Consider the following 114556-nt stretch of genomic DNA (forward strand, 5'->3'; position numbering starts at 1 on the left):
AGACAATAAAGTTGATGGGAACTCGAGCCCCCTAGACCTATGCTAAATCTGTCGGTGCTCGTACCCTTCCATTATTATTAGACATTATACACACACATGTTAGACATTTATATGTATTATTGCACGAGCATATAAACAATAAATATTTAACGTGTTTAAGCAAGCTTAATTTCAAATTCCCCTTTTCACACAATATTTAACCATATAGTTTACTTACACCAAAAATTGCTCTTGATCGGAGGAATTAAAAGAACCGGCGGGTGATCTAAGTGAGTGTTTGAAAATGAACCGGTGGAACCTGCAGTTTGCATGCATGTACCTAAGTAAGTTGGTTTATGGAAAGACATATATGAAATAACTCTTCGAAATGAAAAGACATGTATGAAATACCCCTTCGAAATGGAAAGACATATATGAAATTCCTCGGGCAATGGAAAATAACTGCCCAAGATTCAATATTATATAACTAAACAATTTTTTTTTCACTTCCATGTAAATGTGTACTCATGAAACTCTCTTAATTCCCCCTGGTTGCTAATTTGATGGAGAAGGACCATGACAAAAGCTCCCCGTCCGGTTCCAGCAATGGAGGGGATGGTGGCGATCATACTCCTTCTAAGGCCATCACCGTTACTCATGAGGACGACGTGGCAGTTTCTTCGTCTTCGGCTCCTGTAAGGACTATTGATATTACGTTGACTTTATCTCCACAGGAGTCTTATGGGAGGAAGAGAGGCCGAGCGGAAGATCATGGAGGAGGGTCGAGTAGTGGGAGCGGGCAGAAAGGGAAGAAGAAGGGGGAATTGATCGACCCACCCTCTACCGCTCCCAAATGTGCCACGTGTGGCAAGACTTTTGGGTCGTGGAAGGCGGTGTTTGGGCACTTGCGATCACACCCGGAGCGGGAATATCGTGGGGCATTCCCGCCGCCAAAAATTTGGGAGGAGATGCTACAACAAGAGACGTTGCGGCGGCAACATGGTCAAGGCGAAGGTAGTAGCGGTGGTAATGTCGAAGGCAGAGCGAGGTTGTCGTCTCTACCGTCGGGTAGGGGTATTGAAATTGATCTGAATGACCCAGAAGAGCAAGAGGCTAACAAGGATGAGTTTCCTTTTGATCTCAATGAGCCTGCACCCGAGAATGAGGAGGAAGATGACAAATAATTGATTATGGCTTTGGAACAATATTTATACATATCATGAGGGTTTGTATGAATTTTTTTTCAATAATTTCCCTCTCTAATTTCTTCATTCTCATTTTTAATGACCTAAATAATAAATGGTTTTTGTTATTTGTTATTCAAGATTTTGTAGGGTTTCTTTTTATTATTATTACTACTTATATATATATATATATATATATATATATATATATATATACGAAAATGCATTGATGAAATCTTTACACAGTTTGAATAAGGAAACTAAAATTGTATGGTTTGATTTTGTACACTATAAACGAATAATTCCCCAAATTATCCACATAAACCCATCTTCTCTCTCCTTCATCCAACCTATAAACTTCAAAATCAATCACTCGTATACTCCGATCCACCAATCGATTCACCACATAAATCTCCCCGCCGCACTCCACCAGATGTTTCCGATCCCCATTCCCACACGGGGGAACAGGTAATTTTACCAGTTGCATCCTCGAATCAATGATCCTGAAAATCTCTCCCAATCGATTAATTGCATAAATCTTCTTCTTGTGCACGATTAAATCCTCGTAATTGTTATCACTAGCCTCCATGCATCTTTGCCTTCCTGTTTTGTAAACCCTAATTTTCCGCCTGCGAAAACCGCTGTAATAATACTGGAAAAATTAGGGTACACTATGATCTTACGGTCGTTTGGAAGGAATTTAAGCGTATAAGATTCAGCTACTTTATTGATTCGAAAATCGAGCAAGTTTAGTTTCGGTTTTTTTCCCACGGGCTTCGTTGCATACATTAACCTACTTGAAAACAGTTTCGACCAACTACTACGGGAATGATATGATCTTAAGGAGGGAGTGAAAAAAGAGTAACAAAAGTGGATAGAAGTAAGAGAAATCTCTTGTCGCCATGAACTACAGACACTTTGAAATCGAATGATGTCAATCTCAGTTTCAAGTCGATTTCCGCTGAGCTCCCAAAGTTCAATAGGTAGATCGGACAAGGGTACCGAAGATTTCTCGGTTGGAGTATTTGAAACGGTTCCTTCACATTGATGAAGACGATGATAACAGAAACTCCAAAAGGTTGTATAACGAGAGCAAGGTATGAAAACATACCCTCAAAATTCTTTTTTTTTTTGAAAGATACGGAAAATGAATTCAGATTTCATTAATATATAGAAAATAAAATAAAGGAATCCTATTCTGAAAATATTAAATAATAATATATAATAAAATTATCTGATTTGACTTCCCATTTGAGTTTTTATTTTCTTAAATTTAGTTTTGTTTGGCTATACTATTATTATTTTTATTTATAGCTTTTTATCATGAACTATTTGCAACTAAGTGTGTAATGTATAAATTGAAATAAGAGATTTACATAAAAAAAAAAAAATTGTCTTAAATTGGACAATCATTCTTTTCCTTTATATATTCTAAAAAATATCACATTATAAAAAAAATCGAATTAATATATAATAAATAGAAATTTTTCCCATGGAATATTTTCTCTCTTGATTTAAATAATTAATAACAACAGAATAAGAGAGGAGAGGAATGAAATAAAAGTGGTTTAAGAGAAGAATCATTTTTTTTACCCTTCTACCCTTGCCAAATTTTAAATCTATAAAATTTTCATGATCTTAAATTGTTTTCATCAGAATATTTATGTTTTTTTAATTATATTAAGTTATTAGGGTGATGTTTAGAAAACAAAACACACTTCATTCTTTTTTCTTTTTTTTTTCTTTTTTTTAAACAACCCACAAATTTAAAGAAAAATCTTATTACAATTAATATTAATTATTATTTACTATTATTTAATTAATAAAAAAATTTCTAAATTAAACTTAGAACAATAGTTTTTAAATTATATTTCGTCTGAATATTTATTCTTAATTCCAAATGTATCTCTCCTTTAATCTTTACTGTGTTAGTAATTTAAAAAAATTTAACTTGTTGTTTATATTATTTTGATATATATTCGTTGTTCTCTTCAAATCCCATAAAAAAAATTATTGAAATATACAACTTAATCTCCCCTAATGCATTGGTAATAAATTTATATATAAAAAAAAGTTAGAGAAAAAATGACTTTTTTTTCTTTTGTGTCAAGATGATTGATTCAAGATAAAACTCAAACTCTTCATTTTAACTTTTACCTTTATTTTTCCTTTACATTTTATTTCGAGAAACAATATTTTAAATTTTGTTAGACTACAAGTTAAGATTTATAATTATTTGTTTAAGTTTCAATTTAAACTATTTGGCAATACATTGATACAAAATCTAAAACATATTGTAAATATGTTTAATACATATTTTGGAACTTTCTTAAAATAATTAGAGTTTCCTAAATATAAGTACTCTTTGAAGTACAAAATATGCATCCAAGTCTTCAATTATCCAATCTTTTAAACAACAATAACTATAATTTATTAATTGTTTTATTTTTTACCTCTCGATAATGATTTTTTTTAGCATGCACATAAATCAATGATACCAAGTATATATGTATGATGATCTTGAAATAAGAGATTCAATCCCCAATTGTCAAAAAAAAAATCAATTTTCTTGAATGAATGAAAATTTTGTAGTTAAACTTCAAGATAAAATTATATTTGATAATTTACAACATTTATCTTTTTACAAAATTTTTAACAATTTTATTTTAAAATGAAAGGTTTCATTCTTATATTTGAAATTGTTATACTAAAAAGTTTATAATAATATTATTGCATGTAGACGTATGTCAATATTTTAGGGGCCGTTTGGGGGAAGGGTTGGGTTATGGGGGTTAGGGTTATGATAAACCTAGTATTAAGATAAACCTAGGATTATAATAAGATGTGTTTGGGGGAAGGGTTATGGAGGAAGTGTTATGATAAGATGTGTTTGGGGGAAGGGTTATGAAGGAAGTGTTATGATAATGTTGTGAAGAAGGATTGAGAAAAAGTTGAAGAAGGGTTAAGGAGTTAAAACTAGGGTTACATAACCCTTCCCCCAAACAGGGGTTGGATTACATAACCTTAACCCCCATAATCCAACCCTTCCCCCAAACGCTCCCTTATAGTTTCTATACAAAGATTATATTTTACAAAGCATTTGAGATTTAACAAATTTGTTTGTGTTCAAGCAATTTTAGAAAACAATCGGTAGAAAAAAATATAGTTACGTGTAAATTTTCTTTTCAAACTTTTGTAAATATACACCCATTTATATGTGTATAACTTTAAAATAATTTGTAAAATCAAAATAATGTTCAAAATTAATTAAATTATTGCAAATCTAAAATCAAAAAGTAAAAAGATAATATTATTGTTACTTCTCAACAAACTTTATGGATATATAGATACATGGAGTAATATTATTTTGGAAAACTTATATAAATCTAACAAAGTTGTAATATTTACGGCAGTGTAACAAAGTTAGATTAGCCATTTTTTAAATATTACAGATTTGTCTTTCCATTTTTTTTTCTTCCTCGTCATTCGTCTTTCTGTTATTTCGTCTTTCTCCGTGCGATTTCGTCTTTCTTCCTTTCTTTTTTTTTTTTTTATTTTTTGCAATTTCTATCCATCATGTTTCTTAATTTTTAATTATTTAATTATCTCGTTTAATCTCTTCATCGTTTTTCTTCTTTTCCTCTTCGTTTTTTTCGCTTCGATTTATTTCCATTGTCCAATGCATACAACAAAATAGCAAAATCTAAAAGAAATAAAAGATTGTGTATAAAGAATCCTGAAAAAAAAATCATTTAGATTGGAGTAGCCGAAATGTAAACGATCGAGTATAAAAAATCTTGAGAAAAATCTTGAAAAAAAATTATTTGGATAGGTGTAGTCAAATGTAAAGGATCGTCTAAATAAATATAAACGATAGAAATCTAAACGATGGTGTACCAAAAAATTTTAAAAATTGTGTACCAAATTAAAAAAAAAAATCATTTAGATTTGGGTCCCCAAATCTAAACAATTGTATAACAAAATTAAACGATGAATTGAAAAGATAAATTGTAGTGATATCTAAACGACCGTGTCTATATCTAAACGATAGCGTATAAATTATAGTCATATCTAAACGATCTCGTATAAATTATAACCATTTGTAAACGATTGCATATATATTGAACCATATCTAAACTAGCGCGTTATTGAGCGTCTAGTTGACGGAACATTTTTGATATTTTATACGGTGGGACTCTAGACTTTTTTTCATTTTTAAAATTGTTCTATACACTTTAAATATTTTACCACTTTTTTTATATTTTTTAAAAGATCCCTATTTTTTTATTATAAAAAATAAATCATATTTACCACCTTAATTTATCATTGATTTTAATATTGGTTATTATTGTTTTTAAATTAATATTGAGGTTTATTTTTTAAGTTTCACACTTACACCTTTTAATTTTTTTTAGTACAGAAATTAAATAATTTGTAATCTGTATTCATATTTAATTTTAAAATTTTTTATTTACATGATTCTTTATAATTAAATTTAGATTTATTTTTAAAAAACAATAAAATATTTGACGAAATATTAACTAAGTGTAATGAATTTTGTCATTTTCTTACGATTTTTTTTTTAAATATCTTTATTTTTCGATATCCAATACTATTGTCTTTTATGTCGGCTTCTATATATATTTTTTCAAACTCTCATATTCATAAATGAAATTGTATTATTAACATTTTATAATTAAGTTCTCTTAAGCTTCACATGACGCTAAGGGATGATAGTATCAAAAGAAAATAGTTATCTCATAATAATATTGGAGTAAGTTCGAAGACAACGATGGATGAGAATGATATGAAAGATTGTCTTACGGTAGAGAGTAAAAAGAGAGGAACAAACGTCGTTGATAGGAATAAGAGAAACTTGTTAACATGCTCCCTCTAATTTGATAGGAAATATCAAATTTGTTTCTCTTTTGTTTTTGTAAATAAGTTTTCTCTATTCATTTCTTGTTTAACATTTCTTTTACTTTTGGTGATGATAGGCCAGACCAACCTGACCTAGAGGCTTTTGCTTTTGAGGTTTAAGAAATTTGTCTGTGATCAAGAGGAAAATGATTTCAAACTTAATTACTCTCAATTTTTTTTTGAAAATATCAAAAATGATTTCAAATTTAATTAATATTAAAAAATAAAATAAATTATTCCTATTCAAAAAAGATTACATAATAATATATCAATAAAATTATTTGATAAACTTTCTATGGAATTCTTATTTTCTTAAACATAGTTCTAAATGTTTAATATACTATTATTTTTTTTAATTATTTATAGCTTTTTATTATAAACTATTTGCAACTAAGTGTGTAATGTATAAATTAAAATAAGACATCTAAAAAAATTTTGTATTAAATTTGATAATCGTTCTTTATTTATATATAAAAATTTAAAATATCGTATTATACAAAGAAAAATCAAATTAATATATAGTTAATAAAAAAATTTCAAATCGTGTATTTTCTATATTGATTTAAATATTCAATAGCAATAGAATAAGAAAAATAAAAGAGAACAAAGGAAAATTTTTATAAAAAGATTATATTTTGCCGCATTAAAACTACTTATCTTTGTCGTTGTATGAAAATTTAGCAATACAGATTCGTTTAAACTAGCACGCGGCCCTATCATTAATATTAAATTTATATGTTTAGGTTAGTTAGTGTATTTTTCTCTTTACACATAATAGTATTTATCTTTTATTAGTCAATCGAAATTATTATCTTTTATTAATCAATCAAAATTGAGAATTTAATATGATTTCTCTAACTTATTTTATTAGACTAGTTCAAAACACAAACTCAACCAATTTTTAAAGATTTACCAATTTGAAAAAACTAAATTCAAACTATATATATAAAAGAAAAAGAATCTAAATTTCAAATTATCCTAACGAGCATATAATTTGATGAGAATATTTTGATGAAGCATATGGTAAAATGTTGAAATATAAATTTTTTCTATATAACTAAATTAAACACGTTTCCTTTCATTTTCTTAATTTAATTTTATTAACATGCTCTCTCTAATTGTTGATATTAAATTTGTTTCCCTTTTGTTCTTGTATCTATATTTGTTGTTTAACCTTTTTTTTTGTGATGATATGCCCGGCCGGCTTCTTCTTACTTGAAGACCTTGCTTTCGATATTTAAGAAATTTGTAGAGTAATTTTATCAAATTATAAAAATTAAATCATATTAACCACCTTAATTTGTCATTGATTTTAATCTTGGTTATTATTGTTTTTTAAATAATATTGAGGTTTATTTTTTAATTTTCATGTCACCTTTTAAATTTTTTCACATTAGCCAATTCAAAAGACTTGCCCATTAATTTAATTTTAGTAGAGGAGTTAAATCATTTGCAACTGTATTCATGTTTAATTTTAAAAATTTTGATTTTTATGATTCTTTATAATTAAATTTATATTTATATTTGAAAATTTGTAAATAGCAACAAAATATTGACATAACATAGAAAAATCGAAGGGAGATAAATTTTATCGTTGAAATATATATATTTTGTTAACTTTTCTATTTTTTAAAAAACACATTTGTTTTTAATATCCAATATTGTGTTTTATTTCTATATATTTGTTTATTATTCATAAATGAAATTGTATTATTAATTAAGTTCTTTCACATGACACGAAACATGCTTATCAAACCATAAAGGGCATGTTTGGCCCAATGGTTGGAGCGGGCTACGTTCGATCTTAAAAACCAAGAATTAGGGTTATTATAATCTTCTCCTATTCATCACTCCATCGTTTTCCTTTTCATTACTCCCCATTTCCCACTATTCACCACTCCAATTTCTTCTTTTTTAGCTGTCCGTTTGTTCTTCTCCAACTTTCTTTTTTTCGTTTCTCTTCTTCTCAAACTTTCTCCTCTATTTTTTATTTCTCTTCTTCTACTGCTTTGTCCTCTTTCAACTTTCTTCTTTTTTTTCTTCTTTGTCTTCTCTGTGGATGTGAATGGAATCTGTATTGACGACTGATTGGTTTTCTTTCTCATGTTTGCTATATTATTTTTCTATTTTGTATTTTAACTTTTCTTTTTACTTTTCTGATGATAGTGCATTGGTTGGTGTGGTTTTCAATTTCTTGATAATTATTTTTTTCTTTCTTTTTTTGGATGTGGATTGTAAAATGTTTCCACTTGGTTGATGGGTTACTTTGCTTTCTATTTTGTTTCCATGAATTGGAAATTAGAGATGGATTGAAGAAACTGTTTTGGATGCAATGTTAAAGGCATTGACATCTGGGTTTTTCAATTTATTGCCTTCAATTGTCATTGTTCGTTGACCCATTTGCTCAATGGTTGTACCTATGGCCCACACATGCCACAATCATCACGCTCATTCTTTTGTATCTAAAAATAAACTGAGACAATTTAAAAAACATGAGATCTTCAAGTTGATATGATATTGAAGCAGAAAGGAGGAGTTGTCTTACACATTACTCAAGAGATTTGTAAGTCTCTAATAACTTCTATTTATTGTAGAAAATTTCAAAATATAGGTATAAAAATAGAAATAGGAAGCAAGAGAATAAAAAAAATGGTATAACGGTTGCAAAATTTCATATTCATTATATTTTGTAAATATTTATTTTCATTTTGATATATTTGAAAATGACCCTATGAAAAAGAGAGAAGAATAAGAATATAATATAAATAAAGTTAGATGGACGGAAACAATAATTGTAATAATGTCCTAGAAAAGAAAAAAACATTGTATACTATTACAAGAATCTTGGTTTGTATTGATTTAAGTTTTAATTAATCTCTTTTAAAATTTGTCAGACTATGTATCTGTAACATAATTTCAAACACAATTCCCTATAGAATTTATATTGGAGATTATAGTTAAATTTATTAAATGAACTACATAATTAACGAGATTGAATAAAATAATTATAGAAAAAAAATGTGTATTGCAAGAATAATGAAAAAAAAAACTTTGATATTCTCCCGATTATAATAATCTGCATCCCAAACACAAATTATAATAACCCAAACTATAATGATATGCACCTCAAAGACATATTATAAAACACAGACTATAATAACCACCCACATACTATAATAACCACAGTTTATAATAACTCATCCTACGCCACAAAATAACAATCATTAGATTATGATTGTTAATTATAAGCAGAAATCATCATGGATTAGCCTCAATAGTAAAAAAAAAAAAAGTCTAAAAGATGATGATATAAAAAAAACAGTCATTGCATAGTAATTCTTTGTCTTCAAATCAATTCAATCATCAAATGTTTTTAAGCAGATGGATCAAATCATTTTTTCGGTTCATTAAGAGATGATGGAACATGCCAAACCTCTAGCTATTTTGATTAGATCATATTCTTAAATCTATTTGAATTATATTCAATTTAACGGTGAAAACATCAAATTTCTAATTGATTAAAAAATATCTATCGATTAAATGCATGTACTATTGATTTGAATTTGTGTAATAATAAATACATAAGAATTGATTATTGTGACACAAAGTATAATAACACAATAAAGTAAAGTAGTTGTGTAATATGTGTCAATCAGCATCTTTCTCCACCTAATATTAATGAGCTAATAATGTTTACCATGTCAATTAAAGAAAAGAATATGAATCTAAAACAATAATGGTAGTTTGTATTGATGAACAACAAATATTAAAAGTAAAAGTAAAATATATAAAATAGAGAGAAAAAAGAAAAAGGATTGATGAAAGGCAAAAGGAAGGAGAACCACCCGCCACCAGCTGCCGCAGGAAGAGGGAAGGTCTGAAAATCACACAGAGTAAAAAGTGGGGAGAGAGTTGTGGGGAAGAGAAGAGCAATCCCAAACCCCACCATTCAATCATCCATCAAAAATTAGAACTTTCTTACAGTGTTTTTGGTATATATAATATAACTTGTTTGTAATTATCTTTGATTAACCTTGCAAACTTGTGATTGTTTTACAAGGAAACTTCCCCTTTTCTCTCTTTTCCTTCTATCTTCTTCTTTCTTTCGTCTTTCCAATCCAAACCCATTAAAGGAATCCACCTAGAAGAGAGATTCTTACCTTACCCAGATCGACCCTTTTCAAACCCTGTTCGGATCGGATCGGATCGTTTTCGATCTGAGCAATTTCGGATTGTAATATGTCGTGTTCATCTTCATCTGGGTCTGAGGATGATGAGGGAATCGATTCTTACAGGAAAGGAGGGTACCATGCTGTGAGGATCGGCGATCATTTCGCCGGTGGCCGTTATGTTGCTCAGAGGAAGCTCGGCTGGGGTCAATTCTCCACCGTCTGGCTCGCTTATGATACTCGTACCTCCGTACGGTTTTTCCAATCCCATCACATATTTCATCGTTTTGCTTTGATCTTACTTATTCTCGTGAATCTTGATTTTATCCTGTTATTAAGAGTTTTGCTCGAATCTTTGTTTTTTGCTGGATTTTGTGATCATTTGTGAACTTGTGTGGTTTCGTTGGATCCGGACTGGGATGGCCATTTCTGTCATGCGTTTCTTTGCTTAGTTTGTTAGATCTTTATGATATAACTCGCATTTATTTCTGTTTCTTTCCTGTTTATCATTAATTGGATGTTTTTGTTTTCTCCTCTTACGCTCAGCCCACATGAAACGTTTAGTGGGTTTTGATGTGGGGTTCTCTTTGGACTCTTTCTATTATGATAAATATCCCCATTTTCCATTTATGGATGTCCGTTTTTTTTAATCTTAGTTATTGATCTCACTAAGTTTTCAAATTTATGAAATGCTATTGAAAATGTCGATTGATTATTTCAAGTTGTATAATGTAGATCAGGAAATAGCTTAGTGGTGAGGGATAGCAGGGTTTCTGTTTGGTTTTAATGTTTGAAGAGCTAGGCTAGTATTTGTTAGCAAAGGACATGGTTATACTGGGACTTGACTACCCATTTTTTTCTATCAACTTGCAAGAGGACCTACTTGTAAAAGTGCTTCAGGATGACCTCAACCATCTGTTTTTTCAGAATATCCTTCTTTTTGTGGAAGAGAAATGTTGTATAAAAAGAAGGTGGGAGAGGCAAACTTGCTAAATTAGCCAAAAGGTTTACATAGAACTTTCCAATAGACTTGAATATCAAATGAAGTGAAATAGTTATTTAGATCAGGAAAAGATACTTTTGTTCGGTTCGATATATATTGTTGTGAGTTTTAACCTTTGGTGGATTATAATTTATAATATTGTTTCTAGTTTATATGTCTAAATTGTGGTGGTGGCAGTATATTTTCTGGTTTTCTAATTTCTTTTCCTTCCTTTTCTTAGAAATATGTATCACTTAAAATCCAGAAAAGTGCTCCCCAATTTGCTGAAGCTGCACTTCATGAAATTGAAGTTCTTTCGGCAATTTCAGATAGTGATCCATCAAGCTCCAAGTGCATTGTGCAACTGATCGATCATTTTAAGCATGCAGGGCCAAACGGGCAACATCTGTGTATGGTTCTTGAATTCCTTGGTGATAGTTTACTTCGATTGATCAAGTATAACCGTTATAGAGTTCTTGAGTTGAATAAAGTCAGGGAGATCTGCAAATGTATTTTGGTTGCTCTGGACTATTTGCATAGAGAACTTAGTATTATCCACACTGATCTGAAACCTGAAAATATTCTTCTATTATCCACCATTGATCCTACCAAAGATCCTGTGAGGTCTGGACAGGCTCCTATTCTTGAAAGGCCTGAGGGGAATCCAAATGGTGGAGCAACCATGAATATTATTGAGAAGAAGTTAAAGAGAAGAGCAAGGAGAGCAGTCTCTAGGATCTCTGAAAGGAGAGTTTCTATGGGGGGAGCAACCCCAAAGCCTGAAGATAGAAAACTAGATGGTATTGATCTAAGGTGCAAGATTGTAGATTTTGGTAATGCATGTTGGGCAGATAGGCAGTTTATGGAAGAAATCCAAACAAGACAGTACAGAGCTCCTGAAGTCATACTGCAATCTGGTTATTCCTACTCAGTTGACATGTGGTCATTTGGTTGCATTGCTTTTGAACTCGCCACGGGTGACATGATGTTTACCCCAAAAGGAGGACAAGACTATAGCGAGGATGAGGTAAGGATGATTGCTAATACTGTTTCCTTAGCAATATGATATTCTTGGAATCCTATCATCATTAGCTGATTGCAAATACTTGGTTGTCTTTCCTGCCAATTAAGGAAGTGAGGAGAGAGAACACAGAACAGAATGCCATTCTATTTTTATTGTACCATGTTATGTTTCATTCTTATTTTAAAAAAAAGTTTAGTGAGAAGATTTGGTCAATGTATATGTCACAAGCATGTCCTCTAATTTTGACTTTTCTGAACCAATCAGTAGTTAGTAGAGTTGAATCAATTAACCAACCACCTGCAACCAAAATGTTTATTAGGATTGAAACAAATTCCATAACTTGTGTAAAATATTCATGTTTCTGTGTTAATATGCACATATGGCGATGCCTGTTTAAGTGTCAATAGTACTACGGCCGATGAGGAAGTGAGGGTTGGAAGGTTAAGGGAGCAGTTCTTTTGTTTGATAAGCTTTATCTTTACCAGCATTTTGAGCTTCGTTTAGTTGATAACTTTATGCAAGTAGCGAAAATGTGAAAGGTACAAGTTTGATATTTCATTCCATTATCAAGTTTATGTTTTGGTCATGTGTTTGAATTCTTCAATGGACTGGTTTCAGGATCATCTTGCATTGATGATGGAACTCCTTGGGAAGATGCCTAGAAAAGTAAGTACAGCACATCAAACTTCTCCTCATAGTTTCTTCGTACCTATCAATTTCCATTTCTCTTATGTTTGGCTTGGCACTCAGATTGCAATAGGAGGAGCTCGATCAAAAGACTACTTTGACAGGCATGGGGACCTGAAAAGGATTCGAAGGCTGAAATTCTGGTCTCTCGATCGACTGCTGGTCGAGAAATATAAATTTTCAGAAGCTGATGCTCAATCTTTTGCTGAGTTTCTCAGTCTCGTTCTCGATTTCGCACCGGAGAAGCGACCAACTGCTCAGCAATGCCTTCAGCATCCTTGGCTCAATCCTAGGAACTTGCCTCAAACCGAAATGAAGAATAAAACAGAGGTTGAAAAGGTGAATGTTGGTATGAGCAAACTCCAGATTAGAGTGGGAAAGTGAAGAAGAATGGATAGGCGGCGGCGGCTGCGCTCATTTGACTGCGGACCAACACTATTTTCAGGTTCTTTCCTTTGTCTGACTGTCAGACCGTAATTTTCATCCCGATTACAGGTCCATTTTTTTGTTGTTTTTTAAATGAATTGATTTTTTATTAACTAATATAGCATGTAAAAATTAGTATTGTTTTCCCAAGACATTGACATAAGAGAGTGAAATATTGACTACTACGGATAATAGGAACTGTTGGTGGGATCAGGGATGTGCTCTAAAGTAGCACCCAAAAAAATCACTGATATATATTATATATATATATTCTACATGCTATCAATATGATTGCCTTCACTCCACAAACATACATACTCGTTCAAAAAAATATTCTTTCTTAGTTTCATTCTAATTGTGTTAGTGTTATTCGAATACCAAATCTTCGTTTCAGCATGAGGTTCGTCCTAGGCGATGTTCGTATCATTACAAACATCGTTGTAATGCAGTTGATATACTTTATACGTCTGATGGTTGGCGGATTTTTTGAAAAATATTTTTCAATCATGCCTAATTTAGTCTCCTTACCATTTCTTTTTGTGCGATTTTTACAACAGCAGATAATTGTTGTTATTTTTTAAAAAAATAAAATATGAGAAATTGCTAAGAGTATTATAAATTTTGTAAAGCTTCAGAAACAAAAGAAAGTTTTTTTTTCCTTCCTTTAACAAACTGATGAGTGATCGAAATTAAATTATATGGTTTCTATTTTCTTCTTTTATTGGAGATCAATATCTAATTCCTGAAGTGTCTGAATTGACTGGAGAGAAAAAAAAAAAGAATTAAATGGATGATAAATAAATTGTGGTAATAAATAATGAAAAATGAAGGTCACATTGGTTGTAAGTGTTGACTTGGTATTTGTGACCAATAATATTTAGATTCTTATTGATGTCAAAGGATTTGGAATTGACAAAGTTATTGAAGTATGAGAATGCCATTGAAAACTACGGGAAAGAAAATTAGTTTCACTAAGTTGGGTTCCCTTCAAAGGAGATTAGCTTAATAGTAATTAGTACGATTAATATATCTACTTTCTCACGTTGAAAGTTCAAATATTCGTCCCTTAAAAGCATGTTTTTACTAATTTCACATGATGAATATTTAATTTCGAAAACAATTTAAGAAACCTATCTTTCACATGTCAAAAACCACTGAAGTTCACTACTACCTTATTATTTTCACTTCATCTTTTTTAAAATAGAACCATAAAGTTCAGTTATAAACTATCGTAGAAGTAGACCAATTGCATTTTAAAAATACTTCTTAAAGTTTAGCATAAACAACGACCATTGAACAACATAATTTTAAAGCAAGTAAATTGAAATACGAGAGATTATTTACCTTTCATGTCAACCTTTGAATTTTAATAAAACTAACTTAATTTTGATCTTACCAATTTAATCATTACAATATTATCTTGATTTCTTTGTAGTTTTACCCATAATTTTGAAATAAAATTACAAAGCAATATATTAGTTCCAAAATATTGCAATTAGAGAAAAAAAAAAACAAAATTAGGTAGCATGCGTTCCTCAAATGTATAATTCTCAACGATCATATATGTTATGTATATATATTAAAAAATTAAAATGATATATTTGAAATTTCCACATTGGTAGCAAATTACTAACGTTGATTTTAGTTTATTACTAATGTGATTGAATTAAAGTACTATTTTGGTCCCGCTAAGTTCGATTATAATTTTAGTTCATATGCTCTTAATAAATGGATCTTTTCAAAAATAGAAAAATTGATAAAACAAAACCACTAAAATAGAAAATTCATTACATTTGATTTTTTTACCGTAAATATTTATATGAAAGGTTCAACTTTTCAACATTTTCTTTTAATTAAATCTTAAATTTAATTTCAAACCAGGATTAAAATTTGATTAAAAGAAATTTTAAGATTAAATTTAAGAATTACTAAAAATTTTAAAAATTGGATATATGGAAGATAATTTTTTGGAGCTGTAAACTCCAAATTGGGGTAATAAAAATAAAATAATGAGAAAAAGAAAAATAAAAGAATTGTTGGGAATACCATTTATGGTGAATAGGGGTATTTGAGTAATTTGAGAATAGGGCAATCAAAGTTATGAAAAGTTTTAACCCTAGTTTGTGTTTTTGTGTTGAATTTGGGCGGTGGAATCGGAAGCCAAAATCGAAGTTCAGAATCAATCCTTCGTAATCTTGGTTAGGGTTTTCCTTTTCCCGCTTTCTTCTCTTCTCTTTCTCTTTGAATCCACTTCCTTAATCCTTCGCAATCCATCCAATTTACTCCTTTTCCGTCGTTTATCAGAGTGTAGCTTTTGGAGATTCAACACAATCATGTACGGACCCAGAGGGTAAGTCCAGAATTTCTGACCTTTCTCTCTTCGCTCTTGTCTTGTTTCTTTGGAATTTTCATGGGTTGTTATTGAAATTGTGTGTTGGGATTGAGAGCAGCTGGATTGAGGGGATGAGTTCCTCTGTTTTTTGTCTTGGTGTTTCTTCTTCTTCTTATTATTCTTATTATTGCTATCAAATGGGGTTTTTTAGTAGAAAATATTCTTGAAGAACGACGTATGATTTTGTTAATGTAATTTAAATTGAGGTCCTTTTATAGTTTAATAAATAAAATGAAGGCGCGATTTATGAAACCATCCATGTGTTGCATTTTATTTACTTGATTCTCTTCTTTAGATTTTAACTTTAAAATAAACTCAATTCAGTCGGTGGTTTTTCTTCGATCGGGTAGATTTTTAGAAATCTCGAATCCTGTGGTAGGATGCGATATATCTGAGTCGTGTTAGGATTTCATTTTCCTTTTTTAAGTTTTAACCAGAAAGCAAGAATTTGAATATTGTATCGGTGTCTTATGACCTGTCTCGTTTTTTTTAATACCACTCTCAAATTTAGAAGAAGCTTTTGCAGCATTATTTAAGCTATGGAGGCCAGTGATTTAATTGGTTACTTAATGTTCTCGTGAATAGTCTTTACTTTAACATGAAGGGCTTCAATTTATACAAACATGGGGAAATCATTTTTTACTGCTTGATGGGTTGATGTTCACTGAGTCACAAAATGATTTTTCTGCTGGTACTTTTAGAAAGTCGTACTTATTCCATATCTAGTTAAATTGTTTTGTTTATAGGAGTGGTAATGGCATGTAACTTCATTGACCATAAACCGTGTACACCAATAGGTTTTAGAGGTGTAGGTTGGGCTTGGTTTTATTAACTTGCTTGAGTGGGGATTTTTCTTTTCTTTTTTCTGGGTTGGTAATTGAAGGGCAATGTTGGGAAGCGGGGGGGTTTCGGATGGGTACGAAGTCGGCTCAAAAAGACAAAGAATGATGGAACCGAATCCCTACTTCGCAGTTAGCAGCAGCACTGCTGGATTTCAACCTTACGGCTATGGGAGTTTTCCACCTACTCATGCCTTCCCTGTGGTTCGCCTTAGAGGACTTCCCTTCAACTGCACTGACATTGATATTTTCAAGTTCTTTGCTGGACTGGACATTGTGGATGTGCTGCTTGTCAACAAGAATGGACGGTTCATGGGAGAGGCCTTTGTTGTCTTTGCTGGCTCTGTGCAGGTTGAGTTTGCATTGCAACGTGATCGACAGAATATGGGACGTAGGTATGTAGAAGTCTTCAGGTGCAAAAGGCAAGATTATTACAACGCTATTGCTGCAGAAGTAAATTACGAGGGCATTTATGATAATGATTACCACGGAAGCCCTCCTCCTCGACAAAAGAGGTTCAGTGACAAGGACCAGATGGAATACACCGAGATACTGAAACTTCGTGGTCTCCCCTTCTCTGTGACAAAATCCAACATCATTGAATTTTTTGGAGAGTTTGACCTTGCAGAAGATAGGATACATATTGCAAGTCGTCCAGATGGGAAGGCTACTGGGGAGGCTTACGTGGAGTTTGCTTCAGCAGAGGAGGCAAAGAGAGCAATGAGCAAGGACAAGATGACAATTGGATCAAGATACGTGGAGTTGTTTCCTTCAACCCCAAATGAAGCAAGAAGAGCTGAGTCAAGGTCAAGACAGTAAAGTAGGTAAACTTGGTTATGGAGTCTAAAAGGTTCTCTGTTGCTATATTTTTGTGCCGAGGATTTGCCGTTCTTGTACTCTTTCCAGTTTGTAGGATGACTATCGTTGTGGTATATTCTCTCTGCAGTTTTGGCTGAATCTGTGGAGTAAATCGATACTGCATTTTGAGATTGAAGTGTTAGTCCTATGAGTCCATAACTTGGTTAAAAGACTGACCTTCTTTTCCTTCTTTTTCCCATTTCACCGCATTTCTTTTTCCATTGAGGTACTCTATATGACATGAGATTAGGAATTTAGGCTACAGTTGTTGAAATTCAATTACGCAAAGTTCTGCAAAAGGGCCATACATTAATGGTGTGACAGTGGTTGACATTAATGAACAATAGCCAAAATTAAAAGCCGTCGTGAATTGTGTACTGTTGTTTATCATTTGCCATTTCTCGTACATTCAACAAGGGGACTTCGAATTCATTTGAAAATTAAATGCACTTTAGATCCTATCATTTAGTTTTAGTTTACTTTATCCTTTTTTTATCTCATGGAAGGCATTTTCTTTCTTTTCAAAATTTTAAGAGATGTTCCTTGATAATAGTAATAAAAAAAAATACCGAACAAATAAACCAACTCTTAATTACGTATTTATCGTGAATATGATGTGATTTTTCATGGGATCCTTGAAGTTGGTAGATGAAAATTAGCCATTCAGAAAATGTCGGCTGACAACTTTTTAGTGATTTGGACATCTCAGCAGAGGAAGTAAATTAAAGTATAAAGGTATTTGTTTATTTTGAAACAATTATTCAGAATATACGTGTATAGATATTGGGTTCAATGAGTGTAAAATTGGAATCAAGTACATATGATGTTATATGTGTTTATATATAGTTTTCGTAAGTTATCATAAGATGTTCTGTTGACCCTAAAGCTATATGAGAAACTTTTGACATCGAATATACCAAATCCCGTTTGTGATCACACTAACATGTCACTGCCAATTCATCTAAAACTTATTATTATTATTTAAGAATATAACATCACATACATAAGAAAGTTTAATTTCTGAGTTTTACCTATGCCAATAACTAAAACCGAAATAAGCATGTCGTTATGATATTTAATATCAAGTAGTAACCAAGTTAAAAGAGTGAACAGTGAATCTTGAAATGTAAAATCTATGGCAACCCTAAAAATCATTATGAATTTTAGGTATGTAAAAGATGACCAACAGAAAATGGCAATTTGTGTGTGATTGTGAAGCTAAATGACAAAAAACTTGAACCTCCCCTCTCATGGTCCACACCCTCCATCACTGTTCCCGCTGTCCAAAACAGACCACTTTTTTGGTTCATTCTTTATTCTCTAATTGGAGTTTTCTCCTCTTTAGAATTGCCTTCCTAGTGCAACAAAAAAAGATCAAAGAAAAGACTTGGTTTCTGTAAAGAGCAGCTTCTATGTAAATTGGAGGATGATATAAGAGATAGGCCCAGTAAAGGGCTTACAAGTTCTCACTGGTAATATTTCTAAGTTGGGGTTTTTCTCTTTTCATGATGGTTTCTGGCACATGCATGGTTTGAATCTGTTGTATGATCTCTCTTTATCTGGCTTCTCTGCTGTCACTTTGTCCCGTTGTTACTGCAAACATCATTTGTTAGATGATTATAAGAGTTTTTGACTCAGCACAGACATTCAAAAAGTTCCACATGAAATGAAGAATCCCCATCTATCTTGTTTTCCCAATGGAGAGTTATGTCAACTAAAAAATGGCAAATCTCATCAACCAAGAAACTTGCCTCTACTTGATCAGGATCTTAACTTCCTTCCTTGTTCAGTTTCTGTATCCAAAGGATCTGGGAATCAAATGGAGGAGTCCTGTGATGAATCAGGTTTGGCTACAACTTTCTCTTTATATAGGGAATGTTATGAACTCTTTTTCGGACAACTAGAAATAGTAGTTCGTGTCCATATTATGAAAGTTGACTAAACAGGTGGGGAATTGATAGGTATTGCAGAAAAGAAAAGGAGGGCAACAAGTGAGCACATTGCTGGAATTACTTTATCCGATCTGGCTAAAAATTTTGGTGTTCCGATCACAGAAGCTTCAAGAAATCTAAATGTTGGATTAACAGTACTGAAAAGAAAATGCAGAGAATTTGGCATTCATCGCTGGCCGCACAGGAAGATAAAGTCTATTGATGGTCTAATTCGAGATCTTCAGGTTATCCCTTTCTTCCTATTTTGCATCTAGAACTTCATTGCAACTTAGAAAGGCACGGTTTGTTTATAGAAAAGGGTGTTTGTAGGAAGAAGCAAAGCATAGGGAGGAAGATCACAAAGCTCTGATGGCAGTGACCAAGAGGCAAATGATGTTGCAGAATGAAAGAGAGAGGATAGAGAGGACACCATTTAGAGAGCTGGAGAGTGAGACCAAGAGATTTAGGCAAGATGTTTTCAGGAGAAAGCATAAAGCTAGGGCTCTAGAAAGTCAGAGTCCTTCAGTTTAGTTTGCAGGCATTAGTAATTATATGCATAATATTGAACAAAATAACTGGAAAAGTAGGATGCTACTTTATAATCTCATCATGACATACCCGACAAGAAGGTCTTGTAAGACCTGTACCAGCAATTTTCATATGGAACTTTCTGTTTTTTTTCAATGAATATTGTGTTTAAATAATTGCTACAATAGTATCTCTCTAAAATGTATATTGTTCTGAGTCAGATAGGATATAACACGACAATGAATAACATAAACATCTGATATTCTAAAAAACAGGAGTGATCAGAAAAGGGAACTGTAATAACATTCTGTGATAGCGGTCCTAATGAGAAACTGGGCACTTCAGATGGAACAAAGAAAGAAACTCTATAAACGACTGAAAATCTTCGAAAGAAAAATTGAATTTCAATGAATAGTTAGCTGAATATGCCAATCTCTGGAACCAAAATCATGATCGAGGTTTGTGTAGACGAGGCCGATTGCAGAAAATCCGACCGTTGGCCCTTACAAAACCTGCAATAGCTATACTCAGGCCTGCCCACAGGATAGAAAAGAACAAGTGTCGAAGATCATAGCGAGCTGCAAAAGAGAAAGAAAAGAGTAAATAAACAAAATTGAATATGCTGTTGGCGGTAAATAAATGAAATTGAATTTGCTGTTGGCTCTCCCTGTTCTTCAAACTACTTGACAAGCTAAAAATGAGAGAGAGAGAGAGATAGACAGACTCACCTTGTCTCAATGACAAGGCTGCAAAAAAGAATCCTGTCATCACCAGTGATAAAGCCAGTGGGAAGGACTGTACCAGAAATGTAAATAAGGTTAGTCTATAACAGACGATTGAAGTTCATTTGAACATTTTATAAACTAAAAATAGATCGACTGCTTGATAAGCAATTTGATTGAGCTGTCCTTTTCCTGCAGAAGTTAAGTGCTATTTCAAATTTTACTCACCGCCACAGCTTCTAAGCCTCCCTTTTGAGTTGTGGGCGTCATATCCCGACTAACTGAAACGATATAGTGTCCTTGCAAGAGATCAATAGCATCCTTCACCAAAGTCAAAGTGCATTTGAAGTCCAATCGAAAAGGTTGTACATTTAATGATCTCTTTTTTTAAAAAAAAAAATGAAAATGGATATGGATCTACCTGTTTTGTTCCATCAACAAAGTTATTCAAATAATAGCGTTGGAGAGCATTCCAACCATCCTTCATGATCCCTTGAATCGTCCGTTGGCCATACCTTCAACCAAATCACACAGAATGATATAAAATATATATATATATAACAAAACATAAAATAAAACCACATGCTCAACATTAACAATGTAACATCAAATATCCTCTCTCCCCATACCAAACAGCAAGAAGAAGAGAATGCAGTTTAATATAAAAAATGAGATGGTGAATTATCAGTCCCAAGTAGCTTATCTAACATGAAATTGATTAATGTTGTAAAAAGATGAGCCCACTAAAATTTGCTACTAATTGAATGGCTTGACCACCTCACAAGAAATCTTATCTTTAAATTTCTACATAAAACACTCGTTTAACATTGTATTTAATGGAAACTACTTCATTGGAAAATTTTGATTCATAAAGGATAGATTCAAAACTTAAAGATAAAGAATGAATCTGAAAAGTTATAATATTTAGCCATTTAAAAACACAATACAGTTGGATAGAAGCTATCGGAAGTAACCTTTAATCCACATGAAATTATACGCAAAAGACTAGATGCAAGTGCATTAGCTAAAAAAGATTGAAAGAAACTGAGGTAGGACTGAGGAGTACCTAACAAAATCTCCTTTCAAAGCAGGAGTGCCAGAATATTGGGTACTTATATCATCTCCATGATTAGCCCAAACTGAATAGGGGAAAAAAACAGCAAGGTATAAATTTATTACATCGAAGGATAAGCCTAAAACTTTCAAGAAAAAATGCAATCAACATGAACATGCAGTCAACTTCAATAATGTCTTAAGACGTTAGTGAGCAAATTAATCAAATTGCCATACAATTGACTCACTGATTTTAAAACTTTCATCTAGGTTCGGATGTGAGCTAATAGTTTCGTCAGCACCAAAAATTCCAAGCCTCCTCAGTTGGGATTCCAACATCTTTCGGGCTATCATACTCTGCAACCATATTAAAATATAAAAATACTAACAAAACAATTGCAAAATGACAATCTGTTAAAAAAAAATTATATCCATTATTGATTTAACGTATACACAACAGCAATGAGACTTCTTTATAAATGGTTCATCCATAACCTTGATAATTTCCCTGCCCGCTAAAGCTTAAAAAAGGGGAATCCTAGAAAACCGAGGCTGCTATTATTGACAAAGATAATTAATAGGCTGCTATTATGGACAAATTTTAAGAGCACTAAGTTTGTAGCTTATTTCATCATTCACCAACTCTAAATTTGGTCAGCTAAGCTACCTGGGTAACATTTGTGCGGTCCAAGCAATCAATGCAATTCGTCCTCACAACTCCGAGTTGTTCCTTCATTTTCTCACCCTTGTCATTCAATAACATGTATCTATATATTGCAAATAGTAAATAAACATGTGAGGTCAGAAGGAAGGTAATCTTTAGCAGCACAATAAAGTTTCCAAATGAAAGTAACATGAAGCCTAACTATAAAAATGAAACAGAAAGGTCATTTCATAATTCACAAAATGGAAGAGCGAGAGGTGGAGAAACTTGCCCATTTTGATCAAGGAAGTCTGAGATTTGTTCAAAAAGGATCGAGAGGCGCTCAAAATGAACATGCCCGCAGATGTGATGGAAGTCAAAATGCAGGTATCTAAAATATTTTTAAAATTTCAGTTTGGGCAAATGATAGGCTCCAAAGCAAAAATAAATAGAAGAAGGTAGAAAACTGTACCTTACATCATCACCAGTAATTTGTTGCATTGCATTTGCGAACTTTTCACTTAAGCGCCCCTCAGCTCCATGCTGATAAGAGAACAAGGTGATATAAAAATATTGACCATACCAATTACAATGCTAGACACATGCATACATGATACAAACACAAAAATAGATAATTAGTGACTCACCCCGTTGACAAGATCAACAGCCAACACAGCCCCATACTTTTTCCTTAAATCGAGAAAATGCCGATCAGCTACTCGAGGCTGGAAGCAATACAATAGCCAATCAATCAATACTATAGTAGTCCACATATGATGAAAAATACCAAGCAACAGAAGATACTCACAGATTCTTCTAGTTTCACTAATTCAAATTTGGGCTTGTATGTCAAATCAACAATTTGTTCCCATAGTAATGGAATTGATCCCCGAACCTACAAAGTTCAATGTCAAAAGTGAGATATAAAGTCATGGATGCTATACAGATCTAGAAGATTTTGCAAATAAAATATTTAGATTCAGGCTGCATCCTAGGATGGCCTTGATTGGGATCAACTTTTTTTATCACTGTTAACATTTGATACAGATTGACATCACAGAGAAGAATGGTCCGATCAACCCTACGGTAGTATGATGATTTAACCTAAATATTCAGCTAAGCTATTTTTAGCGGAAACACAAAAATAAAATAGTAAACTTACTAAACAAAAGTCTGAATAAAAAGTCTAGGAAGAGCTGTCTCAACATCTTGGCTAGAATTAAAGTTACTTTTGCTCTCCCCTTTTATAATTTTATCAATGGGAGACACTGATAGGCTGCCTATCAATGTTTATCATGGATAGAATCTGAAATTTTGTTATATTTTGGTTTATGCTATATTTGAAAATGCTCCATATAAATATGTAGTAATTATTCATAAATCATAAGCTAGTCGAGTAAAAATATATTAGGGAATTGTGGTGTGACTTAGATTTCCAACCAATGGCAAGAAGGATATGCACATGAAAAATACACATTGATGGTTTACATGGTGTGTTACCTGGACAAATGATGCTGTGAAGCCATGCAATTGAATAATTTGCTCACTTTCCACAAAGTTAGCAACATATCCATCAGAATCGGCCCCTCTTCTCCACAATCGAGTTCCTTTCAGGTCAATAATTATGTGATAAATTTCTTCTTTTTTTTTTTTTTTTAATGAAAACAACCACTTTCATTGAGAAAGAATGAAAGATATGATAAAATTCTTTTGAACTGCCAACTATTGGTGAATCAACATTTTGCAAGATTTTCATTGAATAAAAAATGAATACAAAATACTCTAACGTATGAGAAGTTGTAATTATGAGAGTAATAACTTCTCAGAAGTTAAAGTTTCAAAGTATGAGAGTAATAACACCTCATAATGTTTTTCTTTTTCTTTCTTTCTTTACAACTTAGTAAGAAGTCATACTTGAATCACTTTCTTCCTTTACCAATGAAAACCATGGTCAGGAGACTCTTTAAGATCTTACAACTTCAAGTTATATTATATGTTCTACAATCCAAAAATCTAGAAGGTGTTGAAAAATAAATATTAAAAGAATTACAAAATATGTCAATAATTCGAGAAAGTTGGAACCTCCACTCTCCTAAGTGTACACATCCAACTCACTAAATCAATGCCTACCTTCACCCTTTGCCGCTCATTCTGTTTATATTAAGTCTCTTCCCACAAATTCTTAGCTAGTACTACTAGCATACCCTCAATGCCTGAATAATACTCCTAACTCTATCCCAATATCATCACCAAATTCCCTGTTTCAATTCTTCCGATCAACATCATTAAATAATATCTCTGGTTCTTTCAAATCAATCATTTTAGTTTTGACCCAGTTTGCTTGCTCGTACTTATCTCATTCAGACAAAAAGAGTAGCTGGTATAACAAACATCCTGTTCCATCAATCTTTGAGAGCCCCAACTAATCCTACCCTCATCTAGCGGCAAGTTTATGAGTCCAGTCTGTTTTATCTGACAGATCCCAACGTAGAAAAAAGATGTTAAAAATGTTTAAGGATAGCATTTTGCTCTTTGATCCTTGTGGTCTCAACTTATTTTTTTGAGGGGATAATAGAAAAACTAAACTTTCCGTTGATGATATGGGAAATACGAAAGGAAACCAAAGTAGATTTACAAAAAGGCTAAATTGGTGTTAAAAGCAAAATAATTATATTACAAAAGAGAATAAAAGGGCACACCAACCTCCAAAGCTTGCTTTTTATATTATTTTTTCTTACTTTTGGTGCAAAATATTTTTAAATATTATTAGGGCATCTGGCAACTTTGAGTCAAACATGGATAGTAACCCTGGAATATTAAGTAAGATATTCCATTCATCACTTTTAAAGGAAGAGACAACCAACACTCAACACAACACTTCAAAGATACCGGATTGAAGACTGAGAACTCATTCACCTTATTCAATTCTATGTTAATTTTGGTCCTTTCGGAGAACTAAAAAAGTTGACAGACCAGAAGAAAAGGATAAACCAGGTTAGCAACAAATGTTAAAACTCTGGTTTTAATCATATTTTTAAATTATTATTAAAAAAGCATAGATTACTCTAGATAAATTTGGAGTTCCGAGATACAATTAGTGATTTTAGAAAAAATACGAAGACCACAGTTTCAATAAAATAAAAAGGGAATACCTGTTCTCCTTGTGCATCTCCGAGCAATCAGAGTTACATCAACAATATCTTTCCCAATGGCAGCCTGGAAATTCTGAAAGCCTGACAACCTATTAAGGAAAGACTGCCCAGAGGAATAACTGATACTTCAAACATGTTCAAGCAAAACTTTGACTAAATAAAATAAACTGCACTTCTTTGACATGCACGCATAGCTAAAAGGACTGAGTTGAGAATTATATAAGGATACTCCCTTGGATAACAGGAAGTAAATATGGATCAAGCTGCAAATATGAGAAGATAGTAATTAGCAGAGAGAACTTCATGGTGCAAGGTGTTACGACCCCAAGGGGTTACAAGCAAAGTACAGATGACAACTAAATTTTTATTTTTCCCAACCTTACTATCAATGAGCACTTCCAACAAGTAATTGTTCCAAAGAAATCTTGGTTCTGCCTGCAGGCAAAAAAAATTGTTTGTCGAACTCCTAATTCTTTGAAATTTAGGGTCACTATAAAACCAACATAATTTTTTTACTGAATATATAAACTAGAGGTGGAAAAAAAACAAATCAAAATGAGGGCTAACCTGTCTCCATAAGGGTAGTAACTTCGATTCATCACCTAAAGCGTGCAATCTTTGTGCACTGCAACAAAAAGAAAGAAAAAGAGAGATAAAGAGCGACAGAGAGAGATCAAAGCCCATATCCCTTGAGTAGGGTAGAGTAATGACTTGAGCAAAAGATAAAGATGTAAAAAGCTTAAGCTAATTGAAGTTTGTGCATGTGTGTACATCAAAATACACGCACAAAAGGACAAATCTGGCAATTGTTAACCATTAATGCAATTGCTACAAATTAATGCACAAGATATGATTGATGAGGAAATGAGGAAATCACTTCACCTCAGTGTTAAATTGGTATCATAGGAAAAATAAAGACCAGAAGTCTTCTCTGCTACATTCAAGAGTCCAGAGAACTCTGCCTCCATCTTTTTCTGCTAGACATTGTCTAATTAGTTTAAATGGAGTGATATTGTCAGTTCGATACTATGTGTTACAGAAGAAAACAAGCTATAGAGACTTACCTGCTCCAAAGGAGAACTGTTTACTGAATGATCGCATGGAAAAACTTTCAAGGATGTAATTCTAAAGATGGGGTGCCCCAAATAAGACCCCACACACTCACGGTCGGTAATGACAATTAAATAGGATCCTGAAAGATGGCAGGCATAGTTAGACATCTAATCATGCGGGCAGCTTAGTGTAGAAAAAATAAAATATAGCTGATCCATACACTGCTTATCAAAATATGACACGGATGCAGCAAAAAAGACCAGATAGCTGACTAAAGTGACAAGTCTGAATATGAAATGTTGAGCTATGATATAAATTGTTTTTGTACAAATTTGCTTCGAGGATTTCAGGTTTGGTGGACTAGCCTTCTTCTCTCTATTGGAGTAATAGTGGGTTGGACTTACATTTTTCTTTCCTTACAAAATAAGATTGAACTGCATACACTATAACTCATGATGCCTAATGAAAATTAAGGCCCCGACTAAAAAAATGGGGCCATTTTGGACACCATACAGTTTATAGCATATTCATCAATTAGGAAAAAAAATAAGAATTAATCCTCCTGATACCCATATTTATTTTAAGAATCATGTTCTCTTTAAGAGTAGTAAAATAAGGGAGCATTTGAATTTTGCCTTTGGTTGTATCAAATTTACAAAGTTTATGCATACAATTTACAAAATTTCAATGCAAGTCGTATTCCATGATCAGAATGTGGCCTCCATGCATTCAAACAAAAAATTATGCTGTACTCACTTGCAAAAGATAAAACATTAATATATGAGCGCAGTTTGCAACTTTTGTTACTCACTACACTTGAGGAAGTCCTAAAAATCAATCTCATCCTCAAGAAAGCTAAAATGCAATTGGTAATTTATGAGTGCATTTTGTATGCCCTGTATTTCTTTCATTTTTCTTAATAAAGATTCCGTTAAAAAAAGGTTCAAGCTCTACCTCAATCACACTAGATTCTTTGTGGAATACTAGATCTCATTCCAAATATCAGTATGACACTGTAGCTAGAAATTTTCTTCATTCTGATTTTGGTTCCAAGATTATTTTAATTAAAGCCCTCAAATCTTGTCAAAGCGAGATTAGCTCTATGGCAATTGGCATGATCTTTCATTTTAACGGTGAGAGGTACGAATCACAGCACCAATTATTGTACTAAAAAAACCTCCAATCTTATGTTTACTTTCATTTTGGTCCTCTTTCAAACTTTACATGCAAATGTACGTTCTCTACAGTTTTGTTCTCCATGAAAAATTTTAATCCTCGTAATGTGGTAGTCTTATATCTTCTTGCGTCAAGAATTCTTAGCCAACAGGGTGAAACTTTATCACAAAAGATATGGAAAAACAGTGACAAGATACATTATTGCTTAAATAAAACTTTGATCATTCATCAATGAACTGAAAAAATTGCAATCAAATTTCAACGTTAAGAAGAAGTGAATAATAGAACTTCTCGAGAATTTGTCACCTGCAAGTAGTTTCAGCAAGCCAATTACTCCAAAAATTGTCCTTATCTTTGGAACCCTGATAGAGCTGCATTGAGGAAGTTCATCTAGAGCAGCAAAAAGGAGAATTGTCGATTTGGTATAACATTCAGAATCAGCAAAATCATAAAATACCAAAATCAACAAAAAACAAAAACTGAACAAGCATATGAATCCAGCCAAAACAGGGTAAAACTCCCATCACCAACCTATAAGTTTCATGGATCCATCGACACGACTGACTGACAGAGACGAACCACAAGAGCCATCTGTCGGCTCTATAACATACTGATCCGGAAATTCCCATAATCGCATGCGGGTATACAACTTTTGTGCAGAATCAGCCCTCTCCATCATTATTTGGATCCAACCCAACTAACTACTAACAAAAGATCAGAAACCCAGTTACCAAAAATCCATCCAGAACAAAAAAACACAAATAGAATCAACCAAACCATACCGATTAAAAGATGCTCTGAAAACCCTTTTGAGCTGGTACCAGGTAGAAAATGATAAAACGGTATAAAGAGAAGAAAAAAGAAAGATCCTCTCGCGGAGAGAGGTCCGATCCAGAGAGTAGAAAAAGGTGGAGGCAATGAATGTGAGGAATTGAGCAGCTGAAGTTAGTTGAATTCTCTTATTTCCAAAATGGGTATAGGAAAATTTTTGGAATTTTTGAGCGGAAAGGTCTCGATTGTTTAACTGAATTTAAGCTTCAGGTGAGGGATGGAGTAACGACCTTTCCCGAAGTATCGGACAAATGTTAAAAGGAAAGCCACATTGTTCTTCACGGTCGTGCGACCCACCACCATCGACGGATCCCCCACTCTCTTCTCTTCACGTTCCGATGTGATTCAATCTTAACGCTCTATAATTAACTTTACAAAAATTCCTCCTTTTCTTTATTCATTTTTTCCTACAATCTTAACAAACATAAGTTTGATAAGGTTTCGTTTTGTTCTTCACTAATCACCCTATTATCTATTTTTTATAATCTCCCTTTCTTAGTTAACAACATAAAAAACATTTCTAATCGCAACTTCACATTATTGAGCTAAATAAGTTTGGTCAAACGATAATCGATATGTTTACTATTTTTCCAAATTTAGAGTTGAATCATCCATTCTTGTCAATAATGTATATGATTTTAACTTATTAATACATATACATTATGTACATATTTTTAAATATTAAGAATTCGCATCTCACACTTGGTTGATTAAAACATTATATTATTGATCAAAATAATAGAAGTTTGAATTGATATTTTACATTTAGCAAGTTTTTAAAATTTAGCATCAATCTCTAGTCTCACATATGGCACATGTGCCCTAATCCTCCTCGATCAAAGCTCTAATATTTGAATTTACAATTTTCTAATGTTTTATTTTTGGTTTAGGTGATTGTATTACTTAACCAATAGGTTACGTGAGAAGTACGGTCATTCAAAACATTGAAAATATGTCTTATAAGTAGAATTATCCATAAATTGGATAGGACCTTCTTGTGCTTATCATCGTAACTCCATTTCATTCCACATTTATTTTTGTGGATATTGGAATGGGGTTCCATTCAAGGAAATTCTCAATTTTGCTTGTGAAAGAATAATTAACTTTAAACACTACTAATATAAAATTAATCAAATTTGAAGAAATACTTATCTACAAGATTATATACATATACATTGAAATATAATATTTATATAATACCAATAACGATATAATAATAATTGTTGTAATAATTCAAAAAGAATTAAATAAGGTGTGGATGAGAGTAGATAATACATTAGGTTTATTTTCTTCGTCTTTTAGTTTATTTATTTTTATGTCTTTTCGAAGGTGAGTTAAGACATTCGCACTTTTAATTTTTTAAACTCAAACTTAAGTATATCTAATTTTGATTTTAATTTAGATTTTCAATTTTTTTTTTTGAAAGGCGTAGCAAATTGAATTCAAAATTAAATATATATGTCAATTTTTACTTCACTTTAAAAATCTATTATTTAAAAAAAAAAAACTTACTTTTACATATACAAGTTAGTGTATTTAATAACCCAATATAAGAAATTTTTTTACTTTAACCCCTTTAATTTAGTAATTTTTTAACCATATTTTCTATATATATAAAACTTATATTTGAACCATATATTTTATTTTAAACTTGGCAATATTATAATAATTAGAATAAATAAATATATATATATATATATTTTTAAATAACGTGTTTTTTTTTAAGTAACATAAAAAAAATATGATAGATTCAAATAATGTGTTTTTTTAAGTAAGGTAAAAAATAAGGTGAGAAAAAACATATTGAAAAAAATAGAGTAATCTGACCTCGTATACGACTTTGCTGGAAAATCGTGGACCCACTTCATGGCACATAAATCTCACATATTTTTTCTTTTTTCATTATTTAATATATATGTATTAAATTTTATATATTCAAATCTTCAAATTCTAATTTATAAAAATATTATTTTTTATTAAATATATTTTCAAATTCCAATCTCCAATTTAATATATATGTTATTAAAAATGATTTGTTACATACCACTTTTCATTTTGTTTTTTTTTAAAAGTAGACATTCTTGCTATATAATAAAATTATCATTTTGTTTTTTTTTAAAAGTAGACATTCTTGCTATATAATAAAATTATCATTTTGTTTTTTTTTAAAAGTAGACATTCTTGCTATATAATAAAATTAGATATTTTGATTCTAAAAAAAATTAAATATTCTAATTCTCATACAATATAATTATTCTTACCATAACTCTTTTTATTTTGATCATAAAAAATTAGACATTTTGTTAATAACTGTGAATTGCAAATATTTGTTTAATAGATTTTTTAGTAAATTATTTTGTTAATTATATATATTTTTTTTAATGAATTGGAGATTAGAATTTGGAATTTAAAAATATATTTTAAAATTTAAAAAGATATTTTTGAAAATTGAAAATCGTAATTTAAAAAGATATTTAATAATGAAAGATATTTATATATATAATTAAAAAAAAAGTGTGAAGTTCACTACCAACACATCGAATAAACACTGAGTAGACGACTTCGCTCGAACTACCTTATTAATATTTTGCGCTCATACCCTATTTTTTATATTTATTTTAAAAAACACGTTATTTAAAAAAAATCAAACAATTAAAACATACAAATTTAAACCATTTAAATTTCCACTATATTCTATAAAAATTTCCACTCCACTAACTGAAATTAATCCACCGTTAATGATTCCAAATCTACTCGTCTAATACGTACTATGCCATGCCTATGATTATTTGCACAAATCCCATGATTATTCTCAAGGAACGAATGACGAACCAATATAATCTCTACCTCCAAATTTCTTGACTTTTGTTTTGATATGCAAAAGGTGAGATGAACGACAATCCAAAGAAGAAAAATAAGCAAAACCCAGTTGATAATTTGCCCCAAAATGATACTCCAACACCACTAAAAGACTCCACTACCATGAATTTTGACACGAGGGTTTTAAAGTTCCTAGTGTTATTGATCCTAATGGAGGGTGCGGTTGCGAATGTGCGCACTCTCCACAGAGAAGGAGCAATATTTGTTTATGGCTGAAAAGGGTAGCGTGCGCCTTGTGAAAGCTACTTTTTTGGGCCCCAAAATCAGTGATGATTGGCTTTCCAGCAGGACTACTGAGCCGAGGACTTCAACTCTCTTTCAAACATTTTGGAGCCTCAGAGCTTAAGGTAAGTTTAATTGGCGCTGGATCTTTTGAATAATCGAATGCTTTTGGGTTGTCCTCTAATGGCTCAGTACTAGTTTTGGAGGTTATCTGTATCCACATGAGAAGAATCTCAACAAGTCCAAGTGGATGGAGGTGGCCCATCCTTTTGCTCACAAGCTGAAATTTTCCTGGTTTGTTCTATTGGAAGAGGGTTCTGTTTAGAAATATCTTCACTGGGACGAGGTTATTGAATCTTCAAGATTATGCAGCTCAGTATTGGGTTCTGTGAATTTGGTTCTAATTGGCTTGCAACTTATCTGAAGTGTGTGAGACTTGAGTATCTAATCTGAGAAAGCCCTTTGAATATTTAGGGGTTTTGTTCTTTTAAGTTTTATCCTTCTTCCTTTTCCTCTAATTGGAGGATTGTTTGTAGCTGATGTTGTTTTTTATTTGATATTAATTTTTTATTCTTTGACAGGTTCTTTGTTTTGATTGGAATAACATCCATAAGTGTCTTTTCCCTTTTTGACTTCTAAAAAGTTTCAATAACCGCCTTTTGATCTTTTTCATCTGTAGTTAATTCTTAAATCTTGCTTTAAATCATATTTTCCCGACGTACTTTGGTGCGTATTCGTTGCAGTTTTATGCTTATGCGTATCTTATTTTCCAGTCTTAGGTCAATTTGTGGAAATTTATAGAGTAGAGAAGACTATGATTTATAGTTACTATTTCATGTTTAATGTATTTGAATTATTTACTCGTGCAATTCTATTCTTGCTTTCATATTTTCAGCTGTTTTTTGTTTCTTCTCAAATTTGAAGTATTAGATCCTTGACTGTGCAGCTTTTATTAGTCATTATTTTTTCTTTTTCTCATATTTTGACAGATTGGATTCAATTTGAGGAATAGTGATTATGCAGTTCACTATGAGGATTGTTTGCATTCTAGTATTGATACTTCTCTTCAGTGGGAGTTCCTCATTTGGAGACAGCGCAAATGTATCTCCGAGACCTGAAGTTGTCAACATTGGGGCTTTATTCTCTTTCCGTTCTATGATAGGCAAAGTTGGAAAAATTGCCGTAGAAGCTGCCATCGAGGATGTAAATTCTGATCCATCCATTCTGGGGGTGACGAAACTGAACCTCAGTTTACATGATACCAATTACAGTGGATTTTTGGGCATCATTGAATGTATGTCCTTTGTCACACGTCAAACATATTGTGCTCCTCATAACTGATATGTGCTCTTGATTGTTTTATCTTGAATGGAGATGGTTTATGATTCTTCTTCTTACAGCCTTGCGATTCATGGAGACCAAGACTATGGCCATAATTGGCCCCCAAAATTCTGTAACTGCTCATGTCATATCTCATATTGCAAATGAGGTCCAAGTCCCTCTATTGTCATTTTCAGCCACAGATCCCACACTGTCATCACTTCAGTTTCCTTTCTTTATCAGAACTTCACAGAATGATCTGTATCAGATGGCTGCAGTAGCTGAAATAGTTGACTACTTCCAATGGAAAGAGGTGATTGCCATCTTTGTTGATGACGATCATGGTAGAAATGGTATTGCTGCATTGGGGGATCAACTTAATGAGAGACGATGCAAGATCTCATTAAAAGTACCATTGAAGCCTGATGCTAGTCGAGATGAGGTCACTGATGCGCTTGTTAAGGTGGCTTTAACTCAGTCTCGAATACTTGTTATTCACACTTATGAGACCACAGGTATGGTTGTGCTCAATGTGGCTCAATATCTTGGATTGACAGGGCCTGGGTACGTTTGGATAGCCACTAACTGGCTTTCTTTGCTACTCGACACAAATTCTCCTCTTCCTTCTGCTTCTATGGAAAATATTCAAGGACTTGTTGCTTTACGTCTTTATACACCAGATTCTGCACTCAAAAGGAATTTTGTTTCAAGGTGGACCAATTTGACTGCTGGAAAGTCATCAAGTGGTTCGTTCGGATTGAGTACTTACGGATTATATGCTTATGATACTGTTTGGATGCTTGCTCATGCAATAAATGCATTTCTTAATGAAGGTGGTAATCTTTCATTTTCAAAACTTTCGAAGTTAACTGGGACTGATGTTAGATATTTGAATCTCAACTCTATGAGCATCTTCAATGGTGGGAAGACACTACTTGACAAAATTTTAGAAGTCAATTTTACTGGAATAACAGGTTCAGTTGGGTTCACTCCAGAGAGGGACTTAATTCATCCTGCATTTGAAGTGATCAATATAATCGGCACAGGGGAAAGAAAAATTGGTTATTGGTCTAACTATTCTGGCCTGTCAATTGTGCCTCCAGAAACCCTTTACTCGAAACCACCTAACCGAACCAGTTCAAATCAAAAGCTATATGATGTGGTATGGCCTGGACAAGCAACACAGAAGCCTCGTGGTTGGGCATTTCCAAACAGTGGAAGACACTTAAGAATTGGAGTTCCGAGACGAGTCAGTTATCAAGAATTTGTCTCACAAGTAGAAGGAACTGACATGTTCACTGGCTACTGCATCGATGTCTTCACTGCAGCAATCAATTTGTTGCCTTATGCAGTCCCCTATAAGTTAATTCCTTTTGGGGATGGCCTTACTAATCCTAGTGAAACTGAACTTATTCGACTAATCACAACTGGGGTGAGCATTATACTGAAAGGTTACTTAAGATAGATCTTTTAATACAATGCTTCCTTTAACTTCAGATGTATTCTTGTAGGTCTATGACGGAGCGATTGGGGACATTGCAATCATCACAAACCGAACCAGGATGGCTGATTTTACACAACCATACGTAGAGTCTGGCCTAGTAGTTGTAGCCCCAGTGAAGAAGTTGAATTCTAGTGCTTGGGCCTTTTTACGACCGTTCACTCCGAAGATGTGGTGTGTTACTGCTGCTTCTTTTCTTGTAATAGGAGCAGTTGTTTGGATTTTAGAGCATAGGATAAATGATGATTTTCGTGGCCCTCCAAAGAAACAAGTTATTACCATTTTATGGTACGTTTAGTTAGATAATCATATGACAAAACTGTGATGCCTTTATTTTTTGTTTTAAAGCCCTCTTCATCAAAACTTTCAAACGTATCATATTGATGATGAACTTCCATATTTTTTTTCTTTTATTCCATTGCAGGTTCAGCTTTTCAACTCTATTCTTCTCTCACCGTAAGTGAATGAACGCAAACTAACTTGATTTCTTAAACTTGATGAAAATGAATTTGATGGAAGCTCATGTCTTTTGTGCAGGGGAAAATACAGTCAGTGCCCTTGGTCGCCTCGTGCTGATCATATGGTTATTTGTTGTTCTAATTATCAATTCAAGCTATACTGCAAGTTTGACTTCTATCCTTACAGTTCAACAACTTTCTTCTCCTGTGAAAGGGATTGAAACTTTGATTTCAAACAATGACCCAATTGGCTACCAGCAGGGTTCATTTGCTCGAAACTACTTGATTGAGGAACTTGGCATTCATGAGTCGAGACTAGTTCCACTCATCTCAGCAGAACACTATGTTAAAGCCTTGAATGATGGGCCAACAAATAATGGTGTTGCTGCTATTGTCGATGAGCGAGCATATGTAGAGCTCTTCCTTTCAACCCGTTGTGAGTACAGTATTGTTGGCCAAGAGTTCACCAAAAATGGGTGGGGATTTGTAAGTACTTCAATCATCAACAGCGTTGTCTGCTTTTTTTCTTGCTTGTCTTCCTAGTTGTCATCTGATGATTGCCCACTGTACCAACAGGCTTTCCCTCGCGACTCTCCATTAGCAGTTGACATGTCCACAGCTATTTTAAGACTGTCTGAAAATGGAGATCTTCAAAGGATCCATGACAAATGGTTAATGAAAAGTGCCTGCACATCACAAGCTTCAAAAATTGAGGTGGATCGACTTCAGCTCAATAGCTTTTGGGGACTTTTTCTAATATGTGGATGTGCCTGTTTGCTCGCTCTATCAATATACCTCTATCAAATGGTGCGCCAATATAGTGAACATTACGCTGAAGAACTTGGGTCTTCTGAGCAAACCTCTAGATCTGCAAGCCTACAAAGATTCCTTTCTTTTGCAGATGAAAAAGAAGAAGTCTTCAAAAGTCAATCCAAGCGAAGACGAATGCAAGAGGATTCAATTAGAAGCGTGAATGAAGAAAATTCAACAGGCAGTGTAAGAAAAGTTGGCCATGGTTATGCCGATGGCAATATGCATGATTCCTAGAGACTAACATATACTAATGGTACGATTCAGAATAACATATAATATTAGTGCTCATTTGATTTTTTTTAACAACAATATCATCCAGTTGCTTGTAAAATTCGATAAGTTGGTTAGCTATTATAAGAAAAATGAAGTTTCACAAACATTTGAACTCTTGTTCTTTGTCAAGTACTGAATTTTCGTAATCTGTGTACAAATTATAGTTATTTGTAAACTGTACAGAAGATCTATTACAGCTATATTTACAGTTGGTACTTGATAATTTAATCTACATGGCTTTTAAAGTACTTCTGGAAGCATTCTTCCTGCCTACAAAAACAACTTATAACTTTGTAAACTTCAATCAAGAGTTTTGGAAACCTTCTAGTAAAGTAGTCATCAAATCCCACCGGAATCGATCCAACAAGCTCCTGCAATAGTGAACAAACACGTATCAAAATAATAGAGTAAATCTCAGAACGCAAAGGTTCAATAATACTTGCAATTGACATGGATACCAATCTTCAAAGAGAACACAGTGTAATAGTACTTGTCATCTGACAAGTGACTGATAAACGTCTTCAGAGTTAAAATTAACCTTTTCCAGTCTAAATATGAATTTATATATGTGATATAAATCATAAAATCAAAATGGTGTCTTGATACTAATTTTTGCTAATTGAAAGAAACGATATAAAGAAGAAGAGCACGTAGAGAAAAGGAAACCTGAATTTCTTTTGGCAGTTCTCTATAATGATTCAATTTATTGCGCATAACACGCAATAAATCTCGAACACTATCATACTTGTAACGCCTATACCGACCAATGTTAGCGATGAAAATTGGTTCCAGCTTTTCATTCCATTTCAAGCCTAAAGCTATTTGTGCAGTACTCTCTAATGCTTTCAAGAGATCAGTCTCCCGGTCTTCCAATTCTATTCTGTCACTAGTATCACGAAGAAAAGAAAGTCGCATCTCTGGACTCCAAAATAAAGGATGTTGTAACACTTCTGATGCTTTCGGTCTGGTATAATCAATGAAAAATTATCGAGAGAAATGAGTACAAATATGTTTTACACTACAAAAGTAGCACAAATTGATACAAATGAACTCAAATACACAATATTATTCAACTTCAGTAAATGAAAATGAAAATTAATAATTAACGTTTTTTTTAGTTTGTGAACAATAACTTCTTACCTCAAACCAGGGTTAGGATTTAACAATTGAGAAATAAGATCTACAACTTCGGGGATGTTATCCACCAATAACAAGTTCATCTTGTTGTTCACAATATTGACATCACGCTCAAGACTATCACCAAATGGATGTCTACCACCCGTGACGCAGAAAAAGAGAACACAGCCTAAACTAAACAAATCAATTGCACGAGTTTGTCGTCCATGAAGAAGTTGTTCAGGGGCTTGCCAACCAGAACTCCCACAACCTACAATAGGATTTTACCCATTTCTAGAGAGTTAAAAACTTTATCATCAACCGGGAAAGCATGTAGTACATACTAATAGGAGTATTGAAGTTGGGAGATAATAGCTATTGAAGGATACTTGCCAGTGGCACGATGTCCCAATGATGATACATTAGCTGGAAGACGCTTGCTGATTCCCATATCTGAGAGCTTTGAGCATATTGATTGTTGCTTAACTATCAACACATTTTGTGGCTTCAAGTCTCGATGAATTATCCCCAACTCATGCAAATGCTCAAGCCCAGCTACTATATCCCTGTACACGATTCATAATAATGTAAATCATACATTACTTCACTTATTCATGTTCCAATAACCAGTATACAAGTTAGTGAGAAACAATATAACAACAAAATGAGAACTAAGAGGTTTGATCCACATAATCAAAGATCTTTATTGGATAGGATAAAAAGTTGTTACTTTGGAAGAGTATAGAAAACCTCATGAGTTTTAGAAGAACTGAAGATGGACGACCATTTTCATTCCACAATTTCAAATTTGGCATAGCAACTTTGATCGACTCCAAATGTATATTATACTCATCCATGCGTCCAGTATCTTGATCCAAGCCAAGCATAGAGTTCATGGGGAGATCAGAGTAAATTTTAATCAAATCATAAAGGCTACAAGTACATCGTTCCAATGAAAGATATACAAAATCTTGATCACTGTCCATCCCATACCATCGAACAATGTTTGGGTGACGATCAGAAACAATCAAATTTTGAACTTCCTTAGAGCCAATATCATGGTGAGTCTTCACAAGGCGTTTCACAGCAACTGGTCTCCCTTCATAGATTCCCTCAAGAATAATTGTGCCATTACTACCTGTGGCTATCTCTTTGTTGGTTACCCATAATTTACCAACCCGACGTCCACTACCGGCAATATTGGTAAGATTATTATCATGAAACCCGTTATTAAGATTGTCCTCGCGTTGCAGAAGCATATCTTCAATTTCTGATGAAATGGATACCTCTCTTTTCCCAGAACTTCCACTTTTTTTCGACTTTCGAGGTTTGTTTTTCTTTGAAGAGATAACTCTTGAATTAGAAGTACCCAAGGACGATTGCTCTTTTAAGAAAGATTGTTTTACCTTTACAGCCAATGTCCGGCCATACTTCATCAATCCCACTAGCATGGTCAATAAAAATACAAAAAACAATCCAAAGGCTCCAGGTAGAGTCCCCATTTTTTGTTCCTGAATAATATTTGATTCATTGATTTTCATTGAAGGCAATGGAACTACCCTATAAGAGGTATTGTTAACGGGCCCAGTAAGCATGAACTTCTCCGACCCAGTGTTTATATGTTTACCAACCGTTAATTGGGAAGGAAGGAATGAACCTGAAGCAGACACTAAAGATATGTTATTGCTATTATGAGCCTCTGATGGTAGTCTTTTATATCCAGATGGTCCTGACAAAAAATGGCTTCGATCACGAAAGACAAGTGCTTTTGATTGGCAAGACAATGGCATAGCAAAATCAATTCCAAAACTATTATTATTTTGAAGAGTCCAAGGTATGCCTTCTATTGGATTCTCGACATCTGGACAGAGTAAGGTAGCTCCAATTTCAGCAACATTCAAACTCCAAGAGGCTTCTTCAGAGTTCGAAAAAGATGATTTCAGAGAATAATCCGTTCTTGTGATGTACAGACGTGGCTCAACAGGGTTCATCATACTAGATTGCATCAAATCCTTAATGTCCATATTCTGTTTAGATTTATAACTACCAGGCTCTTCATTGCTTAGTTCAGATGATAAAAACTTAGACATGTGATTACGAATAAGCTCTCCAGTCACAAGATCAACCTCAAAAACTGTAGTTTTCCTAGAACCAGTCATCACTGCACCATCCTCAAATATGTAAGGTGTATTTCTGACAACCTCGTCAATCGTGCTAGGTAGTTTCTGAAATGTCAAGAGAAAATATATTCATATCAAAGTTGAAGCTATTTTTCATACTTCAAATATATGCGATTAAGGAAACAGGAAGAATACAAAATTTTCTCAACTAATTGACAGAGCCAATTACAACCAACTTCGAAAGAGAATATTAAAAACATGACCGGCGTTATTAATTCACTAAATTTTACCATTTTACCGTGCTCAGTGTGTATGTAAAGCTCCCAGTCATCCCCACAATCAAAAAAGAAGGAACTGCCCACACCTGAAGCATTTTCTTGATTGTGTTCATGATTGATATTAGCTTGATATGACGAATAGATTGGTGGTCCAGAACTAAATGACCAAATTATCTTCATAGAATTACTATCCACCAAATGAATTGTTCCATCCAAAGCAGCAATAAGAGCAGTACTACTTTTACCTTTCCTACAATAGTACCACTCAATTACATCAGTTTACAAGTTCACTAAAATTAGCCCAAAATTTGAACCCTAACTGGATGATAGACATGAGTCTTCAATCCCCAAGTCCAAGTCATAATTCAGTCCTAATTAATAAGGAAACTAGAGAAACCACAATCAAAGACTCACAGTGGGAGAGACAAGAGAGATCTGCCGCCAATTCGAGTCACTCCTTCAGAATTAACCCCATACGGATTCAAAACAGAGAATTCTGAATTCTCAAAACTCTTTGATGAGACAAGAAAACTCCAAAATCTTAAAATTAGCAATAAAAGTAGGCAAAAGAAACGGCACTTCATTGAAGAGGCAGTATAAATAAAATATGGGTGGACCAAAATGAGAGATTTGGAAATCGATACAAATGGGATGAGATTTGAAGTGGAATCTTTGAATAGAAAAGAAAATTTACAAGAAGATTAAAGAAAAGATGGGGGCAATTGAGAGATTCCAAGCTTCTCCCATTGAATGTAAGCTTGGTATTACCAAAACCTTGGGATTTGTCTATGCAGGTGCAATCCAAGATTCTAAGGCAATTTTTTTTCAATCCAATTCTTTAATACCTTATTTAGATGTTCATGTCTTTATTTTTCTCCTTAAATTAAGATATATTTCATAAACCCGATTAAAAATAAACAAAATTTACTTTTAAAATAAATAGTCAAGATTTTTTATCATTTTATTATCGTTACTTTAAATAAAAAGTTTGGATACTCTGTTACCTAATGAATAGGATACGAGAATCAAAATACAGTCAATGATCGGTTTAATTAGGAGGTTTCGAAAAATTGACTAAAACCGACGGTCTTATTATCCAAAATTGAACAAACATAACATCCAAACCGAACCGACCAAGAAAGACCGAACCAAACCGAAAAAACTAAATCAACCGAAATTGACTCAGTGAACATCGGTTGTCGGTTTCCCTTGGTATAAACCGATTAGGTTGGTTTTCGACTAAGATTTTTGTATAAAACCGCCTCCATCCGACCGATGATTGGTCCTATTTGAAATGTAGCAACATTATAATTAGGTATGAATGTTTGCATTTTCTCTCAAAGAAGAAGTTTAGCTCCAATCGTTTATAAAACCTTTGAAACTTGACTGAAATGATAAAACCAAAATTGAAACTTAAGATCTCCTTATTCACTTGTAAACCTCTTAAAACCAAAATTGATTTTAGAAAACAACAAAACAGAATTGAAACTTAAAAGTTCCTTCAAAAGGAGTTTTGGACGGAATGTGAAAAGAAAAAAAAAATAGTTTATTTGGGGGGACAAAATGCCCATTCACCAGAAACATTGAATTTCTTACGAGTCAAAATGCTTGGCCCTAACCAAAACATTGGGCTGGCTTACTAAGGGATCCACATCATATAAATATTCACTGCTTTTTAGTTTTTAGCACGAGACATAAATCATTGCATTTTCTTTTCTTTCTCTCTCTCCCCTGTGTATATATTGCGTAACTCTTTACACATTGCCTTCCAAATTCTGACGACAAAGACAACGTCAGCTCTCTTTTTCTTTTCCATTTCTCTTTCCTTCCCATCATCATCATTATTATTACTATTTGCAATTTTATTATTCTTCATTTTGCTATCATTATTCATTTTTTTTTATTATTATTATTCATTTTATTTATTTCTCGATCATCAAACTACTGTAGATGGAAAAGTGTTATTTTTGTTGCAAAAATGAGACACAATCGAAATACAAATATCGAAAAAATATAATAATATATAAATTAATTTAATAAAAAATTAAGAAAATAAAGAATAAATTAAACATCAAATTTCTCCCATTTATTAAGATTTCTCTCGAATCTTAGTGTGTCTTACAACTCCACGTAAACCAGTTAATTTGACAAGCATGAGGTAGATTACATAGTCATTAAAATTGAGTATTTGATAGACACTTGATATGAATGTTGGATGTCTAATGAGTTGACATGTGACTATGACAGATAATGAGTATATTAATATTTATAATAATTTTAGAATTTTTGTTCGATACTCATACTTTGGATATTATTTTTATTTTATCATCAACTTTCAAAATATTATAATCAAACTAAATTTCAAGTATAATTTTCATTTGTCCTTGGTATAATTTTCATTTGTCCTTAGATTTAAATGATCTAATATTTTACAATTTTACTTCATGAATTTTCTTTTAGGTTCACTCCGGGTTATACGCGTTAATTTTTATATTAATCAATTAAAAACAGAATGTATAATTAAATTATATTTTGTTCACATTTTAAAATCATTTGTTTTTGTTTCTTTATCCCAAAACTATTTTAAAGTTATTTGTTGAAAATCAATATTTTTTATTTTTTATTATATTTCACAAAATGAAAAAACCAAATCTCCTATTTCAAAATACTTAATATTACACGTTTTTATGCCATGTTTGTGTATTGTACTCATTTTGATTACATTGACAAATCTAAGCATTAATTAACAAAAATGGGTGTTAAATGAAACCTCAAAATAAAAGTGTTAAACTTTAAAATCTACAACTTTAAACTTATAAATTAAACTCTAAGTTGGAGAGTAAATATCGTAAAATTTGAAACCTCGACACAAATGTCTCATCGATCAAAATAAAAAAGGACTTTCTCAAACACTAATTCCATTTCATTTTTTATACTAATTAAAAAAAACTATATATATAACTTTATAATCAATTTCATAACAATAATGTCATTGTAATTATTGTAAAGGAACTATAACTCAAATGATAATATTAAGATTATTACGATTTGAACTTTTAAAATCATCCTATTAAACAAAAATCTATGTGGCTGTTTCTGAATAAAAATGAAAAAGATCTACGTGACATTGCTCAATTTTATAACAATAATGTTCGTTGTAAATATGTCACATGTATGTCAACTAATTTTTATACATCAGTAGTTGTGGCAATTTCCATATTATTTTAGCACAAAATTATTTAGTTATATTTGGCATAAATCTCGAATCTCGAAGTTCGCAAAGAAATGGATAAAAGTGAAAGTTTTCAATATATGATTATAAATAAAAGAAGAAATGGATTATTTGTGGACTATTTCATAGAATCTTCATAACATCTAATTTACAAACCACATGATTTAAACTCATGGGCTGCTTGACTTGTTTATGGGTTACACCACATTTCATTTTGTTTTGTTGTCTAACAAATTAGGCAATAATGGTTAATAATTCATCTTTAAATTAAACTGAGAAACCAAGGTTTTTTTTCCTCTTCTAAATTAAAACTTAGATTTAATTGTTTACTAGTTATTCATATTTTTATGATCAATTATTGAAATTTGAAAATATAAAAATTATTTGAAAAAAAAGACCAAATCAATAGTAAGAGGATAAATTGTTATTCTAAGATTAAAATTTATACCCTATAATCCATACTTAATCTAAATACACAAAATTAAATGATTGTTCATTATTTTATTATAGTTTAATTTTCTTCTTTTCTTCTTTTCTTTTTTTTTTTTTTTATAAAAAATGATTTTATTATTGAAATAAAGAATATTGATATAAACTATAAAGGGAATAAATGTGTTAGGTATTGGTGAAATGTGAGGATAATGATATGCCTTTTCCTTTATGATACTCTATATAAGACAAGAATCAAGTTTTTTCCCTCCAAAAAAGCAGCCTTTATTTTTATTTTTAAGTATTATTCTTTCTTTCTTTCTTTCTTTCTTTTTTTAAAAAGACCAAGTTGGTTTTCTTTTAACTAAAACATGGAAAAGAATTACATGCCTTTCCATGATTGGTTGTGCCACTCCTATCCATATCCATATGTTTTCAGTAATATTATTTAGTTTATTTTTCTTGCTCTCTTTCTAGGAAAATCCATTTCTTTTACCATTAACTTCTCATCTGATTTTAAAAAATAAAGTAAAAAAAGCCAGCGCACAATTTTATTTACTCATAAATTTTTTCTACGTTGGGATAATTTTAATCAAAACCCATGTAGTTCTGTTTACATTCTTTTTCTTAAATTATTATTTAGTATGAATTAATTTTCTTCCAGTTTATTTAAATTATAAAATGTTGTAAAAAATTGTATATATTAATAGACTAATTTAAATTTTACACATCATTGCTACGTTATTTTTATTTATTTGCTTCAAATTTGTGTTAATAAAAACGTCATGGGCGCTTTGCCCAACTTTGGAATTTAATATTCTCTCTGTTCCCAATTTCGTCTTCTTCGAAATATCACAAATAATTAATTTATATTTTTTTTATTCTTTTCTATAACATTAAATTCTTCACGTGTGTAAAATAGCAATATAATGCCATAAAAAAAATGTTACCTATGCATCATTCTCCACTGTACCCTAAATCCTTTAGTTAATTTTTAGTTTATTTCTTTTGTTTATTATTATTCCATACTCATAACTGTTGAATTAAAAATAATGAAAAACAAAATGTACTTATTTTAATTTTCAAATAAAATTTTGGTTTATGATTTTTTTCTTAGCTTTTTCTTTTATATTATAAAGTTTTTTTTTTTTAAATTTATTATGTTTATTCGTTAATTATTTTTAGTATACCATGGATGAAAATATCCATTTATAAATTTTAATAGGAAGAAAAATACTTTAGAAAATTTTAAAAGATTAGAAATACAAATTTTATATTTAATGATTTAAAAATTCATGAATCACTTGTCATATTTAGAAAAAAGAAAGAAAAAAAAGTATAAAATAATTTGTTAGTCACTACCTATGTAAATATTGATTGTGATATGTATGTATAAATAATGATTATAACATTTTTTTTGTAATACTAACAAATTAGAGTTACATTGAATACATAAGAATTAAAAACTATAACTTATTATTTATTTATTTTTTAATAGTATGTTACCTATAACATCATGTGGTTGAACGTGTAGACTTATGGAGTGGTTATATATTAATATATTACTATGCTTTTTTACTGCAAGTTGTAATCGTAAAATTCATTTTCGATCCAAATTTCTTTGACTTTGAAGGTCTTCGTTTTCAAAACTTGTTGGAAATTTCAACGCCATATAGGTTATGCCATTTGACATATTAAACTATGGGTTAATTCGAATTATTTGTAGTAAGATTTTGTTTAATGAATATTAATTCAATTCGAAATAAAGTCAATGTAATAAAAAAACGAAAATGTCTAATCATGATTCTTGTTTTCTATGCCAAGAGCAGGGCAAGTAGGCAAGTAGGCAAGTGTGCAAGTTGTGGGTATTAGGTTAACAAAAGACTTTGGAATAACAAAGTCAACTTGAAGGATTTTAACATTCTTTTTTTCATTTTAAAATACAAAATAATAATAGAAGTGAAGAGTCTGAAATATCAACCTAAAGTGAAAAAAAAAAAAAAACTAATTTACTAAAACGTAATCAAAATAATAGAACGATATATTGTTGATAGGATAGGTAGCCCTAATTTGATATATATCATAGTTTTGTATATTTGGAAATATTGTCATAAAAAGTCAATATATCGAGAATATGAGAAATGATATATACATACATACATATATATATATAGTTGAATGGTTTCTTCAAGATAGATAAATTTAGTCAACTATATGATTTCTTGGTGGGAGATGTTTCTATATATATATTATTGGAATGTATTGAGAAAACAAATCAATTAACATGAATAAAATTGATTATAAAGTTTTATATATAGTTTTTTTAATTAGTATAAAAAATAAAATGGAAATAGGGTTTGAGAAAAACGTTTTTATTTTGATCAATGAGACATTGGTGTTGAGGTTTCAAAATTTACGATATTCGAACTTAAAGTTTAATTTCTAAATTTAAAGTTGTAGATTTTAAAGGTTTAACACTTTTATTTTGAGCTTTTACTTAATACCTACTTATGTTAATTAATGTTTAAATTTGTCAATACGATCAAAATGAGTATAACACACAAACAGACACAAAAACGTATAACATATAATAAAAACGTAAAGTATTTTGGAACGAGAGATTTGGTTTTTCGATTATGTAAAATATAATAAAAAATAAATAATATTGATTATAAACTAATCGCTTTAAAATAGTTTTGGGATAAAAGAAACAAAAACAAATGATTTTAAAATGTTAACAAAAATAATTTAATTTATACATTCTGTTTTTAATTGATTAATATAAAAATTAACACGTATAACCAAGAGTGAGCCTAAAAAAAATTCCAGGAAGTAAAAGTGTGCAATATTTAAATCTAAGACTAAAGGAAAATTACACTTGAAATTTAGTTTGATTATAATATTTTGAAAGTTGATGATAAAATAAAAACTATATCCAAAGTATGAGTACTAAACAAAAATTTTAAAATTATTATAAATATTAATATAATATATATATATATACTTATTATCGTGCTTAATGACTATAATTACACGTCAACTCATTAGACATCCAACATTTATGTCAAGTGTCTATCAAATATTCAATTTTAGTGATCATGTAATCCACCTCATACTTGTCAAATTGCCTATAAATAATGGTTTTTGTAAAGTTGAAAAGGAAGAAATTTGAGATTTTTAATTTCTTAATTTTTCTATTTTCTTATTTCTTTATATATATATATATAATATTATATTATTTTTCTTTTGATATTTTGTATTCCGACTGTGTTTCATTTTTGTAATAAAAATAATATTTTTCAATGAGAAGTAGTTTGATGATGGAGAAATAAATAAAATGAATAGTAATAATAATAAAATCAGTAATGATAGTAAAATGGATTAATGACAGTAAAATGAAAATAATAATAATAATAATAATAATAATAATAATAATGGGAAGGAAAGGGAAATGAAAAGGAAAAAGAGAGTTGAGGTTGTCTTTGTCGTTAGAATTTGGAAGGCAATGTGTAAAGAGTTACGCAATATATATACAGGGGAGAGAGAAAAGAAAATGCAATGAAAAAGACTAATTTTGCATTTAATACAATGAATTCTTAGAAATATGATCGATATGCCTGCTTCCCAATAATACATGTTTTTCTTTTTCCACTCTTTTTTTTTTCTTCCCTTTTTTAAATATTAGATACATAAAAATATATGATCAAATATCACATAGTTTTGAAGATTCTTATTTTTAAAAAAATTATCCAGAATAAAAACTTTCTCTCTAATCTTTCAGACAATAGTTGTCATTCTATTTGTCCATTTTAGATTAAAAAGATTGTAATAAAAAAGAAGTTAACATTTAATTGACTTAAGTAAAAATATTTTTCTTGTATGGAACATAATTTATCGTTATACGAAAAAAATTGAAACTTTTTTAATATTTATATTAGATTTAATAAAAATTGAGTCAAGTTATTAAGTCTACTAAAAATTGAGAAAAAACATATATATTGTGGTCACAATCATAATTTATATTTGGTCGTTAGCTAAGTTTTAATTACACAAATATACCCACGAAAGTGATCAATCATTGTTGGTAATAAATTTGGTGTCGTATCTAAACCCTTTTAACATCATCACATGTCGTGATAGACGACGATGAAAGTACAACAAGTCAAAAATAAAAATATCTCTCACCCTATAAAATTGGGTTAAATTGAAGTTTTGTTTTTTACTTCACCAATCGTCACCTCTAATCTAGGCGTTGTTCTTATTTGACAGCTGAAACGTGTGGACTGTCTCACAGTGTAATCGATCAAACGTACATTCATCCAAATTTGAAATTTTTTTTGCATTTGTTTCAAACGGATTCAATCTCTAAAAAGTAAAAAGTTGCAAAAAGTGTAGTGGTTTCTAATCGACCATTTTTTTATCATAAGAGGTCAAAGTTGGCTGATTCGTCAGATATAATTTAACCATATGAAGCCGCCCAATCTTCAATTACCTTCCTCCATTGACCGAATTCTTCACTAAATTTCTCAAATCCCCACAAGAAATTTAATACAGCTTACTGTTTAAAAACCCCCCAGGTTTTGCAGTTATGCAAAATCGAAGGAAATTGACTCTGTGGACTCATCTTCTTCTTATTCTTCTTCTACTTGTCGCCTTACCTTAATGACCGCGTCTCGCTTCACACGAACAAGGGTTTTGTCGGGTCTCTGTTAATTTAGTCAATTTTTGATTAGTTTAATCCCAAAATCGATTGTGCCCCCACTAAGCTGTCTACGACTACTACCCCACCTAAAGGGTCGACTTCTTCTTGCCTTCTTGCTTTGCTTTAACCTCTTTTTCTATTCTTATATATATTTGGCTCTATTCCTTGAGATGCTACTTCATTTTATTGCAGTTTGAGGCTGACCCATTTGACCCATCTTCTTGATTTCTTCATTCATCCGTGTTTGTTTGGGTTTGTGTTTTGAAGCTGAGAAATGTTTCTGGTTGTTTATTATTTGTGTTTGAGTTTGTTGTGGGGGAAATCGTGGGGAGCTCCGGCCAGCGATGGCACCACGAGGGAGCTCGATCAGACTCCGACGTGGGCTGTTGCTGGTGTTTGTGCTATTATCATCCTTATTTCTATCGCCTTGGAGAAACTCCTTCATAAAGCTGGAACGGTGGGTTTATGTTCCTTTATGCTCTTGATTGTGAAATTTAGAGCTTTTTAGTTAGTTGGAATTGTGTTACGGTTCATCGTGTTGTTGTTATTCTCGTTTCGTCTCATTAGACATTACCTGGTTGAGTTTCTGTCCTGTATTCGCTAGTTTTAGACTTCTTTTATATGTTGAATTCTGAGTACCATGGGGTTTTCTCTTGATTTTTACGTCTCATTTGCCTTTAATGGGGATGGTTGAAATTTAAAATGCTCATCGATTTAATTTGGATTATGGATTTTTGATATCTTTGCGTTCCTGTGTTTTGGTCATTTAGTGGCTCACGGAAAAGCACAAGAGAGCTCTCTTTGAAGCTCTGGAGAAAGTTAAAGCTGGTGGGTTCTACGATTACTCTAAAAGTCAATTCAACTTCTGTTCTTCTGTCTTTCCATTTTTGCATATAGCACTTTGGTAGATCAGTCTCGAATAAGTAAATTTACGACGATTACGTTTTTGGTTGCAGAGCTGATGATTCTGGGTTTCATTTCTCTACTCCTCACCTTTGGACAGAACTACATCATTAAAATCTGCATTCCCACGAAGGTTGCAAATACTATGTTGCCATGTGCTGCCAAAGAGGACAAATTGGAGAAGGCAGATGAGGGCGAACATCATCGACGACTACTAATGTATGAACGGAGGTTCCTGGCTGCTGCTGGTGGCGCTGTTAGTTGCAAAGAAGTAAGAACCTTTATTTAGATACAAAATTCTTTGGCTATCTTAACTTGGTCGTCTAAACTCGCTAGCATATTTTGGAAAAATTCTCAAACCAATTGATTATCGTTTTGTTAACAGGGTCATGTGCCGCTTATATCTATCTCGGGATTGCATCAGTTGCACTTGTTTATCTTCTTCTTAGCCGTATTTCATGTGGTATATAGTGCCATCACAATGATGCTTGGGAGGCTAAAGGTATGGGAATCATTTGTATGCTCAATGTTAAGCTGTAAAGAGTGTTTTCCATGGTTGCAAAAGTTCTAGGATTAAATATTAATTGTAAGTTACCTCTAATATAGTTTCTCACTAATCCAAGTTTTCGCTGTTAACTATAATGGCTAATTAAGGAGAAAATTGATAATCTTTGTCACTATAAGTTTAATTTGATAAGAAATTGGTACTCAATCTTTCCGTTTTAGAAAATTTTTGAAAATGGGATTAATTGTGTATAAAAAATTTAAAATATCAACTACCATAAGATGAGAATAGAAAGTTTTGATAATATTGCCCCTGTTAGTTGTTAAATCTACTTGTGTCTATGTTTATACATTACTTTCATTTCTGTGCTCAGATTCGAGGTTGGAAGGCATGGGAGGAGGAGACCTCAACTCACAATTACGAGTTCTCAAATGGTATGCCACTATCCTTTCCTTTGAAAAAACCTTTTCTTTTAATAGCCTAACTTTTGCATGTCCTGCCCCAATACTTAAGTTTAATGACATGGACGGATCAGCCTTTCCTCTTTGCAACTTAACTAGATGAACTTGTTTTGCAGATAATGCACGATTCAGGCTTACTCACGAAACATCATTTGTGAAAGCCCACACGAGTTTTTGGACAAAACTTCCTGTCTTCTTTTATATTGTAAGTAAAGTTTCTCCCAAGCTAGGCAACTCTTATTTCTTTTGTTGTGGTTTTTTCTCTATGTGGTACCTCTTGGACGTAATCTGGAAACAATAGTACTGTAAAATCACATTAAAACACTATTGTTCAATAAGGTGATGCTCGATTATTATGCATGTATTTAGATGGAGTGTCGAAGTTTAGAGAATCAAAATCTTTTTATTTAGGACATTGCAAAGGAATATGGGCAATGTACAACCGCACGTCCCTCCTCTATCACAAGGACAAAATGAGATTCTTTGGCCTTGATTAGAGATATGGATATCGTGGTTCAAACTTATAATACTTACAATTGATTTCCTATAGAGATTTGAAACACCTAAACTATGTTATTTCGTTTCAGGGATGCTTCTTCCGACAATTTTTCAAGTCCGTTGGTAAGGCTGACTACCTGGCATTACGAAATGGATTCATCGCTGTGAGTTTCCAATTCCCAACTACCTGCTGATCATAAACCACTTATTTGTTCCTTTAATGACAGTGCTCTTTATCTTTAGGTTCACCTTGCTCCAGGAAGTAAATTTGACTTTCAAAAATATATCAAAAGGTCTCTAGAAGATGACTTCAAAATAATTGTGGGAGTGAGGTAAAAAATAGATTTACTATACACTCCTCTTCCCAAATAGTACCATGTTTTCATGGGTGGATCATTTCTTCCAATTGATCGAACCTGTAGTTGTCTTGATTTATTTACTTAATGTTGTTGCAGTCCCGTGCTTTGGACATCGTTTGTGGTCTTCTTGCTCATAAATGTTTACGGTGAGCTAGTTGATTTGTATTACGCTCTTTTAAAGCCCATAGTTCTGAAAGTTAATCAAGTGTGGTTTACTAATTAATGTATGCACCATCTTCATTACAGGATGGCAAGCATTGTTTTGGACATCCTTAGTCCCTGTGATCGTAAGGAATCTATTCTTATTGGAGAATCAATCTAGGCTTGACTGATTATTATGAGTGTTTAACAACTTCTATTAATGACAGATAATCCTGGCTGTTGGAACAAAGCTTCAAGGAATTATGACAAAGATGGCTCTTGAAATTACAGAAAGACATGCTGTTGTCCAAGGAATTCCTCTCGTTCAGGCATCAGATAAATATTTTTGGTTTGGCAAGCCTCAGCTGGTTCTTTACCTCATCCACTTCGCTTTATTTTCGGTAATAATGAGCAAGATTCTTAGCATCTTTTATAATTTTCTGTGATTTATGATGATAAATCTCTTTGTTTTGTTGGGCTTAGCTCATTCCTAGGATTTAACTAATGTTCTTTCTCTCTTTTTTTCTTCAAATCCTTGTTTTTGTATGTGGTACTGATGATCAAAGTGATGTGTTTAGTCTAATTTCATCAAGCATGTTAAGATTACAGTAACATAAAGTTCGGAAGTAATTTGATCTATTCTCAAAGTTATTTATTTATTATTTTTTTTTAATATAGTAAAGCTTGATTCTAATTATGCCTAAATTCTTGGAACTAACTGATCAATTACTGTCTTTTTGCAGAATGCATTCCAAATAACATACTTCTTCTGGATTTGGGTAATTTCTTCTTTTTTTTATTCAATATCGAGGGCTCATTTGATAATCATTCAATTCGTAATCTGTCATTTAAAAATAACACAAGCTTATATCCTCACCTTTTTCTTCCACGGAATTTGAAATATACCTTCTAAACATTGTAAAAATCTTAGAAAAACAGAGAAAATCTAAAAATAGTGATTCCCCAACGCCAATTTGTTTTTGAAGTCTGGCTATGAATCCAAAGTGTTATTAAGGTGAAAAAATAATTCGTGAGCAAACAAGTTTAGTTCTGGAAAATGATTTGAAAAGAAATTATTATCTAACAAGATAATATTGACATGAGTGATATAAAATCATTCTTGTTCAAAATGAGTTCTTATGCTGAGTTGTAACTCGAGAATTGTCGTCATGTGCAGTATTCCTTTGGGTTAAAATCCTGCTTCCATACTGATTTCAAGCTTGCAATCATTAAAGTTGGTTTCGGGTAAGCCTAACTCCATTAAATGCTACTCGTATGACGTGAAGGGAAGATTTTCTGGCTGAAAATGTCTGTTTTGGATGCATTTCCATCTCAACTCGCATACATTTACATATATATTTGTTTCTTGCACATACTTAATTGATCATTGTGTGAGATCAAGAACATCAATCGTTTTAAGTTAATCGAGCTGTATTTTGATGGCGGATTTGCAGGGTTGGCGTTCTCTGTCTCTGCAGTTATATAACTCTTCCACTCTATGCTCTTGTCACTCAGGTACAATTTCTTTGTTAAAATTCTTGCAAATGAGTGACAAACGAGTTCTTTAGTTTTGAAACTGGCTCACTTGGTCAGTGGCTTTGCAGATGGGTACTCGTATGAAGAAGTCGATCTTTGACGAACAAACATCGAAGGCTCTTAAGAAATGGCACATGGCTGTTAAGAAGCGACATGGGAAGTCCCCGACTCGAAAACTAGGGAGTCCAAGTGCGTCACCAATTCATCCATCAGCAGGATACACATTGCATCGTTTCAAGACGACAGGTCACTCAAACAGATCATCCATGTATGATGAGAATGATGCATCAGATTATGAAGTTGATCCATTGTCGCCTAAAGTCGATACTCCAAATTTTACGGTTAGAATAGACCGTGCTGATGAACATCAAGCTGAAATAATTGAACCCCAGCATACAGAGAAAAGGAATGAAGACGATTTCTCTTTTGTCAAACCTGGACCAACAAAATGACCATGAAAAATCTCTTCGCTTGTGATTAACTATTGACTTATGTATATTTTTGAGCTGGATAATTTTTCCAGTCTTTTCACACTTAGGAAACAGAATGTAGCTCATGATTTGTATATTCTTGCGGTTGTTTATAAATTGTTGGGTGATCATTGTTCAAAATTTTACTTGAAATTTCAATAAGCAAACTGAACATATCTTCTATATGATGAATGAATATCTCGTTATGAAATTTCAGGAAAATGTTCATAAATTGCCGCCAAAACATGGAGTCTAATACAACTAAAATCTGATACCAAGTTGTTAATCAGCATTATCAGCCTGTTTCGCGCCCACTGCGAAGAAGTCAGAGATCACCTCCAGAGGCATGCCCTTGGTCTCAGGAACTTTGAGAAAGACAAATATCCAAGAAATGATGCATATAATGGCATAGGCACCAAAGACTCCACCGAGTCCAATGGAGTTGAGCATAACTGGAAGTGAATAGGTGACAATGATGTCTCCGATCCAGAATGTGAGAGCACACATAGCAATGCAGAGGCCTCGAACTCGAGTCGGAAAGATCTCGGAGCAGAGGATGTTAGGGACTGGACCAAATCCCATGACAAAGCAACAGAAGTACGCTATAACACTGATGGTTGAGATTGTTGCATTGGCAACAGAACCCATGTCCACCATGCTACCAACGACGAGTACGATCAGTGATATTATCAGTACAGGAATGGTAGATAGCAGAAGAGACCTGCAAGAAGAAGAAAGCTCCATGTTCATATTTGAGTCACACAGGTAACTCAAAAACCATTTTGAAGAACAATAGACAGTTGATTTTTGTTTACCTTCTACCAGCTACGTCCATAAGCCTCATGGCAATGCCTATGGAAGGAAGCATCAGTAATGTAGTGAGAGCACTTATAAGCAGTGATGCAGAAGTTGAACCAAGTCCCAAATTGGACAAAAGCACTGCAACTCCTGCCTGCTCTAGAATCTGAGGTGTGTAATAAAGTACACCATTTATACCTGAAAACTGCATCAACAAAAGAGAACTTTGTCCATGATTGGGAATGCAAAAAGAATATCCAGAAAGGTTTCATTTAAATGGAATGATCGTGTAGCGGATTTAGAAACCTGCTGAAGAATCTGAATTCCTATCCCAACGAACAATGCACGTTTAACTCCTGGCTCTAAGATCTCTTTCCATGATGATCCTTTAGTGGCTTTATCAGTTGGACGCATGACTTCTGGTCCAATAGGATGACTCCCAATCCGGAGTGCTGATTGGCTGACTAGACCAGCTGCCTGAATATATTCTCCCTCTCCTTGCATTTCAGTTCCAGGAACAGGGAAAGCAGATCCATGCTGATGCCCATCTGCGCCATCTTGATGCAAGTATATCCTTTGATACCCCTCTTCTCTTTTCCCAGTTCCATCAACTCGCTCGGTTTTTTTCCACATCAGTTGCCAGCCACCACCAATTCCGGTAGCACTAACAGACTCACCTGCAGCATTTGGTCGCATCATGATGCTGCTGCCTCTCCTTGAGACAGCATCCTTGTCCATCGCGGTTGATGTCTGACGTGAGAGCAATGGGCTCTTCAAATTCTCCTCAGATTCAGCTTCAGGATCTGATGCATCGCCATCACCATCCTTCTGACTTTCCATATCCCAGTGATCTTCTTTCCCTTGTAGAATACAAGAGCTACTATCAAACATCAATGCACCTTAACTAGGCACTTGAAATAGAATATCGATACCACTAATAGATTAATATATAAACATATCCATGAGCAAACTTTATAGGTCAATTTATAAGGCAAAAGTTTAAGGATTCTTAATTTGGAAACAGATGTAAATACTTTATTACACGACATTCATATCTGGGACATAGAAATTATCTAATTCAATCATAAATATTAAAGAGACTTCAAGAATGGTGAGACTTTATCCTCGTACCTTGCTGATCACTCGTCATATTATTGAACATGCTTCCAAAATTTGGAAGAAGCATACTGCGCAAACTTCCTGCCTCACCAGGAACCTTCTCGTGGACACTGCCAAAGAGAGTTACCACAGGATCTAGCAATGGCACACTCTGGTTAAGAATGCTACCATGGCGTGATGCCATGCCGATTGTACTCTGTCCAGCGACAGGTTTGGCGATATAAGACTGGCCTCCCTCAGTTCCATACAACCTGATCTGACCCTTTTCAGTACTCGATTCTCCTGTTGCCGGGCCAATTATGTACTCTTGTACTGATGTGTCTTCACTTGAACCCAGACCCTCAACCAGCAGGGCCAGCTCCCCTGCAACATCCTCCCTCCCCCGAAGTCTCTGCAAAACCTTCTTGGCCTCATTCATTCGGCCTTTGCTAACAAGCCAACGTGGAGATTCGGGGAGAAACATAAAAGTTAAAACAAGATAAATAAGAGATGGCATAAACAGGAGACCAAGCATCATTCTCCAGCTAGGTGATTTGGTTAAGGACATTCCAAAAACCATACAGTATGACAAAAACATTCCAATGGAACCAGTGAACTGAGGTAAGGTGTTTAACAGCCCCCTAATCTCAGCTGGGGCAGTCTCAGAAATATAAACAGGAACCAAGGTAACCGCAAGTCCAACTCCAAATCCATCTAATAACCTAGCTAATAACAGAATATGAACATCAGGTGCCCACAACATAACAAGACCACTAGTGAAATAAAGAATCGAGGATGTTATCATTAGAGGACGACGACCCACTGAATCAGATAAAGGTCCTGAGAATGTCGTAATAACAGTAGCTCCAATTAGTGACATGGCCACAATTAGCCCTTCAGTTGTAGGATCACCTTCCAATTTGAATTCCTTCTTGATGTACATAACAGCTCCTGAAAATTCATCATCCCTAAACCTTAATAAAAAATTTTTTTAAAAAATCCAAAGATTACACAGATAACTTATATTCTATTGATCATACCTGCAATGGTCGCATTATCCCAACCCTGCAACAAATTCCCGATTGCTGCAGCGATTGCAACGAGAACAGCTCCCCTCATCCTTACCAATGGGGTGAATTAGAATATCTATGCTAGCAAGCAAAAAGGAGCAATGGGTATGGTGACAGATTGTGAAGAAGTAGGAAAAAGAAGAGTATGAAAAAACAGAAGAACCTAAAATGAAATTGGAGAAGACAGAGTTGGGAGTAAAGACTAAGTCTTGAAGGAGAAACCAGATGGCAATCCATGGCAATGGCCGAGAAAGGTGGTGCTGTGATCGATTTTCCTCCATTTGTGGGAGCCTTCAAGTACGCTGGAGATTCGAATTTGAAGGAGATCAAATTCCATAGAACAAAGCAAACAAATGTAGGGAACACAAAAATTCATTTCATACCAATGCCAATATATATAAATACATAAACTTAATTACATTTAACAAAAATACTAAAAGCAATTAAACTAATTAATTACTAAGCTAATTAATATCTAATGGATAATTCCAAATTCTAACCTTTTTTTCTTTACTTTATGAGCAACATATAATGGTTTATTATTATTATTATTATTTCTTTTTTTTGGATAATAATTGTTAATATGAAATTTCATGATGGGATCATTGTGATGAATATTCTGCCTTTTATTTTAACCTTATTTTTCTAAAAAAGAAAAATTATTCCTTTGTAAAGTTTAGCATTTGCTTAAAAAGGGTTTTCAATATTTTAATCAATTGTAGTATGGAAACTAATATAAACTATTTTTTTCTCCAAAGTTAGAAACTTGATCCTTACCCTTATAGGAATATAATAATTAAACAAATTAGGTTGAAGATCTAGTAAAATAGTTGTCCACCCATTTTAGTCTTTATATTTATAAAAAGAAAACAAATTTTATACATGTATTTTTAATATATCTAAGTTAGGATTTTTCTTCTTTAAAATGGGCTAAATAATGATAATTTATAAATGATAAAACTATTAAAAAATAATTATAAATGTATCAAAATTTCATATTCTATACCAATAAAATCTAAAAAGATTTTAAATATCGTAAAAGAAATAGTACTTGAAACCAATAATTTTTTTTAAAGAAAAAGTTAACATTCAACCTAGAGACTATTTTTAAAAATTATTGAAATTTTAAATACTAAAATTAAATATTTAAAATTACTTTGAATAAATAAAAACTATTTATAAAATATAGTCAAATCTATCCAATTCTTTTGTATATATATATATATATATTTGATAAGTAATTTCAATTTTTTTTTTTTTGGTATCCATAAGGATTTTTCTTTTAGAAATATAATAACTATGGAATAATATGCAGTGAAAATGAGTTTTGTTTCTTAATTTTTTTTTTAATTTTTAATTTTTATAACTGATGACTTAAATTCTAGTTAAACTAAAAATATAATTTTCAAAAAGTAGAAAAATGAAATAGTTAGCCAGCGAAACTTAAATTTGGTATCCATTTATTTCATTTATGTCATATCAAAACATGGTATGTTAATTTTATTATGGTTAATCAATCAAATTCCATAGATACATTTACTTACATGATTAATGAATTCCACCTTTGAATATTCAAATTCCAAATCTTTGTAAATAAATATTTTTTGTAGTCTTCAGCATTAAATTTTTGCTAATTAGAACTTATTTCTAAATTTGATACCATACTCAACCAATTAAAATCATAACACTAAGGTGACAACTGATATTTTTGAATGGAAAAAGAACAAAAAGTTGAGTTATTGAAAGGACATATTCCATCCTTTTATTGCCACTTTGGGTAAAATCAAATCAACGTTCATTCATTTTTGCACTATTTAAAGTTGTAAACTTTGCTCACTAAAACCCAAGTGGAGGGTATATATCAGTATTTTCCCTTTCCCCAACCATTTACAACCTGAATTATATTCATAATCATAAAATTCCTAAGATACAAAATTCACAAAGAATGATAAAGTTACAGAGAGAGAGAGAGAGAGAGGGAAGGAATATCCTCTATGCTGTGATGCACAATAAGTTACATTTTGACAATCAATCCCAAATTTGATATGCAATTGACTCATTACTCGAAGACCAGCTTGGCTTGTGATTCCACACAATCCTGTAAAACACCATTAACAGATCTCTTTAAGCTTACTAGATATTTCCTTTTTAAGTTTATTTTCTATTTAAGTTCGTGGGATTTCCTCGAAACTACTTTTCGTTCTAATTCAGGATTAAGAAACATCAGAATCATACATATAACAATGCGTTTCAACTTTCAAGTTTCAACTTACTTGTAGGGAAAAGATGACGACTTCTTGTATACAATTGTGTAAATGATTAAGCCCTCATGTGGTTTATTGGATCACTCTGCCTTTGGTTTGAATTACATGAGTTGAACATATGCCACCACCTCCTTTTTCTTCGCCTAACTGGTTCTGATCTGACATTTCTATTCTCATGTAGATCGATCATGTATTGAACAACAGCCTGAGATTTGGTGATAGTAAAAGGCAATGAGTTAGTTGGACAATTCCAGATCTTGTAAACAGTTTGTTAGAAGAGAACATCGAGTAGTGTTCTTTACCTGTGCGCCGTTTTCGAATATATGTCTTGGGGGTACTTCGAAAGGATTCTCTTCTGCTCGGAGGACTCGAAGGCGAGTCAGCATTCTGAAGGAATCAGGAAGAAACCGTATCTGGTTATTGCTAATATTCAGTTCTTCCAGCATTTCTAGGTTCCCGATCGACTTCGGAAGCGATTGCAGATCAGCAAAGTTGTTTCCGATGTTCATCTTGACAAGGTTGGTGGCAAAACATAAGCTCTCTGGCACAGATTCAAGCTCATTGAAACTAACATCAAGCTCCTTCAGATTGGCAAGAGAGGCCATGGTTGTTGGCAATTGTTTGATGTTATTGTAACGTACAGACAATATCTCTAGAGTCTCAATCTTTCCTACGGCTTCAGGCAGTGCTTTAAGCCGGTTATAATCGGCAGTCAGCTCACGTAGAGACGCACACCGACCAATCGTATGAGGGATCTCCTCAATATTATTGGTCTCCAAATTCAATTTTCTCAACTTCACAAGATTGCCAATGGATTCCGGAAGTGAAGTGAGCATATTTGAACTGAGATCAAGCTCCTCAAGATGAATCAGCTTCCCAAAAGAAACAGGCAAAGATACTAATTGGTTTCCCCTGAGGTCCAAATAGACCAAACTAGCAAGATCTGTGAATGAGCTTGGAAGTTCACTGAGCTTGTTGGCATGTAAATCCAATTTCTCCAATTGGGAAAGAGCTCCAATGGCTTCTGGCAGAGTTGCAAGACGATTCTCAGATAAATCTAAAGAAACCAAATTAGTCAACTTCCCTATAGACTCAGGAAGCCATTCTACTTGGTTCATCAGCTTGTTTCTTAGATCGAGAACTCTACTTCCTTTCTTTGCTTTCTCAATAACACTAGCCAGCGCCATTAAATTATACTTTTCACCATTTTCACCTATGCACACAAAAAGACTTCTAGTTAAAGCGAAAATTTTGGAAGAAGGGAAAAATGGAGCTTCATTCAATCAAAACTAGAAAATGAGACTACACACCTGAAGATGTTGCAAGTTTTAAGGATGGATCTCTTATAAGGGGTGAAGAAGAAACGCCTGGTCTAGCTCCAAATCCATCCATATAAGACGCCGACTTGCCTTTTGGGATATAACTGTCATCCCTAGAGAATAATGGAGTGGTGGATTTTGTAGGTCCTTTCTCAGAATTGTACAACAAGCTTGAAGGGGCTGTGGTTGAGGTACTGACACTCCCAGAAACAGAAGGAACGGCTGAGCTTCTATTCAAACTAGTGGTAGAAGATGAATAGAAAGAAGAGGGAACGGCATTGGGAGTTTGTGCTGAGACTGAAGGAGACGTAGAAACACACTTTGAAGCTCTTTGAAGCAATTCGTCGAACAGGTAATGGACATCTTCAATTTCCAGCAATTTCAATGCTTCCCATTTATCTTCTTTGCTTTTGAAAGCGATGAAATTCCTTTGCATCTCGAGCAAGATCTGGAAAAGCTCTTCTGGGACTTCTTGATTCTTCGTTTGTCTTTCAATGGCTTCGAGTTTCATTTGGACTTCTTTATCTACATTGCTGATTAGAACTCTAGCCCCTTCAACTTCTTCAATTCCAGGTCTGAGAGGCAAAGATCTGTGGAGTTTCATAATCTCATCCACCACTTCTTGTGTTGTTTTAGGAGAAAGTGACACCTCCATTTTCTCCCAAATTCAATCCAATCTCTAAAACACCGACAAATACCCAAAATTAAACAACCCTTCAAGAGTTGAAAAAATCCATTCTTTTTCTTTCTTCTTTATTTTGACCGAAACCAACGAAAAAGAAGCCTTAGATCCACAAACAAGAAAGAGAAATTGACCTACTGAACAGAAAAAAAAAAAAAAAAAAACTAAACAAAAACTAAACAAAAACTAAAAAGTTCTTTAAGTTTCGAAAGAAATTAAATTAAGCCACCCGTTCCTCACTACACCAAAAACCACAATCAACTACCAAAAAACAGCAACAAGCAGCAACAACACAAAAAAAAGAAAAAAAAGAAAAAAAGAACAAAACCCCACAAAGATCAAGAAAAAACCCCAGAACTTAAAAAGTTTCAAAGATTAGAGGAAGAAGTTCACAAAATGAGGGAAAACGAACAACCCCACTTGAAATTCAACAGAAAAAGAGTAAAATTAATGGAAATGGGTAATGGGGGAAAGAGAAAAGCCGAAGAATACAGCGAAATTGAGATGGGTTTTGGAAGAGAAAAACGAGCGCCAACAGAGAACTGCAAAAAATAAATAGAAAAAGATAAAAATAAACTATATGGATTGTGAGTGAATTTGAGAAATGAGAATGATTCAATTGAATATATATTCACCGTTACCTTTTAAATTAGATTCAGTTTGAGGTGTGGCCTTCCAATGTTTTACATTACAAATCCAGCTATTTCCATGCTGCCCTCTGCCCCCGTTGTTTAACCGTTTGTTCTTCTGTCCTCTATGCTATATTTATATATATATATATATAAATACACACATACATATATGATATATTTATATTTGATGATGATCTTTGTACACTTGATGAGATTGACTTTAGTGTTTATAGGATATGTAATGTTGTTAACTTGGAAGTGATGGGAAATGATGGGAAAGGACTTAATAATATAATGATCAAATATTAATAGGATATGTATATGTAATATTTATTTTAGTTTTTTTCATGATGGTGAAGAGAAGTAAATTTAAAAGATGGGGTTGACTAAAGTGTTGGACATTGATGATTTGGTTCAAACTTTAATGTTATGATTAAATAAATATTTAGTCAGTTTTTCATTATGAAGTTTGTTTAGAGTAGACTTATGATTCACTCTCATTCACATACATGCACATATACCTACCTACGTGTGTGTATATGTGTATAACTTTTCTTTTTTCTTTTTATGTTTACAAATTCGTAACCTTTTTAATTAAAGTAGATGTGATTAGTCACTGGTTATCATTTAAATGTTAATGATTTAATCATCGTTATTGAACTAATCAGATAATTGGAGTAAGTTTTAGATTTTAGTTACCAACGGAGAATAATTCTAAATTCATATACATCTTGGTATGATAGGTAAAAAAACCGACTTTAACTTTTAAAAGAAGAAAATATAAAGTTAAACACACTCTATCAATTGAGCCATATAATCAATGAACCATGACAATCTTACAAATTATATATTAGATCAAAATTGAATTACAATTTTCATTCAAGTTTGAATTATAAAATTCATTTCTTGAAGTAAACTTTAGTCATGTGTGTAATATAGGTTCTTGGGCTTTTAATTTTGTGATCTACAAAAGAATTACGAAGCGATTATATATAGTTTTGAAAGATGAAAATCTTTATCACATAGTATGTATGCTCACTAAAAAGAAATGGCAAATGAGGAAGAGATTATACATAATTGAAAATTCAATGACGAGACATTGTTTAACTCAATGAATGTGGTAATTTGACACTGATAATTAGCTTAGACGTTTATTACATTTTTTGATTTTAAAATTTTAATTAAAGAATTAGATACTATTTTAAAATATAGAGATTAAATATGAAATCGAAAGTTCAAAAACTTATTGGACAATGCAAACTCTTGAAGTTTATAGACTTACGATAAACCTGAGATCAAATAAAACTCATTAGTGAGTTTGAATAGTCTTTTTATATTTACATTTTCTTACACTATTGATCTACTCATACTAGTCATCACATGAATATGTAAACAATAATCTTGCTTTTGGTTTTAATGAATTCGGATGAGATGTGATGGAGACTTGGTGTGAGTAATGAAAGAAGAAAAAAATACCCATTGATGAAGAGTTTGAGCTTTTCCTCTTCAAAGTTATGTCATTGTGTTAGAAAAATTATCTAAGGTGACCTTCACATCAACATTGATATCTTATAGACAGTTAGATGCATAGTAAAACCATACATTTAAAAAGAAAGTTGAGAAAATTTGGATCTGTACCGAACTTTCTAAGTACATTAGTTTGCATGCACTTTTAGATTTAGATCGAAAAATATAATGTTTTTAAATTATCATGAACGAATCAATTTAAAATCTTTAGTAGAAGAATTATATTTGAAAACTCATTAATATATCAATTTCTAGATATATTGATATAATAAAAATCAATCACAAGAATTAATTTTAAAGAAATCTTAATTAAAAGGTTAAATCATTCCTTTATGAAAATTTAAAAAAGTTTAGTTAATAAAATTATAACTTTCAAAAAGAAAAAAGAAAAGGGTTTAATTATGATGGAGAAAAATTTAAAAGTTTAATAGGAAGTAATTAATTAAAGAAAAATGAATAGTTGAGTTGGGATGATGAGGGAGTGAAGGTGAGGGGAAGAGTGTGACAGGCATTTCTAATTGGTTTGTCACGGATGAGGTCTGAAAGCTCCATTCTTTTTCTTCTTCCTTTACACAAACACAACACAACACCACACATCGCTGTTCTCAAATAACAACAAAAGCTGTCTTCATGTGCTCATGTTTATGCCAATAACCATTTCAACACTCTTACATATATATATAATTTATTTTAAATTCCACTTTTTAAAGTGTTTCTTCGTAGAAAAAAGATATAATATACATAAGTTAGAGCTATATTTACCTTAACTACTATAGTTATTTTTAATATTAAGAAGGTTTGTTAGAGTGGAAGAACGAACAATGTAAACAATGCTACAGACAAGCATATTATCTTGAGATGAAAGAAGAGTAAATCATGTATAAAAAGTCAATGAGAATAAACCGCTAAATTCATGGATTTTGAATTTTTTTTTTTTTTTTTGAGAGTAATTATAAACTATGATGAAGTGATGGACTCAAAAGGTAAGTAATTGGTGTATGGTGTCTTAATATTATTATTATTATTATTATTATTCCAAACTTTTCAAAAATGTATGGGAAAGTAAAAAAAAAAAAGCACAAAATTAAAAACTTTAATTCTTTGTGGGCTTTTTGAAAATATAGTTTTTAGGGACAGAAAAGTCTTAAAAGTAAATAATATATTTTTGTTTTTTATATAACAAAAAGAAAACTTTTATTTCCTAAAGACTTTTTTTTTCCCTAAACAACGATCTCATGCATGATCAAAAATTGAAGATCTTTTTGTTGGATCCATATAGGAAGGATGTTGTTCTAAATTATTAATAATTTATTCTTCTTATATTAATATTTTTATAAATAGGGCCCTTCATGCCCACTTTTGTCCCTTAAATCTATCTTCATTTTAAAATAATTATTGAAATACAATGTCAAATTTAATTTCAATACTTCCATTATTATTTTAGTCTTTCTATATTCATTTGCTTCGATATAACTACTATGATTTTCTTAATTCAACTAACATAAACTAAAACTATCTTCTTCAAAGTGAAAGAAAAACCCTGAATTTAACAAATATGGTTTTACAAATTGGCATGACTTACTATTTAAGAGGTGTGATTTGATCCATAATCTCTATATTAGGTTTATATTACTTACGTGAGTAATATAATGCTTTAAAAGAGAACCTGAGTAGAATTTTTTTTAATTTATTTTTATTTTTCTTTGGTTTGGGTTTTTTTGTACATTGTTGAGATGTTAATTAAGAGTCCTACATTCAAAAAATCAAAGAGATTCACGTCATCTACTCCTTTTATTGTCAATTGATTTTGAGTTTACACAGTCTTATATATCGATTTCAAAATTTAAGAAAATGATGGAGAGTATGTAATAAAAATGAAATTAAATAAGAAAGGGGTATCACTATCACATGTGTAGAGATGGAAATGGAGGTTGAGGAGTGGCAAAAGGAGATGTCGTCATTGTCTGAAAAGAAGACAGCGAGTCAGTCAGTGATGGATGGTGTGGAGGAAGGAGTGCCTCCTTTGGTGACCATCATACGCTGACAGACCAATCAGATATGAGAACTCATTTTTTAAAGAAAAATAAGTATCCACGTGTCGACCTTTCGCTGGACGACACGTGTTGGTTGTTGCGCTCACCATTTCCTGCCAACCCTATCCAGCTGTCACCCTTCTTCACGCTATAACCGTTTTCTTTATCTCCTCTTTTTCATGACACATCGGCCTCCAAATCATTTCTTTTCAAGATTTTTTTTTAACTATAAATAGGTTGAATTACACGTCACTCTCTAATGAACTGCTTTCATTTTTGATTTGGTATCTAATAATAAAACTTCAAATTTTAATTAAACTCAACTTGCAAACTATCATTAACATATGCAAACCATCTGACTTCTATTTGTATTTATTACATTTATGTATATATAGATATATATATTCTTTTTTAAAAAAATTAAATGTATTATTCAACAAAAAAGATTGAAATATATCAATAATTCAACCAAATCAAATAATTCAAACAAGTTAAATTTTTCGTAGAGAGAATCCTAAACTTTTAATTATGTATCTTACACATCTATGAATTTTAAAAATATTGAAAGTTTAAATTAAAACATCAGACTTATACAAATGAGAATTTGAAAAAAGTATAATTGCAAGATCTAAAATCAAATGTATTATATATATTATGAGAAGAAAATAAAAAGATGAACATTAATTGAGAATGACTGGGTCACGTGGGGTGTTATCTGGTATGTCGCTGCTCCACGCTACAATGCACAAACAAAAACAACCTTCAGATCACAATATCACATGGTATAGAGATTGGCTTAATGCTCCTAAATCAAATTCCTTGATGGAACTTGTCCCCTTCCCCAACCCCACAATCCCCCAACTTCATTTCTTTCATTCACCATTTTCCTCTTCCCTTAACAAATCATAATCATCAATCAATTCTTTCCACTACTAATAATAACAATATTAACTGTTTTTGTCTTCTACTTTCACAGTTCAAACTACTTCCCGCTACTGCTAATAAATCTAATCAGAACTCTATTGTAATACATTAACCAAAAAAAAAAAAATGAAGATACTCGTCAAAGTCAATACAATAAATCTATGTAATCGCCGTTTTCTAATAAACATTGATAGTTTAAATACCAAAAGAGCCGAGAGTCTGTAACGCATAATAGTAGACTAGAAGTTGTGATTGGTTGTTTCTGGGACGCTTTATCATCTTCTTCATGACAAAATCAATACATCCAAAGAGACATTGGCTTCTTTTTACACCGTGATTCGGTTTCAGATGGTGTTTGGTTTTGCTTGCAGGTATGGCTGTCAATGAACTAATCAGCTTTGACAGTTTGAGCCCACCATGAGTAAAGGCTGAAGTGGGATGGTGATGATGATGATATGAAATGGACTTCCATTTTGTTTTTTGTTTTGGAAGGGAAATACTTCCTCATGACAATGCCTCTTTTTAAGGTATTACAAAGTCTCTTGTACTCAACTGCTGGCCTCCTCGACAAAATCCGAGTCCCTTTCGTCCTTCTTCGTCTAGTTAGTCAGATATATGATTATCAGGACTTGAAATGCTAAAAAAAGTATCCCCCACATCAGTCCAGCTAATCAATCAGAAATATCAGAAGTTGGAGAATACTACAAACATCCCCACATCAGTCCATAAGTCACTTCCTTCAAGAAAGGCCGGTGGATATTGGACCACAAGTCTCTGGTCCTGCGTCTCCATCCTTAGCTAACTCACAAGGGGGTTTTGATGGAAACACAAACACTGTAGATTCAGCCATTGATGGCTGAAAGCTAGCAGAATATCTTGCTGAGGTTAAAGTAAATCTGGGCAACTGTAGCATACCTGAGGCCAAAGGAACCAGCTTGTAGCTAAGGATGTGCTCGGATTTAGGAAGTATTGAAATTGTATCATCATGAGAACCAGATATCACAAAACTCTGTACATCTGCTAAAGAAAACTTGATTTCTTGTAATAACTTGGATTGATTTTTAATCTTTATAAAGTATGTGAATGGTTCTCCAAGGATGGCATAAGGAGGACTCTCCATGCACACAATTAAAGGTGAAAACTCTATTTCTACATCAGGAAGCTTCTGCGTGGTCAAGACTGAAGCAATACTAGAATCATGTTGGTCTTTAATCCTCGAGTATCTTTTCCACCTAAGTAACACGTTTCCTAACCGAAGCTTTGATGGATTTATCTCGGAAGTGACAGTGAAAACCTTCTTAAATTCTTCTCCAGGCATGAGAAGAGCTGGGTCTACAAGGTTGCTGCTACCAGTTCTTATGGAACATGACTTTTCTTCAATCCCGTCATTATCTGCTTCAATTGACATGGATACTAGTTGCAACGGGACCTCGGTGCAATTCCGGGCACTGATCACCAGTATGCAAGTTTCGTTTAGAGGCAGAGATAGTGACTGATCAGATTGAGGGTTTGCTTTAGTCCTTGAAAGCAACAACGGGTCCCACCGGAAAGGCAACAAAAAGTGATGACCAATTGTGACGGCAGGCTTTCCGTCAATCTGTAAGCTCCTGTGGACATTGATTTTTTGAGCATTTGGTTCATTGCTAAGTGGAGAATAACCTAGGGATACATAAAGCACAATCGGCTTAGGCCGATGCCACTTAATTTGCAGTTTGCAGGACCAAGACTCTCCACTTTTTAGAAATGGAACAGAAATCAATCCAAAGGACTGTTTGATCTTCATTTCTTCATCGGAGATCAAATGTGATTTTGCACCATCTTCAACACAAGAAATGCCAAGAAGCTCAACATGATGGCTATCAGCAATGTGTTCCGCTTCCCTAGGGCTAAATAAACCACCTCCTCGTACATCAACCAAGTTGATCTTCAACTCACCAGCGTGGATATCAGGACCCTTGGAGACTACTGTTACAGGTACAATGAAAGTCTCTCCAACTAATGCAGGTGTAGAAGCGTTTAAAGTAAGATCTACTTCTGGGTCAAGTTCTTCAACCTGTATTGACCTCAGGCCAGAAAAAGCTAGAGCAGGATCCTTGGTTGGGAGTGTCTCCACATGATCTTCAAACTTCCAAAGAGGTAAATCATCCATTGAAACAGGGCTTTCAGCTCTACAACAGATTGTAAAGTTTGGCCGTATCTTTGCAATAACAGAGGTGCACTCAAGTTTCCCACTTTGATCTGAAGGGAAAAAAACATTAGCATAATCCTCTAAATATTATAACCATATTACCATCAATATGCATACATGCATAAATATATATGTTATTTTCTCTCTCTCTCTCTCTCTTTCCCTCTCTCTCACGCACACATATATCAAGAATAGCAATCTACTAACAAAAACATAACCTCTTGGATCACGACATGCAGAGGAAAAAGAACTGAAATGGTTCGTATATTCAGAATCTAGTAAGATGAGACAATGATAACAATATCACATATCCAATCATGCCAGGATAATAATAATTAAAAAAAAACTTGCTTCTAACATAAATATATGTTCCAAGGTTTCATCCCCATCCGATTATACCAGTATTTTGGAACAATTACAAACCGAAATAATAATAATAATAATAAATAAATAAAATCATAAACACTTTCCAAAGCCGTTATGAACATGATAATTGATATAAAATCAAAATCTCCCTGGGCTTCATGGGCATACCAGAATCTCACCTCTCTCTCTCTCTCTCTCTCTTTTTTTTTTTTTTTTTTTTTTTTTTTTTTTTTTTAATTTTTTTTAATTTTTGGGTATATCTTAGCCTCTTTGATTTGATCTCTGTTTACTATTAAAAAGAAAAAGAAAAAGAAAGAGATAAAAAACTAACATATAATCAAAAATTCAAGAACTTGTGAGAAGGAATCTAAGTTACCAGATTTTATTTGATATGTCATCCGTAGCCATTTATTTGAGGAAAGTGCAAGAGAAGGAGCTTGCTCAACTCTGTTATCATGTTGATCACCGTCCATCATAGCAGAAGGAAGTCTTTCAGCATTCATTATGATAAAGTTACACTCTGGTTGATTAAATTGAACTTCTAATTGATCAAGTTCAATGGTAAGGGGCAAGTGAGATAGAAGTGAGACAGTAATCAAAGTAGTCATCCCGGGCTTGATTACTTGTTCATGAAAAGCAACTGAAGCAAGAAGTACTGATCTAAGAGGGCTCACTAGATCAATTTCAAGATGTACAGGATTGTCTCCTGTTACTTTGAGCTCTTTGCCATGTTCAACTGAGGCCAATACTGATTTTTCATGAACGAGATTAAATACTTCGTTGTGGATTTTTTCCCTCTGTTCTAGAGTTGCGGGGCCCACTGGGCAGCAATCTTGGGATCTGAGAGACAGCATATGAAAATCAGATGATATGGGCAGTGCAGCCATTTCCAGAGAGTACTCCAAATAATCTTTCACAGTACCATTTTTCCTAGACAACTCTCGCAGGTAACCAAGGACGTCCCATAACAAAGTGGCCCATCCCTCTCTCCTATATAAACTCGCAACACTGTCAAAATGTTTTTTTGCATCTTCTAAATCATCCATCGCATAGTGCTCTTTAGCTACCTGGAATGCACAAAAGGAGCTCGTTCTCTGGGCTTTGGCTTGACTATATGACTCATAAGCTTTTTTGAGAAGAGTAATCATCTTTAATGGATCTTGATGTTTTTTTTCTTTGGCAATGGTATCGTTCAAAAATTCTTTATCGGTAACACTGCATGTACAAGACATGTTAAAGTTTGTGTACAACAATTATATATAAATGATCAATTGAGAATTTACTTCTTCAGTACTTACGTCTGCATAACCATTGCATCAACTTGTTCAAGTAACCTAGAATACTGCCCCACATATACTGACGGCACCAAAGACTCGGTAGTTCTTTCCAATTCATCCACATTAACATACATTGACAACATGAACTCAAAAGATGATCTCTTCTGCTTCAGATAATTAGCAGCTAACTGTTTCAAGAGTAAATTTCTGAATCAAATACATTACCTTCCCGACTTAATTAAAGTTCACACAAAAATTTATAGCTTGCTTAAATTGCATGTTATAGAAAACAAGAAAAGATTAGATATGTGTTGACCAATGCAATTCTAAATAAGTCATCTAGAAATGTAGTATTTTCAAGGCATCAAAAGAACAATACCTTGAACGCCCTATGCTATCGAGAACTCGATGGGTATCTGATTGATTAAAAGAACATTGAATAAAATCTATCGAGACAAGCAAAGCTCTATTAGCATAATTAAGTAAAAGAGCCATCACTTGTACAGACGGACAACAATAGGAAAGAAACAAGGAATAATCTCATATGTTACTTGGTTCACATACATATCCTGAATGTCACAAAAAAATATTCTCATTTCAGATTGGTTCTTAAAGATTCAGATACATATTATTTTAAAAGTACTTCTCAGAATGGAAAAGAAAAATATCGAACAAAATTATAAGGACTAGGAGGCAAGAAAACTAGAAAAGAGGTTATGATCATTCCATTAGGACAACAACTTAAGGCATAAAGGTTACTGGAAGTAGAATATAGAAATATGAAGGAGGATCATACCTGATAGTAATAAGCAGGATAGAACTCCCATTCAGTTAAAGGCTTGTTTCCAGTACCTAGACCCAGTGATGGGATGGTAAGACTGGTTGCTGAGCTTGTCTCTAGCAACTCTGCAAATACCAAAAATTGTCTACTCATCCATTCCCAGTGAAGAAACTCGGCATCCGGCTCTCCAACTAGCCTACTGTACAAGGTAATATGTTGGCGGAACCATGTTACCGCTTCAGTGACCTTGCCACTATGCAATAACAAGGTTGATATCTTAAAGTGTAACTGCTCTGCAATTGTTTTAATCTCGACCAACCGCTGAATTGATAGGGCCTTTGATGGTATCCCTGAAATCTGCACACAGAATAAGAAATGTTTAATGGTGGAAATAGACAATGAATTTACCTGTTCTTGTGCAGTACACAGACACCTATGTATACGGCAACAAGAGTCATTCAAAGAAGTTAAGTTGCATTCGATTAAATATTATCTGTATTGTAATTTTGAAGGGAGCCTATTAAATGTTTCCATCATGGATTGATATGTGATATATCTATAGCAATAACCGAGGCGTAATCTAGTCACAATTAGAATCTTAAACTCCCATGAACTTTCCAAGCATAAATGTTGTCAATTCGGTAACAGCCTTTGTGGTACTAGCCAAGGTACCATATTAGTAGTCAAATTACGGCAATATTTATCCTAATAATAAATCATGCTTACATTGAGCAAACAAAATATTATACAAGGGAGTACAAAATAAAACACCCCTACAAGAGGAGTCCATAAACTAACTAAGACACCAACTCCAATCCAAAAAGATAAGACCTAACTAATAATTTATTAAGAAAATAATAACAACAACTAGAGAGACCAACACCCACAAAAAAGTATAAAATCTGAACAGTCGTTCGTGTATCATTCAACCCTCTAAAAATTCTATTGTTCATCCCAAGCTAGATACCCCGTTAAAGTATATAAATGAACATTCATGTCTCAAAAAGACTTTGCCCTTATCTCGAAAAGAGGGATTCAAAATAACTTCCTCTATCACGGAACAATGAACTTTATAATGAGCCAACCAGACCCCAAAAGAAGCCCAACTGCAGTCCTAAATGCTCAACAAACTGACAGATGCCGTCTAAGATGTTAACTTCCCCAAAAGAAAGTTTCCAACATTGCTAATTGTAGTTGGAGTTCGGTTGCATATAAAAAAAGCAAGAATAAGGAAATACTTGATTTGATGGACCACTTAACTGGGATTTAAGAAAATAAAGCCTAACTAATGACAAAAAAGAAGCACGTGACAATAACAACTCAAAATAAAGCCAAACTCAACTGGCATCGGTGAAAGAAAAGGGAAATTCATAATGCAAATGATAATATACCTCCCACAACTTGTTGTAGGCATCCTCGTAAAACCGTAAAGCTTCAATCCAGTCACTTAGGAATTCTGCATAAACGGCAGCCTAGCACAAGATGGCATAAAGAAAAATCACGTCCAATCGAACAACTCAAAAAAACATTATATGCAATCATAGAATTCCTGTATACAGCTCAATAGGGAAAAGAACTGAGATGCTGCTACCAACTTGTGGGGAAAAAATGCCAAACTTGCACCATCCTGGTGTCAAAGTAATTGTACTAAACAGTTCTTTCTCTTTTATCACATCTTTTCTCAAACGCAAAACAATTGAGAAAGGCTGAAATGGTAAATATTTGAAGAAACTCTAATTTAGTCGGTCAAAATTCCATTGTCAAGTTAAAATCCGTCTAATGGATATAAATTGTTGAAGATACTCTGCGAATCATCTAAAAAGTTCTATATGCTTCGATTGGCTAAAGCAGGCACCAAGAGCTAAGAAGGGGGCCTGCTTGAAGAAATTTAGCTTGCTTACTGAGAGAGAGAACTTACTTTAAAGCAATACCGAATGTTCAACTCAGTGCAATTGTAAGTCCTCTTTTCAATTCGAGTTTTCACCTTCCTTCCTTCATCTTTATAATATGTATTTGCTAGTTCTGAGAAGATGCTTCGCAACCTGCGCAAGGGTTTTACAGATAATAATCATAATGACGAAATTACTACTTTTCAAGGAAAGAGAAGGTAAATGAAATGCCTGTGAAGGGATTGCATTAGTTCCGAAGCATCGTTAGGATTAACAAAGACGACATATTTTGAGTCCACTTCAGCCCGTTTGCGTAAAGCAATCATTCGATCCTCGTTGATATCATCTGCAGTAAAAACCTTAAATGTATATATAATTACAAAAAGAAAGAAGTAACAAACTCATCCATTATGGGTTTCTCCCAAAATTAACAAAGGAGGAAAAAAAAAGGAACAGCCGTGGAGAATGTGTATACCTTTGGAATCGGAATGAACAATAATAACAACTAATTTGATGTTCCTAGAACGAGTCACAGTTCTACAAATAAAATGTAATTGATTTCAGATAAAGTTGCTATATCAATTAACAGAGAACGGTGAGAAGTGATTAGGCAGTACTTGAGGTGATCGAGATCGGAGCAGAGCTGAAGCCACTGAGCAGGATCGCCGGAAACATGATGAGAGGGGAAAAGAGCAGCAACAACAGCAGGAACCTTGGTGCGATGCTTAAGAAGCCAATCCCTCTTGAAGATACCGGGAGGGGGAGAGGAAAGAGAAGATTCAGAGGAGTCTTTGGGGGAAGGAGGAGGGAGGAGAAAGGAGATTTTGGAGAGGTCGGGGAAGGCGAGGGTGTGGATCGGAGGCTGGTCGGAGAGGAGGTGAGTGGAGATGGTGGGGTGAAGGTCGGGGCATCCGACGAGGGAAATCAGCCTCACGGGGGGAGTCTGAAGCTCTTCAGGATAATTCTGCATTCTTCTTCGTCTTCTTCAATGGAGTTCTTTGGGAGTTCTAGTATGAAAGAGAAATGGCGGATCTAGTAGTGTCGCGCCATTGTGGTGGATTTGACGAACTCACGAGTGAACCCCCGAATTGGACACCGTCACACGTTAATTCGCTGCCGTCGTCCCGATTTTTAATAATAATAAAATATTAGTATTATTTTTTTACAAAATTTATTTTAAATGATTTTTAACTTTTAAGAATATTTTATAAATAATTTAATTCATTTTGTTATATTAAAAAATAATGTTTATTTTATTTTTTACCCTTAGTAATTTTTGGGGCTATTTACCCTCAAATTTTTGGAGCTCTGTTGAGTATACACGTCAGTTTGAGATGGAGAGTAGAACAATTAAACTGTACTTTGGTATAATAAAAGAATTTATAAAATTATCAAAAATAAATAAAATATTAGATAAAATATTTATACTTCTATTTTATTTTTTAATAATTTATTTTATATATAAATAATCCGTTAATTTTTTTCTACCTTTGAAAAACTAATTATGAATTTGTATACATTAAGAACCATAAAATTGGTGGCTTCAATTCTCCGCTCATTCTAAATAATAAATAATAAAATGGGATCTTTTAAAAATATAAAAAAACGACAAAGTATTTAACAATTCCGAAAATGGAAAAATTCATAGGCCCGTTGTAAAATACAAAAAATGTACCATCAATAAATATTTGAAATTTTATACACGATCATTCAAATTTGCCTATTGTTTGGTATACGATCGTTTACATTTGTTTTTCAATTCTATCATTTTATTTGGTTGGCTATATGATTAATTTGTCTACACGATTGTTTAGATTTAGCTACACGATCGTTTATACTTGAGATTTTTTTTTCAAAATTTGGTATAAACGATTTTTTTATACACAATCTTTTAGTTTTTGTTACCTTAATTTAAATGTATAACCAATTTTTTTCAACATTTTTTATACACTATCCTTTAGATTTGGTTAGCTAATAGGATGCATACCATGAATGAAATGAAAAGAAAAATGCATACATATAGTTAATAAAAAAAAGAAGAGTACAGAAAGAAGACAAAAATGGCAAAAAGATAGAAGAAACCGAAAATATTTAAAATATAACTATAGTTTGTTATATTTAGAAAAGTTTCCCTCGGAAAATACAATCAAAACCATTTATCGGTAACCAATGCTAATCGACCGTTGACTGTCTTGTCTAAAATACGTTCGTAGTCATCATGAAGTTTTAAAATATGAATTAATCTTGAACTAAAAAGAAAAATAATCATTTCAGGACTATTTCGTTCAAACTCTTATTATATAATATATCTATACTGTAGCAACAATTAAGGGATGAATATCGTCTCATGTCAATTAATAGTAAAACTTCCTTTGTTATGATGCTTAAATTGCTTTTGCTTCAAAATAATAAAATAAAACAAATAAAACATTTTTTTATAACCAATTTGTTTTTTTTTTTGTTTTTTTGTTTTTTTAAGCTTCAACCTATGAATATTTATTCTAACCTCTGGATAGTACCCTGTAAAAGACATTTTTTCTTGTCAAGAAATAATTGGTAGATCTCCAACTACATATCAAAATTTATAATTTACTCTTTTCAGTAGCAATCTCTTGTAGGTAATGTTCTGCATCCAAAGCAGCCATGCAACCTGCACCATTTCAATATCTTGAATCAGCTCAAAACAATAACCATATCCAATGCACTACAGAACAATTACTTTCAATAAGAAACTGACCAGCGACTATGAACAAAAAAGAGAAATCCTTCAAATCGGGATGACAAAACAACAAACTAATCGATAGAAATAGTGTTTAAAAGCTCAATTTTAGAAAACCAAAACTACATCTATGTTTTCGAAAACCAAATCAAACTTCGAAAACTAGGAAATTTGTATTTTAAAACGTGCTTTTTATTTTTAAAATTTGACTAAGAATTCAAGTGTCCTTTTAATGAATCTAAAAACCATGGCGTGGAATTTAGAAAAAACAAGCAAAATCATTATAAAACGAGAATCAAAATGATTATCAAACCGACCCAAATTCATGAGATTCTATACAATTTGAGAGTAAGTAATTGCCCTGGTAAGAATAGCAAACTAAAGCAATGGCATCGGACATAAAAGGCACAATCCTCCTAATGAATAGAGTTAAAGAACACAGTGAACCAGATCACCCGGGATGATTTGTTACATAAAACTAAACTGCTTTCAACTAGAGCCATCCTAATCAAGCCTATTCTCTATACATGCCAAATTTATGTAAAAGTCAGGCACCTGCTTTGTGAAAATATCATTTGTAGGTTAAAGAACTCCGAAATAGAGGAGAGGAGAGTGCTCATCCAAACCATCACAACAATCTTGTCTCTTAACATTTGTGAGTGCCTTGGTCCGCGTGTACATGTCTCACTTGTTCTTACATAGCAACTACCAAACCCCTAGTATATTTTGTTGCCCACCTTAAACTCATTTTCTCTAAAGTCCTTTCTTACTTCCATGAACCCTGTTGATCACTAAGCCAAACCCACAACCACCCATCACAACAACTACATAGTTAATATAGAAATTAGAGATTGAGCAAAGAAATTTTCTTTACATGTTCTCCTATCTATACGAATAACCTTTTTATCAGCACCAAACTTGAAATGAGACGTTAAGAACATTCAAATGCAAGATGAAGAAGAACAACAAGCAAGTCATGGGAGAAAGGGAGAGTGAAACCACTAACCAGTTCCAGCGGCAGTAATGGCCTGTCTATATCTCTTGTCTTGTACATCTCCGGCTGCAAAAACTCCCCGAACACTAGTCTGAGTCGACCCCGGATTTGTCACTATGTAACCATCAGAATCGAGTTGAAGCTGCCCATCCAAGAACTTAGTCGCTGGTTCATGCCCAATTGCAAAGAATAGCCCAGAAACCTTCAAATCGGATACCTTCCCACTAACAACGTTTTTCACTTTCAGACCTCCTAAAACTCCCTTATCTCCGTCTCCATAGGCCTCAACCACCACAGAGTTCCAAACCACCTCGATCTTTGGATTGCTCAGGGCCCGCTGCTGCATGATTTTTGATGCCCTAAAAGCATCTCGCCTATGGATGATGTGCACTTTGGAGCCATATTTCGTGAGGAAAATCGCTTCCTCCATGGCTGAATCACCACCGCCGATCACCGCCAACGGCTTATCTCTGAAAATGGGGGCAGCGCCGTCGCAAACTGCACAAGCGGATATGCCGCGATTCCAAAATCCTCCTGGTGCATCGCCAGAGCCTGCAAATGATAAACGCTTCGCAACAGCACCTGTGGCCACAATTACAGAGTCTGCGAGTACAGTTTTTGAATCAGTGAAAATCTTGAAAGGATTAGTGGAGAAATCGACTTTGCTAACAGTTTCGGTGAAAATCTGAGTTCCGAAACGGAGAGATTGATTGCGGCACCGGTCCATGAGATCCATTCCAAGGACACCGTTTGAGAAACCGGGGAAATTCTCAACTTCGGTAGTGGTGGTGAGCTGTCCACCCGGCGCAATGTCGTTGGCCATCCATCCTTCGAAGAGGATTGGCCCCAGCTCAGCCCGGGCAGCATATATGGCGGCGGTGTGGGCGGCTGGGCCACTTCCAATGATACAGAGCTTGGTCCTCAAGTTTTGAAGACCAAGATCGTCCATGGCCGCGATTTTGGAACCGGAACTCGCAGAACTAGAAGAAAGAAATGCCGCCGCAACTGTGGTAGACGCTACGCCAATTAAATTTCGACCTCTTACGAGAAAACCAAAGAGCTTCTTTCCATTATAATAAGAGTTACCAAATTTCATCATGTTACGCTTCTCTTTTCCACTCTTTTCAATCTATCTATCATAAGAATGGTGGCCTAGAATTTGGTAAATCGTCAATCCTAGACATGGTTATGCGATTGTGCTTCTCGCTTTAGATGCTAAGCAAAAGGACTAGATTACAACGCACAGTAAACCTAGAAAATAAGACCACTCCTTCAAATAAAATTCCAAATCAAAGAGACGAACAAACCAATCAAACAGTTCATGCTACTCCGTTAAATCCTACCAAAATTGAAGAATAAACCCTGCTGGGTAAAAAGAACGAACAATAGCTTAGATAGCCATAAATAAATTCGACCCCACCTCTAAGCAATAGCGATTAGCCCGTTCAGGAGAGAGAGACCCACAAAGGAAATTGGGAAGTGAGATTGAAAGGGGGGACTTTAGATCTTTGCAAGGAAGAAACAGTGGAGAGTAGCAAACTTGTCGTTGGGGATGAAATCGGGCAACGGTTGCAGTCGCTCTTGCCGCCGAAAGATGAGAAAGCGAAAATTGCACGTTTCGGGAGGGTATGTTTTTTGGTTTGATTAAAATTTTGGTCCATAAAAAAAAAAAAGAATTCTAAAAAAAAGATTGAAACTATTTAGATAAGCTAAAAACAATCCATTTAATGTATATAATTTGATAAAACTAACACAAATTTAATAAAAATTAACACATTTAATCATAAAACTTAAAACTACAGAAACGGTATTTTCAAGAAGTAAATTAAAGAAGCTTCCTTTCTTGTCTTGTTAACCTCCGACCTACACAATGGCTTAAAAGGTTAAACATTTTTTCATATATCGATAGCAGCTCCTAGCAAAACTATACATATTTTTCCAGTTCTACTTATCATCACAAAAGGCAGAAAATTAGCAACAAGGGAACTAAAGATGTGGTAAATTTGAATGAGCAAGCTGCAATTCTGAACGATCTATTAGTCCTTCTAAAACAAGAAGTTCATCCAAGAGACCAAGCTTTTCTTCTTCTAGGGTCTTTACTTCATCTTCAACTTCTTTCAGTTCTGCTCCCAAAGTAAAGCTCTCTTCCTCCAGGAGTAAGTATTTTCTTCTTAAGGCACGGTACTCATTCCCAGATGCAGATGATGAATCTGGCAATGAATCCGAATTCGACCTTTCTGGCTGCTGAAACACTATGGATGGTTCATTTTTCAAACTTCTTTTGGAAGCCTTCTGTGCTGTTTGTGCTGGAAAAGACCCCTTAATTCGATTGCTGGGATCTTTCAATTGTAAATGAGATGCCGTGGAAGCTTTTTGATGCAAAGCTTTCTGTTTTGGTGGCCTAGAATATGGTAAATCGTCAACCCGAGACATGGTTGTGCAGTTCTGCTTCTTACTGCAGAGGCTGTGGAAAAGATTAGGAGTACAAAAGAATAGATAATTAGTCATTATTTATTGTAGGGTTTGAGAGTCACACAGAAGTAAGAACATTCATTACCAACACCAAAAATCATAGCAAGCCGTGTATCTTCTATTAAAAATTACTTCAAACCATTAACTTTTATTAAGGAAAATATATTTGCAATAAAATATCACAACTATTTTCCAACAACCAAAAATACCTACAGTCAATAGAGAAACACATTGAAGAAACATTCTGACTGTCAACATCACTGTAAATCAACTTCATCACTTTCATATAAAAGACAGTTTATAATTACTTAAAGCTTAAAGATTTTAGAAGTTGTATCGAAGTCATTGCCACTTGGTGCAGTCAACTTTCTATTTTAACTATATGTCCAGCTAATAAATAAGAAAGTATTCCACTTATTCAAAGGGATAGGAAAAAGATAGGAACACTTAAACTTTCAAAGTAAGCCAACAGAGCATATCTTTGTGGGTAAGGTATATATAATATCCCTGATAAAAAATTTTGGAGTTTCAAGACTTCAACCTCACGTGTTGAACTCCAAAAAAAAATCATGAATAACAACTACAAGGAAATTAAAAATGTTAACCATTAAGGACGGTTAAATAACAATGCCTACAACTACAGTAAACAAGAGACAGAAAAAGGAAAACAGAAACCATAATTAGGATAACAAAAATGGAGAGTGGCTGGGACCAGGAGGGTGAAACTTCTTAGAACCGAAAGACTGTTGTATAACCTTTGGAACATATCCTATCCAAGTAAGGTTGTCCTAAAAGGGTGAAACTTCCGTATTGATCTTTGCCTTTTTACTTTGGTTTCTTTTTTGTGTCATATCTTACTCCCTTTATAGTCATACAATCAGTGACTCTGTACTTTCACTCTTGTGCTACTTATATCTCTCATTCAAAAGACAATTCTGATAGGCAATAAAATCCCAAGGAACTCACCTACCGTACAATTCTTTCCTTCTGATCCATCTTACCGCCTTCTCTTCTTCAAGCAACACAATCCTCAACAAGCATTATCTTCTTTTTTACCTCATTCTTGGATTGTGAAGAAAGAAAACTCAACTAAGATGGAAGTGTGACAAAATCCTATCTTACGAAAATGGTATGCCTAGATGGGAGGCAAGGGGCACAGTAGTTTGTCAATTTTTCATGGTATATAAACAATCATAAATGCAAGTCTCAGGCATTTGATTTTTAAAATGTTCTTAACGTTGTTATCTATCCAAAAAAAAGAGAGATTTTTAGCATAAGGTTCAACCTCAACACACAAACAAACAAAACAAAAGGATCCAACACAAAATCCATTAATAAATCCCATACGACAAAGATACGAACTGCATCAGCATGCAGTTCTGAATCCACAAGCCCACAATTCAACGTCGGCATAAGCTATACAAAGAGAATTAGAAACATTGCAAATGGTCAAGTCCACTTTTCACATCGATCATTTGTAAGAACTCAAGACTTCCAATAAAGAAGGGAGGGAATTATAACATCGATATCATACCCATTACCGACTAATGAAAGTAGGGAACAAAAGAGAGAAAGACCACCCATAATGACATATAAAACTCGGCAGGGTTAATTTCCAATTAAAACACAGACGAAAAATATAATCATCAAATAATCAATAAAGAATATCCTATAACAGAATCCTATTCAAACGATCCCAAAAATTAGAAGAAAAAGACAATCTATCTAGACCATACATAAGTAATTTCTCGGTTAACTTAGATTCTAACTCAACAGAGCTCATAGTAAAAATAATATATATATATATATATATATATATATATATATGGCAACTCTTTCCCCCAAAATTTGATCGTAATGATTAGAAACCAAAAACTAAAAAACAGAAAACCGTAAGAAATCTAAACCGTCGATGCCCTAAGCATGGGAAGTACATTTGACGTTCAACCCTGAATCCCAAGCCAGGCATAGGGATCGGATTGAAGGGGGGGAAATACACCATAAAGTGAATCAAAATACATCAACACAACACACATTAAACCTGAAAAATAAATGCGCTGCTTCTAATAGAATTCGAAATCGAAAGAAAGACGAACAAACCAATCAAACAGCTCATGCCACTACCTTAAATCCTACCCAAATTTACGAGTAAGCCCTGCTGAGAAAAAGAACGAACAATAAAGAAATTCGATCCCACCTCTGAGAGATAACGATTAGCCCGTTCAGGAGTGCAAGACCCACAAACTACAAAGGTAATCGGCAAGTGAGATTGAAAAGAGGGACCTTAGATCTTTTACAAGAGGGAAACAGTGGAGAGTAGCCGACTTGTGGTTAGGGGAATCGCTCTAGCCGTGGGAAGATGGCAATGGAGCCACCGTCGACGATGAATTTCCCCAACAAACTTCTTGACCGAAGTCGCGTAGAACTTCAGAGATAAAAAGAAAGAGAAAAGGAAAATCGCACGTTTTGTGGAGAAATTGTTGATTTTTGCCACGATGTGGCGGGCAATTTTTACGCACAAGGGAAAGAGGAACGCGTCATATTTATACTTGGTAGTTATCAAGTAGTTGTCTTTTAGTTTAATTACAAATTTGACCCTAAAATTTGAAAATATATATATTAGTCATAATTAAGATCATTTTTCTGGTGGTTTTCTTTTTTCCGAGTCATTCCTACAATTTTTCATCTAGAAAACTCCATTGAAGGGTACAAAAATAATTACTGCTAAGATTAAAATTTGTTAAGAGAGCCCAAAGCCTTATCTGTTTGTCTTCTTCTTCTTCTTCGAGCTCATCTACCATTCTCGTTCAGCACAACGAGGTTCAGGCGAGGAACTCTCGAGTTGTTCCTTCGAATTGATTCCGGTTCTGAACAATCTAATCATGGCAATGCATGCCCATTAAGCAAACCAGCTAGTACATAGCAGGTATTGTTCGTTTAGGAAAAATTAACCACCGATTATCACTGCTATTTCAAGCTTTAAGCTCGCGATCGATTCTCCGAGCCTGCCCACTCGCCTCTGTCGCCTCTTGGGTTGAATCGAACACGTATCATGAACGCTTCATTTTGCTGTAATAACATTCAACAACATCCACAACTCTTTAAAGTTCAACATCCAAGCTCCTCCCTGAGGAGGAGAAACCCTATTCAATGGCCATCTGCCGTTATTCAGACGGCGGAGAGCGAAGTGGCAACTGAGGAAGCTGCCTCCCAATCGGAATCTGTTGCTCGTCGCCTTATTCTGCTTCGTCATGCTAGGAGTTCACGGCAAAAGCTGTCACTGCGAGGTGACATTCTAAAATCTATCAGATTATTGGACTGTCTACCTAGCTATGAACACCTTGCATCATCTGATACTCTTTTCATTGTGCAATTTCACCGTATTCTATTATCGTCCTGTCATGGTTACATATGAATTTCGTTTGTTCTCCTTAATTATTGTTCTCTAGATCATGATCGCCCCTTGAGTAAAGATGGGAAAGTTGATGCTATAAGAATTGCTCATAAACTCCAAGAATTGAGTTGGATCCCTGAACTTATTTTATCCAGGTTAGGTCTTTCTTCAACTGATTATACACTTTCACGATGTCTTTTTCCCTCCCTCAATCGAACGACCCTGTTTGAACTTAGATTGCCCTGCAATGCATGATTATAGGTATGACAATTTATTTTCCTGTAGCTTTTCATATTTCCATTAGTCCATTCTTTGTATTAAAGTAGAGCATCCAGGACAAAATTTAAAGAATAACTCTATACCGTTTGATTTCGACTTGGATTTACTGGAGCAGTGATGCCAAGCGAACCAGAGAAACACTTAAGCTAATGCAGGAGCAAGTTAGTGGGTTTTCGGAAGCAGAGGTTCATTTCATTTCCAGTTTTTATTCTATTGCTGCCATGGATGGTCAGACTGCGGATCACCTTCAGCAGGTTATCTGTGATTATTCGAGGAATGAGATAGTTACAGTCATGTAAGTGTTACTGATTCTATATTCAATAGAAAAGAAGCAAGTAGGCCAAACTGAGCTTAGCTCGAGCGTAATTGGCTTGTCTCCTTTTCAAAAGGTTGGAGTTTGGATCCCATCCCTTCAGTTGTTGTACTTAAAAGACGGAAAAGGAAAAGAGCAAGTAGAAAGGGAGAAGGGGAACTGTTGTCACTGTCATCTTTAATTTTGAGTTTGTTTTGCTAATACGTAATTTTCTAATAGGTTAGGCCACAGAATGTTTGCTATACTTGTTCTTGTATAGACTATTCAATACTGCTATTTTATTCTCCTCTCATGTCAGTACTCCATTTTATGAATGAAATTTAGCGTAGAAATCTTCTAACAAAATCAACATTTTTTGTTCAAACCTCCAAAAAAACATGTATCGTGGTTTCTAACAAGGAACAATGAAATAATAGGGGAAATAGTAAGACAACAATGATTTTTATGCAGGTGTATGGGACATAATAAAGGGTGGGAAGAGGCAGCCTCAATGTTCAGTGGTTCCTCCATAAAACTGAAGACATGCAATGCTGCTTTGCTTGAGGCTTCAGGAAAATCATGGGATGAGGTTAGACCTTAATGCTTCTGTTCGATATCATTGGTTTGAATGAGAACATTTTGTCTGGCTGAATGGGCATGCATTATGATTGTACACCTACATACAGTGTGAACTTAAATGCCCTTTGTTGAGGCTTCACATTAATTTCCCTCAGTTAACCTCGAGGAAAACCGATCACCCTTCTTTAAAAGAAACAATTTGGATACTTATATTTTCTTCTAAAAAATAAAACTTCCTCTATAGTTTGGGTAGATTTGGGGACACAGCATCTTCACTGGATTAAATGAATACAACATGCAACTATTTGGAAAATGCATATTCACACCTAACACAATACCAACCTTTGCTGTTATATGCTCAGTTACAGAATTTCAATTGGTTAGAATCAAACTAAACTGATTTAATCCGAGAGATATTTCTTCAGATGCTGAAGTTAAGACAGCCCCCACTCCCTATGGCAGGGTCGGGATTTTAATGGAGATCAAATTTAACATCTGTTTTCCTATGACCATATGTGATATGATGGGCTGATGCTGGCCCCATGAGGAATATTAGATTGGATCATACTTCTTTGGTAAGGTTCAACTGGGTGGTAGTCATGAAGTGAAGTAAACAAATGGTATGGTAACAACTGAAAATATGTGATCCCTAATTTCAGGAGCTTTAGTTTTGTGGTACACTTGAATGCCCTGGGTGGTAGGTAGGGAATAGGGGAAGACAATCTAGATAGCTCCTGGGTAAGGACCACAATGTAATGGAGCTTGGTTATAAATGTTGAGTCTGTTCAAGTTCAAGGTCTATTAAAACTCGTATATTTACTTATACCCTTTAAGATGACAAAAGGCATCTCCCTATTTATTGCGTACCCTTTTCTTTTTTACCTTTCTCCAAAGATAGTCGTACAAAAAAAAATGTAGCGAAATACTACTTTACTCACTATCAATTGGTTTTGAGATAGACTTACATGTTATCAAATATGGTATCAGACTAATAAATTCACATAGATGTTCGGTCTAAAATGGGAAAAAAACAAAGAGATCTAATTCAAGAATAGTGAAATAAAAGAACACCATCTTGATGAGGTATGTTAAGGATCCTCAATAGGTATTCTATTTACGTGGACTACACTATTCGTTGTGGATTAAATTTGAGATGAAGCTTCATGTTATAAAATATTTTTTTCTTTCACAAGATCCGAACATCGTAATGTTCGTAGATGCTTTCACTATGATCCAACTAAATCTTGAAACTTCTGATCTTACTGATGTTTTCCTTGTGATCTACATATTCAGGCATTTGCTTTGGCGGGACTAGGTGGATGGAAGCTTCATGGCATAGTAAAACCAAATAGTAGATCATAGAACCTTTTATAGTTTTCTAGAAAAGTTTAGCAAACAATAGCAACCAACCACTTGTTGCACCCGAATTCACCCTTAGAATGCTCATTTATCTAGATATAATAATTTTAATGAAATTTCAACCTCTTGGCTTCGAAACTTTTGCCAGTTAAACCTTTTTCGCTTATTCTTATCCTTTGTTATTTGATCATTTATCGTGTCAAAAGATTAAGACATGTTTGACAGCAATTTTAAAATTATTAATAAAATTGCTAAAATTTGTTTATCGTATTTAAAATTATATGAAAATACCAAATTAGTCACTTAAAATAAATTTAATATTAAATATTAACTGTTAAATAAATTTTTTATATATCATAATTAGTTTGGAGTAATCATTTAAACCTATCATTTTTAACTATTTTAGAATCAATCAAACACGTGTCGGAATATTTTTCTACTAGATGGTAACAATTCAATGAGTTGCTAACATCTCAAGGTTTAGGGCTATATCACCGATCACCTATCAATAATTAAATACTACACTTTTAAATAATTTTTTAAATCATTGAAATTATTTTGAATTACTATTAAAAACATGTTTGGATGTAATTTTGGAAATGACAAAAACGATTTCGGTGTTTTCATGAACTTTGAATTGTATCGAACTAATAATTTAACATCGAATAGCTAATTTAACAGTTCACGTAATTGCCTTGTAAGAAGAGTTGAAGTGTACTTTTTTATTTTATAAAAAATGTTCCTTAAAATATTAAATAAAAATGGGTATTTTCATATTTTATATTTCTAAACATCCCCACCATATCACAATTTGACAAACAAAGTCAGAGACAGAGTTGCAATTTGCAATTTAAATCCTGCAAAAAGTATAATAAAGTTTTTACTTTATCCCTTTAATTTCTCATTTTTCTGTCTCCCACACTTTTCTTTAAAGTTCCAATTAAAAAGTATTTTATTTTCCAAATTTTCAACTGACAAATTACAGTTTCTTTGAAAATTTTTAAATTTATATATATATACAAAGAAAATCATATGATGTACGAATATTTCGAATTTTGTTTAATTCGGAAAAACGGTCCTTATTATCTATGCATATTCTTAAAAGCAATTTATTTCCTTTTATTCTTTTGAAGTGCCACAATGATTTCTTTTTTTTTTTTTTCTCTCCAATTAATAACATTTTATTGCTATTATTATTCAAGATCAAAAAGTCTACTTGGAATATTTGCTTTAAACCTAAGTTATTCGATTATGATCTATTTGGAAGCTGACTTTTATTTACAAGTGTTATCCCTAAAAACTTCTAATAATAATAATAACAATAACAACAACAACGACGATCACGCCGATAATGACAATAATGACAATAATCATTAGAGTATGTTTAATAATTTGATCATAGGTTTAAAATAGTAAATAAGATTAAATTATTAATTAATACATATTGATATAGACTTACAAGTGGTGTATGTCAATTCACCTATCCAAAAATATCAATTTACTTGTTTATAATTAGAGAACGATGGTACATAACAAAACTGTTAAAAAATTTATAAATATAGTAAAGTTTTAGATCATACCCGTGATAGAGAATTAATTGAAAGTCTATCAATGTTTATCTTTGATAAATTTTGGAACTTTGTTTATGAGTAGATATTTTGGTTCATTATGACATATTGAATTAAATCGAACAATGCATTTAGATGTAAGTTGTTATTTATTTTCGTATAGGGTAAGAAAATCAGATGTACAAGAACTGTATTATTACGGTACTTAATATGTGTTAGTTTTAGTTTGAAAATGAAATAGTAAACAAAACCAAGAATGCACAATAATTGTACCAAATAGTAAATATAGCGAATGGACAATTTTTAAATAATACTTGTAGTAGTAAAAAATGGTTATTATAATATTGTTATAATCTTTACCAGAAATAATGAGTAGCCACTAAATAGGAAATAAGAGAGTAGATATTAACATTTTTATTTATAGTATTACTTGCAACTTTGCATCTAAAAGAATATCCACTTTGTTAAAGCTGAAAGGGAGCTGCTTTAGGAAAATCCATGGCTTTCAGGCACACAACAGCAATGCACCAGCAAGATTTTGGATAATTGTTTCTAAATAACATCCATTACTGAGAGCAATCAAAGCATTTGAGTTAATAATCTCTCCCATTTCCCCCTTATTTCTGTAAACCGTACGATTCTCGAGGAGACGAGCAAGTTTTTAACATCATCTTCAGAATCACTCCGAAGAGACTTTTCAATTAAATGATTGTGAAACTCTGGACGAGAAACAGCAGTGTCAAAGGAATTTTCACTACTTGGGGCCACCAACTGGATTGCCTCTGTTTGCTGCTGTTTTTGTAGCCGTATCTCTTGCTCTTTCCCTTCCTTTCTGCCGATGACTCTGGATCTGGATATGCTTACTGCCAGGTAATGTGTTTCTGATTTTTGTTCTTTTATTACGGAGTTTTGTTCTTATTACTTGCTTTTGCTATGATGGGTTGGGGTCGATTTGAGAGTTTGTGGCGTTTGTTGTGTTTTTGCAGATCGAGAAGCGGTTTTGGTTTTTGAGATGCTTGTGGAACTTTTGTTTTGAAGAATGGTGAACTGAAATTGTGACTTGGGATTTCTTTTCCTATGAGGCGGAGTAGCCGTCGAGGACTTTTGGAATCAATATGATTGATCAGTTCATCAATTTTGTTATTCGGCCGCCCAGGTTATTTTTCTGCTATGCTTACCAATCTCTTGGGCTACTGAGCTGTTTTATGGAGCTACAACATTATGTGGCCATACTATAGCGTCAAATGAAGTGATGATTTTTGAGATCTTGTTTGTTTTTTAGGCTCGTGAAGAGTGAAATCACTCAAATTAGTTTTTATACTGCATATTTTTCTTCTCATTGTACATTTTATTACAATTTTTTGCCATACAGGGCCGATTATAACCCTGATCAATATTTATGGGAGAAAAACTTTACTCTCGCGGGCAGAGCATACCAACGACAGGATTTGGAGGCAAGTAATTCTTCCGTAAATCTCCAGTTTTTTTTTTTTTTTTTTTTTTTTTTTTTTTTTTTTTTATATTTATTTTACTTAGTCCTGCCTATTGAAAAATACCTATAATCCTTCTGTATTAAACCAATGCAGCTAAGAAATTCAAGAGGACATACCTTGCAATGCAGTCATTACTTGCCTTCATCTATTCCTGAAGATACTCCTCTGCCTTGTGTCATCTATTGCCATGGTAACAGGTACTTACTCCTTGTGAAAAAATCTCCTGTTGGAAAAGGTTCCTGAATCCCGACCATTCTCTGTATTGGAGGATTTCTTTGTTCTAGTGCTTTTCTTTAGTTATATAGTTTCTGGACATGGGTTTGACAAGTGACAACTTGTCTTATTTTTGCTTTTTGTGGTGAATGTATATGATTTTGGACATTCTACACTAAGAATTCTTAACTTAGTTTATTCTTGGTCAATTATTCAGTGGATGTAGAGCAGATGCTAATGAGGCTGCTGTCATACTTCTTCCATCAAATATTACTGTTTTTACTCTTGATTTTTCGGGTTCAGGCTTGTCTGATGGAGATTATGTCAGTCTTGGTTGGCATGAGGTATTTATCTGTTAACTGTACATAGTGATTTCTGTTAATTGAGGTTCTGAATCTGAAATATTTTGAACTATGATTTCAATGATGGAAGAGAGATGACCTCAAGGTTGTGGTAACGTACTTAAGAAGCAACAAACAAGTATCCCGTATAGGTCTCTGGGGAAGATCTATGGGTGCTGTAACCAGGTATGTTGAGTCATATTCTTTACCATGCTGTCATCAATATTTTGTATGCCTTGATGTTTTGATTTGTCGTGAAATTAATCTTAGAGCGAGAGTATGAAGTGTACGTCCTTTTGGTGTATTGAGTTTAGTTTGTTCTCCGTGTCCTTCGTCTATTTTGTCCTCGTCTTTTGACAGATGATGTATTGATGCAATCATGCTAAATCACAATTTTGCACTTCTTATCTGCCACGTACTAGTGGCTTGAACTTCTAGCGGTGAGGGAGTTAGATATGTGTAGAAATTCTGCAACTTCTCTCAAGTTAAATACAATTTATTTCCTGTAATATTGCTTGCTTTCAAAACGAAACCTTCAATTTATTAAATCTTCTCATACTATAGATGAAGTTCGTACCCACTAACGTCCTTACATATGGATCCTGCCGCCATAGTTTGTACCCACTAGTATAGATGAAGTTTTCTGTAATATTTTTCATTTCTTTAGTTAGTGCCAAGACCCTTTTATTCCCTCTCTCGTTGGTTGTTTTTATTTGCCCTTGTACATCCTTTCATTTTTCTTGATGAAAGCTTGGTAAGTAAAATCGACATTTTGGTGAAAGCAAGCACTATTCTGTTCTGGGAGGATGACGGTGTTGCTTTAAACCAATGAATATACCCAATTGGCAAGTACTTCTAATATTACTGTGGTATAGAAACGTTTGTCAGACTTGGGGAAACTTCCATGTCCCTGCTAATTAGGAGGCTAGGAAGATGGCCATTTCAACTCGAACTTCCATGATGATATCTAACTTTGGAGGCAGAGTGAACAGAAATTTTTTTGACCTCTAATGCTAGCCTCCAAACCCTCAAATAAACTGGATGATTTTCTGGGAATACTCTAAATGGAAAATTTTTCTTAGGCGTGAAGAGAGATAAGGGAACTACGTGGGATGATTGGTGTTTGTTTCCTTCTTGGGTTGCATTTTTTGAAGCTCAAGGCACAAAGAAAAGCATTTTTCTAGGTACAATATATATAAAAATACTACATACTAAAGGAGAGAAAACATAGTTAAAGTGAGAATATGAAAAGAAAAAAAAAATAATATATATATATATATATATATATATATATATATATATATATTGTTAATAAAGAAGGGAAAATCCTAATTATTACTATCTTTTAAAAATAATAAAAAAGCCTCAAGGCCCAACACTTTGGGTCTTAGGACTTCACGAAAGGCACTCAGTTAATGTATGCCTTAATTTTGTGTGCTCAGATGCACCTGGGTGGGTTTCTAAAACGTTGTTGAGTAGTTTTCTATGTGGATTCTTATGTAAAAAATCTCTCTTCTTTTGTGCCAATTTGAGACCTTTTTTTGTAGCTATTTTGGTTTGATGAATCTTAGCTTGTTATTTCATTTTATAACTGAATTTTGTTTCCTTGTTAAAAAAAATGAAGAAAGAAACCTTCTTTAGAACATCTATTTCTTTTATTTTTTGTGAAAAAAAGATGTTCAGTGAATGCTTAAAAATTTATCGGTCTGCTTTCGTCCTCTTTTCCTTTTCCTTTTCATTTTTTTTTTTACTGGAATTTATGATATTTCAAATTTTTTAGGATGTATTCAATTACCTTAACCCTTCTGTGATACAATGCAGCCTTCTTTATGGAGCTGAAGATCCTTCCGTTGCTGGAATGGTGCTTGACAGTGCCTTTTCTAACCTTTACAATCTAATGATGGAACTAGTTGATGTTTATAAGATCCGACTACCTAAATTCACGGTACAACCTCTACCTTATGCCACCTTTCGCTAACTAGTTTCACCCATCTGCATATTTCATTGGATGTTGCTAACTGTGTTACACTAATAAGCATTGAGAACTACAATCCTATTGTTTAATACCTGATTTCTTCCATAAACGATATATGTGTAACAAATTAGGGAAAGTGAACTTATTTATTTATTTATTTTGAAAAAGTTGAAAACAATTTAATAGAAAAAAGAAAGGCTTGGAGAAAGGTGGAAACTGCTGTATCAATTTGTGGTAGTTGATGTCACCAGTTCCAGGTGGAGTATTCTCCAACATGCCTCTTCTGTAATTACTCGACTGTCCATATTAATTTTGACTTGGAGTGCTTCCTTTAGTCCATAGATAGGAGAGTTATCTTGTTTTCTGCCTTTTCGTTTTGGCTTGTCCCCGGTTTACCTCTTTTTGTGTTTATTGACTTAAATGCTCCGAAGTGTTTCTTCTAGAAAAATATGATGTAGAGTGGATAATGACATAATGCGAACTTGATATGCCAGGTAAAAATGGCTGTTCAATATATGCGGAGGGTAATTGAGAAGAGGGCAAAGTTTGATATCATGAATCTTAATTGCTTACAGGTTTGTCTGACCTATCATTATATTAGAGCTTGCTAGATTGGCTTCTTCATCTATATTTTTCCGTAGTTGTGCCAATTATTTTACTGGAAGGATTTGTCTTCAAAAGTTTGACATTTTGACCCTACTTGAACACGAACCAGTGTTATTTTGTTGCAGTGCAGTACGTTTATGTTTGAAACCATTTTTTGAAATGCCATCAGGTGACCCCAAAAACCTTTATTCCTGCTTTGTTTGGGCATGCTAATTGTGACAAGTTCGTTCAACCTCATCACTCTGAACTCATCTATAATTCATATGCGGTACTTCCACTTTTGAAGGAATTATACTTTTGGCTATAGGACTGCAATTTCTCATTTCTGATTCAATTTTCTTTATAATGCAGGGGGATAAAAATATTATAAAGTTTGATGGGGATCACAACTCTTCAAGACCACAATTCTATTATGACTCGGTTTCTATTTTCTTCTATAACGTTCTTCATCCACCTCAGTTACCTTCTGCTCATGCAAGTAAGCTTGAGAAGTATTATGATTTAGGGGATTTGAAGATTGGGGCTGATAAGGATGAGGTAAATTTCTGTCTTGATGCCTCCTAGCGAGGGCGGTACTCTCAATTTCAATATATGTTGTATTTTATTCACACGTTACTTTTATTGTTTTCCAAGTTTTGATTCCATGTCCATGATCAAGTTTTGATTCCGAAAGTCTGTCACCAATTTATGCACTTGGATAACTGTCTGCTTAATATCTCTCAATACTTAAATGATGTAAATTTATTTCATATATATTGTTAGCAGCTGTAAAATATTGTACTGTTGGGAATGTTATGAGAGTGTAAATTCTTTTGGCAAATTTGCTAATAAATTTCATTTACTAACAATTGGAAAATATGGACATTTCTTTCTTTCGGTTTGATGAGACTCCTAGATCTCTAGGCTAGTGCCTCTTTGGCTGATTTTGGGAGGATTGTTTGGAGGTATATTTTTTTCATGGCTATTGATGACCCTTGTAACTATTCGTTTCTTTGCAATTGAACTTAGTTTCAGATTCTTAAAAAAATTATTAGATAATAGTTACCAATAGAGTTAGGGACATTGAGAAGGGATTTTTGAGAAAAGTTAGGGGCATGTTTTTATTAATGAGTACTTGAATTTTTAGTGTCAATCAGATTCACCCAATCTTGAACCTTTTGATTTCCAGAATTTAATATACGAGATAATATCAAGGCTCCGTTCTACTGGAAATGATGTTGCTGGTTCCTCTTCTGCTCCTAGTGTTCCAACCACAAAATTTGTTGGCGACCTTATTTCTGAAATTCCTCCAGTGATCACAGAAATTGTACGTCTTAACTTAATTGCCATCTTTTGATCTTTCCTTTAGCTTAACGTTTATAATCATGATGTATTATCCATTATGTATGCTGCAGGATACCATAACTAATAATTATAGTACAATTAACGGTGACGAGCTATCAAATCTGCAGGTGATCTTAATTTACTGTCATTGAAACTTGAAAGTGCTTAAAATGTTTAGATCTTCTTGCTTATTGTTTTAGGGCTTCATATTTAATAATCAGTATCCATTTCTAGCTTTTGCATCGTATGGTCTATGCCTCTGCACCTTAAGAGAAAAAAGGTCAACAGTGCAGGCCTTGCCATTTGTCATCCTTTAACAAGGACTTGTAGTTCCAATTTGTAGGACCAGCCAGATGGAGAAACTGAAGAATGTTGCTCGTACACGAGTTCAAATAGAGAAAGCTGGGGAAGATGTTCTTCCCTAGGGGGCAGTGAAGAAGAATCTTCTGCTGACTGTGTGGTTTCTAAGAACAAATTTCAGGTATTATCCTCATCTGATGAATTGAATAGTTTTACGATCAAAATCCCATTTCTTAGAAATAGAATAGATATCAGTGGGCATTAAATCACATGGAAATTTTTTGGCTTTTGATCTGGTACCTAGTTGGATATGGGTGGGAAGGATTTGACTTTAATGATCAGCTTCAAGATAGATAATTGCTAATGTTCTTTTTTCTGTATGCATGATATTCCATTAAATGATTACAGGAAACTTTAGAAGCATTTCCAACACCTCTTAGAAGCACACAAGGAAAACCCTCCTATTCGTCGGAAGGTGACAAGAAGAAAAAGAAGAAAGTTGCAACCTCTCAGTCTGAGAAGCAGAAGAAATCAAAATCGGAGAAACTAGAAGCCCTTAGTAGACACCTTAGGCTTTGCATTTTAAGGCGAGTACATCGTTGAAGATGGCCATTTATGATTTTCCCTGTACCATACCCACAACATTGTAAAATGCAGTTGTCGTTTCTTTAGATCAATCAAATTGTAGCTTCCTCAACCCAACATATGGAACAAAGTTGGCAGTAACCATTTAGATTTTTGTTTAGTAAATTAAATTACCCTGTGAGTGTTTATATCATTAGTTTAGAAAGTTTAGATCTGTTGCATCTTTTAAATTAAATGGATGAGGAGTAAAGATTCAAATATTGGATCGAGCTCGGATTCTCTAAAGATCTATAGACGTTGTCTAAAGATCTAGGTATTGTCGTACTCCCTCTTTGGATTCTAGTGTGGATTCAACAGCCTTAATGGATTTATAATCTGCTGGAGCTTAACATAGATTTTCCTTTAATGGTTTGGTATTGGATTCAAACGATACATCGACAAATGAAAGGGTGTCGATTAGATCAATCAAATGCAAATATTGAATTCAACTCCAGACAATTCTTTAAGATTAAACATCGGTCCTTTCCGGATCATCAACATAACCATCATGGTTCACCAAATATTGGTCCTACTCAGGAAAGCATTTATGTGCCGAGATGTGATATGATACACCGAAATATGTAATGACTAGCAAAACTATAATCGGAGTTAACCGTGGAAGATAACTTGTAAACAAAGAACACTAGGACTATAAAAAACCTTGTTTAATCTAATTGGCCGTCGTTCCCTATCGATATTCCAGATGAAGTTCATTCCTTGTGAGTGGAGTTTAAACTAGACTCCAGTATCTGATGTGCAAGTATCATCTCTGATTTGGCAAATGCACCATCCATGTCCTGTCTTTGCTTCTTCACTGGCCTTGCACTCTCACTTGGGGAGCTATGGCAACCAGAATCGGGCGTCAACGGTTCGTGATGAGACGAGAAAGAATCATCAATAGAGACACTCTTGCCTTGGGCACGTTCCTTTGATACTTTCTCTTGGCGAGGAAACTCGGATGTGGACGCGGGTGTCGGTGGGTCGTTTTTATCAGCTTCTGGGCAGTTATCACCAGAAGCAGGAGCTGTAAAGGCAGAGGCAGCTGGAGCTCCTGAAAGAACCCCACTAAGTTTTTGTTGCTCTTCGATTATCTTCTTCAAGTACTTGCCTTGGGCTTCAATCCGTAACTGTAGCTGTCTCTGTACCTGCATGCGATGAAACAATCAGATGCTTGTGAAAATTTAGCCTATCCTGCAGTAATCGAATCAGGATTCCTTATGATTGATTAGCCAAGACTTCAAATTATGAGTTAAGCCGTGCATTCTATTCAGTAATAGGTTGAGTGCATGTTCCAATTTTTAGAATAGCTAGAGCAAACCTCCAATTGTTCATGTAGTCGCTTCTGGACCTCCATCTGCAGCTTAAGTGCTTCAGTAATTTGCATTCCCCTGCAAAAATATAATAATTTCATTTTTCTTGTCCTTGGTGATCAGATGGTGAAAAGTTTAGGGTTACGGCCATCAAACAGTCAGTTACCAATTAAGAGCAAGGGTGCCTCGTTCTACATTATATTTACATCAACTTTCAGTATAACACAGAGCTGAATGGAAAGTGGATGGGGATTAGATCTACTTACGACGAGCCATCAATGTTTGATAGAATGTCACTAGAATCCTTCTTGTCGGTCTTTTTTCCTTGCATCAACAATACAACAAACGGGTGAATGACTTGGTGAATGTCACTAGAGAGGTTTTGTCTGCAAAATTTTGTGCGCGTTACGATGGAAAAGGAACAATTGGGAACTCGATTCACCTACCATCAGACGAGGAGTCGGGAAGGTATTTTGCAAGTCGATATTTCTGAAAGAATCCAAGAAGCAAATTAGCAAAACGAACTTTATGCATGCTAACATAAACCTCATCTTAATTAAGAATAAGAAATCTATCTTAATTATGTGAAATATAGTACCTGTAGGTGGCTTTTGACGTGATATATTGTTAAACCTTGAACACCCATTACTCTAAGGACGCCTTTGGGTGTAGCACCTAATGAAAAGATGAAACTTGCACACATAAATATGGTTTAAGATACCTTAAATCACTTATCATTTGTTGGCACACAAGTTCAAGATAGTCTACCCTAGCTGCAACTTTTACTAGAATCTGTCATGTTTTACTCCTCCATTCTCCATACTACTTACAAAAATATGCTTCTTCCTTCTTAATTAAAAAAACTGTGTGTGATCAATAAAATGTCTCTACAAGAAAGAGGAAGCATGTAGGAAACGACCCCCTCAGTGTAAGTTTGCATAAATGCTTGTTTTTTAGGAGGAGAAAAATGGCAGGATGCATCCAATTTATGGTGTCTATTTTTCATATCTTTGTTTATTTTATTATGCACAAGAATACTCTAACACTTTCATTTTCTCGTATGAATAGGAAGGGAAAAGCTGTACAACTTGCCAACAAAGAACTAACGCGAGAATTTAAATTTGGCATCAACATTTTCATCCTCAGGCAAATATACGTATATACGAAGATGCTAAACTACAAAGCTACAAAAGGTAAGTTCACTCACGATCTGGACCACCAAGTTGTGCGACTGCATTAACAAATCGTTCGTGAAGATCATGTGTCCATCGCAGTCTCTGCTTTGAGGCCACATTTGGGTTTTTGCTGGTAGCATTATTTCCATTTGTGGGGTCCATGACAAACTAATGAGTTGTTCTGAATAAAGCTTGAATTATGGGCACTCTGTTGTTGAAACATGTCATTTACCTGTAAACAATAACCAAGTCTAAATTAAGTAAAGAGGACAGAATTCAACAACAGAGCATCTTGATGAATTCAAAATCTGAATAAAAGTGAGTTATGATGAAGATTCATGATTTTGCTAACATAGGGTGTTTTCTGCTAAGATTAATGACAGAAAACCTCAAAACTTGCAATTTTATTGGGTTTCGTGGGTTTCAAAAATGTTTGGATCATTTGGTCTTCAAAGGGGGCGCTCTTCCTCAGCCAAACCTATATCCAACACAGCGTAAAAAATGGAGAATCCGGAGAATATACAAGAAAATCAACAGTAATTTAGCAATGGTGGAGCAAAGAGCGTGGCATCAAGAGACACTTATCTTCACCAAAGAAAATAGATTTGAATCTGACAAGACCAATTGTTAATGATAATTACAAATATGCCAAAGGAACAGATGCCTTTTCGCCACCGATTGGTTCACACAAAAAAAAAAAAAAAAACCAATTAATCGAATCAACGTAATCTTGAAAATAATTAAAGCCAGCGAAATGGTGACTTGAGCATTAAAACAAGTTCAAATTCGTTTCATCAAGATGCTTTAGAAGCAACACCAAAATGAAAAAAATAAACAACTGGACCTTATCAGCTATTCCCTTCAAAAGTAACCAACGATTCAATCACAAAGAAAACAAAACAACAAGCCCCCAAAAAGGAAAGCCACAGAAGTTAACATGTCCCTCCTCGTCCATGTTCCAATTGGTAATCACATACAAAACTCGAAACTAGTTACAAGAACCCCTCCAAAGAAAAAAAAGAACAAGCTTAAAAGCTACAAACGAATTAACTAGTTGGCATTACAACAAGCGAAAGAGAAAAAACAACAATAGACTGAAAGAATCGAACCATTCGCTAGGGTTCAAGGGTAGACAATCAGGGTAAGTTAAATTCAAGAGACATGGGCTGGATTACAGCTGCAAAGCATAGAAAAAAACTTAAACTAGAAACCCCACGTAAAAGAAAGATAAAATTACAGGTTTAGAAAGAGGATAAGAAGATACCCAGATCTAAAAGCGCATCCCGCAATAATGGGATGGCGCCATTTGTGAGTGTCTTGAAAGCTTTGGAGTTTGAAGAAGGCAAGTAAACTTTTTTAAGAGAATCAAAGGAAGAAGAAGAAGAAGATAAAATTGGATTCCCTTGTGGGTGTGGCAGTTAAACTAACGTATGTAAGTAATGGCATCTGATTCCTTCTTCCAGTCTCTCGATTTTTGGGTCACAGTGACTGTGGTTTGTCTGGAAATTGAAAGGAAAAGAGTGGAAGAGGAAGTTGTTGTTGTTGTTATTGTTGTTTATGTTTGTGTGAGTGTGAGCAGTCTTCTCATCATCAGCCTTTGCCTGCTTTGCTTTATGGGAAAGAACGCAAAAACCTTCGGTCCCTTTTGGAGTTTTGGCTAAACCTCAATCTCTTCTCCATCACTCACCTTTCCGCATTCCTTAACTTTCCATTCAATTCACAGACTCATAAATCTTAAATTACATCCACATTTCTTTGTTTTATCTAAGTATTTTAAAAATAACAAAATATACGAACAATCTATAAAATATAACAAAATTTATCTAACAAAATTTGAATTCGAAAGAGTAATTATAATAGATAATAATTTTATCAATAATAATTTAGTGTATACCAATTTTTTTAAAGAATTACAAATACAAATAAAATGTCGAAGTCTATATAATAAGTCTATTATTAATAATAGACTATGTTAAAAATCTTAAAATAGATTTTGATAAATTTTGTTATATCTATCTCTTTTTAGAAGGTTGCTACATATTTAATTATTTTTATAAAGTTGTTTATTACTATAATTAGATGAAAATGTTTCAAACTTGGAACAATTATAAGAATGTTGTTTCTCTCCCACTTTTCTAATATAACACTACCAATTGCATAAAGTCTTTGGTAAATTTTGCCAATTCACTTCCTCTTTTTCTTTTCACTTTTGTTGCTAAAAGTTGAGCCTATAATTTCACTTTCATTCTCTCTCTCTCACAAAATCTTTCCTAATGGTAAATTCACCGTTTAAAATTTTTGCCTTTTTGAGTAAAATAAATTTTACTTTTCTTGCTCGTGTTGTGGTTACCTTTTAAAGTTTAAATGTTGGCTTGATTTATTACGTTTTTAAACTAAGAAAACTATCATAAAATTGGTAAAATATTTATACTTCACGATAAATTGTGCATGGTAAGTTTTTGATGTTAAGTGATTTGAAGTGTAAATATTTTATTTTTTTTATTAACAATAAAACATATATCTTATATAATAATTCATATTCAACTTGACTATAAAATTCCATTTCACGAATCAATTTTTATTTTTATTTTACAATCTCAAAAGTTCAAGAACATATTAGACATTTTTAAATTTTATAGATCAAATAGACACAACTAAAAGTTTAGGTCTCATTTGATAAATATTTCGTTTTACGTTTTCTAGTTTTTGAGTTTATATTTGTTTTTCTTTTCTAATCTTTGAATCGCAGATTCCACTCTCTAAAAAATGTTTGAATAAACTAATAGCCAAAGTCTTGAAGAAAGATATGAATAAATTTAGTTTTGTTCGTAAAAATATTGGTCGAAAGTAACCTATTTATTCAAAAATTTTAAAGGTGAAGATTGGATACATAAATTTAATTTTAAAAACTAAAATAGTTACAGAAGTTGGTAAATAAACTTACAATTTAACCATATTTTTATTAACAGGTTGAGAATTGCAAGTTAAATAAATAAGTAAATTAATAACAAACAACAAAATATTTCTTTGCAGAAAAAAAATAGACAAAATAACAAGAAAATAATAACAAAGGAACAACACCAAGTTGGCCTCTTTGGGTTCCAACAGCCAATTATTTGGCAATGTGGTCAGAGTCAAAAGAACACATTGGAAGTTGAGAGGCTTTTCCTTATCTTTTGGAGGACAGCTACATTTCAAAAAATATATACAACTTTTAAAATAGTATTTCTTCCTTTTTTTTTTTTTTTTTTTATGAATATCTCTAAATAAGCAAAAATCAAGGCTTTATTCTTCCCAAAATAAGTCATTTCTTTAAGAGACATCTTCATTTCCTTTTTCCTGAAACCAAGGTCTGCATTTCTTTTGGTCTTCATTTTATTGTATTCTTTATTCTTCAAGAATAATCAAGGCTTGATCAGTGTGTTGATTATGATTAAGTATGCGAAATAATTGGATGCTTGCTAAGTGAAAATGGCACAATATTCATTCATTTTGCTATCATCATTGGAAGACAATGTGCATTTCACTACTAACAAGTGAAAGAGGAATGTGTTTCCACCGTAACATTACTGATTACACCCTAATAATAGAATTAAATCTGTCAAAAGTCAGACAGAAATCAACTATAATTGTCCAGAACAGCAAAAAGAATGCCTAACTACTTGCGACAAGTTGCCAACGAACTAAACTGCTCGGGTTTACAAGGTAGGGGGGATGTTCTTGCTGCAGTTCATACCAGATTCTATGAATGGAAAATAATGACCTTTTTACAGAGTTGGAAATAGATCGTATTTTTCATCAATCATGATGAGTTTTTTGTTTGCAGAACTTTATCCCCACATGTCGCATCCGGACACGCCGTGATGGTTAACTTGGATGATGTTAGCATTTTGTATTCCTTCCTTAGCTTCACTCCAAATCAAAGATGCAGTTGCTGAATCCAAGTTAACCATGTTTTTCTTGCTTGCAACAGGAGATTTTTCCATAGCCAATCCCCCGGGACTCTCGTTTGACGTTAGGCAGCTTTCGGTTGAACAATCAGCCCTTTGGCAAGGAAGATTAGCCTGCACTTCTTCTGTGCCATTCACTCTTTCCATCTCTTGTGATTGCGTAGTGTAGAAACCAAGTGGGTCGATGGAAGTACTTCTTGGGCTCTTACGATCCTGTCCTTCGGACTTCTTGCTGTCCGAGTCTGAAACTGCACCTACAATAAATTGATCTGCAAGCATTTTACAAGCTCTCTCAAGCATGGCCAAATATCTTCGCTCGGCATCCTGACGAATTTGTAGGTGCTTCTCTGCCTGCCCAACGATGGTAAGGTAAGCTAGCTGAAGAATGGACCCCAAGTCTCAGTATCAACACTTGGAACTTGGAAGTTCCTATCCTATCAGCAGGTTCAGAAATCTCCATGGCTAGTTTTTTATCGGTAATTCTAAACGTAGGCGATCATGAGGACAATCAACTAAAAGCAAGCAATCTAAAAACCACAAACTTATATGCCTTTCACCATTAAAATTATGTTTAGGACCCACTCCAGCATTCAGTAACAAGTTTGGATCATCGTGGAGTCTTGTCCAGAACAATCATCAATTTCAATTTTGATGTTAAGGATGAAAATTTTACCTCGACTTGCAGATGCAATTTGCTTTGCACTTCCATTTGCGCTCTTAATGCCTCCTTGACTTCATAACCACTGAAACAAACGTTTTAAGTTATAAACAGTTTGAACAAACTTGATATCTCATAAACACAACATTCAAGGCATTATCACAAGTATCTTAAAGGAGGGAAAAAAACTCTTATCTTACTCGGCCATTTCAGAAATTGGCAAGTCAGGAGAGAAATTATTGGTACTTGGACTTTCTAAAAGATATGCACCTGATGTTCATTGCACCAAGCGATAAATAAAGATTTAAATAGTTGACTAGATAGGTTAAAACTTTCAGAAATTAGTAGCTAGAGCAAATGCTGATGGTGAAAGGAGAGAAAGTTCTTTTGGATAAGAACTCCATGACCCAACACAAATAACGTAGTTGAATATCAGCAGACTCATGGAGGCTACATCACATGGCACGCAAGGACAAAAATAGAGATGCGCGCTTACCATCTTTAGATGCCTCACCCATATCCTTCCCAGATTGCTTACCTAATCTGTATTTCTGTAATAAAGAAACAAGCATACATAAAAATATATCCACCATGAATTCCAACATCAGAATTCTTTCATAGAAAGATGCATTTTCATGCCATTATGATTACCTGGAGGTGGCTCTTCAAATGGAAGAGAGTCAGTCCTTTCACATTCATTGTTCGCATTATTGCTTTTGGAGTAGCTTCTGCACCAAGTGTTCGAATGTCAAACCCTTATCATTGACTAGAATTCAAATATGACCCATATCATCCCCACCCTTGTCCCCACCAATAAACAAATTAAAAGAAAGATAGTAAGAAGACCCATCAGTCAAAGCATGCAAAGAAGATTTCTCTATGCTGCAAAGAAATGGACTAATGTTTCCTTTTTCTAAAAGTACAACAAATGTGGAGATTGGGATTTGAACCTTTGATTTCTAGAAAAGAAACAGACGTCTAAACTGCTAAGCTATGTTGGCAACAAGTGAACTTAACGATTACAATCCAAATTCTGGTTTTTGTAAAGATGGAATCTTATGGTCAAACATGTCGAGCATTTTCCAAAAGAAATAAATAAAAGATCTTCAAAGAAAAGAACAGGAGTCAAACCATTTTTGACAGATTGTACCATTTAAGTCCTTAATTGGAGTGCATAACACAGTTACACAGCTTTTCCTACCAATATTGATCGGAGGTTTTGTGTCTAACTCTAAGTTGTTCTTTGGGTGTTGTGATAGTGAAAAAGTCTACTTCTTATCCAAAAAGATCTAAAAACTACAAAAAAAAAAAGGGTAAAAAAAAAGGTTTCTTTTAAGATAAAAAAAGGTTATGGTTTTAAAGTTCTTATATAAAACTCTTTAACATTACAAGTCTGCCACACAGCACGAACCATATTATGAGAAGATTCACATTGATTCTGTTGTGATATAAATACAGTATAACAATATCTTCTGACTGGCTGAATTGGATTTAGAAAAAAAAAAACAAAACCATTTCAAAATTTAAGCAACCGGTTAATGTGGACATTAGTTTCACAATGTCAAAACTTTCATGATTTTCTTTATGGTTATATTGTACTTCAATCCAATCTTTTTCCTGGAGGAGTTGAAACATTTATGTGTAACTTAAGCACATAAATAAAATATGTAAAAACGAAAATGCCATTCCCATTAAGTTTATATAACTACTTTCAACTGTAAAAACTAGATAGAATCACGATCATATTTTATCCTTGTACTCTTCCATGTGCCTTCACCAGTATACAGATGAACTATTTTCACAACTAGAAAACAAAACTATCTTCAAACTGATGATGGGATTTCTTACTGGCAGAGTGTGACTTGATACTCCATTATGGGGCAAACGCTAACAAAACCGTAAATATGATAAGAAAGGATAACTTCTGTGGTTGGGCAAATTGCACATATAATAACATTAATTATCGCTCCTGAGATATGACCATGAAGGAATCTTGATAAGTACCTCACTACCTAGATCATTAAAGCTAACTAGTGAAGTTGTTCAAACAACGAATTACAAAACCTCAAAATTGTATAAAGTTTACATAATAACATCCAAATTATGTCTGGTTCCATTAACTTTTCTACCAGACAATTTATTCATATACATGTCTTGAACAAAATCAAACATACTGCAACTGCAGTCAGGCTCAGTTGCAGTGAATACGTGAGCATGAAAATGATGACACATACTACTACTTAGGAAGGAATCCAAATTGTTTACAGATTTTTTTAATCTGATTTCAGATTGTTTAGAATTGTATTTTAAAAGTCTACAATATTTAATAAAGTCATCGTATCAAATGAAGTTGAAATCTAGTGGGATACAAAATCTCAAGGTACGTTGACATCCTAATTATAAACTCACGATTGGGTTTTATGTGACAGTCTAAATATAAACTCGCAATTGAGTTTTATGTGAAAGTCTAGTGGGATACAAAATCTAAAGGTACAGACATCCTAATTATAAACTCGCGATTGGGTTTTATGTGAAAGTCTAAATAGATTTCTTAGCTGATATACAATTCAAGTTTTTAGAAATAGAGATCCTGCAAGATTTGGAAGGAAGATGACATAGTTTCCTGGAACAACTTTTTATCCTTTTTCCGTTTTCTCTCCCTTGGAGGTTTTCTCTGCCATAGTGTCTTTTCGAGCTAATTATCAGATATTTAACCCAAGCATTTCAACTAAAAACATAGTCAACACAACTTAATCTACTCCAATGAATTGTTCCCCCAAAACTTACCCTCAACGATTTCCCCTGCCCAGACAAGTTGATGCAAAGACTGGCATTTAACATCACAATTAAGGTTAAGGCATAAACAACTAACTTTTTTTAGAAGAAACGTTTCATTGAATAAATGAAATAAGACCAAACGATTGATAGGATTGTAATTTTCTACTAAGTAGTAACAAGAAAATTGTTAACAAAGATAGAAAAAATTATGAGAAGAATTTCATCAAATGAAAAGAGAAATCACAATTAGCAAGCAATAGTTTATGCTTGTGTTGACAATTGACAAATGTATGCTTATTAACAAGAAAAATGAATGACTGCACCACAATAGTCATACAAAAAGGAGGTCAAAGAAACCAATGAAGCCAAACAGATGTTCCAGGGATTCCAATCCTTAAAAATAAATAAATAAACAAAAAAAGAAAAAAAACAAAGCGACACCCCTAAAATATTTGAAAGCTAGACAGACTAAAATTTGTCTTCCTGACTGTTTAAATGAAACAACAGCAATATCAAATATCCACCATCAAAATCTACACATCTTCTATCCCATTAGAAGCATACCCTTCCCAGACAGCAATCATTTATGAACAGTCTTCAAAGTACTCAAGCACAAAGTCCCCATTTCTAGAGACCAACTGAACTACTATAGCTTCGACAAAGTCGTGAAATTTGAAAGATTGATAAAGAATCTGCCGAACTTAACTACTCTAGAGGATTGAACCTGGCCTCCCATCCCATTACTCTAAAGTTTTAACCCATGCTTACCTTTTCAACCATAAGTTACCTAATTTATACTAAGTTTTTTACCAGGTTAAATGCTAGATGATCGTCACCAATGAGACTCTTTCAACAGAATCAAACAACCCATTCACATTGTAAACGCAAGTGAATAGTAGAACTAAAACGTAGGCATTCCACTTTCCAGTGCTTGATCCAGATGGAACGCAACTCATTTCAACGCATCAATCATTCCTCATAATGTAAAAGTACTCAAAATGAAAATCGAAATTCAACTCTAAATCGTCTAAAAAATAGGTACTAAGCAGACGATCGCCGCCATTCTTTGTAAAAAAAAAAAGAGAGAGAGAGAAGTTTAGTTTATCCAAGCTAGTTGAGTGAACAGCCTGCCTACTTCAAGTAACGCGTCTATTGCAGCAAACAGATTAACAAGAAGAAAAACAGAACATCCAGATTAATGAGACTAAACGCTTAAAAAAAACTGGAGAAATTAAAGTAAATGGAGAAAGAAGCACTGACTGCCAGCACCACCGAGCTGAGTAACGGCATCGACGAATCGCTCGTGAAGATCGGCAGTCCATCGGAGGCGAGGTTTGGGATCTGAAGTCAAAACGAGACAAGGATCTCCACGGTGAGTGTGGGTGAGGTCAGAAGCAACAGAACCACGGGGGCCATGGATCTGGATATCTCCGTCGGGATTAACAAGTCTGGGAAACATAACCCTTGTCGTGAAAGGGGGAGAGGGAGAAGAAAAAGAAAATGGTGAAAGTGGGAATCAAAGAAGAGAAGAAAGAACGGATTTTTTATCAGCGAAGGAAGGAAGAAGATGAAATCTGGAGTTGGGTTAAGAATGAATTACAGAGAAATTGGGAATCCATTGTTGGGTGATGAAGAAGAAGAAGAAGAAGAAGAAGAAGAAGAAGAGTAGTGCTTGAGAGAGAGAGAGAGGGAGGGAGTTGGCACAGATTTCAAAGCTTTGTCTTTTTATGTCATCATCGTCTTCGATGCAGCAATTAGTCGTCAAAATTTTGGAGAATGTAATAAACGACGGCGATTATTCCACCATCCAAGGGCAAACTCGGAATTCAACCTTCTTCATAGTTTCTTTTTAATTACGATTAGGAACTACTTCCTAATTTATTACAAATAATGATTACTTTCCTATATTTATTACAATTATGATTAGTTTACTTAATTTATTTAATTATGATTAATTAAACTGAAAATGAATGATTCTAACTTCTTTTCTTTTTCTTTTACGATCACTTCTTTAATTGTCGGAGATTTCTCTCCGTCATTCTTACGTTACTCAATATTTAAAATATATTTATTTTTTTAAAAAAATTCGTTTTTTCTAAAGTGAGTACAAATCAATTTGACAAGCAAAGTGTATTTGTGACAAATAACGAAGAAAAAGTTAGATATAAGATAATAAAATGTCACTTAGACTAATTACGAGGATGAGGAGATAACAACATCATAACTAAAAAAACCATTTTAGACACTTACTTCATAGCATCCAAGGATTTTCAAGTCAATTACATGCACGAGACAATGACAATCTTCTTGCACATAATAATGTGCATTTTGGTTAGGAGATGACACAGACAAGATGTATCACCTCTTCAACTTCGAGTAGAATGTTCCTTGTTTAAGAGAAATCAAGACATTAATGAAGATGCGTCCAAATAATGGTGTCAAACGAATTTGTTTCATAGGAAAGACTCAAACTTACACCAAGTTCACTCAAGCTTTTAAACTTTGAAGTGCGGTGATCGGCAAAACCCGTTCTTTTGAATTTAATGGTTAGAAAAAAAATGTAAAAACCATCTTTCAAGTTTAAAGTTCAAAGTTTGAACGTTGAAAAATAATATATAAAATTTTTTATATATATGTATAAACAAAAACATGAAATAGCATTGATATATCCTATTAAATTTTAAATTTGAGATTTAAATTTTCATTCCCAAACTTTATCGTACGAAAAGAAGCTACGAAGTTATATTATATTTTCTTTTTAGAAAAAGTTATGAGCAATGGTGATTGTGAAATATTGTTGACGTCGACCCATTCTTCTTGATAGCTCAATCACTTTTTCTTATATAAAAAAAGATTTTAGATTTCGACAACAAATAAAGATCAGTTTTTTTTTAAAAAAAGAAAAGGTTTCTTTTTTACAAAACAAAAATCTTGAAAACCGAAACCAAATGTATGTTCAATAGCCACTTAATTGACATAAAAGTTTGTATTATTATTCATCTTTATATGTTAGTCATATAAAAAAGTACAATATTTATTATATTCGAGTCAACCTAAGTTAACCCAATATTAGAAATAATTTAGTACAATTTTAAATAAAGAAACACGAACAAAAATATTTACAAAATATGATAAAATTACAAATCTAGATATTAATAAAAGTATATTCATATTTATATATAAGTGATAGAATATGAAATTTTACTTGTAGTTTATAAAAATAAAATTAATTATTTTATCGTTTACAATTAAGTATATATGTATTTAAATATGGATACTCCAAATATCCTTATAAAAGCCTATTATTATGATTCAATTCCATTAGAATAGAATTCCCAATTTATCCCCTATTTCTCCTTTGTATCTCCACCAATAATTTTGTCATATTGATGACATTGTCTAGTGGTAGTTGAATCTTATTTGCTTTTTTGACTTAAAAGTTGAGATTTTTCTTGTTTTTGATTTTGTTTTTTAGGTAAAATATTAACCAATATCATCATAATCATAATAATCATTTATTTCATTTCTTAGAGCTAAAACCCTCCTTACCCATAGCTCTCAACTTCCATCCCTTTCAACTTTAGTCCTTTTACAATTATGCCCATTTCCTCAATTTTGATTTTTCATGTTCATTTGGTAAGAGTGTGTTTTCAATATTTTTTTAAATTTAAATATGTTATAAACGAGAGGACAAATTGCAAAAACTATCGTCAAAGTATGATGTGTAGTGGTTGCAATTGCCTTTCGAACTATGAATAACAACAATTGGACCCCTACACTTAAAAAAGTTAAAATTGGATCCTCGAACCGACACAATTGTACAAATTGTCATATTTCTACAATTATTAATTTTTTAGCTTTTAAAATTTAAGGATATAATTGCAGTTATCATTTGACGATGTCTTTTATAATTTGACCTAAAATTTGTCGTTTTTATAAGTAAATGTTTTAATCATCTGTAAAATTATCAATGGGACCTAAGAGATTTCAATCAATTTTCTTTTGACAAGTCATGTCTTATGTGTTCCTTCCAAACAAGTTTTGAAAGTATTGTCTTTTAATTTACTGTTAACATTTCTTAAAAGAAAACTCCAACCATCTAAAATCACTTTAAAAATAATATATATATCCAAACACATTATAAGTAGAGGTCTAAGAACTCAGACATACACTATCTTCTTGTAACACAATCAAATTTAAACAAAGTTTACATTAATTAAACTTTAGTTTTTGAATCATCCCAATGAATTTTTAACCCCCGATCTGTTAACAAACATTCCTATCATTAACAAGTATAATAAAACTTAATTACCAAACATATTGAATTGTTTGACCTTTTTTACAATGACATTTTTTGGTTCTGAAATGATAAAAGCAAATCTCAAGAAAAGGTCACACAAGACTCTAAAATGCTGCTGTTTTCTTTCAAGAAGGGGAAAGAAATAGCTTAGCATTGAATTGAATCTCATGGCCATCCCATTATCCAATCACTTCAGTATCAGATACTATGTTGCTCTAAATTTTGGAGGCTCGTCTAAAGCTACCTCTGTGTGTTCCATCTCTAAATTTAAAGCCGGTAAGAATGCAAATGCTTGGCCCATCTTCTAGCCATGAACGGGTCGTGATACTCCCATCTTTCGACGCTGCTAATCCTCCCACCCATACTTGCATCCTCTTCCCTGTTTTCACGACCAGCTTCGTCCAAAGTAACGATGTTGTTGCTCTTGTTTCCTATACTTAGCTGGGTTTCGCCTACTTTGATGCACTCTTCATCGTTGACCTCCCCATCGACGTAGCTGTATCTCACCCTGACATGTCCTTCGCTATCACTGAACGGGTTGTCGATTACGATTTTCTTTTCTTCGTCGCCTCTCAACTCTGCAATACCAATGATGGTTGATCTGCTGCTTTCCTCTCCTATTCTTAGTTGGATGTTTCTGATGATTCCTCTTAGTACTTTTGTCATCAGGAACTCTTCGAACTCCTGCATTACAAAACCGGTTGAAATGCTGAACCCCAATCCTACGTGAAACCAATGGACTGGGACAACGGGCGATTCCAAGTTGATGAGATGGTATGGCTGAGTTCGGCTATCGGATAGGTGCAGTATGGAGGAGTTGGGGTTCTTGTGGATGCTATCCTCAAGTATCTTAACTGCTTTCTTCAGCCCTTCCACAGTATCTGGCTGTCCCATGTAGAAAAGACGGTCAATAACTTGTAAGGCGGCTCTTTTTCCATAAGATGTCATACGTTTCAAGGGAAACACACGGGTAGCAGAAGACGAGTACGTAACAATGGCTAAACGGTCGATGGAACGAAGGGAGGAAACCACCAAGCCCATGGCTTGCTTGAGGAGCCTCAAGTGCGGGCCATTGGCGCATGCAATCAGGACCAAGTCAGTCGCTTGTTGATGTGCCAATTTCACTGAAAGGTAATATCTCGAACTGTTCCTAGGGTTGCCTGTCATACGTGGTGTTTGCCGGGCTGGTGATTGCAATGAGGGAGAGGGGCTTCTACAGAGGAATTGCTGACGCAGTGGTGGCCGAGCGTGGTGGTTAGAGCATACATAACCAGGGGTGCAACCACTCACCTGAATGGGAGGACAGAAGCTTGATGGGGTCGTATGTACATAGAAAGAGAGACGAGAATCATGAGTAGGTGTATGGTCCAGCTCAACAGGGTCATCGTCATCATAACGACCGGAGAGCAGAAAGGAGCGACGATTGATGCGAAATGTGGCGATGGAATCATCAAGAATACGGAGAATAGGATCACTCTGTGGGCAAAGTGGGGCTGAATTCCGGGGCAACTGGGTCCATTGAGCTCGACAAATGGGGCATGTGACACTGCCATGACGGACATTGGAGGAGATGCAAGTGAAATGGAATGCATGAGAGCACTGTGCGGTGAAAATGGCCTGCCCTGGGCGACTCCCTTTGGTTTTATAGTTCAGAGGATCAAGGCATATGGCGCACAGATTCTGCCATGCGAATCAAGACAAATATGCAGGTTAGATAATTGAATTTTGAAAAAGAAAGAACCTTCGACTCAAATTAGAGCTAAACTTTTCATAACTTTTTTTCACTTATTAATCATACAAGTATATTTAATTGTTTAATGATTATTAAATATGTCTCATTTCAATTTAACACATTAATGATTATTAAATAATAAAACTATGACATGACAGACTAAGCAAATAATTCTTTTCTTTTCTTTTTGAAGAAAAGGAAGAAGAAGAATTGAAAAGTAAGCAAGATTAGTTATGAAAGAAATCCAAGCCTTTCTGGTCCAAAAATAAAGTTGACCGCTCTCTACTGGATATTCATTTGAAGTAGTAACCGGAGAATGCTTAAGAAAAGCAAGAGAGGATTTGACTGCCTTTTTGCTAAGAAATTTAAATGGTAAATTTAATGTTTAACCCAGTAATCAGATTCACATCAAAAGCATAAAAACAAAGAGCAAGCAATAGACAAAAAAATCCTTAAATTGATACTGGCTCAAAAGCTGTGCAAGAATTCCACTATAATCAAGAAATGTTTCCTTGTTCTAATGAAAATGTTGGGAAAAGCAATAAGAGATTTTAGTTCTTCGGTGGGAACTGTGAGTTTCAAACGTACATAATTCTGAAGAATAGACTAAAAAAGAAAAAAAAAACAGATGCAAAAACTAAACAGCTCCAAGAGAGAACAATTTTCTAAAAAGAAACACTTCACGGAAAATGTTCGCTCAATTGTTATTCTAAATAAACAGAATCCTTTGAAACCATCTTCGAAACAAATCAGGCAGGATGCAAAATCTAACGGCTCCAAGAATTGAAATAGCTTTCTACACTTCAACTCAAAAGGCTACAAAATTTTCTTTCAGTAAGACAATTTACATATGGAGAGCTCCCAAAACAAAGCAAATTGTTCATACGAGTGTTCAATTACCTTGGAAGGCAGATTGTTCGTGGTAATTGATTCTGTTTGATCTGCAATTTCACCCTCACCAACATCTTCCACGACGTGCCTTGATTTTTCAGCGGACACCACAGACAAATTCGAGACCTATCGAACAAAGTCCAAAGAGAGTAAAACCAAATTAGAGTCGTCAAAGAACAAAATCCGAACTCATAAAACATCGTAATCTCAAAACAAAAACCCAAGGAAGAACAAGAAACGAATTCAGCCAAGAAATCTAGGAATTGAAGCAATGTGAGGAACATAAACGAGAAAAAAAAAAAAGAAGAAGAAGAAGAAGAAGAAGAAGCTTACAGAACGAGCTTTTCTGGGAGAAAAGGAACGGCAAGCGTATGCAGCAACAACAATCTTTCTAGCAGCTTTCTTAAGAATGGAGGAGGCTCCTCGTCGGCCTCCGCCGGCCATAGTGCAAAAGCCCTCACCAATGCACGACCATCAAAGGGCAAAGAAAGAAGAGCATAAAGAAGGAAATGAAGAAATGAAAAATGGCGAAATGTGGAAAATCCGGTGAGAGTGAATTGAAAAGGAAAGGAAATGCGCCTGCGAGTGGAGAGAGTCCCCACTGCTGCTTTTAAATTATTCAATTCCGTCCTTTCGCTTTAATTATTTTATTTCTATTCTCTCTCTCTTTTCTTTTCTTTTCCTTCAATTTATTTAATATTATTTTGGCATTTTGTATTAATTTTATTACCACTAATAGTGAGACCTTATTGTTAAAATATATCAAACTTTATCATTATTATCACTATCATCAACACGTTATTGTTTCTAAATTAGACCCTATATAAACTTTACTATCAATCTTTGAATCCTTTCAAATCTCAATCATTTTCCTTCCTAATATTTTATATTTCATCCTCTATTTTTTATTCCTATATGTTTTTAGATTTTGTAATTTGAAATTGTTTAAATAACCATCATAATTTTTGTATTAAAAAAATGTGAATTTATTAGAAGAAATAAAAAAAGGAGTTGATAATTTAAAGAAACACTTTTGAGAAATAAATGAGTAAAGAAATACGGAATTCAAAGTTTAATGATTAAACTTGTGATTTTAACCCAAATTCATTTGTTTATTTTGGTCTATATATATATATATATATAGTGTGTGTGTGTGTGTGTGTGTGTGAGTGTATGAGTGAGTATATAATATATATATAGAGAGAGAGAGAGAATGAAAGTGCACGATTTTCAAGATCTACTTTCGTTTGGCCTCCAAAGTCCAAACTGCGCAAACATTTTTCTTTCTTTATTTTGAAACAAAAGCACTGTTGAAGAAGATGACCTTTTTCTTTTTCTTTTTGTTTTGTTTTGTTTTGCTTTTTGTTGGGGGATTTGTATTTTCACAAAGACTATACATACATACATACATACATATATATATATGAAAAAGAATGAAAATAGAACGATGTTTGGTATTGATGAAAGAAAAGGGGAATTTGGTGGGGAGGGGGTTTAGGGTTTATGATGCGTTTGTTATTCACTTGATGAATTTGTTTAATTTTTCCTAACATATTTAAATACCAATAATACTTTCATATTAAATTTCTTTTATTTAGTCTGTTTTTGTAAATAATTAATTTGTGTATTAGTTTTTTTTTTCCTTTTCCTAAAACTTTATTTTAATAAAATTATTTGAGTTTAGGGAAATTTACCCCTCTCTTTTTTAAGTTAAAATTTGTAGGTGAGTTAGTTGAAATTGAATCAAATATTAAAAGTTTAGACTGCGTTTACCAATTTTATGATGATAATTGGATCAAAATGAGATTTTATCAATGCATTAATCATAATAGGTTTTTATTGGACTGTTTTTAATTCATGCTTAATTACTCATAGTTGGATTTGGCATTTTATTATTACATTTATTGTTTGACTCGATAATGCTAACAATAATGACAAAGGTAATAATAAATGTAACATATTCAAATAAAGTGGATCTCACCTAATTTTTCAACATAATAAGATTGAACATGTAGGTTCTTTGTGATTACAGATTTAGAGGTGGGTCTCACGATTCATTAGAATTATGAAACATTGGTAAACAAACAACAAACTCAATCAAATATGACTCACTTCTTTAAATTACCATTGATTTATTACATTTTCTTAGAATAAACATGATTGTTGAGCCCAAATCAATACGTGATAACTTTAGAGTTGAAATTTGAAATTGAAGCATTCCCTAAAATTTAAATTTTGTGGCCATGAAATTAACGAGAACAAGGTCATGTAACTCGTGCGTGAGTTTTCTTCTTCAACCTTGTCTATACCACTAAAAGATATGAAAATTTCCTCCCATTTACATTATTTTAAGCACCGATCTTTTCGAACTATAATCATTTGAAATTTAGTCTATCATTTTTAAAAGCAATAGAAAGAAAGTAACCGTTGGATTTGAAAATTGAAAATGGAAAAATGGGAAGTTATATTTTAGTAAATAAGAATGATGGAATTGGCATTGATCCATTCCCCCAATTATAGGTTTGAGTGTGCATTGTATCTCATAGTGGGAATTAGCAAACAAAAAGGGGAAAGGGACAAAGGCAAAGCCAATGCCAATGCCAATGTCAATTTGGCATTCAACAAAACATCTCAAATGCCTTTTGATTTGCTTCTGCTTGTTGCCTTCCTTTTGGCACTTTTTTTTTTTTGACACTTTCCTCTCTCTCTTTTGACATTTCTGTAGTACTTTTTTCCATCTTGTGTTTATTTCCCATTCATTCCCTCCAACCAAACATATCCCTTCTTCTTTCTCCTACTTGCGTTTTGAACTCAAATCGCACGGATGCATAAACCCTCTATGTTCGTTTTAAATGGTTGTATTGTTGTTCGTGTACGTATATGAAGGATAATATCTCTATTAACATAAAACCTTTTCGGTTGTAAATTTTGAAAATAAAGCCATTTCGTACATGTATATTAAAGTAAATGAATAGTCTCATGAATTTTTGTTGTTTCAACATTGTACTATCTTCTATTATAAATTTCTTTTTGTAAGAAAATGATTCTATTATGAATCATTAGGATATATAATTATTGGACTTAATTTGAGAATGTTTGACAACTTAGGTAATTTGGGAGAGTTAAGTTGAATGGGTAAAAAATCTCGTCCACCATTTGTTTCAACTTACATTAACAAGGTTTATTGCCTATTATTCATGTTAACTCACATTTCTCATACAGATCACTAAATATCTTTTCAAACAAAATGAAATTTGACTAGCTATTTCAAAACAAAGCTTTCTAATCTTTTCCTTGTCATCGAGCCTTTTTCCATACTACTACGTTTTTCTCGCTCACTTTCAGTTTTGCTTTTCTTTTTCCTCCTGCTGCATGGACTTGGTTAGTTTGGCATCTAAAAAATTCAAGATGTCGTCATTGTTGTTGCGTACGGAGAAAAGAACGTTACCATTTTAGAGACGAAATATACATAGGGAAGAATCTGGAGAGAAAAGAAAATACTGTGAGGAAGAAGACAGGGAAGATGGAGTTTAAGAAATGAAAAGAAAATATTAAAGAAAAAGGTCTGAAAAATGATTATAGAACTTTATTTGAAAAAAACATGTCAAACACATTGTGACCCAATTCTTAGGTCAATCTATCAAATTACTGATGTGTCCTTCACATATCTATCTAACACTTTCTTTTTCTTTTTCTTTTTCTTTTGTTGGTAGAACTTAATATATATCAGAGGTGCAATGCAAAAACCCAACATATTTAGATCTCCATCTCTTCTTACTAATAATCTAATTTGGTTTTTTTTAAGGATAAAGGATATAATCAAAAAGCTAAACATGAACATTTTGTTTTAAAAAGAGAGAACCCAAATGGCAGAAAAGAGAAGACTGTGGTGACAGCATTATAGAGAAGGATCTGAGCCTATGGCTAAGCTACTAGAGAAAGAATCTCTCTCTCTTTTACCATATCAGAAAAAAAGAAGCTTTGGCCTTTAATTTTGCCTTTCAAAATGATCTCTCCTCTCCTCTCCTCAGCCCTTCACATGAAAAGAAGGGAAGAAGAAGGGTCCCAATAGACAAAGGTTACTGCTGTCGGAAAAAAAAAGAAATGATTGTTTGATTGCTTGAATAATATGCAATTCTCAAAACCCAAAAGATTTTTGTATCCGTAAGTGTTTTGATCAACTTAAGCACATAACCCTAGCCCTAGCCCTGCACCATAAAACTCAAAAGTTTTATTCATTTTGACTGATTTCAAAACCAAGCATCATAGTTTAGGCTTCAAACAACGAGGTTGTTTCATGTTTGGTTTAGGTTTAGGTCATAGCCTAAGAAGATAAGGCCAATGAATGGATGAACGAATGAACCACCTTATTTGTTGTGTCCTTTTTTCTGTGCCCTTTTCCTTTTAGGTTGACAGTCTCTATTTCTTGGTAACAAAATGAGAGCCTAGAAAAGAAGAAGTAACTTCAGTCCGAAGAAGAGAAGATTGGTATTTATTTATTACAAACTCAAGTCCAATGCATAAATCCCTTGTGTTTCTTTTCCCCCTCTGACTTTCGGGTAAATCTCGACATAGCAAAACTAACATATAATTAAGTGTTTGAGTCTCTTAACTTCACATTTTGTGAAACTCAAACTTATTCCGTAGATGTAAAGAGAATTCAAACCCAATAGTTGACATTAGACTAAAATACGAAAGAAAACGAAAATATTCATAAACTTAGCCATCTACTTCCATGTATTTTCAGATGATGCAATACTACTAAATTTGTTGTTCATCAACTTAGCCATTTACTTGAAAATTAATCATGTGCAATAATCTTTAGTAAACTCTTCATAATTATCCTCCAAAATTTATTAGAACTTTAGATAGAAATTAAGACCTAAAAAAAGAGTTTCGTCTCAAATTATTGTTATCTTAATGATTATCATCTTAAATCATTGTTATCTTAATTATTTTCATATTATTCTAGACAGAAAGTTTTTGTCATACATTCTAAATGATTTTTAATTCAAAAGAAAAAACTTCAAATATTTTAGAAAAGTTAAAAAGACAATAGTGCAACTTTAAAAAAAAGTATTATTTTAAACAAGTGACAAAACTTAGGATTCTTTTTTTGAAAAACAAAAAATAACTATAAATGGATAATTACACTAGGTAGCATTTTTTTAAGAATAATAATTATGTATATAATATTTTTAAAAAGTTGCAAATATAGCAAAATTTAACAATGATATGATCCATCGTTGATAAACTCTTATTGACACAATCTTCAATGATATAATGCTATCACTGGTAGGCTTCAAAAACTATATAACTCTTGTCTTGTCGTATCTACGATTCTTTTTCTTTTTTCTCTTTTTTGCATTTTTGCATTTTTTGTTGTATCTAAACTTTGATAAATCATATTTATAATTACTTTGAGTCATATTGTTATATTTACTGTTTCAATATAAATTGATAGACAAGAACAAAGAGATATGGTCAAGGGCCAATCTAGATCTCAATTGAAGCATTATTGCATTTAGCGATATGGGATATGGTTGGTTTGATCTGATGTGATCTCTATGTACAATCATTGATCATATGAAATGTATAATTGCTTAGATCATTTGAT

At 33.3% G+C, this 114556-nt stretch overlaps 18 protein-coding genes across 43 annotated transcripts; 8 read left to right on the top strand and 10 right to left on the bottom strand.

The window, feature by feature from the left end:
- Positions 1-542: 542 nt before the first annotated feature.
- Positions 543-1163, top strand: LOC103485364 (zinc finger protein ZAT4). Its single transcript, XM_008442913.2, has one exon. It carries the CDS (start codon positions 543-545, stop codon positions 1161-1163), a length of 621 nt encoding a protein of 206 aa, XP_008441135.1.
- An 8535-nt stretch (positions 1164-9698) lies between these two features.
- Positions 9699-13657, top strand: LOC103485190 (uncharacterized). Its single transcript, XM_008442685.3, has 4 exons — positions 9699-10502; positions 11476-12261; positions 12877-12924; positions 13009-13657. The coding sequence occupies exons 1-4, from the start codon at positions 10323-10325 to the stop codon at positions 13327-13329; spliced, it is 1335 nt and encodes a 444-aa protein (XP_008440907.1). The 5' UTR covers positions 9699-10322; the 3' UTR covers positions 13330-13657.
- A 1805-nt stretch (positions 13658-15462) lies between these two features.
- Positions 15463-17630, top strand: LOC103485191 (uncharacterized). Of its 3 annotated transcripts, none has more exons than XM_008442686.3 (3): positions 15463-15569; positions 15676-15721; positions 16647-17630. In XM_008442686.3, exons 2-3 carry the CDS (start codon positions 15705-15707, stop codon positions 17419-17421), a joined length of 792 nt encoding a protein of 263 aa, XP_008440908.1. In that variant the 5' UTR covers positions 15463-15569; positions 15676-15704; the 3' UTR covers positions 17422-17630. The 3 variants fall into 3 exon arrangements, with proteins under 3 accessions (XP_008440908.1, XP_008440910.1, XP_016899253.1); XM_008442688.3 differs by having other exon boundaries at positions 15467-15569; positions 16736-17630; XM_017043764.2 differs by having other exon boundaries at positions 15472-15721.
- A 950-nt stretch (positions 17631-18580) lies between these two features.
- Positions 18581-20095, top strand: LOC103485193 (protein RKD5). 3 transcript variants are annotated; one of them, XM_017043765.2, is made up of 4 exons: positions 18581-18932; positions 19104-19304; positions 19422-19636; positions 19722-20095. In XM_017043765.2, exons 2-4 carry the CDS (start codon positions 19127-19129, stop codon positions 19920-19922), a joined length of 594 nt encoding a protein of 197 aa, XP_016899254.1. In that variant the 5' UTR covers positions 18581-18932; positions 19104-19126; the 3' UTR covers positions 19923-20095. The 3 variants fall into 3 exon arrangements, with proteins under 3 accessions (XP_016899254.1, XP_050944924.1, XP_050944923.1); XM_051088967.1 differs by having other exon boundaries at positions 18583-18932; positions 19251-19304; XM_051088966.1 differs by having other exon boundaries at positions 18588-19304.
- LOC103485192 (phosphoinositide phosphatase SAC7-like) lies at positions 20045-28981 on the bottom strand. Of its 2 annotated transcripts, none has more exons than XM_051088962.1 (21): positions 28501-28981; positions 28250-28422; positions 28025-28108; positions 26554-26681; positions 26372-26463; positions 26057-26114; positions 25868-25924; positions 25719-25752; positions 25490-25570; positions 23838-23944; positions 23146-23232; positions 22985-23062; positions 22810-22880; positions 22630-22728; positions 22362-22461; positions 21943-22051; positions 21708-21780; positions 21063-21156; positions 20870-20962; positions 20648-20714; positions 20045-20497 (listed from the first exon to the last, which is right to left on the bottom strand). In XM_051088962.1, exons 2-21 carry the CDS (start codon positions 28395-28397, stop codon positions 20367-20369), a joined length of 1791 nt encoding a protein of 596 aa, XP_050944919.1. In that variant the 5' UTR covers positions 28398-28422; positions 28501-28981; the 3' UTR covers positions 20045-20366. The 2 variants fall into 2 exon arrangements, with proteins under 2 accessions (XP_050944919.1, XP_008440911.2); XM_008442689.3 differs by having other exon boundaries at positions 28250-28419; positions 28501-28916.
- Positions 28982-31373: 2392 nt separating this feature from the next.
- On the top strand, positions 31374-36122 carry LOC103485196 (glutamate receptor 3.6). Of its 6 annotated transcripts, none has more exons than XM_008442703.3 (7): positions 31391-31997; positions 32641-32945; positions 33052-34403; positions 34483-34760; positions 34897-34928; positions 35010-35416; positions 35507-36122. In XM_008442703.3, exons 2-7 carry the CDS (start codon positions 32669-32671, stop codon positions 35975-35977), a joined length of 2817 nt encoding a protein of 938 aa, XP_008440925.1. In that variant the 5' UTR covers positions 31391-31997; positions 32641-32668; the 3' UTR covers positions 35978-36122. The 6 variants fall into 6 exon arrangements, with proteins under 6 accessions (XP_050944925.1, XP_008440925.1, XP_008440926.1 ...); XM_008442704.3 differs by having other exon boundaries at positions 31391-31776; XM_008442699.3 differs by having other exon boundaries at positions 31783-32076.
- On the bottom strand, positions 36112-40372 carry LOC103485194 (serine/threonine-protein kinase/endoribonuclease IRE1a-like). 5 transcript variants are annotated; one of them, XM_008442694.3, is made up of 7 exons: positions 39945-40372; positions 39543-39780; positions 38126-39357; positions 37526-37698; positions 37157-37403; positions 36683-36980; positions 36112-36387 (listed from the first exon to the last, which is right to left on the bottom strand). In XM_008442694.3, the coding sequence occupies exons 1-7, from the start codon at positions 40112-40114 to the stop codon at positions 36241-36243; spliced, it is 2505 nt and encodes an 834-aa protein (XP_008440916.1). In that variant the 5' UTR covers positions 40115-40372; the 3' UTR covers positions 36112-36240. The 5 variants fall into 5 exon arrangements, with proteins under 5 accessions (XP_008440916.1, XP_008440915.1, XP_050944929.1 ...); XM_008442693.3 differs by having other exon boundaries at positions 37883-39357; XM_051088972.1 differs by having other exon boundaries at positions 37883-39357; positions 39617-39780; positions 39945-40092.
- A 7338-nt stretch (positions 40373-47710) lies between these two features.
- LOC103485198 (MLO-like protein 8) lies at positions 47711-52907 on the top strand. Its single transcript, XM_008442707.3, has 15 exons — positions 47711-48350; positions 48664-48721; positions 48850-49067; positions 49182-49298; positions 49675-49735; positions 49879-49967; positions 50350-50424; positions 50504-50592; positions 50716-50765; positions 50866-50906; positions 50988-51161; positions 51504-51539; positions 51938-52005; positions 52215-52275; positions 52365-52907. The coding sequence occupies exons 1-15, from the start codon at positions 48168-48170 to the stop codon at positions 52746-52748; spliced, it is 1704 nt and encodes a 567-aa protein (XP_008440929.1). The 5' UTR covers positions 47711-48167; the 3' UTR covers positions 52749-52907.
- A 70-nt stretch (positions 52908-52977) lies between these two features.
- LOC103485197 (monosaccharide-sensing protein 2) lies at positions 52978-56100 on the bottom strand. Of its 2 annotated transcripts, none has more exons than XM_017043795.2 (6): positions 55896-56100; positions 55703-55808; positions 54696-55613; positions 53871-54424; positions 53582-53769; positions 52978-53487 (listed from the first exon to the last, which is right to left on the bottom strand). In XM_017043795.2, the coding sequence occupies exons 2-6, from the start codon at positions 55779-55781 to the stop codon at positions 53049-53051; spliced, it is 2178 nt and encodes a 725-aa protein (XP_016899284.2). In that variant the 5' UTR covers positions 55782-55808; positions 55896-56100; the 3' UTR covers positions 52978-53048. The 2 variants fall into 2 exon arrangements, with proteins under 2 accessions (XP_016899284.2, XP_050944930.1); XM_051088973.1 differs by having other exon boundaries at positions 55703-55813.
- A 1368-nt stretch (positions 56101-57468) lies between these two features.
- Positions 57469-60855, bottom strand: LOC103485199 (plant intracellular Ras-group-related LRR protein 4-like). 3 transcript variants are annotated; one of them, XM_017043649.2, is made up of 6 exons: positions 60639-60855; positions 60490-60539; positions 59307-59994; positions 58299-59209; positions 58006-58201; positions 57469-57830 (listed from the first exon to the last, which is right to left on the bottom strand). In XM_017043649.2, the coding sequence occupies exons 3-5, from the start codon at positions 59968-59970 to the stop codon at positions 58052-58054; spliced, it is 1725 nt and encodes a 574-aa protein (XP_016899138.1). In that variant the 5' UTR covers positions 59971-59994; positions 60490-60539; positions 60639-60855; the 3' UTR covers positions 57469-57830; positions 58006-58051. The 3 variants fall into 3 exon arrangements, with proteins under 3 accessions (XP_016899138.1, XP_050944931.1, XP_008440932.1); XM_051088974.1 differs by having other exon boundaries at positions 59307-60539; XM_008442710.3 differs by lacking the exon at positions 60490-60539 and having other exon boundaries at positions 60639-60854.
- A 4229-nt stretch (positions 60856-65084) lies between these two features.
- Positions 65085-72726, bottom strand: LOC103485201 (uncharacterized). Of its 2 annotated transcripts, none has more exons than XM_008442711.3 (9): positions 72232-72726; positions 72090-72151; positions 71846-71960; positions 71644-71767; positions 71117-71197; positions 69741-70082; positions 68966-69132; positions 68044-68882; positions 65085-67351 (listed from the first exon to the last, which is right to left on the bottom strand). In XM_008442711.3, exons 1-9 carry the CDS (start codon positions 72582-72584, stop codon positions 65853-65855), a joined length of 3582 nt encoding a protein of 1193 aa, XP_008440933.2. In that variant the 5' UTR covers positions 72585-72726; the 3' UTR covers positions 65085-65852. The 2 variants fall into 2 exon arrangements, with proteins under 2 accessions (XP_008440933.2, XP_050944932.1); XM_051088975.1 differs by having other exon boundaries at positions 71846-71973; positions 72232-72301.
- A 1228-nt stretch (positions 72727-73954) lies between these two features.
- On the bottom strand, positions 73955-77005 carry LOC103485202 (thioredoxin reductase NTRB-like). 3 transcript variants are annotated; one of them, XM_051088977.1, is made up of 3 exons: positions 76748-77005; positions 75340-76578; positions 74894-75157 (listed from the first exon to the last, which is right to left on the bottom strand). In XM_051088977.1, exons 2-3 carry the CDS (start codon positions 76424-76426, stop codon positions 75087-75089), a joined length of 1158 nt encoding a protein of 385 aa, XP_050944934.1. In that variant the 5' UTR covers positions 76427-76578; positions 76748-77005; the 3' UTR covers positions 74894-75086. The 3 variants fall into 3 exon arrangements, with proteins under 3 accessions (XP_050944935.1, XP_050944934.1, XP_050944933.1); XM_051088978.1 differs by lacking the exon at positions 74894-75157 and adding an exon at positions 73955-74264 and having other exon boundaries at positions 75340-76997; XM_051088976.1 differs by having other exon boundaries at positions 75340-77005.
- A 308-nt stretch (positions 77006-77313) lies between these two features.
- On the bottom strand, positions 77314-77760 carry LOC103485204 (uncharacterized). Its single transcript, XM_017043701.2, has one exon. The coding sequence runs from the start codon at positions 77758-77760 to the stop codon at positions 77314-77316; it is 447 nt and encodes a 148-aa protein (XP_016899190.2).
- A 2763-nt stretch (positions 77761-80523) lies between these two features.
- LOC103485205 (uncharacterized protein At3g52155, chloroplastic) lies at positions 80524-83840 on the top strand. Its single transcript, XM_008442717.3, has 5 exons — positions 80524-81086; positions 81249-81348; positions 81588-81767; positions 82236-82353; positions 83637-83840. The coding sequence occupies exons 1-5, from the start codon at positions 80852-80854 to the stop codon at positions 83703-83705; spliced, it is 702 nt and encodes a 233-aa protein (XP_008440939.2). The 5' UTR covers positions 80524-80851; the 3' UTR covers positions 83706-83840.
- Positions 83841-85697: 1857 nt separating this feature from the next.
- LOC103485206 (uncharacterized) lies at positions 85698-92297 on the top strand. Of its 2 annotated transcripts, XM_008442718.3 has the most exons (14): positions 85698-86140; positions 86257-86426; positions 86643-86724; positions 86857-86960; positions 87194-87320; positions 87409-87503; positions 89139-89262; positions 89787-89867; positions 90068-90166; positions 90250-90435; positions 91067-91204; positions 91293-91349; positions 91565-91702; positions 91930-92297. In XM_008442718.3, exons 2-14 carry the CDS (start codon positions 86386-86388, stop codon positions 92122-92124), a joined length of 1467 nt encoding a protein of 488 aa, XP_008440940.2. In that variant the 5' UTR covers positions 85698-86140; positions 86257-86385; the 3' UTR covers positions 92125-92297. The 2 variants fall into 2 exon arrangements, with proteins under 2 accessions (XP_008440940.2, XP_008440941.2); XM_008442719.3 differs by lacking the exon at positions 91293-91349.
- A 287-nt stretch (positions 92298-92584) lies between these two features.
- Positions 92585-96343, bottom strand: LOC103485207 (myb family transcription factor PHL7-like). 3 transcript variants are annotated; one of them, XM_051088979.1, is made up of 8 exons: positions 95895-96340; positions 95019-95108; positions 94663-94862; positions 94054-94130; positions 93902-93944; positions 93722-93779; positions 93464-93533; positions 92585-93290 (listed from the first exon to the last, which is right to left on the bottom strand). In XM_051088979.1, the coding sequence occupies exons 3-8, from the start codon at positions 94790-94792 to the stop codon at positions 92856-92858; spliced, it is 813 nt and encodes a 270-aa protein (XP_050944936.1). In that variant the 5' UTR covers positions 94793-94862; positions 95019-95108; positions 95895-96340; the 3' UTR covers positions 92585-92855. The 3 variants fall into 3 exon arrangements, with proteins under 3 accessions (XP_050944936.1, XP_008440944.2, XP_008440942.2); XM_008442722.3 differs by lacking the exon at positions 95019-95108 and adding an exon at positions 95740-95807; XM_008442720.3 differs by lacking the exon at positions 95019-95108 and having other exon boundaries at positions 95895-96343.
- Positions 96344-98092: 1749 nt separating this feature from the next.
- LOC103485209 (protein PHR1-LIKE 3-like) lies at positions 98093-103854 on the bottom strand. 3 transcript variants are annotated; one of them, XM_017043848.2, is made up of 6 exons: positions 103277-103854; positions 99890-99966; positions 99735-99789; positions 99439-99508; positions 99254-99323; positions 98093-98931 (listed from the first exon to the last, which is right to left on the bottom strand). In XM_017043848.2, exons 1-6 carry the CDS (start codon positions 103473-103475, stop codon positions 98461-98463), a joined length of 942 nt encoding a protein of 313 aa, XP_016899337.2. In that variant the 5' UTR covers positions 103476-103854; the 3' UTR covers positions 98093-98460. The 3 variants fall into 3 exon arrangements, with proteins under 3 accessions (XP_016899337.2, XP_050944938.1, XP_050944937.1); XM_051088981.1 differs by having other exon boundaries at positions 98093-98958; positions 99777-99789; positions 103277-103766; XM_051088980.1 differs by having other exon boundaries at positions 98093-98958; positions 103277-103765.
- Positions 103855-106280: 2426 nt separating this feature from the next.
- Positions 106281-109533, bottom strand: LOC103485210 (probable E3 ubiquitin-protein ligase WAVH2). Its single transcript, XM_008442724.3, has 3 exons — positions 109273-109533; positions 108949-109065; positions 106281-107996 (listed from the first exon to the last, which is right to left on the bottom strand). The coding sequence occupies exons 1-3, from the start codon at positions 109381-109383 to the stop codon at positions 106584-106586; spliced, it is 1641 nt and encodes a 546-aa protein (XP_008440946.2). The 5' UTR covers positions 109384-109533; the 3' UTR covers positions 106281-106583.
- Between the last annotated feature and the right edge of the window lie 5023 nt (positions 109534-114556).

Source organism: Cucumis melo, chromosome 8 (assembly GCF_025177605.1).
Source record: "Cucumis melo cultivar AY chromosome 8, USDA_Cmelo_AY_1.0, whole genome shotgun sequence".
Lineage (NCBI taxonomy): Eukaryota > Viridiplantae > Streptophyta > Magnoliopsida > Cucurbitales > Cucurbitaceae > Cucumis > Cucumis melo.

What these genes read in the sequence shown, in the direction of transcription:
- LOC103485364 (XM_008442913.2), top strand. Translation starts at nt 543, where the DNA reads ATGGAGAAGGACCATGACAAAAGCTCCCCGTCCGGTTCCAGCAATGGA.
- LOC103485190 (XM_008442685.3), top strand. Translation starts at nt 10,323, where the DNA reads ATGTCGTGTTCATCTTCATCTGGGTCTGAGGATGATGAGGGAATCGAT. An exon ending in AAGACTATAGCGAGGATGAG is followed by an intron (nt 12,262 to 12,876) that starts GTAAGGATGATT and finishes GACTGGTTTCAG; the next exon opens with GATCATCTTGCATTGATGAT. An exon ending in TTGGGAAGATGCCTAGAAAA is followed by an intron (nt 12,925 to 13,008) that starts GTAAGTACAGCA and finishes CTTGGCACTCAG; the next exon opens with ATTGCAATAGGAGGAGCTCG.
- LOC103485193 (XM_017043765.2), top strand. Translation starts at nt 19,127, where the DNA reads ATGAAGAATCCCCATCTATCTTGTTTTCCCAATGGAGAGTTATGTCAA. An exon ending in GGAGTCCTGTGATGAATCAG is followed by an intron (nt 19,305 to 19,421) that starts GTTTGGCTACAA and finishes GGGAATTGATAG; the next exon opens with GTATTGCAGAAAAGAAAAGG. An exon ending in GTCTAATTCGAGATCTTCAG is followed by an intron (nt 19,637 to 19,721) that starts GTTATCCCTTTC and finishes GGGTGTTTGTAG; the next exon opens with GAAGAAGCAAAGCATAGGGA.
- LOC103485192 (XM_051088962.1), bottom strand. Translation starts at nt 28,397, where the DNA reads ATGATGGAGAGGGCTGATTCTGCACAAAAGTTGTATACCCGCATGCGA. An exon ending in AAGTGCTCATTGATAGTAAG is followed by an intron (nt 25,753 to 25,867) that starts GTTGGGAAAAAT and finishes TCATATTTGCAG; the next exon opens with CTTGATCCATATTTACTTCC. An exon ending in CTGTTGATCTTGTCAACGGG is followed by an intron (nt 22,881 to 22,984) that starts GTGAGTCACTAA and finishes TTCTCTTATCAG; the next exon opens with CATGGAGCTGAGGGGCGCTT.
- LOC103485196 (XM_051088968.1), top strand. Translation starts at nt 32,669, where the DNA reads ATGCAGTTCACTATGAGGATTGTTTGCATTCTAGTATTGATACTTCTC. An exon ending in TTCGACTAATCACAACTGGG is followed by an intron (nt 34,404 to 34,482) that starts GTGAGCATTATA and finishes GTATTCTTGTAG; the next exon opens with GTCTATGACGGAGCGATTGG. An exon ending in CAAGTTATTACCATTTTATG is followed by an intron (nt 34,761 to 34,896) that starts GTACGTTTAGTT and finishes ATTCCATTGCAG; the next exon opens with GTTCAGCTTTTCAACTCTAT.
- LOC103485194 (XM_008442693.3), bottom strand. Translation starts at nt 40,114, where the DNA reads ATGAAGTGCCGTTTCTTTTGCCTACTTTTATTGCTAATTTTAAGATTT. An exon ending in AATCCTAACCCTGGTTTGAG is followed by an intron (nt 36,981 to 37,156) that starts GTAAGAAGTTAT and finishes TGATTATACCAG; the next exon opens with ACCGAAAGCATCAGAAGTGT. An exon ending in AACTGCCAAAAGAAATTCAG is followed by an intron (nt 36,388 to 36,682) that starts GTTTCCTTTTCT and finishes TCACTATTGCAG; the next exon opens with GAGCTTGTTGGATCGATTCC.
- LOC103485198 (XM_008442707.3), top strand. Translation starts at nt 48,168, where the DNA reads ATGTTTCTGGTTGTTTATTATTTGTGTTTGAGTTTGTTGTGGGGGAAA. An exon ending in GCGCTGTTAGTTGCAAAGAA is followed by an intron (nt 49,068 to 49,181) that starts GTAAGAACCTTT and finishes TTTTGTTAACAG; the next exon opens with GGTCATGTGCCGCTTATATC. An exon ending in ATCATTAAAGTTGGTTTCGG is followed by an intron (nt 52,006 to 52,214) that starts GTAAGCCTAACT and finishes GCGGATTTGCAG; the next exon opens with GGTTGGCGTTCTCTGTCTCT.
- LOC103485197 (XM_017043795.2), bottom strand. Translation starts at nt 55,781, where the DNA reads ATGAGGGGAGCTGTTCTCGTTGCAATCGCTGCAGCAATCGGGAATTTG. An exon ending in TATGACGAGTGATCAGCAAG is followed by an intron (nt 54,425 to 54,695) that starts GTACGAGGATAA and finishes GTATTCTACAAG; the next exon opens with GGAAAGAAGATCACTGGGAT. An exon ending in GAATTCAGATTCTTCAGCAG is followed by an intron (nt 53,770 to 53,870) that starts GTTTCTAAATCC and finishes TTGTTGATGCAG; the next exon opens with TTTTCAGGTATAAATGGTGT.
- LOC103485199 (XM_017043649.2), bottom strand. Translation starts at nt 59,970, where the DNA reads ATGGAGGTGTCACTTTCTCCTAAAACAACACAAGAAGTGGTGGATGAG. An exon ending in AAAACTTGCAACATCTTCAG is followed by an intron (nt 59,210 to 59,306) that starts GTGTGTAGTCTC and finishes TTGTGTGCATAG; the next exon opens with GTGAAAATGGTGAAAAGTAT. An exon ending in TATTCGAAAACGGCGCACAG is followed by an intron (nt 58,202 to 58,298) that starts GTAAAGAACACT and finishes ACCAAATCTCAG; the next exon opens with GCTGTTGTTCAATACATGAT.
- LOC103485201 (XM_008442711.3), bottom strand. Translation starts at nt 72,584, where the DNA reads ATGCAGAATTATCCTGAAGAGCTTCAGACTCCCCCCGTGAGGCTGATT. An exon ending in ATCCTGCTTATTACTATCAG is followed by an intron (nt 69,133 to 69,740) that starts GTATGATCCTCC and finishes CTCTTGAAACAG; the next exon opens with TTAGCTGCTAATTATCTGAA. An exon ending in GATGCAATGGTTATGCAGAC is followed by an intron (nt 68,883 to 68,965) that starts GTAAGTACTGAA and finishes TTGTACATGCAG; the next exon opens with TGTTACCGATAAAGAATTTT.
- LOC103485202 (XM_051088977.1), bottom strand. Translation starts at nt 76,426, where the DNA reads ATGATGAAATTTGGTAACTCTTATTATAATGGAAAGAAGCTCTTTGGT. An exon ending in CATTACTGCCGCTGGAACTG is followed by an intron (nt 75,158 to 75,339) that starts GTTAGTGGTTTC and finishes TTAACTATGTAG; the next exon opens with TTGTTGTGATGGGTGGTTGT.
- LOC103485204 (XM_017043701.2), bottom strand. Translation starts at nt 77,760, where the DNA reads ATGTCTCGGGTTGACGATTTACCATATTCTAGGCCACCAAAACAGAAA.
- LOC103485205 (XM_008442717.3), top strand. Translation starts at nt 80,852, where the DNA reads ATGAACGCTTCATTTTGCTGTAATAACATTCAACAACATCCACAACTC. An exon ending in GCAAAAGCTGTCACTGCGAG is followed by an intron (nt 81,087 to 81,248) that starts GTGACATTCTAA and finishes ATTGTTCTCTAG; the next exon opens with ATCATGATCGCCCCTTGAGT. An exon ending in CCTGAACTTATTTTATCCAG is followed by an intron (nt 81,349 to 81,587) that starts GTTAGGTCTTTC and finishes TTACTGGAGCAG; the next exon opens with TGATGCCAAGCGAACCAGAG.
- LOC103485206 (XM_008442718.3), top strand. Translation starts at nt 86,386, where the DNA reads ATGATTGATCAGTTCATCAATTTTGTTATTCGGCCGCCCAG. An exon ending in TCAGTCTTGGTTGGCATGAG is followed by an intron (nt 87,321 to 87,408) that starts GTATTTATCTGT and finishes CAATGATGGAAG; the next exon opens with AGAGATGACCTCAAGGTTGT. An exon ending in ACGAGCTATCAAATCTGCAG is followed by an intron (nt 91,350 to 91,564) that starts GTGATCTTAATT and finishes TCCAATTTGTAG; the next exon opens with GACCAGCCAGATGGAGAAAC.
- LOC103485207 (XM_008442720.3), bottom strand. Translation starts at nt 94,792, where the DNA reads ATGGACCCCACAAATGGAAATAATGCTACCAGCAAAAACCCAAATGTG. An exon ending in ACAACTTGGTGGTCCAGATC is followed by an intron (nt 94,131 to 94,662) that starts GTGAGTGAACTT and finishes TCTTTTCATTAG; the next exon opens with GTGCTACACCCAAAGGCGTC. An exon ending in GACTACATGAACAATTGGAG is followed by an intron (nt 93,291 to 93,463) that starts GTTTGCTCTAGC and finishes CATCGCATGCAG; the next exon opens with GTACAGAGACAGCTACAGTT.
- LOC103485209 (XM_051088980.1), bottom strand. Translation starts at nt 103,475, where the DNA reads ATGTTTCCCAGACTTGTTAATCCCGACGGAGATATCCAGATCCATGGC. An exon ending in ATTTGAAGAGCCACCTCCAG is followed by an intron (nt 99,790 to 99,889) that starts GTAATCATAATG and finishes TCTTTATTACAG; the next exon opens with AAATACAGATTAGGTAAGCA. An exon ending in CCAATTTCTGAAATGGCCGA is followed by an intron (nt 99,324 to 99,438) that starts GTAAGATAAGAG and finishes CGTTTGTTTCAG; the next exon opens with TGGTTATGAAGTCAAGGAGG.
- LOC103485210 (XM_008442724.3), bottom strand. Translation starts at nt 109,383, where the DNA reads ATGGCCGGCGGAGGCCGACGAGGAGCCTCCTCCATTCTTAAGAAAGCT. An exon ending in CTCCCAGAAAAGCTCGTTCT is followed by an intron (nt 109,066 to 109,272) that starts GTAAGCTTCTTC and finishes TTTGTTCGATAG; the next exon opens with GTCTCGAATTTGTCTGTGGT. An exon ending in CGAACAATCTGCCTTCCAAG is followed by an intron (nt 107,997 to 108,948) that starts GTAATTGAACAC and finishes TTCGCATGGCAG; the next exon opens with AATCTGTGCGCCATATGCCT.